The following is a 105,135-nucleotide window of genomic DNA, read 5'->3' as shown; positions in this document are numbered from 1 at the left end:
AAATAAATTTTAAAATAATCACGATTTTGCCACAGAAATTTTATGGCAAAAATTTCAGCTTCTCCATTTTTAAGGTCTCATAAGCAAAACAATATAACATGGAAGATTCAGTGTCTCCTGAGCATTTTGTGTACTTCTATATCCTCAGGAGAAACAGCATGAATGAGAGCTTACACAGAGAACCAGGGGAGACACAGACAGTCTTACCCTGAGAATATGTAACACATAAGTGGTAAGAGTATCTCATGAGAAAGGGAACAGCCTCCATGGGATGTACTTTACTCTATTAGTGTTAGGAGTATCAAATTGTCTTCCCATAGTGAGAGCTGACATCATGTAAAACTACTAGAATCCATTCTCAGAAACAGGATTATCTGATGTTAGACTTGGGCATAGAGAAGTAGTATAAAGCCAGGAATTCAATGGGACATAGTAAATCATGGAAATTTCCATCCTAAAACATGTGGCGTTTTATGCAGTTGCTTTTATCTAGCCAGTCATTTACTTTAAACATGATTTTCAGATCATTCCTAGGACAAACTCATCTTGGAGTTTGCAACATTGATAGGAATCACTGCTCAACCATGGACAAAATTATGCACAGAAATGGCTACATGGACAAAGTGGGTTTGTTTATGTTTTAGAACAAGTCTTACTTATGTTTTCCATTGTCTTTATACTGTAATGGTACTGTTTTATTGGACATAATACTATGACAAAACAAAGAAACATTTAAGGTATTCTGTGTCTACTTTGAGTCTTAATTGTTGCTTATTTTTTACTTCAGGAAACTTATTTGGCCATAAAAACAGCATAAAAGTATCCATTGAAATCTGCTTTGTTATGGGTAAAATAAAAACTGTTCAAAATGTATTACATGAACAGCATAGAAACACTTCTGTTCAAAGGGTTTGAAACTATGTCCTCATGGGGACTTACTACCTTAAAGTGAAAGACACTTCACTTTAAAAAGCTGCCAGGCAGATTGATTCCATGAGTATGAAGAAATACCTGTTTTCTAGATCCAGTTTTTCTCTTAAAGTCGAGGACCACCATCTTACAAGCCAAACAGAGCACTGACAGACAAATAGAAGATTTTAGGGGCAGTTCCAAATAGATGGCAGGAATAACATCCTGGCTAGTACTTATCCAAAAGATTAAGTAACTGTTCACAAATATATGTTGCTAACTAAATGTACAGACATTCATGTGTGTTGTAAATGGGCAGACTGTGGCAGTCACTGAATGGTTAATGGAGACTATTCAATATCCAGTAATCTCTCAAAAAGAACAAAAATTTATTACTTGATTTGGATTTATAAATAAATGGTAAAATAATGTCTTAAAATATCATAAATACTTTCACAAATTTTAAATATATAAACAATCATTTTGTGATACTTTCCTTAATAAATATTAGAATGGTTGAACTTACCTGTTTCTCTACTTCAAGCATGTTTTCTTCACTGCACTTCTCCAGAGGGAAGCTTCATTGTAAGCTGTGTATTGAATTCATTGCTCTATTGTTAAAATTAATATCTATTCATTTTATATTATCTTTTTTCTCTTTTACAATGTTATATTTAAAAATAAGAATACATATACAGATTTTTAAAGGCATTTTGACATAACACAGGATGAATATATTTTTGTCAGAACTTAATTCTTTTAGAGGTTTGGTAGGGTACATTGAAATCCCACTAGTTACCATAAGCATGAAGTAGGAAAAAACTTAACATAGAAACAATCAGTTTTCTTGGTGAGTATAAATTAATCATAATGATCTTTGAATACCAAAAATTGCCATAGGGATATATTCTTAGCTCTTGAATTATTAATGATTTCAGGTCCAGGTGTACAACACTCTGAGAATGTGCTATGCATTTACTTTTTCCTAAAAAGGACTGAGGGTTTCATTTTTGGCTTATGTTCTTCTTGAGCTTCATATGGCCTGGGAGTTGATCCAGGAATATTCAGAGCTTTCCGGGGTTAGTATCCAATGATCAGTGAATCCATATTGTGTCTGTTCTTTTGTGACTGGGTTACCTCATTCAGGGTGATATTTTCTAGATGCATTAATTTTCTTAAGAATTTCATAAAGTCATTGTATCTAATAGCTAAGTAGTACATCATTGTGTAAATATACCACAATTTTTTTATCAATTCATCTGATGAAGGACATCTGGATTCTTTCCAGCTTCTGGCTATTATAATTAGGACTGCTAAGAACATTGTGGTGCTTGTGTCTTTATTGTATATTGGAGCATATCTATGGTATATGCCCAGAATGGAATAACTGGTTCTTCCGGTAAGACTATGTCCAATTTTCTGAGGAACTGCCAGACTGATTTCCAGAGTGGTTGTACCAGCTTACAACCCCACAAAGAGTGGAGGACTGTTCTGCTTTCTTTGCACCCTCGCCTGCATTGGCTGTCATCAGAGTTTTTGATCCTAGCCACTCTAACTGGTACGAGGTAGAATCTCAGGGTTGTTTGATTTGACTATTATTTTATGTGGTGCAATGTATGTTTTATATTTTAGTAGGGTTTCTTTTATGAATATGGGTACTCTTGTATTTGGACCATATATGTTAAGGATTGAGAGCTCCTCCTAATAAAATTTTTCTACAATAAGTAAAAAGTGTCATTCCTTACTTTTTCTGATAACTTTAGGTGGAAAATCTACTTTATACAATATTTGAATGGCTACTGCAGCTTGTTTCTTGGCTGTCTCCTTAGAAGTTTTTTTCCCATCCTTTAACTCTGAGATAGTGTCTGTCTTTGTCTCTGTGATGAGTTTCCTGTATGCAGCAAAATACTGGATCCTTTTTATGTATCCACTTTGATAGCCTATGGCTCTTTGTTGAGAAATTGAGTCCATTTATGGTAACAGATATTAAGGAATAGTGGTTGATGTTTCCTGTTATTTTTGCTTTTACAGGTAGAGTTATGTCTGTGTGACTTTCTCCTTTTTTTTAGATTTTTTGCTTAGTAATTTTCTTGTATTTTCTAGAATGTAGTTTTCCTCCATGTGTTGGGTTTTTCATCTATTATTCTTTGTAGGTCTAGACATGTGGTCAGATATTGTTTAAATTTAGTTTTGTCCTGAAATATCTTGGTCTCTCCATCAATCGTGATTGAGAGTTTTGCTGGGTACAGCTGCCTGGGCTGACATTTGTGTTCTTTTATGGTCTGTATGATGTCTGTCCAGGACCTTCTACCTTTCACAGTCTCTGTTGAGATGTCTGGTGTAATTCTGATTGGTCTGCTTTTATATTTTACATGATCTTTTTCCTTTACTGCTTTTAATATTCTTTCTTTGTTTTGAACACTTGGCATTTTGACTATTATGTGTTGAGAAGAATTTCTTTTCTGGTCTACTCTATTTGGAGTTCTGTAGGATTCTTTTATGCACATAGTCACCTCATTCTTAAGGGTAGGGAAGCATTCTTCTATGTTTTTGTTGAAGATATTTACTGTGCCCCTTAGTTGATATTCTTTCCTCTCTTCTATTCCTATTAATATTAAATTTGGTATTCTCATTATATCCTGGATATCCTGGAAATTTTGGCTTAGGAGCTTTTTGGATTTTGCATCTTCTAAATGTTTTATCTATGTTTTCAATGATGCCTTCAACCCCTGAGATTCTCTTTTTCATCTCTTGTAGTCTGTTGGACATGCTGGTATCTGTGAGTCGTGGTTTCTTTTTTAGGTTTTCCATGTCTGGTGTTATAGTTTTTTGTGTTTCCTTTATTTTTTATTTATATTTTTAATTCCTTAATCTTTTTGGTTGTGTTTTCCTGTAGTTCTTTGAGTACTTTGAGTGTTTTTCTTGTTTCCTCTTTAAAAGCTTCTATTTATTTATGGTTGTCCTTCTGTACTTCTTTAAGTGAGTTATTCATGCTCTTGTCAAGATCTCCATCATCATCTTGAGGTATGATTTCAGGTCTGAGTCTTCTAGTTCTTGAATTTTGGCAATCCACTGCTTGCTGTGATTGAAAAGCTGGGTTCTGATGTTGCCAGGTTGTCTTGGTTTCTATTGCTTAAGTTCTTTTTAAGTTTTTTTTTCTTGCCATCTTGTTGTCTGTGATTATATGTGGTCTTCCTGTCAATGATTGATACCCATCAATCACGTGGACCTGAGGGCCCACAGATTCAGGAAGAAAACAACTTCAGATAGTTCAGCTTATAGTGGGCAAGCAGTGAGTTAATGTACCAGTTACTCAGCTCGGTCTTTGTGGTTCCAGGTGTGGGAGCTCTTGTGAAGCTGTTCTGGTAGCTCAGCCATGTGCCCACAGGTCTTGAGTACTACTGTAAGGGATCTGGCTCTTTCCTTTTTTTTTCTTTTTAAACAACATTATTTTTAAAAACAAAGATAAATGTTTAATTTTAAGCATTTTTGCATAAAAGTACATGAATAGGTTTTGTCAGTGCTTGGCTTTTTTTTCCGCAAAGGTTTGATAGTATACATTAAAGGCTAAGAACACATCAAAACAATCATTCACCATGATGAAGTAAGCTTCATCCCTGGGATGCAGGGATAGTTTAACATACAGAAATCCATAAATGTAATCCAACATGTAAACAAACTCAAAGAAAAAAATCCACATGGTCGTCTCAATAGAAGCCTTGAAAGGATTTAACACAATTCAGCACCCCTTCATGTTAAAAGTTTTGGAAAGAACAGGAATCCAAAGCCCATACCTAAATGTAATAAAACCAATATAAAATAAACCAAGAGCCAAATCAAACATAAAAGTGGGAAACTTGAAGCAATCTCACTAAAATCAGGATCTTAACAAGGTTGCCCACTCTCCCCCTACCTATTCAACATAGTACTGGAAGTCCTGGCCAGAGCAATTAGACAGAAAAAGGAAATCAAAGGGATACAAATTGGAAAGAAAGAAGTAAAAACATCACTATTTGCAGATGACATTATAGTGTACTTAAGCGACCCCACAAATTCCACCAGAGAACTCTTACAGCTGATAAACAAGTTCAGCAAAGTGGATGGATATAAAATTAGCTCAAACAAATCAGTAGCCTTCCTATATTCAAAATACAAGCACGTGGAGAAAGAAATTAGGGAAAAGATACGCTTCACAATTGTCACAAAACTATAAAATACCTTGGTGTGACTCTAACTAAGATAGTGAGGGACCTGTATGATAAGAACTTTGAACCTCTAAAGAAGGAAATCGAGAAAGATCTCAGAGAATGGAAAAATCTCCCATGCTCATGGATAGAAAGGATCAATATTTTAAAAATGGTCATATTACCAAAAGCAATCTACAGATTCAATGCAATCCCCATCAAAATTCCAACCCAGTTCTTCATTGAGTTGGAAGGAGCAATGTGCAATTTCATCTGGAATAACAAAAGACCAGAATAGCGAAATCCATACTCAACAACAAGAATCACTATCCCTAACCTCAAGCTATAATGCAAGGCAATTGTGCTGAAAAATGCATGGTACTGGTACTGAAATAAGCATGTGAATCAATGTAATAGAAAAGAAGATCCAAAAATAAATCCTAATGTATATGGTCACCTAATTTTTGACAAAAGAAATGTAAACATTCAATGGAAAAAGGACAGCCTATTCAACAAATGGTGCTGGTCCAACTGGCACTCAGCATGCAGATGAATGAAAATAGACCCTTTCTTATCTCCTTGTACAAAGCTCAAGTGCAAATGGATCAAAGATCTCCACATTAAACCAGTTACACTGAAACTATTAGATGAGAAACTAGGGAAAACCTTAGAACTAAAAGGCACAGGATAAAATTTCCTGAACAGAACACCAATGGCTCAACTCTAAGGTAAAAGTTTGACAAATGGGACTTAATAAGATTGCAAAGTGTCTGTAAGGCTAAAGACACTGTCAAGAAAACAAAAGAGCTGCAAAAAGAGGGGGTAAATATATTTAATAACCCCACATCAGATAGAGGCATAATATCCAATGTATAAAAAGAAGTCAAAAAGCGAGACACCAGAGAATCAAACAACCCTAAAGAAAAGTGGGGCACAGACTTAAATAAAAAGTTCTCAATCAAGGAATATTGAATGCCTGAGAAACATCTAAGGAAGTGCTCAAAATCCTTAGCCATCAGGGAAATGCAAATCAAAACAACCCTGAGATTCCTCCTTCCACCTGTCAGATTGGCCAAGATCCAAAACTCTGATGACAATAGATGCTGGCAATGATGTGGAGAAAGAGGAACACTTCTCCACTGTTGGTGGGGTTGTAAACTGATACAACCAATCTGGAACTCATTCTGGCAGTTCCTCAGAAGAATGGACAAAGTACTACTTGCAGACCCAGTTATTCCACTTCTGGGCATTTACCCCAGAGACGCTCCAACTTACAACAAAGACACATGCACCACAATGATCATAGCAGCCCTATTTATAATAGCCAGACACTGGACAGAACCCAGATGCCCTTCAGTAGATGAATGGATACAAAAATTGTGGTGCACTTACACAATGGAATACTACTCATCCATCAGAAACAATAACTTAACCAAATTCTTAAGAAAATGGATGCATCTAGAGAATATCATCCTGAGTGAGATAACCAAGTCACAAAATAACAGACATAATATGCAGTCACTGATAATGGGATATTAACCCCAGAAAGCTCTAAGAATCCTAGAAACAACTCACTGACTGTGTCAAGTTCAAGAACAACAAAAAAACAATATATTTTAAATAAAATAGAACTGTATCACATCCACCTTTCCTTCCTACAACCGCTCTAAGTTTCTTTCTCATCCCCTCAAAGTAATACTCTCTTTTCCTATATTATTGTTACATATGTGTGTGTGTGTGTGTGTGTGTGTGTGTGTGTGTGTGTGTGTGTGTGTACCCACAAATAGTTAATTACAACCTTAAAAAATGTATTGGTATACTTCCAAGCAAAAAGGTACATTTTTCTTTCTTTCTTAAAATACAGCTTTTCAATTTAAAAAAAAAAAAAAAAAAAAAAAAAAAAAAAAAAAAGGACTTGTAAAACAGGACGTAACCCAGAATTAGTCAAAGTTTTCTTGCGGAGTAAGGATTGAGCATAATGTTTTTTTTTTTTTCCTTTATTTTCTGTCCATTCACCTACTGAAGGACATCTGGGTTCTTTCCAGTTTCTGGCTATTATAAATAGAGCTGCTATGAACATTGTGGTGCATGTAATTTTATATATATTAAGGTGTTTCTGAAGTATATTCCCAGAAGTGGAATAACTCCATCAGCAGGTGGTAGTTTGTTGAATTTTCTGAGGAATCACCAAACTGATTTCCAGAATGGTTGTACCAGTTTACAACCCCACCCACAGTGGAGAAGTGTTGCTCTTTCTCCACAACCTCCCCAGCATCTGCTGTCATCTGAGTTTTGGATCTTGGCCAATCTGACTGGTGTGAGGTGGAATCTCAGGGATGTTTTGATTTGCATTTCCCTAATGGCTAAGGACGTCAAGCAATACTTAAGATATATCTCAGCCATTCGATATTTTTCAAATGAGAACTGTTTTTTAGCTCTGTGGCCCATTTTTTAATAGGGTTCTTTGATTCTCTGGTGTCTAGCTTTTTGACTTCTTTGCATACTTTGGATATTAGCCCTCTATCAGATGGGGGTTTGATAAAGATTTTCTCATATAGGTCCTTCACTTGCTTAGTTAGAGTCACACCAAGGTTTTTCATAGTTTTTGTGACTATTGTGATGGGTATCTTCTCCCTGTTTTTTTTCTCGACATGTTTGGCCTTTGAATATATGAAGGCTACTGATTTGAGTTAATTTTATATCCAGCCACTTTGCTGAACTTGTTTATCATCTGTAGGAGTTCTCTGGTGGAATTTGTGGGGTCCCTTACGTACACTATCATGTCATCTGCAAATAGAGATGGTTTTACTACTTCCTTTGAAATTTGTATCCCCTTGATTTCCTTTTGCTGTCTAATTGCTCCGGCCAGGACATCCAGTACTATGTTGAATAGGTAGAGGGAGAATGGGCATCCTTGTCGAGTCCCTTATTTTAGTCGAATTGCTTCAAGTTTCCCACTGTTAAGTTTGATGTTGGCTGTTGGTTTTCTGTATATTGCTTTTATTATGTATAGGTATGGGCCTTGGATTCCTGTTCTTTCCAAGACTTTTAACATGAAGGGGTGTTGAATTTTGTCAAATGCTTTCTCAGCATTTAGTGAGATAACCATGTGGTTTTTTATTTCTTTGAGTGTGTTTATATGGTGGATTACATTGATGGATTTCCGTATATTAACTCATCCCTGCATCCCAGGAATGAAACCTACTTGATCATGGTAAATGATCACTTTGATGTGTTCTTGTATTTCGTTTGTGAGAATTTGGTTGAGTATTTTTGCATCAATGTTCATAAGTGATATTGGTATGAATTTCTCTTTTCATGTAGGGTCTTTATGTGGTTTAGGAATGAGGGGTATTTTAGCCTCAAAAACATGAGTTAGGTAGAATTCCATCTGATTCTATTTTGTGGAATAGTTTGGAGAGTATTGGTGTTAGGTCGTCAAAAATCTCTGATATAATTTTGGACTGAACCCATCTGTACATTGGCTTCTTTTTGGTTCAAAGGCTTTTGAAGACTTCTATTTCTTTAGGTGTTATTGGATTATATAGATGGTTTACCTGGTACTGGTTTAACTTTAGTATCAATTATCTGTTTAGGAATTCATCCATTTCCTCCAGATTTTCCAGCCTTTTGAGTATAGGCTTTTGTTGTAGGATCTGATGATTTCTTAAATTTCCTCAGGTTCAGTAATTATGTCTCCACTTTCATTTCTTTTTTTTTTCTCTTACAACTTTATTTTTAAAAAAGAGGGATACATATACAGATTTATAAGGCATTGTCGCATAATATTATATGAATATATTTTGTGAGTACATAATTCTATTAGAGGTTTGATAGCATGCATAGAATTACCACTAGTTACCATGAGTTTAAAGTACATGAAGCACAGAATATAACATGTAAACAATTCTTCAACATCAAAGTCCATCTTTTTCATTTTTTTAGTGGAGGAGATTTTATTATTTATTTCTTTGTTTCATATTTATGATTTCTATTAGATTAGTGGTTTTTTTAAACGACTTTATTTTGCAAAACAAAGATAAATGTAAAGATTTTAAACATTTTTTGCTTAAAATTTTACATTTTTGTCAGTACTGTTTTTTCAGACATTAAAATAAATTTTACATAAAACCATGTGAATATGTTTTTTAGTCAGTACTTGATTTTTTTTAAAGGGCTTGAAAGTATGCATTGAAAACGTACTAGTTGCAATAAGCGTAATGTACATGCAAAACAAAACGCAAAATGAAAATAGTCAAAGTCTTCTTGTTTTGTGAATATATGTATATTTTTTGTTTTCTTTATTTGTTGGACTTCATACAGTCTGTGAGTTGTTTCTGGGGGAGTGCAAGCCTCTGGGGTTAGCATCCCACTATCAGTGACTGCATATTATGTCTGTTCTTTTGTGACTGGGTTATCTCACTCAGAATGATCTTCTCTAGATGCAGCCATTTTCTTAAGAATTTGGTTAAGTCATTGTTTCTGGTGGCTGAGTACTATTCCATTGTGTATATGTACCACAATTTTTGTATCATTCGTCTTCTGAAGGACATCTGGGTTCCTTCCAGCTTCTGGCTATTATAAATAGAGCCGCTATGAACATTGTGGTGCATATATCTTTGTTGTGTATTAAAGTGTCTCTGGGGTATATGCCCAGAAGTGGAATAGCTGGGTCTTCAGGTAGTACTATATCCAATTTTCTGAGGTATCGCCAGACAGATTTCCAGAGTGGTTGTATTAGCTTGCAACCCCACCAACAGTCGAGAAGTGTTCCTATTTTTCCGCAGCCTCGCCAGCATCTGCTGTCATCTGAGTTTTGGATCTTGGCCAATCTGACTGGTGTGAGGTGGAATCTTAGGGTTGTTTTGATTTGCATTTCCCTGATGGCTAAGGATGTCGAGCACTTCCTCAGATGTTTTTCGGCCATTCAGTGTTCCTCCACTGAAAATGATTTGTTTAGCTCTGTACCCCATTTTTTACTAGGGTTATTTGATTCTCTGGTGTCTAGCTTTTTGAGTTCCTTGTACACCTTGGATATTAGGCCTCTATCTGATGTGGTGTTGGTAAAGATCTTTTCCCATTCTGTTGGTTGCCGTTTTGTTTTCTTGACGATGTCCTTAGCCTTCCAGAAACTTTGCAATCTCATTAAGTCCCATTTGTTAATCTTTGATCTTAGAGCTTGAGCCATTGGTGTTTTGTTCAGGAAATTTTCTCCTGTGCCTATGTGTTCTAAGGTTTTCCCTACTTTCTCATCTAATAGTTCCAGTGTATCTGGTTTAATGTGGAGATCTTTAATCCACTTACACTTGAGCTTTGTACAAGGAGATAAGAACGGGTCTATTTTCATTCTTTTGCATGTTGAGTGCCAGTTGGACCAGCACCATTTGTTGAATAGGCTGTCCTTTTTCCATTGAATGTTTACTGCTCCTTTGTCAAAAATCAGGTGACCATATACATGAGGGCTCATTTCTGGATCTTCTATTCTATTCCATTGATCCACTTGCCTATTTCTGTACCAGTACCATGCCGTTTTCAGCACAATTGCCTTGTAATATAGCTTGAGTTCAGGGATAGTGATTCCCGCTGATGTTTTTTTGTTGTTGAGGATGGATTTCGCTATTCTAGGTCTTTTGTTATTCCATATGAAATTGCACATTGATTTTTCCAATTCCATGAAGAACTGGGTTGGAATTTTGATGGGGATTGCATTGAATCTGTAGATTGCTTTTGGTAGGATGGCCATGTTTAAGATGTTGATCTTTCCAATCCATGAGCATGGGAGATCTATCCATTTTCTGAGATCCTCCTAAATTTCTTTCTTTAGAGGTTTGAAGTTCTTGTCATACAGGTCCTTCACTTTTTTAGTTACTGTCACACCAAGGTATTTCATAGTTTTTGTAACGATTGTGAAGGGTACCTTTTCCCTAATTTCTTTCTCCACATGTTTGTCCTTTGAGTATAGGAAGGCTACTGATATGTTTGAGTTAATTTTGCACCCGGCCACTTTGCTGAACTTGTTTATCAGCTGTAGAAGTTCTCTGGTGGAATTTTTGGGGTCACTCAAGTACACTATCATGTCATTGGCAAAGAGTGATGTTTTTATCTCTTCCTTTCCGATTTGTATCCCCTTGATCTCCTTTTGCGGTCTAATTGCTCCAGCCAGGACTTCCAGTACTATGTTGAATAGGTAGGGAGAGAGTGGGCAGCCTTGTCGAGTCCATGATTTTAGTGGGATTGCTTCAAGTTTCTCGCCATTAAGTTTGATTTTGGCTGTTGGTTTGCTGTATATTGCTTTTATTATGTTTAAATATGGGCATTGGATTCCTGTTCTTTCCAGGACTTTTAACATGAAGGGGTGTTGGATTTTGTCGAATGCTTTCTCAGCGTCTAGTGAGATGACCATGTGATTTGGTCTTTAAGTTTGTTTATATGGTGGATTACATTGATGGATTTCCTTATGTTAAACCATCCCTGCATCCCAGGGATGAAGCATACTTGGTCATGATGAATGATGGTTTTGATGTGTTCTTGGATTCGGTTTGCAAGGATTTTGTTGAGTATTTTTGCATCAATGTTCATAAGTGAGATTGGTCTGAAGTTCTCTTACCTTGTAGGGTCTTTGTGTGGCTTAGGTACGAGGGTTATTGTAGCCTCAAAAAATGAGTTGGGTAATATTCCAACTGATTCTATCTTTTGGAATAGTTTGGCGAATATTGGTGTTATATCCCCAATAAATGTCTGATAAAATTCTGCACTGAACCCGTCTGGACCTGGGCTTTTTTTGGTTGGGAGGCTTTTGATGACTTCTTCTATTTCTTTAGGTGTTATAGGGTTATTTAGATGGTTTACTTGGTCCTGGTTAAACTTTGGGATCTTGTATCTGTCTAGGAATTCGTCCATTTCCTCCAGATTTTCCAATTTTGTGGAGTATAATTTTTTGTAGTAGGATCTGATGATTTCTTGAATTTCCTTAGTTTCAGTTGTTATGTCACCACTTTCCTTTCTGATTTTGTTAATTTGGATACTCTCTCTTTTCTCTTTAGTTAGTCTGGCTAGGGGTTTATCAATCTTGTTGATTTTCTCAAAGAACCAACTCTTTGTTTTGTTGATTTTTTCATTTTTTTTTTTTTGTTGTTGTTTCTATTTGGTCTATTTCTGCCCTAATTTTGATTATTTCTTGCCGTCTACTCTTTTTGGGTATATCTGCTTCCTTTCGTTCTAGGCCTATTAGCTGTGCTGTCAGGTTGCTGATGTGAGCTCTCTCCAGTTTCTTCTTGGAAGCACTTAGGGCTATGATATTTCTTCTCAATACTGCTTTCATTGCATCCCATAGGTTTGGGTATGTTGTGTTATCATTTTCGTTGAATTCTAGAAAATTCTTAATTTCTTTCTTTATTTCTTCTTTGACCCTGCTATCTTTAACAGAGCGTTGTTTAGTTTCCATGTGTTTCGTGGGCATTGTGTTGTCTTTGTTGTTGTTAAAGACAAGCCGTAAACCATGGTGATCTGAGAGGATGCATGGGAGTATTTCAATCTTCTTATATCGATGAAGGCTCATTCTGTGTCCAATTATGTGGTCAATTTTCGAGAAAGTGCCATGGGGTGGTGAGAAGAAGGTGTATTCTTTTACTTAAGATAGTATGTTCTGTATATATCTATTAATTCTAGTTGGTTCAAAGTCTCTGCTAGTTTTGCAGTGTCCTTGTTCAGTTTCTGTTTCCCTGATCTGGCCATTGGTGGCAGTGGGGTGTTAAAGTCGCCCACTATTATTGTGTGGGGTGAAATGTATTTTTTGAGCTTTAGTAGAGTTTCTTTTATGAATGTGGGTGATTTTTTATTTGGAGCATATATGTTAAGGATTGAGAGTTCCTCCTGACAGATTTCCCCGGTAATGATTAAAAAGTGTCCTTCTTTATCTTTTTTGATAACTTTTGGTTGGAAATTTACTTTATTCGATATTAGAATAGCCACTCCAGCTTGCTTCTTGGAGCTGTTTGCTTGGAAGTTTTTTTCCCACCCTTTTACTCTGAGATAGTGTCTGTCTCTGTCTCTGAGATGAGTTTACTGTATGCAGCAAAAGGCTGGATTTTGTTTATGTATCCAGTCTGATAGTCTATGTCTCTTTATTGGGGAGTTGAGACCATTTATGTTAATAGATATCAAGGAATAATTGTTTCTGTTTCCTGCCATTTTTGCTTTTTTGGGTTGAGTTGTGTCTTTTTTTTTTTCTTCTTCTTCTTTTAGTTTTCTTGTTTAGGAGTTTTCTTGTTTTTTCTAGGCTGTATTTTCCCTCCTTGTATTGGGTTTTCCACCTATAATTCGTTGTAGTGCTGGGTTTGTGGTCAGATATGGTGTGAATTTTGATTTGTCTTGAAATATCTTTGTCTCTCCATCGATGGTGATTGACAGTTTTGCTGGGTATAGCTCCTGGGGCTGGCACTTGTGCTCTATTAAGGAGTGCATGATGTCTGTCCAGGCTCTTCTAGCTTTCATAGTCTCTGTTGAGAAATCGGGTGTGAGTCTGATTGGTCTGCCTTTATATGTTACCTGACCTTTTTCCCTTACTGCTTTTAGTATTCTTTCTTTACTTTGGGCACTTGATGTTTTTACTATTATGTGTCGGGAGGTATTTCTTTTCTGGTCCAACCTATTTGGAGTTCTGAAGGCTTCTTTTATGCTCGTGGTCATCTCATTCTTGAGGGTAGGGAAGTTTTCTTCTATGATTTTGTTGAAGATATTTACTGTGCCTCTTAGTTGATACTCTTCTCCCTCTTCTATTCCTATTATCCTTAGGTTCGGTCTTCTCATTGTGTCTTGGATTTCCTGGACATTTTGGGTTAGGAGCTTTTTGTTTTTTGCATCTTCTCTGGCTGTTTTGTCTATGTTTGCAATGTTGTCTTCTGCCCCCGAGATTCTCTCTTCGATCTTTTGTAATCTGTTGGAAATGCTTGCTTCTGTGACTCCTGATTTCTTTTTTTGGTGTTCTGACTCTAGGGTTATCTCTTTTAGCACTTTCTTTATTGTGTCAATTTCTGTTTTAATTTCCCTCTTCCATTCCTTTATTTCTTTGGTTCTGTTTTCGTCTCGTTCTTTGAGTTCTTTGAGTGTTTTTCTTGTTTCTTCTTTAAAAGCTTCTGAATCTTTTTGCTTTTCCTCCCTTTCTTGTTTAAGTAACTCTATCAGCGTCTTGAGGCATGATTTCAGGTCTGTGTCTTCTTTCTCTGGAGTGTTTGGAATTCCGATGTTTGCTACTATCGGAGAGCTGGGTTCTGGTGTTGCTAGATTGTCTTGGTTTCCTTGGGATATACTCTTTCTCTTTCCTCTTGCCATTTTGTTGTCAGTGATATGTTCTTGCCTTTCCCTTGTATCTGGTCTGTGTCCCTGGTACACTTTCCGTGTGCACTCCGCAGAGATCTCTCTACTCCCCGGCAGCCCAGGTCCCGGGTGGCAGCTGGGCCAGGCTCTGCTCTGCGTACTGAAGTCGCCTCCGGGTGGGAACAGACGTTTCTAAGATCTGTTCCTGGTCACAGATGCTCAGCCTCTCCGAGCCACCTTTCCGGCTGGCAGGTGGGCCAGGCTCCGCTCTGCGTCCTGAAGTCGTCTCCGGGTAGGAACAGAAGTTCCTAAGATCTGTTCCCGGTCCCTGGATCGGGGAGGACAGGGCAGGTCAGGGCAGGGGATTCCCTTTCCGTGTGCACTTCGCAGAGATCCCTCTGCTCCCCCGCAGCCTAGGTCTTCCACTCACCAGTTGCTCAGCCTGTACGAGCCGCCTTTCTGACTGGCTGTTGGGCCAGGCTCTGCTCTGTGTCCTGAAGTCGTCTCCGGGTGGGAAAAGAAGTTCCTAAGATCTGTTCCAGGTCACTGGATGGGGGAGGACAGGGCAGGTCAGGGCAGGGGGTGCCCTTTCCGTGTGCACTCCGCAGAGATCCCTCTGCTCCTCCGCAGCCTAGGTCTCACACTCACCAGTTGCTCAGCCTGTACGAGCCGCCTTTCCGGCTGGCAGTTGGGCCAGGCTCCGCTCTGCGTCCTGAAGTCGTCTCTGGGTGGGAACAGAAGTTCCTAAGATCTGTTCCAGGACACAGTTGCTCAGTCTGTACGAGCCGCCTTTCCGGCTGGCAGTTGGGCCAGGCTCCGCTCTGCGTCCTGAAGTCGTCTCCGGGTGGGAACAGAAGTTCCTAAGATCTGTACCAGGTCACAGTTGCTCAGCCTGTACGAGCCGCCTTTCCGGCTGGCAGTTGGGCCAGGCTCCGCTCTGCGTCCTGAAGTCTTCTCCGGGTGGGAACAGAAGTTCCTAAGATCTGTTCCCGGTCACAGTTGATCAGCCTGTACGAGCCGCCTTTCCGGCTGGCAGTTGGGCCAGGCTCTGCTCTGTGTCCTGGAGTCGTCTCCGGGTGGGAACAGAAGTTCCTAAGATCTGTTCCCGGTCACTGGATCGGGGAGGACAGGGTAGGTCAGGGCAGGGGGTGCCCTTTCAGTTTGCACTCCACAGAGATCCCTCTGCTCCCCGGCAGCCTAGGTCTCCCACTCACCAGTTGCTCAGCATGCCCCCACTTTCATTTCTGATTTTGTGAATTTGGATACTTTCTCTTTGCCCTCTAGTTAGTCTAGTTAAGGGTTTTTCAATCTTGTTAATTTTCTCAAAGAACCAGATCTTGCTTTTGTTGATTCTTTAAATGGTTCTTTTTATTTCTATTTGGTCTATTTCTGCCATAAGTTTGATTATTTTTTGCCATCTACTTCTCTTGGGTGTATCTGCGTCCTTTTGTTCTAGAGCTTTCAGCTGTGCTGTCAAGTTGCTGGTGTATGCTCTCTTCAGTTTCTTTTTGGAAGCACTCAGAGCAATAAGATTTCCTCTCAGTACTACTTTCATTGCATTCCATAGGTTGGTGTATGTCCTGTTTTCATTTTCATTGAATCTAGAAAATCCTGAATTTCTCTCTTTATTTCTTCTTTGAACCTGCTATTGTTTAATAGTGCATTGTTTAGTTTCCATGTGTATATGGGCTTTTTGTCTTTGTTGTTGTTAAAGACCAGCCTTAGATCATGGTGATCTGAAAGGATGCATGGGAGTATATAAATATTCATATATCTATTGAGGCTCAATTATGTGGTCATTTTTCTAGAAGGTGCTGTGAGTTGCTGAGAAGAAGGTGTATTCTTTTACCTTAAAATGATATGATCTGTAGATATATATTAATTCCAGTTGGTTCATAGTCTCTGCAAGTTTTACATTGTCCTTGTTCACTTTCTGTTTCCATGATCTGTCCATTGGTGAAAGTAGGATATTAAGGTCTCCCACTTTTATTGTGTGGGGTGAAATGTATTTTTTGAGCTTGAGTAGGGTTTCTTTTCTGAATATGGGTGCTTTTGTATTTGGAGCATATATGTTAAGTATTGAAAGATCCTCCTGATACATTTCGCCTGTAATGAGTAAAAAATATTCTTCCTTATCATTTTTGATAACTTTTGGTTAAAAATTTACTATATTTGATATTAGAATGGCCACTCCAGCTTGCTTCTTGGGGCATTTGCTTGGAAGATTTTTTCCCAACCTTTTACTCTGTGATAGTGTCTGTCTTTGTCTCTGAGATGAGTTTCTTATATGCAGCAAAATGTTGGGTTTTGTTTATGTATCCAGTCTGAAAGGTTATATCCATTTATTGGGGTGTTGAGTCCACTTATGTTAACAGATATCAAGTAATAGTGGTTGCTGTTTCCTTCTATTATTGCTTTTGTAGGTGAATTGTGCCTGTATGTCTTTCTTCTTTTGGTTTTCTTGCTTAGGGGTTTTCTTGTTTTTACTAGGATATAGTTTCCCTCATTGTATTGGGTTTTTCACTTATAATTTGTTGTAGTGCTGGGTTTGTGTTCAGATATTATTTAAATTTAGTTTTGTCTTGGAATATCTTAGTCTCTCCATCTATGGAGATTGATTATTTTACTGGGTATAGCAGCTTTGGCTGGCACTTGTGCTCTCTTAGGGTCTGCATGATCTCTATTCAGGCTCTTCTAGCTTTCATAGTCTCTGTTGAGAAATCAGATGTGATTCTGATTGGTCTGCCTTATATGTTACATAACATTATTCCATTACTGCTTTTAGTATTCTTTCATTGCTATGAGTACTTGGAGTTTTGACTATTATGTGTCAGAATGAATTTCTTTTCTGGTCAACATATTTGGGGTTCTGTAGGCTTCTTTAATGCTCGTGTTTATCTCATTTTAAGGGTAGGAAAAATTTCTTCTACAATTTTGTTGAAGATATTTACTGTGCCCCTTAGGTGATATTCTTTGCCTTCTTCTATTCCTCTTATCCTTAGGTTTGGTCTTCTCATTGTGTCCTTGATCTCCTGGACATTTTGGGTTAGAAACTTTTTTTTTGCATCTTCTCTGACTCTTTTGTCTATGTTTTCAATGTTGTCTTTTGCCCCAAGATTCTCTCTTCCATTTCTTGTAGTCTGTTGGAAATGCATCTGTGACTCCTGATTTCTCTTATGGGTTTTCTACCTCTAGGTTTGTCTCTTTTAGTGTTTTTTTTTTATTTTGTCCATTTTGGTTTTAAATTTTTTCTCCCATTCCTTCATCTCTTTGGTTATCTCTTCTAGTTCTTTGAATGTTTGAGTGTTTTTCTTGTTTCTTCTTTAAAAGCTTTTAATTCTTTATGTTTTTCCTCCTGTTCTTGTTTAATGATTTCTTTCATCAGCTTAAGGTAAGATGTCGCGTCTGAGTCTTCTTTTTCTGGAGTGTTTGGCATTCCACTGTTTGCTGTGATGGGAGAAGTGGGTTCTGGTGTTGACAGGTTGTCTTGGTTTCCCTGGGGTTCATCATTCACTTTCTTCTTGCCATCTTGTTATCAGTGATTGGTTGTTATCACCTTTCCCTTGTACCTGGCCTGTGTCCCTGGATCTCAGCTATTCCTAGTGGCAGATGTTCCAACTGCCTGTTCTGCACCCAAAAGCCACTGACTGGGAACAGAGAGCCAATGCTGGATTCCTCTTTCCCTGGATCAAGCAGGGCAGGGGCACACTTTCAGCATGCTCAGTAGAGATCTCTGCCCCCTGGCTAGTCGGAACATCTTCTCACCAAGCCTGTGTCTCTGGATCTCTGCTGTTTCTGGTGGTGGAAGGTCCAAGCACCTGTCAGCCCTTTCTCTAAGTCACAACGGAAAATATGGATGAAGTGGACAATTTTGTAGAAATATACAAGATAACAAAGTTAAGTGACAATCAGATAAAACAAAGACACATGCACCATGCTCATAGCAGCTCTATTTATGATAGCCAGAAGCAGAAAAGAACCCAGATGTACTTCAGTAGATGAATGAATACAATAATTGTGGTACATTTACACAATGGAATAAAGTTGTTCAAAAAATAAATAAATAAAAAATAAAAAAAACTAAACATTCCTATAATACCTAAAAAGAAAAAAAAAGTAATGATTGTAAGGTTCCAAAACATAAAAATAAATCGAAGAACAGATAAGCTTAATGTAGAATTCTATCACATCTTCAAAGAAGACCAGATTCCAATAGTCTTCAAACTATTTTACAAAATAGAAATGGAAGAAACACTACTTCTGTGAGTTTACCCATGGTTCTACCTAAAACACAAAGAAATTATAAAGAAAGAGAACTTCAGATCAATCTCCCTTATAAATATCACTAGAAAATACTCAATAATATTCTTGCAAACTGAATTTAAGAAAGGTTAAAACTATTATTTGCCACAATCAAGTAGGCTTCATTCCAGGGATGCAGGGTTGTTTCAATATATTGATATCTGTCAGTGTAATCTACTATATAAACAAACTGAAAGTGGGAAAAAAACAAATGAAAATATCATTAGATGCTGAGAAGGCCTTTGACAAAATTCAAAACTGCTTCATGATAAAAGTCTTAAAAACATCATGAATACAAGGCCCATACCTAATCATAGTACAAGTAATAAACAGCAAACTAAATGGACAGAAAAGATCAAAAGACCAAAAAACCTAATGGAGAAAACCTACAATATATTTCTATAAAATCAAGGACTGGTAAGGCTGCCCATTCTTGTCCTACCTATAAAATGGAGAACTTGATGTCCTAGCCCTAGCAATAACACACAAAAAGAGGTTAAAGGGACACAAATTGGAAAGAAATCAAAATATCACTACTTGCAGATGATATAATAGTATACATGAATGACCTCAAAAATTCCACCAGAGGACTCCTGCAACTGATAAACAACTTTAGTAATGTGTCTGTATATAAAATTAACTCAAACAAATCAATAGCCTTTCTCTACTCAAAGGCTGAGAAAGAAACTAGGGAAAGAACACTCTTAACAATAGTCACAAATAATATGAAATATCTTGTGGTGACTCTAATGAAACAAGTGAAAGATCTGTACAAAAAGAACTTCAAGTTTATGAAATCAAGGAAGACCTTAGAAGCTGGAAAGATCTCTGATAAAAGATAAAAGAAATAATATACCAAAATGGCCAATTTGTTGAAAGTACTCTACAAATTCAATTGAATTTCCATCAAAATTTCAACTCAATTCTTCATGGAGTTAGAAAGAGCAATCTGAAAATTCATTTGGAATAAAAAATACAACAACAACAACAACAAAATAGGACATGGAAAACTATTCTCAACAATAAAAGAATTTCTCAGGGAACTACCTTCTCTGACTTCAAGCTCTACTAGAGAGATATCATGAAAAGAAGTACATGGTATTGGTACACAGAGAGGCGGGTAGATCAATATAATTGAATTGAAGACTCAGAAATGAACCCACACACTTTTAAATGTCCACTTAATCTTTGACAAAAGAGGTAAAACTATCCAGTGGCAAAAAGAAAACATTTTTAAGAAATGGTGCCTTTCCACATAATGGTCAGCATGTAGCTTAATAAAAATTGATCCATTCTTATCTTCTTGTACAAAGCTAAAGCCCAAGTGGATCAAGGACAAAAAGAGATCCACTGAAACTAAAGGAAGAGAAAGTAGGGGAAATCCTCAAATACATTGCTATACTGGCTGGTTTTGTGTCAATTTGAAACAGCTGCAATTATGACAAAGCAAGGAGCCTCACTTGAAGAAATGCCTCCATGTGATCCAGGTGTAAGGCATTTTTTCAACTAGTGATCAAGAGAGGAGGACTCCAACCCATTGTGGGTGGTACCATCCGTGGACTGGTAGTTATGGGTTTTATAAGTAGCAGGCTGAGAAAGTCAGAGAAAGCAAGCCAGTAAGCAACATTCCTCCATGGCCTCTGCATCAGCTCCTGCTTCCTGGCCTGTCTGAGTGTAAGCCCTCACTCCCTCTGGTGAAGAACAGCAGTGTGGAACCATGAGCTAAATAAAACAATTTCTCTTCAACTATATTCTTGGTCATGATGTTTTGTACAGGAATAGAACCCTGACTAAGACAACTGGCACAGGAAAATTATTTCCTGAACAGAACAGCAATGGATTATGCTCTAAGAACAAGAATCAACAAATGGGACCTCATGAAATTGCAAAGTTTCTGTAAAGCAAAAAGCACATTCAATAGAAAAAATGGCAAAAAAAAAATTGTTACTATTTTTACATCTAGTTCAGGACTAGTATCTAATGTATACAAACAATTCAAGAATGTAGACTCCAGATAACCAAGTAACTCTATTTTAAAATAGGATACATACATAAACAGAGTATTCTCAACTGAGGAAAGTTGTATGTCCAAGAAGCACCTTAAGAAATGTTCAACATCCCTAATCATCAGGAAAGTGCAACTCAAACAACCCCGAGATTCCAACTCATACCACGCAGAATGACTAAGATCAAAAACTCGGGTGACAGCAGATGATGAGTGAGGATGTAGAGAAAAAGAAACACTCCTCAATTTCCACTGCATTGGAAATCAGTCTGCTGATTCCTCTGAAAACTGGGATTAATAAAAACTAAGGACTCAGCTATATCACTCCTAGGCATATACACAGAAGATGGTCCAACATTTAACAAATACTCTACTACATTCATAGCAGCTTTATTTATAGCAGACACAAGATGGAAAGAACCCAGATGTCCTTCAACAGAGGAATGGATAGAGAAAATGTGTTACTTTTACACAATGGAGTACTATTCAGCTCTTAAAAACTAATGACTTTTGAAATTCTTAGGCAAATGGATGAAACTAGAAAATTCTGAGTGAGGTAATCCAGTCACAAAAGAACACACATAGTATGCACTCACTGATATGTGTATACTAGCCCAAAATCTTGGAATACCAAGAAGCAACTACCATACCTTGTAAAGGTCAAAAAGAAGGAAGACCAATATGTGAATGCTTCAGTCACAGTGATTATATAGTGGTTAGTACTCTGCGTTGTGAATGCTTCAGTCCTTCTTAGAAGGGAGAACAAAATACTCACAGGAGGAAATACAGAAACAAGTAATGGAGAAAAGACTGAATAAAAGATCATCAAGAGACTGCCTCACCTGGTTATCCATCCCATCTGTAGCTACCAAACCAAGTCACTATTGCTAATGCTAAGTGCTTACTGGCAGGATCCTTTATGGAAGCCTCCACAGAGGCTCTGCCAGAGCCATACTAATACAAATGAGGATGCTTGCAGCTAACCATCAGACTGAGCACCAGGACCCTCAAGGAGGAGCTAGAGAAAAGACTGAAGGAGATGAAAGGGTTTGCAACCCAATGGGAAAAACAACAATAGCAACCAAACCCCCTGCCCCCAGGGCTCCCAGAGACAAAAATACCAAACTATGAGTACACATGGTGAGACCCATGGCTCACAATGTATATGCAGCATATGCCATTGTATATTACCAATGGGAGGAGAATCTTTTGGTCCAGGGAAGGCTCATTTTCCCAGTGTAGAGGAATGCTAATGTGCTTAGGTGGCAGTATGTGGTTGGAGTGGCAGCATCTTCATGGAGCCAAGAGGAGGAGGAAAGGGGGCAATGGAAACATTTGAAATGTAAATACAGGTAATGTCCAATAAAAAATGAAAAATTATTCCATAAAATCTTTGTTCCATAATCTATTCAATAAAAATGTGTTCAAATCATTAGCAATTAAATTATATTTGTTGATTTCTCCATGAACATCTGTTGGTTATTTTTGTCTTTTCATGGACATTGTTAGCCAACATATATTTTGGAAGTATTATGGTATTAAATTCATGCATTTAGTGAACTCACCTTAAATTGAATTTTGGTATTTATAATAATGAATATCATGTAGGAATTTCCTATTTGGGGGCAGTTGACCCCTTTTTGTCCTTTTCTTTTTAACTTCTTTAGATTTAAGTGAAAATTTTCTCTTCTACTCTTTCCTATAGGAGATTAGTTATACTTAATAAATTCTAGTGGTTTTCTCCTATGTTCAAAACATACATACAAATACTGCTGTCAGCCCTGCTGGCACATTCGGCACCCCTTCTGATTCCCCTCTCTTACGTGTTATAACAGTGCTGTCATGAGTTTCATTTATATACAGACATTGCCATGTAGTATTGTGTTCACTTTGTGGTTCTGAGTAGATTAAAGCCTACTAGAGAAATAAAGAAAATACACCGCTCAATTGTACAATAGTATTCTGCGTCACTGTCATTCTTGTCTCTATGTCAGTTTAATTTTCCAGCTTATACAATTTCCCTTTTCTCTGAACGTCTCTTTTAACATTGCTACAAAGCTGACCATGAACAAAATTTTACTCCTCCGTATTTTTATCTTAGATCTTATTCATATGACTTTTACTTTAGCAGACCCATGTTGCTGATTCAATCTTAAAATAAATCATATACTTCTCAAAGAAAAAGATATTTTTTCACCCATTTCTTCAGAGAAATATTTATTTGCTTTTTTAGTCTAAATTAGGGATAAATCTAGTTGTTTTATATCAATCCTATGTGGTCTATTAAAATAATGTATTCTTTGTCAGCTATTTACAAGCAAACATGTACATAATATTTTCTATTCACACCAACTTCCCTCTCTCCCTTATATCTCTCCATCTCGATCCTCCAGCCTCCCACCATGTTCCAATCCTAAATTCATGTCTTTTGTTTGTTTTTTTCTTTCATGACTCACTGGATTTGTGACCTATAGAGACTCCTATGTGGGCACAAGTGTACAGCTATCCTACAATATAGAGGAAATTCAAAAGTGGTGATATTTCTGCTGACAATGATTTCATCTCGTCCAGAATCATGGCTTGCTAACAGTGCTCATGTGAGGGGTGGCATCCCATGAATCCCTCCAACATGTGTGATTAAATATTTCTATGGACTTAATCTTGTGCTGGTACAATACTTGCAAACTTAACTGACAAAGTTTGTGAGTGCCATGACCATGTCACACCTAAAAGACAGCATTTCATGGACCTCCTCCCCAGCATCTTGCTTTTGCATTGTCTCCATTCACTATTTCACAATGTTTCCTGTGCTTTGGGAACAGTCTTGTGGCTCTCCCATTTAAATATTAACACTCAATAGTCATTTTTTCTTCAAGCACCCATATTCTTGGCCAAGAGAAGATTCTCTGATGTAATCTGACAATAAAACCATTCTCTTTTGAAAATATATAGGAGGCAATTTAATAATGTGTTTTCTTAGCAAACCAGAAGTAGTAAGCTCACCGATAGGCTCTCTAATCTCCCCAGATATAGAATTTAAAGGTTTTCAAAAATAGGCATGAGTCCATATTGTAAAGAAGTTTTCAAATACAATAAGTAAGCAGTTGTTTATCCCCATAACAGTTGTGCCAGAGTTTCTCCAGTAAGGGCATCCTGTCTGGGAATAAGTCATTATAGAACTCAAGGTCCACAGTTGGGAAAGGTCTTTGCTGTCTTTTCTATCCCAGCAACGTAAAGGGTAACTTCTGATAGTATGAACAGTGCCAGACAGAAAGACAACCAGAACAGACAACAGGGATGAAGTTTTCAGCTTATTTCCAGCCTCATTACTGTGTCCTGAAGCCAGGGTATGTGGTATCTTCAACAATACAGACTTACCCTACAATACTTATGAGTAAGTTTTAGCTTTAAAAGTGAAGTCACATATCTTCAAGTTTTGGTAACTTAGCCGGCTCGATTTTCTCTGTTCCCTTCCATCTTTGTATCTCTCTACCATATAATTCTCTATAAAACTTGTGCTCTGTTTTCCACTCCCTCGTTATTTACAACACTTAATTTTTTAAATCTGAAATTTTATTTTACTAGAACTATCTCAAGTTATTTATATCATTGTGAAAAAATATTGTATTTTTTGAAAAAGCTATTAAGCAAAAGTTTAAAACACCTAATTCAAAATGTTTTAATTTTTCATAAAAATTGGAATCTGGTAATCGAAGTCCTCCTTTCAGCTTTCAAACTTAAACAGTGGTATTACTGTGGGTAAACAGGATGTAACTGTGCTAATGTCTACATAGAGGCCAACTGCTGTCAGGTATTAGCCCTAGGACACTGTTTGATCAACAGAACATAATCAAAGCCACAGGAACATACAGTTAGTTAGAGAGAGGACAGTTAAAGTAACCATGGTTACTTGCATCTCAGTGACTTATTCAGCAAATTCTAACAGTTATTTTCTCCTTTAGCTCTATGCATTCTTACAAAATGGCCATCTTGGGAGAAGCCCCAATAATGAGGGAGTTGAGAACAAAGAGGGTTTAGCAACCACACTTGACCTCCTTAATTACCAGGCTCTGCAGAGTGGTACCAAAGCTCAAGTGAAAGTTGACAAATTGTCTTTGAATCTCACAGAGTTCAGCACTTTTCCATAAATGATAAACTTATAACTTGGGGTGAACACCACAAGCAGGTGAGTATCTTTGAAGTCAGTACGGTCTGTAGTTCTCAGAGTAGAATTCCTCAGAGAACAGGGTAAGGGGATGGCCGAGTGCCATCAGGCTGAGAGCTCCCTTCCTTTGGCCTTTCCAATGCCAAGTACCAGAACTTTCTGCCTGAAGAACCACTGTGAAAATTACTGATTCATTTAAATTAATTCTTCAAATGGTTTAATACTTGTAATGATCAGATACACCCATTGCCTACCTAGAGAGAAAAAAAAACAAAAACCAAAACACCTACACCTTGGGCAGTTTTCTGGATGAATCCTAGAGGTCAAGGCATTATCAGAAATAACTGGCTTTGGTAAATGGAAAAAAATAAAGACTTATTAACAAAAACAGCCTTTGTAAATAAGTATTTGTAAATATAACTTTTATCTTTATGAAGTTATTTGTCATTTCTGAGGCTTACTGCCTCTATCTGCTAAACTAAGCCTATTTCTGGATGCTTCTAGATTCCTTACAATCTATTCTTGGCCTAGAATGTTACAGTGTTTTGAAACTTAATGCTGAATAAGCTCACCTTTGTACTTCTTTCTGAACTCTGGCTGGCTGACTCAACTCAGATCCTCTGACTTCAACTACTCTATGCTGGCTGGTTCAACCTGACTTCACTCAGTTTATGATTGAATTTTCTCTACTTGGTCTCATACTAATTTGGGCAATAGGTTCTACTCCTTTGAATCCTTTTCAAATTTGGGATGGTTTTCTTTACCTGTGGCTAGCATGTTTTCTCTGCAACCTGTGTCTGTACAATTGTCCCAATAAAACTCACTAACCCCCGTCATACCAATGCTCATGCACTGTTCCTTTACATTGTTGACAGAAGACATCTTGGAAAGGCTATGGTAAGCAAGTAAATTTTCTGGAACTAGCACACAGTTTTGTGTGGTTGCAAGGGGCACACTCATAGAGACTAAGGCTCCAGAGACATTGACTCAGGCTTGCTTCTCTTCCTAACACTAGTACCTACCTTCATGATTTCCTGGACATTTATCTACTCTAGTGGGCAGATTTACTGAAGAACCAATATGTTGCAGTAAGTTCATGTAATAATGGTGTTTAGATGATTTTATGATTTCCTAATTGTTGAGTATTATTTTATAGAGCTCCTAAATTGATACAATTATTTTCAAGCACCATATAGATTAAAATTTGCAAATATAGCTTTATGTGTGTGTGTGTGATAGACTAATTACGCTATGTAATTAAAAACAGGATTGAAACAAATTAATGATGAAGAGAAATATTTATTCAATTACAGACTCAAGAAATAGGCCTCAGGCATTCACTGTGAAAAAGCAAGGTCATATGAAACTGTTGCTCTGAACCTATAATGAGCTTATATAAAAAAATAAAAAACAGGGCAGAAACAAAACAAACAAATAAAAAATCCATCTGCATTGAACTTACAATCCTCTTTCTACTGTAATTCTTTTTGTTATTATTTTAGTATCAGGTAATATTTAATTACATAAGTTTTGTAACTAAAAAGCTATAAAAAATTGAAAGCAAAAATAAAACCTTGCAATAGGCACTTTCTGCTTCTCTCAGAATGTGTCTGTGTTTGTCCCTAACTTAGCTTTTCTCTTTCTTCTTTCTTTCTTCAGTTCTTTCTTTCTTTCTTTCTTTTCTTTCTTTCTTTTAATTTTTCTTCCTTCTTACCTTCCTTCCTTCCTATCTTTCTTTCTTTTTATCTTTTTTTTCTTTTATCTTTCTTCTTCCCATTCTTCCATTGTTTCTTTCTTTCTTTCGTATTTTTTAGTTTTTGGCTCAAGAAGAGTCCACCAACTTTGATTCACTTGTCTGACCAGCAAGAGGACCACAAGTCAATGACTCGAGAGCCCAACTAACTAAGTTTCTTTGCTTACTCTCCTCCTGCTATCAGCAAGAGTCGATGACTATAAGCCATCAACTTTTGTTATAGGAAGAGCTATAAGTCATTAGCTTTTACACTCAGAGTAGCAAAGTTAAACAGCCAGAAACCATTGGTCTCTGTGCCCCAGAACAATAAGAGAGTGTTACTGGCCAGAAGTTTTCAACCTTTGTCCTTCATCTCTTACTGTATCACCCCCAGTACTTGATTGTAGGTGCTAGGACCCCAGAAAATTGCCTCTTCCCTGTCTGTTCTTATGAGAGTTGCATATATCCTATCTCTGACTCATTCTGTCAGATCATTTCCTAATTTTTTAATTTGCCTGCCTTTTAAATAGAAGTTACTTTCAAAGGTGGGTACTTCACTTTACACTTTATTTACTAACTTTACTTACTTTATTTTGGATTAAGAACGTATTCTAGGGCTGAGCCATGCTACAACTAGAAAGAGGTATGGGAGAAGATGGAGGAGATATATAGAGGATCAGAAAATTGAACAGAGGTATGTAGGCGGGTGATGGGGAACTTCAGGTAGCAACTAGCAAGGTTCAGATACCAGGAAATTGGGAGCCTCCCAGGACCCCACAGAAATGACATTAGATGAAACACTGCATAAAAAGGAGGGAGAATCTGTCAAGACCATATCCAGAGGTAAGGCATGGCTCCCTGGTTGAGGAATAAGACCACCCACCCATCTCCAAACTTTTAATCCAGAATTGTTTCTGTCAAAGGAAATACAGGGAAAAGAATGGAGCAGAAACTGAAGAAAGGCCATCCAGAAACTGCCCCACCAGAAAATCCATTCCACATGGAAACATCAAAACCAGACACGGTTGCTGATGCCAAGAAATGTTTGCTGACAAGGTCCTGATACAGCTGTCTCCTGTGAGGCTCTTCAAGATTCTGACAAATACAGATGTGAATGCTTGGAGCCAGACATACACTGATCACAAGACCTCAGTGGAGGATTTAGGAGAAGGACTCAAGGAGTTGAAGTGGCCTTATCTGGCATCAGTGAGAGAGGAGGCCCTTGGTCTTGTGAAGGCTTGATGCCCCAGTGTAGAAGAGTGCTAGGGCAGTGAGGCAGGAATGAGAGTGGGCAAACTCATAAAAGTAGAGTACGTGGTGATTGGATCTTGGGTAAGCAGTGGGGAAACCTGTAAAGGAAATAACCTTTGAAATGTAAATAAGAAAATATCCTATTTAAAAAAGAAAAGAAAAAGAGAGAGAAATGTCTGACACATTTAGCCTCATGTAAAGTAGACATTTTTAAAACCTAAGAGTACCCCATGAATCACTTTCTATGAAGTAAGAAAATTAGAAATCATGCCGTTGCTTGAAAAAAGATGTGTGAATTAAATATTTATATTTAATTTTCACATTGTATATGTATTTCAAAACACTGTACTTATAAGCATATGCAGTGTAAGATGTTAAAAATACACAAGTGGATAATTGAGCCCATAAAGTAATCAGAAATAATATTTTCTACTTGAAGCCTTTGGCCTTGCCTTACAGAAACACTCTAAAATGACACTGTTGTTAAAGGATTAAGGATCCAACCTTCCACCCCCAACCCCTACTCCCAGAACACTGAGCCCTTAGATGCCTCTTTCAGATGACCATTTATGACTTAATTATGTCACCACTGGTTAGTTTCTATTTACTTTGGGGTTTAGAGGAGTCTCAGCTCACTGAGTGGACACATCCCATGGGTGTTTTAGAGGACTTCACACTTCTTCTTAATTGTGTGTTTTTCTCCTGAGGTTCAGGATTCCCAAGTGCCAAGTCATGGATTCCTGAACCCTTTGAGACCAACAGTGACTCTGTAAAGGGGACATCATCTAAGGCTAAGTATGTGCAAAGCAAAGTTTACTCCTAGGAAACAGAAGTGTTTGGATCCTGGTAAGCCTATATCAGGACAGAACAATGCTTTATACCCTTGATCCACACAGACCAGACCGACACATGTTCTTTGTGTTTGTTGATGTACTATCAAGGTTGATTAGTCACAGACTCTCAACTGAACAGATTTCTGGGTCTTATCAATTATTTATCAATGTTAGTATGAAATTACTTATTGCTTTCTGTCTCCTGATTGTTTTCATTATATTCCAGGAACAAGTTTCTTGTTTCACTTTAATTATACCTGATTCTACTAGCTACTATCAAGACGGGGATTTTGTCATTGGAGGACTCTTTTCCCTTAGAGTGATTAGTGGAGATGCTAGAAGTGTACAGGACTTCACAGATACAACCTTTAAACGGGAATCTGTTCTTGCGTAAGTGTTTGGCTTCTCTCTTTAAAAAAATAGTATTTCAGGATTTAGAATGTATAAAATATTTGTTGATCAAACCCTCTTCAATTACTTCCACTCCAGTGTCCAATGTTTTCTTTCTCTTCATGGTATGTCTTGGTCTCCCCTCCTCCAACATCACAGACTATAACTTACTCACAGTTTTAGATCTACTGTTTTCATTTAGGCATGCCAGTACTGTAGTAGGATAAGACATAATCTAGAGTGTAACAAGCTACTTGGGCAAACCTCACTAAAAACTCAGCCACCATTCCCTAGTAGCCACCAAATGCCAATAGCTATTCAGCCATGGCTATAGCTCTGTGAGTCACTCTCCTATTCATGCTGAATTCTCCTAAATATATAAAAAGGCTTTGAAAACACTATTGTAACTAGTAGGTTTTCAATGCATACTGTCAGGCCCTTGAAAAAAAATCAAGTACTGACTAAAAAATATATTCACATGGTTTTATGTAAAATTTATTTTAATGTCTGAAAAAATAGTACTGACAAAAATGTATAATTTTAAGCAAAAAATGTTTAAAATCTGTACATTTATCTTTGTTTTGCAAAATAAAGTCGTTTAAAAAAAATTTAATTTGAAGCAATTTTCTTTGTTTTGATTAAGTGTATTGTACTGAGAACATAATATTTTTTGCTTTAACTGAACTATGTTAAGTTGCCATAGTTGATCAAGCACTGTATTTTCCACGGTTTATCCAACGTTTAAGACCACATGAAATACTGTATTCATACTTGCTATATATCCCACATGCTGTACTTCTCAATTTTAATTTACCAGACACAAATTGCACACTAAAAACTAAAATTGTACATTTGATAGTTTTTGGTTGTACAAATATTTCATCTCAGAACTTGAGAAACAGATGTACATGGATCTCTAGTAGACTGAGGCTTACCTAGTTACTTAGTGAGTTTCAATCCAGCAAAACTAAATAAGCAAGGCTCTGTCTCAAAAAAAATTTTAAAGAAAATTGTGAGTTTTGTAATAATTTGTACTACAAAACTTTTTCAAGACTAATTCTTCAACATATTTAATATAGAATATCCTGTTTGTTTCTTGGATTATTCTGTATATTTTTCATAGGACTTAAATTGTTAGGAAAAATTCCAGAATTTTAGGCAGCATGAGAGGAGCTACAGGGAGAAAGGAGAGAAAAGTAAATGATGTAATTATATTTTAATTAAAAATTAATTTGGAAAAGAAGACAGATGATGATCTTTCTAATTTTTCCTCCTAGATATCTCACTAAACATTATCAGCACATACTGGCATTGGTTTTTGCTATAGAAAAAATCAACAAGGACCCAAATATTCTATTCAACATGTCCCTGGGATTCTATCTCTTCAATGTTGACTTTACTGAGATGAGGGTCACAGAGAGTTCTATGACTTTGCTTTCAGGAGAGAGCCCCCCACTTCCTAACTACAGCTGCAGGCCCGAGATGAATGATAAGCTGGTTGCAGTGATAGGAGGTGTTTCAACAGGAATTTCAACTCAGATCTCCCGAGTTCTAAGTCTCTACAATGTCCCACAGGTATGCAAGGAATCCTGGTTCCTTAGGTTAAACATACTAACATAGTAATAAATGCAATTAATCCATTTATTGTTTATTAATGAGGTATAAAACTACTTAAAAGTTTACTATTTAGTTATTTTCAATCTAAAGTATATAATTTATTCATTAGTTGAAATCATGCTTATATAACAAATTTAATTTAAAACCTTTACATTTGAAAAAGTAGATACTGTAATGAAAACCTGTATTTAAATCACTCCAAGAAAGTTTATTTACCTTGTACTTTTATTTATACTGTCTTTCTTCGGTATGCAGTTTTAAAACATTACAGAACATATGGACTATAATAATTCTGTTCATGTATCTTCACTATAACTACAACAGACATATTTCTGTTTATTTTTTACTGTGTTGTCCAGTCAGATTGCATATAACATTTATTTTTCTAAAGAACAAAGAGGTCAGACTACTCTGGCTGGACGATGGGACTGTTAGTAATTTCCCTCAGTTGGTAGGGAAGTTTTGATTTTTTTCTTTGTTTTCAAGTCTATTTCTTGATCAGTAATGATGTCTTATAAACAATGCTAGAGAGGTAGCATTTATAAGTCTATTGTATCCCAATTAGCAATAAAATTGGAAAGGATGACTTAGGAATAGATTAAGTTGAAAATTACATTGATCCAGAGCTTAATGTATCCTCAGTGATTTTAAGTCTTAGGAAAGTGAATTCAGCTGCCAAGTTGATTTATTTTAATTTCAATCTTTACTTATTTGTATACTCTTAAGACTGGTTCTCACTATGCAAAGTTGCCTGATCTTGACATTCCTATGTAGCCCAGAATAACCTCACTTAGATCCTCCTTCTTTAATTCTCTAGGGCTGGGATTAAAGGTATTCACTAGTATGCCTGACCATTATTGTTCATTTTAGAAGCTTTTATGAGTAAATTTTATTTTTTTCTTCTATGTGTTTGACTTTGTACAAATGTAAATTATGACATTCATAACTAATACAATTTTTCACAAGAAATATATGCATAATTGTACTTGACATTGGTTCTTCTACCAGCTTCTCAATTGCCCCTGGCCTCACACCTAACAGCTCCTCATTCTGTTTTCCTGACATAGGATCCTTCCCTTTTCTCTGCAGCCATTTCACTCCATGTAGGTGCCTGATCAGCCATAAAATTATCTGCTGATCTTCCATAGTCCTTTCAGAAAATCCTTGTACTAGTCTTTCTGTTTACTTAAACAACAACAAAAAAAAATGTACCCTCAATGATTAACTGTGTGTAATTATTACCACTTGAAACTATTCTAAATGACTAGGTTTTCTCAAAGTTAATTAGCTTGTGTAGGTTATAAAACTAAATTAGTCTTCAACTCCCTCAAAAATCTGAGAGTGTCAAAATATCTAAAAACATAGGAAGTCTAACTTGGCTTTCAGAGCTGAAACAGGTTGTAGAGACACATCTCCACTAGCAGTCCGCTGTTAGCAACATGTGAGAGTAATTCTGATTGCGTAGAGGTTGTAAGCTTTTTGTGTAGAGGGTTTGTGGATTGAGAATTTAACACACAAACCTGTTGATAAGATAATGAATGTGGAGTCATATTTTACCTGGCTGTGGAGAATGTGAGCTAAGTTTTCCTCTAGAAAAGGAATAGCTGGGTCGAGTGATTTCAGCACGGTAGCTTGCAGCTCCGTGCAAGACCTGGTAGCCAAAGTTACACACTAAAAGAGAGATAGCTGAAAGAGGATACAGTGGGAATCCCATGGTAGAGAAAAGGCAAAGGCTTCTGCACTAGAGCAGGATAAAAGGTTACCACTTTTTAATATTTACTGCAACACCATGATTTCTTTCTTATTATTGATATATACAAATCTATTAGTTTGGATGTTTATTTTGTGTTCTGTTGATTGATGAAAGTGTATATCAGGGCTGAGAGTGTTCATGATTAGTGTTCCAGTAAGAGCCCTTAAGAAAACCTTCAGATATAAACATATCATATGTGAATGAGGATAATTTTCCAAGTTATCGTATTTGTATGATTGTGCTAGGATTACAAGCTAAAAATGAATGGCAAAAAGGAATAGCCTTTAGCCCATTGCTGGTAGTTTTATTAAAAATCTTTTATATTTTTCATCTGGCATTTTATCCAAGTCACTATCCCCATTTCCAGAAATTAAGAAGTTAAGATCTTTGAGGTTTCATGTTGCTTTCAGAGGTTTATGTTTCTTTTGTCTCTGTGATTGTGTTGGATTTCTGCTGGCCTGAATACTTCCTTTGAATGTACTTGTATATCTTATTAATGAGCCACTCAATCTTTTTATTTAGATGTATTTTAATATTTTGGAGAGAGAGACAGAAAGAGAGAGACAAAGAGAGAGATAGAGACAGAGAAAGAGAGACAGAGAGACAAAGAGAGAAAGTAATTGGTTTAGTAATTAAGATTTTTTTTATTTTATGTATATAACTTTTTGTCCTGCATGCATGTTATGTATAACCCTGTGTACCTAATGTCCATGTGCCCCAACTCACAGGGAAATCAGCAGGAACCTGGGATCACTTAGGAGAAAATGAGGGACAAGAGGCACAAAGAACAGACAGCAAGTCAAGAGGTCTGATCAAGCTGACAAATTTTTATTTTTCACATGCTAGTTTTATTCAGGTAGGAGAAGTTAGACAGGCACAGGGCTAGGGGACTATCCAGCTAAAGAAATATTCATAATACATTTGTGTAGAATTATATAGAGAGGGGGAGTACAAAGGTGCAACAGAATGTTCTGCTAAGAGGATCTTTTGCCTGGGTGACTGTTCTACTCAGCTAGCTACCTAACCAAAGTGAGATCACCTGATTGCTTGGAAAAGGCCTCTACCATGGGAAACAGAACCCTAGACCAATATCTAGGCAAAATGGTATTACTCAGTCTAAGGTAATTTAATTTTGTCAGCTCCCAGCTTATCCTTCCTTTTTATTTGGTTTATGACCACTGTGGCTATAGGCAAGTAGACATCTATCTGTCTGAAGAAAAAGGTCTCTCACCAGAGAGGTGAAGCATTGACAGATCCTTCTAGATTTGTTTACATGATGTCTTTTTGAAGAGAGGGTCTAAGTGTCCTTATCAGAGATTCAAGAAAGGCCAAGAGCACCTCTGAACACCAAACTCTAAGCATCCAGGTTTGCTTCTCAGGGGTCTCAGAGACAGAATGCATGGTCCTCCACTTTGCAGTGCTTTGCCTTCAACCTCTCACTGGTGCCCACACTTCTCATAACAAAGTGTGCATAGATCTAAGTTCTATGCACACCCTTTAGGAGGCCAACTCATTGTGGGTTCATCAAGACCACAATTTGCAAAGTCAGTTGGTAATGGACTTGCATTTGGATGCAAAGGAGTCAATTTGCTGGCAGATGAACTTCACAAGCCTGTTAAAGTCCCAGGGTGCAAAGGCCAGCAGTATCAGAAAACCTACAAAAGGGCCAAGAATGGATTGGAGAAGTGTGGTAAGTCATGGAGAAGTAGGTGAAAAGTTCAGCAGAAAGAACAGAGCAGAATATGTTACTTAACAACCTGACCACAGAATTCATGAAGGTGGCCTAAATAGCCTGGTGATATTCTATACAAACTGAATCATAGAAGCTGATGTAACCTATTAATATTGACACTAATGTATTTTATAATGAATGGCTCCCAATATCTCTGGGGATACCCACCATACTTTAAACATGGACACTATATTTTGGTTCCCGGGAAAAGATTTATCCTTTGGGTTGGGTGGTGATGGCTGGTGAGAGATCTATGCCTGTATCTTCTTCGAAATTTAACTGATCTTACTTAGATAGCCTAAAATAATGTTTCTGAATGGGTCTTTCTGCTAAGTTATCTATTTGTTGTTTAATAAAGCTGGTTAGTCTATTAAAGGCCCAAAAACAAAAGAAATAAGAAATAATTCTACTAAAGGTCCTAAAATGTTAGGCTGGAGTGTAGACACCAAGGTGAATTTGACAACCAGTTTTTGAACCAACTCTCTCTCTCTCTCTCTCTCTCTCTCTCTCTCTCTCTCTCTCTCTCTCTCTCTCTCTCTCTCGTCCTTCTCTTACCTTTTTCATACTTACTTTGACTACTACTGTTTTTGTCTACATAAAAATAGAACTTTACATGAGGGCAGCACAAAGACCACCCTGTTGGAGAAAAAGGAGGTCCAGTCCTCACATGTTTTGAAGAATGACTTCAGCCAAAGAGGAGAGAAAATAATACAGGTCATCGATCTGCTGTTGGAGATGTTGGATGTGTTCATCAATGGCCATCTGTAGTTCTCTGTATCTGGAGTCTGAACGTATAATAGAGGAAATACCTGTTTTAGTTCCTACAGGCATTAGGATGAGAACAGATATAGTAATAGCCAAAATGGGCTCTCTCCTTTGCCTTTGCATGTCAGGAGAGGTATCTGAAGACTGATCACACAGATAGAAAAATTCATCAGAGCAATAGCAGGTTAATCAGGGCACCATCTTACTGAGAATGCAAAGTCCAGGTCATGCTCACAGAAGACAGAGATGAAAAGGCAAAGTATTAGGCCATCTAGGCAAGTCCACCATGTCTCATTGGTGGGGACAATGAAAGCATGGGCCTTGTCATAGACAAAGGTCACATTGCAGAGGTAGGAGTAGTGAGGGGGTGAATTGGAGGAGCCAGCACAAACCCCTGGGCCTGATACCTGTGATAGGGATATTTCTTGCTATTTTGAGGTCTGCCACTGACATTCCCGTGAAGAATTGGCATAGAAAAAAATTACCAAAAACAGCAATAGCTTCATTGAACAGGGGCTGAAAGTGATAACAAAGCCAACAATCATTAACCATATTGAGGGAGGTGGCATTGGGCATAGGTATGTTTGGTTTACCAGGGTCAGGATAAGGATTTTAGTGGGTGTGTATAAGGGAGAGGGTAAGGGGGTAATGAAAGGACCAGCGGAAAGTACAGATGATCCAGCAGATCCTGGATCTTGGGCAGAAGGACCTTTTGTAGTTGAAATGGGGGTGGGGCATAGGAGGCTTAGAGATAGGTAGAGGAACTAAGACAGGGTTTGGCATGAAGGGAACTGTGCTATTGTTGTATATTGGCTCTTTAAGGGGTTTCACAGTGAAAGTTAGACCTCTGTCACTGTGATATTGGTAGAGCCTAAGTCTCCAAGAGAAACCTTTTGTCCAATCTTTTCTCTTGGTCATATCTAAGATTCTTTTGGTTAAGGGGAAACACCAGCCATGAGTTTTGATATTGCTGTCCTAACATTCTGGGGAGAAAGTGTTGAGGCCAGCTTTTGGAAATCTCTGGTCACTGTTATATAATCCCCGGTAGAAAAGGCGGATCACTCCCTGTAGTATTGCTTCCCCAGCTTTTACAGAAAAGATCATCCAAGATTCCATATTTATGCAGGAGGAAATGGTCACAATGCTACCTTGGGAAGACATAGAAATCTGTTCTTTGTAGGAATGTGTGGCAGAATTGGTTATCACAGTTAACTTTGACAGACTGAAAGATTGAAATAAGGAGATTTGGGGGGAGTATTTCTGTGTATTGGTATGTTTTCTTGGGAGCAGTATATAATTTGAGCTGGTGTTCAACACCCCAAGTGGGCACTGCCCCAAGGACCAGTTTACAAAGGTCAGTGGTTAGTATCCCTGGCCCCCAAGTTGAGGTGGATATTTTAGAGGAAGACCAGACGACCTCCTTTCTCTCTAAGAGAACTACCCAAGTATAATTCCATGGCATGTATCTATTATGTGGGGCCTTTTGAAGAGGTAGGTTAAAGGTTGTTATCATAGTCCAGAGGATCATCACCAGTCCTTGAAGGAGCAGCATCTGAAAGAGAAGAAGAACAAGTCTCAGGAGGAGACTGCTGCTCCATTCTGGACAATGATGGCTTAATTGGTTTAATTAGCTTCTCAGGGAACCATTTTGGATCTTGAGTTTTCTTGCTCATAAATGCAGGCTAAACCTTGACCCCATAAGAAGGCCTAAATGAGGTCCGTTCCATTGGCCCATAAGGGGATCTCACCACTGTACTAATGCATGTGAATCCTGAGATGGTGGATGTCAAGTGGATTAAGTCCCAAAATGAAAAGAGACTTTTAAGAGAATGTTTGTCCCATCATGTTACTTTTAAGGATTTTGGCTCAGATGTGTTTTCTGAGCAGAGCTATGAAAGGGCAGGTTGTGTAGTAGTTGTCTCTCTCTGGAAGAACACAGAAGGCCTTCCTTACTATATGCACAGAATTCTCTCCAGAGAGACCCAAGAGTTGCTGCACAAGTTGGGTGCCAATTGTCCAGACTGGCAGGGAAGTCAAGGGGAACCCAGAATCACCTAGGAGAGAATAAAGGACAAGAGTTGCAAAACAGACAGCAAGTCAAGAGGTTTGATCAAGCTGACAAACATTTATTTTTCACATGTTAGTTTTATACAGGTATAAGAAGAAAGTAAAACATGAGGCTAGGGGACTTTCCAGCTAAAGAACTTTTCACAATACCCTTTGTGGAGAATTACATGAGGAGGGGAAATATCAAGGTGTAACAGAAGGTTCTGCCAAGCAGGATCTGTTGCCTGGGTGACTGTTCTACTCAACTAGCTACATTACCAAAGTAAAATCAACTCATTTCTGGGGGGAAAAAACCTTTACTATGGGAAACAGAAACCTAGGCCGAGATATGCAAAATGGCTTTACTCAGGCTAAGTGAATTTCTTAATTCTGTCAGCTCCCAGCATCCATGGAGAAAGACAGAATAAGGTGCTAAATCATCTAGATATGGAGGTATGGGTAGTTGTGAGCTGCCCTAAGTGGTGTTGGCAATGGAACCCAGGTCCTCTGCAGGAACAGTTCATATTCTGAAATGCTGAGGGACCTTTTCAGTCCCAGCTACATATTCTCATGATGAAAAAACTATGACTAAAGTGAAAGAGTAAAAGTATTTGTAACTTGGATTTCACCTGGTGGTTAAGGATATTCAACACAGTTAAAATATTTAGCAAACATGACATCCTGAGACGTTGTTGTCATTTCTTTAAGTAATTCTCTTGCACACAGCTTAAGCATGAACTGTGGAGCTGGCAGTGCTTTGCTGCTGACCATGTGCTACACATATTTCCTGTCCTTTATCAGGTTGCCTTTTTTGTTTGAGTTTTTCAGTGTAGATTAATTAAACAATCTCTAGTATATGTAAATGAATCTCTAACATATGCAAATCATTCCAACTTTATGTAGACAGATGATCCTTTGTTCCCATTTCCTCTTTGGCTCTCTGAGTGTTGTGTGTCTGTTCTCAGCCAGTTCTGTGTGTTGGGTCCTCTGTATGCTAAGACCCACATCTTTCTTTCTTGATTCATTTTACATTTCCAGACCCCTTAACTGAGTTGATGAAAATTTACAAAGGTTTTTTGATTTGACCGAATTGCATTTTAACTTATAGAAGCTTTATTTAGCTGTTTTGTAGTTTAGAATTTTCCCTCAACATTTTAGATTTTCTCCACTAAAAGCCTGTTTGCTAAGTTCTATTTAGATTCTGTTTATGATCTTACTGCCATCTATCTGATTATGGGATCTCTGTTTGTGATTATTGTGAATATTGGTCACTATGCAATGTGTCATCTCTGACATCCAATCTCGTGTCATTTTCTTATTCTCTTTCATTTCTAGTACTGAAGAATTATGACTTCATGGAGGTGCCATAAGTATTTGTTATTTGTTTTCCCACCCCCGTTGAGAGTATGTGCACATGAGTGTGTGTGTGTGTGTGGTGATATGAGTATGTGTGTATCTGTGTGCTTCTGGTATATGACATGCCATATAACTTGTGTCAGGACTTTGCAGATAGACATGTTGGTACACCTGAAGCCAGATGCTCTTCCTTCATCACTGTCTACACAGTTGACTTGAATTAGGGTTTTGCCCTGAATTTTTTTGTTTCTTTGAACATCTTTATATTAAAAAACAAAGACAAATGAATAAATTATAAGCATTTTTGCAAAAGAGTATATGAATACATTTTTGTCAGAACTTGATTTTTTTCTTAAAGATTTGATAGTATACATTAAAATCTTACTAGTTACAGTGAGCATAAAGTACATGTAAAACAAGATGTAACCTGGAATTAGTCAAAATTTTCTTGGTGTCTAACGATGAAGCATAATGATTTTTCATTTTCTTTTCTTCTTCTATTTTTTTTTCTGGCCTTTATTTTTTCTTTAACTTCATATATTCTGTGAGTTGTTTCTGGGGTATTCAGAGCTTTCTGGGGGTTAGTATCCAATTATCAGTAACTGCATATTATGTATGTTCTTTTGTGACTGGGTTATCTCACTCAGATTAATATTTTCTAGATGCAAACCTTTTCTTGAAAATTTTGTTACATTATTGTTTCTGATGGATGAGTAGTACTGCATTGTGTAAATGTCAAACAATTTTTGTATCCATTCATCTACTGGAGGACATCTGGGTTCTTTCCAGCTTCTGGCTATTATAAATAGAGCTGCTGTGAACATTGTGTGCATGTATCTTTGTTGTAAATTGGAGTGTCTCTGAGGTATATGCCCAGAAGTGGAATAGCTAGATCTTCCGGTAGTACTATATCCAATTCTCTGAGGAATCGCCAGACTGATTTCCAGAGTGGTTGTACCAGTTCATGACCCCACCAACAGTGGAGAAGTGTTCCTTTTTGTCAACAACCTCGCCAGCAACTGATGTCATCTGTGTTTTGGACCTTGGCTAATCTGACTGGTGTGAGGTGGAATCACGATTGTTTTGATTTGCATTTCCATGATGGCTAAGGATGTTGAGCACATCCTTAGATGTTTCTCAGACATTCGATATTCCTTAATTTAGAACTTTTTGTTTAGCTCTGTACCCCATTTTTAATAGGGTTGTTTGATTCTCTGGTATCTAACTTTTTGAGTTCTTTGTATACCTTGGATATTAGGCCTCTATCTGATGTGGGGTTGGTGAAGTTCTTTTCCCATTTTGTTGGTTGCCATTTTGTTTTCTTGACAGTGTCCTTAGCCTTACAGAAACTTTGCAATCTCTTTAAGTCCCATTTGTCAATCTTTGATTAGAGCACGAGCCATTGGTGTTTTGTTCAGGATACATGTGTCAGGACTTTGCAGATAGGAATGTTGGTATTCCTGTAGTGAGAGAGTCTTCCTTCATCACTGTCAACAGTGCAGATTTGAATCAGGGTTTTATCCTGAATTGTAAAATTGAGATTTTGAAATGACTAGTCAATGAACTGTTGACATTTACTTGTCTCTACCTTCCTTTGTAAAGCCTTTCTTTACCAGGACCCTCTGGTCAAATTTGTCACAGTCAGATGTATACATATGTAGTGTTAGCCAACAAAGTAATGGGTTTATTATGGTATCTTCATGCATGTATAACATTTTACTTTGTTATTCAGTTCCTTTAAGCTGATGTTGAGGACTGATGTTGAAGTTAATACCTAGTCACCAATACATTAAACTAAAATCTCTTGGCATAAATTGCCTAAACCAAGCCTGCTCTCACCTAACTATCCAGTTTCCTGCCATGGTGACCTTCCATTTCCATACCTTCCTCCTAAGGAAGCCTCATCCAGGCCTGTTAAGGTGCCTAGAGACTCTTCGAGGTGCTGTTAGTGCCCATTGTCACCCCCACACTAGTTCAATTTTAGATCAGTTCTCTCCTGAGATGACAGCCTTCCACAGCCCTCTATGTCATAGGAAGTAACCACCTATAGATTTTCTACTTTGTCAGCTCTTCTTCCTAGAAGAACAGTTGTCTTCCTGAGAGAAACACCTGGATTGAAGACATGAAAGAAACCGAGACTTGTCCTGTCAGCAGGACAACAGGTCTCATTAAAATAGACTCTTGCCTTATATTTAGATGTGATTTGTAATATGTGAAACATATTTTTATATATGGTTTCAAAATAGTTCATTTGGGTTTTTAGAAATAAGATTATTAACAAAGTTTAATGTTTTATAAAGATTATGTTTTATAAAACAATTTATGTTTTCTTAATTTAATTGGATGGGACTCATGAATGTACTATCAGTATATTAATATAAAAATTGTGTCATTTTATATCATCTATTTATATACCTTACTTTTGTGCATTTACTAAATATTTAATATTTCTTTATGTTGTAGTTTTTCCCTCAAATGATTCATATTTACTTCATTTTCTGATTTCTTCTGTCCTATTCCTTCTACTTTTCTCTACCCACTGCTCTCTTCCAATAAATTAAAAACTATTCAGTGTCTTTATTCAATTATCCTGACTTTGGATTCAATGAGCTATATGTTTACTAAACATTCAAATTCAGATGTTCGGTGAACAGTCAGATAATGGAGCCAGATTATTAGCTGTGAATTAGGGAAAGATCTGGTGACCAACTGATTTTAGGAGATTGTTACAGAATTTATGGGGAAACGAGAATCAAGGCCCCATCTGACCATGGGACACTGGGATATTATGATATCACCAGTTAAGAGATAGAAGATTCAGTAAGACAGACTGAAAATGTTGGACAGTCCTTGGAAATACATTTCCTGATGAAATAATGATTCCTGGAACTCATTTAGGAAATTATTTTATACCCATATTCAATATTAAGTAGAGCAAATTTTAATAATTTATCATTGATAAAGCAGATTAAGTAATTAGAGATCTTGTATAAAACTCACCCCAGAGGAGGTGCGCTCTAGAGAATAGGAACAGCAGCTTAGTCATCAGAGTTGAAGTTTTCTGGTAGAAAGGATAGGAATGTGACAGAGGTGGCCAGAGGGTCCTGTTCAAGAAGAGGCTTTACAACTTTCATTGAGGTAGATAGTAAGCCCTTTAAACTAAGAAAGTTTATTTTATGGAAATATACAATGGATTGAACATTACAGAAAGACTATCCACAAAAGAACATCAGGGAAATATATACTTCACAAGTAGATGTTAAAATGCTCCATGGATTCCTATTTGTTGTTTAACTAATTTCCTATGTGTGACATCAAGTAAAGAAGACTTTAGAGTTAAGGTTCCTGTACTTCCATTGTCAGAAAGAGGCAAGGTTTGATAAAGGAAATGACAGATTTGCAAATGCTCATGTTTGACAGGTATTACCACAACAGGAAGAACCAGATAGACACTCTGTGGCCCTGATACATTCTATAGAAGGTGAACCAAAAATTACCTTTGAAAGAGAAGTGAGAAGAATGTGGTGGGATTTAGTTTTAAAAATGGTATTTCTTAGCAAAGTTATCTGTTTATTTTTTCTGGAGTGCACATAGAGAACACATAAACCAAATCATCTGGGAAAAATATAATTATCTTCTATCTAAAAATATAACTAATATATATCTAAAAATATAACTTTATTAACTAGTAACTTTCTTCCTGTTTAGATCAGCTATGCTCCTTTTGACCAGAGTCTTGAGAGCAGAGTCCAGCTCCAGTCTCCTTACCAGTTTCCTGTGCACACCACAGCTCTGTACCAGGGAATTATTCAACTGCTGCTACACTTCACTTGGGTCTGGGTTGGCCTGGTGGTTCCAGATGATGTGAGGGGAGAAGTCTTCCTTAGGGAAATCACAGATGAGATGACCAACCATGGAATTTGTGTTGCATTTGCAGAAAAGGATCCAATATTTTTTACTAGAGAAAATATAAACTGGGAACGTTTTAGGGAAAGATTCACAATGACCCATGTTATAGTTGCAATTGGTGACACACAGTCTTTTCTGAGGACTGCCTTTATCATCACTTGCAATAAACCTTTTGGTCATGTCTGGATCACAACTTCTGATTGGGATATCACCACATTACCCTTTGGAGATGATGAAGCTTATACATACTTCGGTGGAGGATTATCATTTTCAGTTCACATGGGTAAAATACTGGGATTCAAGAATTTTCTCAAAAGTGTAAAACCTGGAAAATACCCTCATAATATCTTTATCAGAGAACTGTGGTCGATCTTATTTGGATGTCCATATTCATATCAGCCCTCGATCAGGAAAAATACATGTGAGAAAAAACTGAGCACACAACGTCTACACCGTTGGGACATGAATACCTCACCCTACAGCTTCAAAGTCCATGCAGCTGTGTATGCCATTGCCCAGGCACTCCATGAGGAGCTGTCACTCAGGGTGGAAGGAGACTTACTCCATAAAGATGTACTCCAGGCTCCTCTCCCATGGAAGGTAGCAATATCTGCTCTTGTATTTACCTAGGCATTGGGCACTGCCTTGTATGTTCTCCATTTTGATATATGATCTTTCCTAATTAGTGTTAGAAAAATATTTTTGTTCTTAGCATACTTCCTTAGGGTACTGTCTCCTGCCTAATTTACTCATGGTTATTTCATTAGCATAAAGTCATAGTGTTAATAAATAAAGAGAAACACCTTTTATTCGTGCAAGTTGAGATAATATTACTAGTAAAATATATATGTATATGGTGCTGAAAAAGATTTTTCTAATTTTAGCACATTCAAGCAATAATATTTAAGCTCTTTAATAGTCACATCTTTTTCTTTTTGCTTTTAATGTTTTGTGAAGAAATTATAGGATTAAAACCAAGACATTTGTTAAGTACAAATATGCGACATTTTAAGGGATTTTTAGGTCCATTTGAAGGCAATAGCTTGTTTTGTTTTGTTGAACATGTCCTGGAAGAACACATAGCTTCCATAAGGTTAGACATTTTAATCCCCTCCTGTTTTCTAGCCTATGGGAGTCTGAGGTAGAAGGAACATGAGTTGAAGTGCATGAGCTGCATAGACAGTGCTTGTCTTAAAAATCAAATTCAGAATAAAACTGAAACCAAAATATTCTCTCTAAAGTGAAGCTGGATTGAATAGACTGGTAATGTAATGACACAACACCTTTCCTAATGTTTATCACTCTATACATGCTTGTCTTTTTTTGTTTTTTTATTAAAGAACTTTATTTTTAAAAAAAAACAAAAATAAATGTACAAATCTCTAGCATGTTTGGATAAAAGCATACAAACACACCTCCATCGTTGCTTGGCAATTTTCTTAAGTTTTGATAATGTACATCAAGATTCCACCAGCCACAATGAACACAAAGTATGTGCAAAACAGCATGAAACCTGGAATTAGTCAAAGTTTTCTTGATGTGTAAGGAGTAAAAATAAGGGTTTTTTTTTTTCTTTTCTTTCTTTTCTTTACTTGAACTTCACACAGTCTGTGAGTTCTTTCTGGGGTGTTGTAGAGGTTTCTGGGTTTAGTAATCAAATATCAGTAACTGCATATTAGTCTTTTCTTTTGTGACTGGGTTATTTCACTCAGAATGATATTCTCTAGATGCATCCATTTTCTTGAGAATTTCATAAGGTCATAGTTTATGATAGCTGAGTATTACTCCATTGTGTAAATGTACCACAATTTTTGTATCCATTCATCTACTGAAGGATATATGGGTTCTTTCCAGCTTCTGGCTATTATAAATAGAGCTGCTATGAACATTGTGGTGCATGTGTCTTTGTTGTATATTGAAGTGTCTCTGGGGTATATGCCCAGAAGTGGAATAACTGGGTCTTCAGGTAGTACTATTTCCAATTTTCTGAAGAATCACCAGACTGTTTTCCAGAGTGGTTGTACCAGTATACAACCCCACCAACAGTGGAGAAGTGTTCCTGTTCCTCTACATCCTTGGCAGGATGCTGCTGTCATCTGAATTTTTGATTATGTCCAATCTGAGTGGTGTGAGGTGGAAAGTCAGGGTTGCTTTGATTTGCATTTCCCTGATGGCTAATGATGTCAAACACTTCCTTAGATGCTTCTCAGCCATTCAATATTCCTCAATTGAGAACATTTTGTATAGCTCTGTACCCCATTTTTAATACGCTTGTTTAATTCTCTTGTGTCTAGTTTCTAGAGTTCTTTGTATATCTAGATGTAGGGTTGGTAAAAACCTTCTCCAACTCTGTTGGCTGCCGTTTTGTTTTCTTTACAGTGTCTTTAGCCTTACAGAAACCTTGCAAAATCATTAAGTACCTTTTGTCAATCTTTCACCTTAGAGCATGAGGCATTGGTGTTCTGTTCATGAAATTTTCTCCTGTGCCTATGTGTTCTAAGGTTTTCCCTACTTTCTCATCTAATAGTTTCACTGTACCTGACTTAATGTGAAGATCTTTGATCCACTTACACTTGAGCTTTGTACAAGGAGATAAGAAAGGGTCTATTTTCATTCTTCTGCATGCTGAGTGCCAGTTGAACCAACAGCATTTGTTGAATAAGCTGATTTTTTCACATCGAATGTTTACACCTCCTATGTCAAAAATCAGGTGACGATATATGTGAGGGCTCATTTCTATCTCTTCTATTCTATTCCATTGATCAATGTGACTATTTCTAGACCAGTACCATGCAGTTTTTAGCACAACTACCTTGTAATATTGGTTGAAGTCGGGGATAGTGATTTCCAAAGATATTTTCCTGTTGTTGAGGATGGATTTCTCTATTCTAGGTCTTTTGTTATTCCAGATGAAATTACACATTCAATTCCAATTCAATGAAGAATTGGGTAGGTCTTTTGATGGGGATTGTACTGAATCTGTAGATTGTTTTATAAAGAAGGCCATTTTAACAATGTTGATCCTTCCAATCCATGAGCATAGGAGATCTTTTCATTTTCTGAGATCTTCCATGATTTTCTTCTGTAGAAGTTTGAAGTTCTTGTCATACAATTCCTTTACTTCCGTAGTTAGAGTCACACCAAGGTATCTCATAGGTTTTGAGAAGTGTATCATTTCCATAAATACTTTGCCCTTTGAGGAGAGGAAGGCTACTGATTTGTTTGAGTTATTTTTATGTCCAGCCACTTTGCTGAACTTGTTTATCAGCTGTAGGAGTTCTCTGGTGGAATTTGTGGTGTTGCGTAAATACATTATCATGTTATCTGCAAATAGTGATGTTTTTGCTTCTTCCTTTACAATGTGTAACCCTTTGTTCCTTTTGCTGTATAATTGCTCTGGCCAGGACTTCCAGTACTATGATGAATACATAGGGGGAGAGTGGGAAGCCTTGCTGAGTTCTTGATTAAAGTAGGATTGCTTCAATTTTCCCACCATTAAGTTGGATGTTCACTGTTGTTTTTCTGCATATTGCTTTTATTATGTTTATGTATGGCACTGGATTCCTGTTCTTTCAAGACTTTTAACATGAAGTGTTATTGTATTTTGTCAAATGTTTCTCAGCATCCAGTGAGATGACCATGCGTTTTCTTTCTTTGAGTTTGTTTATATGGTGGAATTTCCATATATTAAACCATCCCTGCATCCCAGGGATGAAGCCTACTTGATTATGTTGAATGGTTGTTTTGATGTGTTCTTCAATTTGGTTTGTAAAATTTTTTGAGTATTTTTGCGTCAATGTTCATAAGTGAGATTGGTCTGAAGTACTTTCCTTGTAGGGTCTTTGTCTGGATTAGGAATGAGGATTATTGTAGCCTCAAAAAATGAGTTAGGTAGTGTTCCATCTGATTCTATTTTGTGGAATAATTTGGAGAGTATTGGTATTATGTCATCAATAAATGTCTGATCAAATTCTGCACTGAACCCATTTGGATGTGGGTGTATTTTGCTTGGGATACTTTTGATGACTGCTTCTTTTTCTTTAGGTGTTATGGGATTATTTAGATGGTTTACCTGGTCCTGGTTTAAATTTAGTATCTGGTATCTATCTAGGAATTCATCAATTTCCTCAAGATTTTTGAGCTTTGTTGAGTACAGGATTTTGTAGTAGGATCTGATGATTCCTTGAATTTTCTCAGTTTTAGTTGTTATTTCTCCACTCCTTTCTGATTTTGTTAATTTGGATACTCTCTCTTTGCCCTCTAGATAGTCTGGCTAAGCGTTTATCAATCTTGTTAATTTTCTCAGAGAACCAGCTCTTGGTTTTGTTAATTCTTTGAATGGTTCTTTTTGTTTCGATTTTGTCTATTTCTGCCCTAAGTTTGATTATTTCTTGCTGTCTACTTCTCCTGGGTGCATCTGCTTACTTTTGTTCTAGAGCTTCGAGAGGTGCTGTCAAATTGCTGGTGTATGCTATCTCCAGTTTCTTTTTGGAAGCACTCAGCACCATGAGTTTTCCTCTCAGTAATGCTTTCATTGCATCCCATAGGATTGGGTATGTTGTGTTTATGCTTTCATTGAATTCTAGAAAATCCTTAAATTATTTTTTCATTTCTTCTTTGACCCTGCTATCGTTTCATATAGCATTGTTTAGTTTCCAAGTGTTTATGGTCTTTTTGTTGTCTGTGTTGTTATTAAAGACCAGCCTTAGACCATGGTGATCTGAAAAAATGCATGGTATTATTTCAATCTTCTTATATCTATTGAAGCTTGTATGTGGACAATTTTTGAGAAGGTGCCATGAAGTGCTGATAAAAAGGTTTAGTCTTTTGTTTTAGGATGATATATTCTGTAGATATTTATTAATTCCAGATGGTTCATAACCTCTGCTAGTTGTCCAGTGTCCTTGCTCAGTTTTTGTTTCCATGATCTCTCCGTTGGTGAGAGTGGGGTTTTGAGATCTCCCACTATTATTGTGTGGTGCGCAATGTATTTCTTAAGGTTTAGTAGGGATTCTTTTATGAATATAGGTACTTTTGTATTTGGAACATATATGTTAAAGATTGAGAGTTCCTTCTGACAAATTTCCCTGTAATGAGTAAAAAGTGTCCTTCCTTATCTCTTTTGATACCTTTTGGTTGAAAATCAACTTTATTTGATATTAGAATGGCCATTTCAGCTTGCTTCTTGGGGCAATTTGCCTGGAAGTCTTTTTCCTAAACTTTAACCCTGAGATAGTGTCTGTCTTTGTCCCTGAGATGAATTTCTTGTATGCAGCAAAATGCTGGGTTTTTTTATGTATCCAGTCTGAAAGCTTATATCTTTATATTGGGAAATTGAGTCCATATTATGTTAACAGATATCAAGGAATAGTGGTTGCTCTTTCCTCCTATTTTTGCTTTTGGAGGTTGAATTCTGCCTGTAAGTCTTTCTTCTTTTGATTTTCTTGCTTAGGGGTTTTCTTGTTTTTATTAGGATGTAGTTCACCTCTTTATATTGGGTTTTCCCCCTATAATTCCTTGTAGTGCTGGGTTTGTGGTGAGATATTGTTTAAATTTAGTTTTGTCTTGGAATATCTTAGTCTCTCCATCTATGGTGATTGATAGTTTTCCTAGGTATAGCAGCAGGGGCTGGCACCTGTGCTCTCTTAGGGTCTGCATGTCTGTCCAGGCTCTTCTAGCTTTCATAGTCCCTGTTGAGAAGTTGGATGTGATTTTGATTGGTCTTCCTTTATATGTTACATGGCCTATTTACCTTACTGCTTTTAGTGTTTTTTCATTGCTTTGGGCACTTGGCCTTTTGACTATTATGTGTCAGGAGCAATTTCTTTTCTCGTCCAACCTATTTGGAATTCTGTAGGCTAGTTTTATGCTCATGGTCATCTTATTCTTAAGGCTAGGGATGTTTTCTTCTACAATTTTTGAAGATATTTACTGTGCCTCTAGGTTGATATTTTTCACCCTCATCTATTCCTATTATCCTTAGGTTTTATTTTCACATTGTGTCCTGGATCTCCTGGACATTTTGGGTTAGGAGCTTTTCATTTTTTTGCGTCTTCTTTGACTGTTTTGTCTATGTTTTCAATGTTCTCTTTGGCCCCCGAGATTATCTCTTCCATCTCTTGGAGTCTGTTGGAAAGGTTTGCATCTGTGACTACTGATTTCTTTTTTAGGCTTTCTATCTCTTAAGTTGTCTCTTTTAGTGTTTTCTTTATTGTGTCTATTTCTGTTTTAAATTCTTTTTTTCATTTATTCATCTCTTTGGTTCTGTTTTCCTTTTCTTTGAGTTCTTTCAGTTCTTTAAGTGTTTTTTCTTTTTTCCTCTTTAAAGGCTTCTAATTCTCTATGCTTTTCCTCCCATTCTTGTTTAAGGATCTCTATCATCATCTTGAGGTATGATTCCGTGTCTGAGTCTTCTTTTTTAGGAGTGTTTGGCATTCTGCTGTTTGCTGTGATGGGAGAGCTGGGTACTAGTGTTTTCAGGTTGTCTTGGTTTCCCTGTGGTATGTGCTTTCGCTTTCCTCTTGCGATCTTGTTGTCTGTGTTAATATGTTGTCTTCTTGTCAGTACTTGCTTCTCCCTTGTACCTGGCCTGTGTCCCTAGATCTCCTCTGTTACTGGTGGCGGATGGTCTGAGCACCCATTCTGCACTCAAAGTCCTCTGGCTGGGAATAGCCCAATGCTGGATTACTGCTAACCTGAACCAAGCGAGTGGGGGGGGGCACACTAGTCGCATGCTCGGCAAGGTCTCTCTGCAGAGATCTCTCTGCACCCTGGCTAGTGGAAACACCTTCTCCCCAGGCCTGTGTCCCTGGATCTCTGCTGTTCCTGCTGGCAGATGGTCTGAGCACCAGTTCTGCACTCAAATTCCTCTGGTTAGGAATAGCCTGATGATGCGTTACTGGTTCCCTGAACCAAGCAGGTAGGGCACTATCCGTGCACTTGGCAGAGATCTCTCTGCAGAGGTCTCTGCACCCCAGCTAGTCGGAACGCCCTCTCAACAGGCTTGTGTCCCTGTATCTCTGCTGTTCCTTGTAGCAGATGGTCTCTGCTTATCTTTTCAAATGTTTTGCATTTACAAAACTGTACCAAAATCAATTTTCTCTACCTCATTGTCAACGCTTTATTTTTGAAATTGCTTAAATTTGCTTATTATTGTTTGGTACTTTCAAACATTTAAATAATGAACATTGTATATTTTGTACCCCTGATCCATGCATTCCCAGTCTTCCTCCCCTTTAGAGCTTTTTTTCCCAAACAGCCATATCTTGCTCTCATGACCTAATTTTGTACGTGGGATTCTGTAAATGTAGTTATAATTCCCCACCCAAGAGTAGAAGGTTATTACTAGACTTTGGAATAATTGTCCCTTTAAATCACATAAATCTTTTGTGTGTTTTGAATATTGACAGCAGGCCCTCTAACACATACAAAATAGTACAGCTCAGGGTGAGCTGCATTTACCTTTTCCTGACATCAGTGATGTCAAATGTCTTTCTTTTATTTTTTTCTTAACTTTATTTTAAAAAACAAAGATAAATGTACAGATTTTAAGCATTTTTGCATAAAAGTATACAAACACATTTAATAAGGTTGTGATTAAGTATTTGTAGGTACCTATACAAACACATATGTATATATGTAACCATATATAGGAAAAGAGGTTATTAATTTGAGGAGATAAGAGAGAAACTGGGAGGGGCTTTAGGAAAAAAAGGGGTGTGACACGGTTCTCTTTTAATTAAAATATATTCTTTTTTTCATCGTTTTTTCGTGATCTTCACACAGTCTTTGGATTGTTTCAGGGGTGTTCAGGGCTTTCTGGGGTTAGTATCCCATTATCAGTGACTGCATGTTATGTCTGTTCTTTTGTGACTGAGTTATCTCACTCAGGATGATATTCTCTAGATGCATCCATTTTCTTGAGAATTTCGTTAGACAATTGTTTCTGACAGCTGAGTAGTACTCCATTGTGTAAATGTACCACAATTTTGTATATATTCATCTTCTGAAGGACATCTGGGTTCTTTCCAGCTTCTGGCTATTATAAATAGAGCGGCAACGAACATTGTGGTGCATGTATCTTTGTTGTATGTTGGAGTATCTCTGGAGTAAATGCCCAGAAATAGAATACGTGGGTCTGCTGGTGGTACTATGCCCATATTTCTGAGGAACTGCCCGACTGATTTCCAAAGTAGTTGTATCAGTTTACAACCCCACCAGTAGTGGAGAAGTGTTCCTCTTTCTCCACACTCTCGCCAGCATCTATTGTCATCTGAGTTTTGGACCTTAGCCAATCTGACTGGTGGAAGGTGGAATGTCAGGGTTGTTTTGATTTGCATTTCCCTGATGGCTAAGTATGTTGAGCACTTACTTAGATAATTCTCAGTCATTTGATATTCCCTGATTGAGAACTTTTGTTTAAGTCTATACCCCATTTTTAATAGGGTTGTTTAATTCTCTGGTGTCTAGCTTATTGAGTTCTTTATATACCTTGAATATTAGGCCTCTATCTGATGTAGGGTTGGTAAAGATCTTTTTCCACTCTGTTGGATGCCGTTTTGTTTTCATGATAGTGTACTTAGCCTTACAAAAACTTTGCAATCTCATTAAGTCCCATTTGTCAATCTTTAACCTTAGAGCTCGAGCTATTGGTGTTCTGTTTAAAAATTTTTCTTCTGTGCCTATGAGTTCTAAGGTTTTCCCAATATTCTCATCTATTAGTTTCAGTGTACCTTGTTTAATGTGTAGACCTTAGATACACTTGCACTTGAGCTTTGTACAAGGAGATAAAAACGGGTCTATTCTCATTCTTCTGCATGCTGAGTGCCAGTTGGCCCAACACCATTTGTTAAATAGGCTGTCCTATTTCCATTGAATGTTTACAGCTCCTTTGTCAAAAATCAGGTGACCATATACATGAGGGCTCATTTCTGTATTTTCTATTCTATTCCATTGATGCACATGCCTATTTCTGTATAAGTACCATGCTGTTTTCAGGACAATTGCCTTCTAATATAGCTTGAGGACAGGGTTAGTGATTCCCGCAGATATTTTCTTGTTGTTAAGGATGGATTTCTCTATTCTAGGTCTTTTCTTGGCCCAAATAAAATTGCACAGTGCTCTTTCTAACTCAGTGAAGAACTGGGTTGGAATTTTGATGGGGATTGCATTGAATCTGTTGATTGGTTTTGGTAGGATGGTCATTTTTAAAATATTGATCCTTCCAATCCATGAGCATGGGAAATCTTTCCATTTTCTGAGATCTTCCTCGATTTCCTTCTTTAGAGCTTTGAAGTTCTTGTTATACAGGTCCTTCGTTGCTTAATTAGAGCCACACCAAGGTATTTAATAGTTTTTGTGACTATTGTGAAGGGTATCTTTTCCCTAATTTCTTTCTCCACATGTTTGTCCTTTGAATATAGGATGGCTACTGATTTTTGTGAGTTAATTTTATATCCAGCCACTTTGCTGAACTTGTTTATCAGCTGTAGGAGTTCTCTGGTGGAATTTGTGGGGTAGCTTAAGTACACTATCATGTCATCTGCAAATAGTGATGTTTTTACTTCTACCTTTTCAATTTGTATCCCTTTGATTTTCTTTTGCTGTCTATTGCTCCAGCCAGGACTTCCAGTACTATGTTGAGTAGGTAGGGGGAGAATGGGCAGCCTTGTAGAGTCCCTGATTTTAGTAGGATTGCTTCATGTTTTCCAACCTTAAGTTTGATGTTAGCTGTTGGTTTGCTGTATATTGCTTTTATTATGTTTAGGTATGGGCCTTGGATTCCTGTTCTTTCCAAGTCTTTTAACATGAAGGGGTGTTGAATTTTGTCAAATGCTTTCTCAGCATCTAGTGAGATGTCAGTTTGGTTTTTTTCTTTGAGTTGATTTCTATGGTGGATTACGTTGATGGATTTTTGTATGGTAAACCATCCCTTCATGCCAGGTATGTAGCCTGCTTAATGGTTAATGATCGTTTTGATATATTCTTAGATTCAGTTTGCAAGGATTTTGTTGAGTATTTTTGCATCAATGTTCATAAGTGATATTGGTCTGAGGTTCTCTTTCCTTTTAGGGTCTCTGTGTGGTTTAAAAATGAGGGTTATTATAGCCTCAAAAAATATGTTGGGTAGTTTTCCATCTGATTCCATTTCATGGAATAGTTTGGAGAGTATCGGTATTATGTCGTCAATAAATTTCTGATAAAATTCTGCACTAAACCATTCTGGACCTGGGCTTTTTTTTTTTTTTTTTTTTTTTTTTTTTTTGGTTGTGTGGCTTTTGATAACTGCCTCTATTTCTTTAGGTGTTATGAGATTATTTAGATGGTTTACCTGCACCTGATTTAACTTTAGTAACTTGTATCGGTCTAGGAATTAATCCATGTCCTCCAGATTTTCCAGCTTTGCTGAGTATAGGCATTTGTAGTATGATCTGATGATTTCTTGAATTTCCTCAGTTTCAGTTGTTATTTCTCCACTTTCCTTTCTGATTTTGTTAATTTGAATACTCTCTCTTTGCCCTCTAGTTAGTCTGGCTAAGCGTTTATCAATCTTGTTGATTTTCTCAAAGAATCAACTCTTGGTTTTGTTGATTCTTTCAATGGTTCTTTTTGTTTCTATTTGGTCAATTTCTGCCCTAAGTTTGATTATTTCTTACAGTCTACTCCTCTTGGGTGTATCAGCTTCCTTTTGTTCTAGAGCTTTCAACTATACTATCAAGTTACTGATGTGTGCTCTCTCCAGTTTCTTTTTGGAAGCACTCAGAGCTATGAGTTTTCCTCTCATTACTGCTTTCATTGCATCCCATAGGTTTGGATATGTTGTGTTTTTGTTTTCATTGAATTCTAGAAAATCCTTTGTTTCTTTCTTTTTCTTCCTAGACCCTGCTATTGTTTAACAGAGCATTGTTTAGTTTCCATGTGTATGTGGGCTTTTTGTTGTCTTTGTTGTTGTTAAACACCAGCAGTAGATCATAGTGATCTGAGAGGATGCATGGGAGTATTTCAATCTTATATCTATTGAGGCTCCTTTTGTGACCCATTATGTGGTCAATTATTGAGAAGGTGCCATGAGGTGCGGAGAAGAAGGTATATTCTTTTTTTTAGGATGATATTTTCTGTAGATATCTATTAAAACCATTTGGTTTATAACCTCTGCTAGTTTTACAGTATCCTTGTTCAGTTTTTGTTTCCCTGATCTGTCCATTGGTGAGAGTGGGGTATTGAGGACTCCCACTATTATTGTGTAGGGCACAAAGTATGTTTTGAGCTTTAGTAGGGTTTCTTTTATGAATACCAGTGCTTTTGTATTTGGAGAATATATGTTAAGGATTAAGAGTTCCTCCTGACAAATTTCCCATGTAATGAGTGTAAAGTGTCCTTCCTTATATTTTTGATAACTTTTGGTTGAAAAGCTGCTTTGTTCATTATTAGAATGGCGACTCCAGCTTGCTTCTTGGGTCAATTTGCTTGGAAGGTTTTCTCCCACCCTTTTACTCTGAGATAGTGTCTGTCTTTGTCTCTGAGATGAGTTTCTTGTATGCAACAAATTGCTGGGTTTTGTTTATGTATTTAGTCTGATAGCCTATGTCTTTTTATTCGGGAATTGAGTCCATATATGTTAACAGATATCAAGGAATTGTGGTTGCTCTTTCCTGCTATTTTAGGTTTTGGAGGTTGAATCGTGCCTATATGTCGTTCTTCTTTTGGTTTTCTTGCTTAGAAGTTTTCATGTTTTTATTGGGATGTAGTTTCCCTCATTGTAATCAGTTTTCCACCTATAATTTCTTGTAGTGTTGGGTTTGTTTTCAGATATTGTGTAAATTTAGTTTTGTCTTGGAATATCTTAGTCTCTCCATCTATGGTCATTGAGAGTTTTGCTGGGTATAGCAGCTTTGGCTCTCACCTGTACTCTCTTAGGGTCTGCATGATGTCTGACCAGGCTCTTCTAGCTTTCATAGTCTCTGTTGAGAATTCGGGTGTGATTCTGATTGGTCTGCCTTTACAAGTTACATGGCCATTTTCCCATACTGCTTTTAATATTTTTTGTTTTCTTTGGGCCCTTGGCATTTTGACTGTTATGTGTCAGCAGGAGTTTGTTTTTTGATCCAATCTATTTGGAGTTCGGTAGGCTTGAAGGTCATCTCATTCTTAAGGGTAAGTAAGTTTTCTTCTTTGATTTTGTGTAAGATATTTACTGTGCCTCTTAGTTGATATCTTCGTCCTCCTCTATTCCTATTATCTTTAAGTTTTGTCTTCTCATTGTGTCCTGGATCTCCTGGACATTTTGGGTTAGGAGCTTTTTGGTTTTTGCATCCTCTCTGACTGTTTTGTCTATGTTTTCAATGTTGTCTTCGGCTCCCGAGATTCTCTCTTCCATCTCTTGTAGACTATTGGAAATGCTTGTATCTGTGAAAACTGATTTCTTTTATAGGTTTTCTACCTCTAAAGTTGTCTCTTTTAGTGTTTGCTTTATTGTGTCTATTTCTGTTTTAAATTCCTTCTTCCATTCCTTCATCTCTTTGGTTCTGTTTTCCTCTAGTTCTTTAAGTTCTTTGAGTGTTTTTCTTGTTTCCTCTTTAAAAGCTTTTAAATTCTTTATGCTTTTCTTCCAGTTCTTTTTTAAAGATCTATATCATCATCTTGAGGTATGATTTTAGGTCTTCATCTTTTTCTGGTGTGTTTGGCATTCTGCTATTTCCTGTGATGTGAGAGCTGGGTACTGGTGTTGCCAAGTTTTCTTGGTTTCCCTGGGGTATGTTCTTTCTCTTTCTTTTTGCCATTTTGTTTTCAGTCTTTTGTCCCTGGATTACTGCTTGATCACTGCTGGGTTGCTGCTGGCTCACTACTGGTTCATGGCTGCTCCAGTCCTGTGTCCCTGAATCACCACTGGCTTACCAGTGGCTCACTGCTGTTCTGCTGGCTCACTGCTCTTCCTGGTGGTGGGTGGTCTGAGTGCAGTTCCTCACTACTTGGTGTTCAGCTTGGAATAGCCAGATGCAGGGTTACTGGTTCCCTGGAGCAAGCTGGGGCAAGGAGGGGGAAAGTGGGACAGCAGGCTGGCTCACCACTGGCTCACTGCTAATCCTGGTGGCGGGTGGTCAGTCAAATGTCTTTAAACAGATTGACTTTCTTGTCTGTTTTACTCAAGGAGCTTTTACTCCAAGGTTTTGATCTGTTTTTATTTGATTATCAGAAAAACAAAAGATCCACCTCCGCTTATTTACATGTTGATGTCCTGTTTCTACATCAGCATTTGTGGAAGAGACAACATTTCAGCCTTTGGATGTTTTAGAGTCTTGTGTATTCACTTAGTTTCTGGATTTCTGTTTAGTTCTTCAGCTATGTGTTTATGGTATATTCCATACTTGTATGGCTGCAATTTTATAAAACTATTTGGGATGAGAAACACAATGCTTTAATTTACTTCTTCTTGATCAAATTTGTAAAAGGTGTGTGACTTCCTTTTGGTTCTTCTCTCCTATGGAGTTTTTAGACATTGTTAATCTAATTACAAACCTCTTTTAATTTTTGGAAGACATTGCCTTAATCTGTTCAACCTTTTGAGTAATGAAGACTTTTTAACAATATTAACTCTTTTAATCCTTGATTTGTTGTCTATATTTCTTCAGTCTTCTTCAATATCTTACATGTTTCACTATAGGCATATTTTAGTTACTTTTCTAAATTTGTTTGTAATATGATTGAGGCAACCCAGTGGAAGAAAAAGAGTCTCCTGTGGAGTCAAAAGAGTCAGAGGCACACCCTCTCCTATATTTCAAAGTCCCTCAACCATCCCAGATAAACAACCACACATGAATGCAAAGGAACCTAGTGCAGACATGGGCAGGCTCTCTGCTTTTCAATTCAGTCTCTGTGTTACATTATGAGCCCTGCTTTGTTGATTCTGTTGGCTGTGTTCTCCTGGTATTCAAACTACTCTGGATCCTACAATACTATCTTCCAGTCTTCCATGGGATCTACGGAAACTGCCTAATATTTGGCTGTGGGTCTATGCATCTGCTTCCATCAGCTGCTAGATAAAGTTTCTAATAAAAACTGGAATAGGTACCACTCCACAAATATGTAAAAATATCCTTAGGAATCTGTTCTTCATCTTGTTGATGTTGCTGGGTTCTGTTGGCTTTGGTTCTACCTTATGTCACTGAGCCACCGAGCTTCAGGTTCCTGGCCATTCAGGCAGTGTCTGACATGAGTTACATATCCTGGCTTAAGTCTTAAGTTATACCAGTCATTGTTTGGTCACTCACATAGATTTTTATCCCAAGCACATATTGCTGTCAGTAGAGGTTGGGGTTCCAATGTCTTTTGGCTGGATGGGTGTTCAAGCTACACCAGTAGGAGCTTTGCCTACATACAGAAGATGGCCAGTTCCTATTCCATATAGTCCATTACTAGGAATCCTCACTAATGTCACTCTCATAGATAACAGACAGTTTCCAGACCAATTGGTTTTGACAATGTCCCTATATGCTCCACTATTCGGTCTCTTTCTGTCCAGACGTTCTTCACCTCCTTCCTCAAACATTTGCCTTCTTGTTTCCATCTCCACTCACCCTCTAGCCTACCCACCAAATATATTCTATTTTCCCTTCCCAGGGATATTCATGTGACTCCCACCCTAGAGCTATACTTGTTAATTAGGCCCTCTGGGTTTGTGGATTATAATATGATTATCATTTATTTTACAGCAAATAACCATGTATAAGGAAGTACATGTCCTGTTTGTCTTACTGGATCTAGGATGCCTCACTCTGGATATATTCTAGTTCCATTCATTTGCCTGCAATTTTCACAATGTCATATTTATAACACCTGAGTAATATTTCATTGTGTAAATGTACCACACTGTTTATCCATTCTTTAGTTGAGAAATGGCTAGGTTATTCCAGTCTCTGGCATTTATAAATAAAGCCACTTTAAACTAATTGAGAAAGTGTCCTTGTAGTAGGATAGACTATCCTTTGGGTATATGCCTAAGAGTGGTATAGGTGGATCTTGAGGTATATCAATTTCCAATTTTTTGTGGACCCATAATAATTATTTCTATAATTGCTGTACAAATTTGAACTTCTTTCATCCATATAGAAGTGTCCCCATTGCTCCATCTTCTCACCATCATGAGCTGTCACTTGTACATTTAATCTTAACTGTCCTGACATGTCTTAGATGGATTCTCAAAGTAGTTTTGATTTGCATTTTTCTAATGGTTAAGAAGGTTAAATATTATTTTAAGTGATTTTTTGGTTTTTTGATATGTGTCTGTCAAGAATTCTCTATTTAGATATGTATCTCATTTTTTAAAAATGTAGATTGTGTGTTTTCTTGCTGCCTAGTATCATCAGGTCTGCATATATTTTAGACAGTTCATTCTTTGTCAGACTAAGAGTTGGTATAAATCAGTTCTCATTATGTAAACTGACATTTTGACCTTTTGAAGTTGTCCGTTGCCTTGCAGAACCATTTTTGTTTCATGAGATCTCATTTACTAATTGTTGATCTTAGTACCTACACTATCAATGCTCTATCTAGGAAATTGTTTTCTGTGCTAATATGTGAAAGACTGTTTCCTAATTTTCCTTCCATCAAGTTCAGTGTGTCTGGTTTAATGACTATTAATTGTACAGGGTGATATATATGGATCTATTCACCATTTTTAACATAAAGACATCCAGATTAAATGGCACCATTTTTGAAGATGCTTCTTTTTCTTTTGACTTTGTATTTCTGGCTTCCTTATTAAAAATCAGTTGTTCACAGGTGTGTAAATTTATTTCTGGATCTTCAGTTCTTTTCCATTTTGAAACATGTGTGATTTCATGAAAATAGTTTGTTGGTTTAATTACTATAGTACTGTGCTGCAATTTAAAATTAAGAATGGTGACAGTTCTTGATGTTATTTTACTGTTTATTATGTTAATTCTACAGATTCATGACTATGGGAGATCATTCCTTCCTTAAATAGCTTCTTATATTTTTTTATTCAAAGACTTAAAGTTTTATGATAAAAATTTATGGCTTTATTTCTTGGTTAACAAAACATATTTTATATTTTTGTGCCTATCATGAACTGTGTTGTTTTCTTGATTTTTTTCCTCAATCTATTTCTCTTTTTTATGTAGGAAGCCTGCTAATTCTTTTGAGTTAATCTTGTGGCCCTCTACATGCCTGAAAGTTTTTTATATTTCATAGGAGTTCCCTGATTTAGGTTGCTTATATATGTAATAATATCTTCTGCAAATAATAATATCTTGAATTTTTGTTTTCTATTTTATATCCCTTGTTCTCCTGCAGGTATCATTTTAACTAAATAATTTTATTCTTAAAAAAAACAAACATAAATATACAAATTTTAAAAGATTTTTTACATAAATCTATATGAATATATTTTAACAACTTTATTTTATAAAACAAAGATAAATGTACAGATTTTAAGCATTTTTGCATAAAATTATGCAACACATTTTTGTCAGTACTTGTTTCTTTTTTTTAAAGGTTTGATAGTGTGATAAAGATCCCACCAGTAACAATGAGCATAAAGTACACGTAAAACGAGATGCAACCTGGAAATAGTCAAAGTTTTCTTGTTGTGTAAAGATTTTTTTTTTTTACAATAAGCAGACAGTACATGTAATACAGGGTACAACCCGGAATTTGTCAATGTGTTCTTGGTGGATAAGGATTGAGCATAACTCTTTTTTTTTGCTTTGCTTTGTTTTCTTTTTTTCTTGGACTTCATACAGTCTGTGGGTTGTTTCTGGGGCAGTGCGAGCCTCTGGGGTTAGCATCCCACTATCAGTGACTGCATATTTTTATTCAGTACTTGATTTTTTAAAGGTTTGATAGTATCCATTAAAATATCACTAGTTGAAATGAGCATAAAGTACATGTAAAGCAAAACATAACATGGAAAGGACGAAAGTATTCTGGAAGTATAAATATTAAAAATAATGATTTTTAAGTACCAAGAATTGCCACAAGGCTACATTATTAGCTGAATTTTTAATGATTTAATGTCTAGGTATAACACACACTAGGAGGGTGATATACACTTATTTTTATTTTTCTTATACAAAAGCCTAAGGCTTACAATTTTTTGGCCTTACTTTTTTTTTCTTTTTTTTTTCTTTACTTTTTGTTTCATTTTTGAGCTTCATGTAGTCTGTGAGTTGTTTCTTGGGGATTCAGAGCTTTCTGGAGCCAGTAGGCAATTTTTTGTGACTGCATATTATGTCTCTTTATTTGTGACTAGGATACCTCACTCAGGATAATATTTTCTAGATCCATCCATTTGCTTAGGAATTTCATAAAGTCATTGTTTCTAATAACTGAGTAGTACTCTATTGTGTATATGTATCACAGTTTCTGTATCCATTCATCTACTAAAGGACATCTGGGAACATTCCAGCTTCTTGATACTAAAATTAAAGCAGTTATGAACATGGTGGAGCATGGGTCCTTATTATATGTTGGAGAATCTTTGGCGTAAATGCCCAGAAGTGTAATAACTGGGTCCTTGGGTAGTACTATGACCAATTTTCTGAGGAACAACCAGACTGATTTCCACAGTGGTTTTAGGAATTTGCAATTCCACAAAAAAATGGAGAAGTGTTCCTCTTTCTCCACATCCTCACCAGCATCTGCTGTCATCTGAATTTATGATCTTGGCCAATCTGACTGATGTAAGGTGGAATTTCAGGGTTGTTTTGATTTGCATTTCCCTGATGACTAGGGATGTTGAGCATGTCCTTGGGTGCTTCTCAGCCATTTGATATTCCTTATTTGAAAATTCTTTGTTTAGCTCTGTACCCAATTTTTAATAGAATTTTTTGATTCCCTGGAGCCTAATTTCTTCAGTTCTTTGTATATATAGCATTTTAGACCTTTATCAGATGTGGGATTCGTAAAGATCTTTTCCTAATCTGTTGGCTGCTGTTTTGTTTTCTTGACAGTCTCCTTAGCCTTACAAAAATTTTGCAATCTCATGGAGTCCTATTTATTGATTCTTGACCTTAAAGCATAAGCCACTGGTGTTCTGTTCAGAAAGTTATCCCCATGCCAATGTGTTCTAAATTTTTCTCACTTTCTCATACAAGAGTTTCCATTCATCTGGTTTTATGTGAAGATCTTTGGTCCACTTGCACTTGAGCTTTGTACAAAAAGATAAGAAAGGATCAATGTTCATTCTTCTCCATGCTGAATGGCAGTTGAACCAACACCATTGGTTGAAGAGGCTGTCCATTTTCGATTGAATGTTTTCACCTCCTCTTTTAAAGCTTATGTGACCATATGTGTGAGAGTTCATTTCTAAATCTTCTATTCTGCTCCAATGATCTCCATGCCTATCTCTGTACCAGTACCATACATTTTTCAATGCAATTGCTTTGTAATATAGCTTGAGGTAAAGGATGGTACTTCCTGTAGAAGTTATCTTGTGGTTGATAATGGATTTCACTCTTCTGGGTTTTTTGTTATTCCAGATGAATTTGCAAGTTGCTCTTTCCAACTCTATGAAGAATTGAGTAGGAATTTTGATGGGGATTTCAATGAATCGATAGATTGGTTTTGATAAAATGGACCTTTTTTATAATGTTGATCCTTCCAATCTATGAACATGGGAAATCATTCCATTTTCTGAAACCTTCTTCAATTTTCTTCTTCAGAGACTTGAAGTTCTTTTCATACAGATCATTCACTTGCTTAGTTAGGGTCACACCAAGGTATTTCATATTATTTGTGACTGTTGTGAAGAGTATCTTTTACAAAATTTCTTTCGCAGCATATTTGTCTTTTGAGTAGAGGAAGGCTACTGATTTATTTGAGTTACTTTTATATCCAGCCACTTTGCTGAAGTGGTTAATCAGCAGTAATAGTTCTCTGGTGAAATTTTTTAGGTCACTTAAATATACTATCATGTTATCAACAAATAGTGATATTTTGATTTCTTCCTTTGTAATTAATATCCCTATTACTTCCTTTTGCTATCCAATTTCTCTGTCCAGAACTTGCAGTACTATATTGAATAGGTAGTAGGAGAGTAGGCTACCTAGTCTATTCCCTCATTTTAGTGGGATTGCTTGAAGGTCCTTTAGTTTGACATTAGCTATTGGTTTGTTGTGAATTGCTTATATTATGTTTAGATATGGGCCTTGGATTTCTGCCCTTTACAAGATTTTTAATATAAAGGGGTGTTGAATTTTTTCAAATGCTTCCTCGGCATCTAGTGAGTTGATCATGTGGTTTTGTTTTCTTTGAGTTTGTTTATATGGTGAATTATGTTCATGAAATTGTGTATATTGAACCATCTCTGAATCCCAGAGATGAAGCCTTGATCACGCTGAAAGATTGTTTTGATGTGTTTGTGGATTCAGTTTTCAAGAATTTTAATGACTAATTTTGCATGAATGTTCATGAGACATATTGGACTGAAATCCTCTCTCTTTGCAGGTCTTTATTTATGAACAACTTTATTTTTAAAAACAAAGATAAGTGAACAAATTTTAAGCATTATTGCATGAAAGAATACGAATACATTTTCGTCAGTGCTTGGTTTTTTTTTTTAAATTTTATAGTGTGCATTAAGATCTTGTTAGTAACAATGAGCACAGAGTACATGTAAACAGGATGTAACCTGAAATTAGTCAATGTTTTCTTGGTGTGTAAGGATTAAGCATAATGGTTTTTTCATCTTTTTTTTTTTTTGATTGAACTTAATATAGTCTGAAACCTGCTTCTGGGGTATTCAGAGCTTTCTGGGGTTAGTATTCAATTATCAGTGACTGCATATTATGTCTGTTCTTTTGTGACTGGGTTATCTCACTCAGGATGATATTCTCTAGATGCATCTATTTTCTTAAGAATTTCATAAAGTCATCGTTTCTGATAGCTGAGTAGTACTCCATTGTGTAAATATACCGTAATTTTTGTGTCCATTCATCTACTGAAGGACATATGGGTTCTTTCCAGATTCTGGGTATTATAAATAGGGCTAATATGAATATTAAGACGGAATCTCAGGGTTGTTTGATTTGCATTTCTCTGATGGCTAATAATGTTGAGCACTTCCTTAGATGCTTCTCAGCCATTCAATATTCTTAAATTGAGAACATGTGTTCTAGCTCTGTACCCCATTGTTAATAGGGTTGATTGGTTCTCTGGTGTCTAGCTTCTTGAGTTCTTTGCATACCTTGGATATTAGGCCTCTATCTGATGTGGGCTTTGTAAAGATGTTTTCCCACTAAGTTGGTTGCCATTTTGTTTTCTTGACAGTGTCCTTAGCCTTTCAGAACCTTTGCAATATCATTAAGTCCCATTTGTCAATCTTTGATTTTAGAGCATGAGCCGTTGTTGTTCTCTTCATGAAATTTTCTCCTGTGCCTATGTGTTCTAAGGTTTTCCCTACTTTCTCTTTTAATAGTTTCAGTGTACCTGGTTTCATGTGGAGATCGTTGATCCACTTGCACTTGAGTTTTGTATATCTCCTTGTAGGTCTTGTGTAGTTTAGGAATGAGAGTTACTGCGGCTTTCAACAATGAGTTGAGTAGTGGTTCATCTGGCTCCCTTGTGTGGAAATTTTGTAGAATATTGTTATTAGCTCTTCAGTGAATATCTGATAAAATTCTGCAGGGAACCCATCTAGTCCTGGATTATTTTTATTGGAGGAAAGGCTTTTGATGGCTGCTACTATTTCTTTATGTGTTGTTGGATTGCTTACATAGCTTGTCTGATCATCACTTAACTTTAGGAACTGGTATCTATCTAGAAATTTGTCCATTTCTTCCAGGTTTACAGTTTCGTTGAGAATAGGCTTTTGTAGTAGGATCTGATAAATTCTTGAATTTCCTCAGTTTCTCTCATTATCTCTCCCCTTTCATTTCTGATTTTGTTAATTTTGATACTCTCTCTGTGCCCTCTAGTTAGTCTGGCTAAGAGTTTGTCCATCTAGTAGATTTTCTCAAAGCTTCTGGTTTGGTTTATTCTTTGAATGATTATTTTTCTCTACTGGCCATTTCTGCCATGGTTTTGATTATTTCCAGCCAACTATTGCTCTTGGGTGTATCTTCTTCTTTTTGTTCTAGAGCTTTCATGTGTGCTGTCAAGCTGCCAGTGTATGCTTTCTCCAATTTCTTTTTGTAAGTACTCAGAGCTATGAGATTTTTTTTCAGTACTGCTTTCATTGTATCCCATTTGTTTTGTATTTGTACTTTGATTTTCATTAAATTCTGAAAAGTCTTTAATTTCTTTCTTTATTTCTTCCTTGACTAGCCTATTGTTGTTGGGTAGAGCATTGTTCAGCTTCCATGTGTATGTGGGCTTTTTGTTGTCTTTTTTATGATTAAATTCCTGCCTTAGTCCATGGTGATCTGATAGGATGCATGAGAATATTTCAATCTTCTTATATGTGTTGAATCTTGTTTTGTGACTTTACATTTAATATTTGAAAAGTTACAGTGAGGAGCTGAGAAGAAGGTATATTATTTTGTTTTAGGATGAAATGATCTCCAGATGCCTGTTGTTTCCAATTGGTTCATAACCTCTGCTAATGTCGCTGTGTCTCTGTTCAGTATCTGATTCCATGATCGGTCTATTGAAGAAAGTGGGATTTTGAAGTCTCCCAATATTATTGTGTATGTTGCAATATATTTTTGAGCTTTTTAGGGTTTCTTTTATGAATTTGGATGCTCTTGTATTTGGAGAATAGATGTTCAGGATTGAGAGTTCATCTTGATAGAATTTTTTCCTTTAATGTGTAAAAATTGTCCTTTCTTATCTTTTTGATAAAATTTTGTTAAAGTCTACTTTATTCAATATTAAAATTGCTATTGCAGGTTTTCTTCTTGCTATTTACTTGGAAGCTTTTTCCAGCCTTTTACTCTGAGGTGGTGTCTGCCTTTGTCTCTGAGATCAGTTTCCTGAATGCAGCAAAATATTGAATCCTACTTACATATTCAATCTGAGAATCTATTTCTTCTTGGGGGAACTGAGTCCATTGATGTTAAAATATATTAAGGAATAGTGATTCTTGTTTCCTGTTATGTTTGTTTCTTGAGGTATAATTATGTTTGTGTCTTTCTTTTTTCAGTTATCTTGCATAGTTATTTTCTTGGTTTCCCTAGGGTATAGATTCCCTCTCTGTGTGATAATAGATGGGGTTTCCATTATTATCTGTGTACAGCTGGATTTGTGGTCAGATATTGTATATAATTAGATTTGTTCTGCACTATCTAGGTCTCTCTATCTATGGTTATTGAGTTTTTTGGTGGATATAGTAACATGGACTGGCATTTCTGTTCTCTTAGAGTCTTTATGATGTCTATCCAGGATCTTCAAGCTTTCCTAGTCTCTGTTGAGAAGTCAGGTGTAGTTCTTTTTGGTGTGCCTTTATATATTACTTGTCTTTTTAAATTTTTCTACTTTCCTCTTGCCATCTTGTTATCTGTGATTATAGGTGATCTTCTTGTCACTGACTGGCACCTGTCTCTCCAGTAGATCTTATGACTTGGCCATTTCTCTAGTCCTAAAAGGACACCTTTCAAGAGAGCACCTCAAGGTCTGTGCTCTGAAAACTCCTGGTGATATTTCCCTGGATTGTGTCCCAGGCTCTCTGCTGGTCCAGGTGTAATATCACCTGTGCAGCTGATCTGGGGACACAGGCTTTGCCTGGCAGATCCAGAGTCCTGATGACAGAGACCCAGCCCTCACTCTGGGCTGAAAAGGCTCCTTCAGGTTTCTATTTGCTATAAAGCACATTTGGTTTATATCATCTCTTATCTCCAGTATTTGTTGAGATTTTGTCTCAGTGTGTCTGTATTTGTGTGTGTCTCTGTGTGTGTGTGTGTGTAAGTGTGTGTGTGTGTGTGTGTGTGTGTGTGTGTGTGTGTGTGTGTGTGTGTGATATAGGTCTGCTGCTCTCATGGATAAGCTCTATGATAAATGTTTGATATGCAGAAAAATAATGAAAGCCACAGAATCATACAGTTAGAGAAAGAGGGGAGAGATAAAGTAACCAGGTTTATTTGCATCTCTGTTACTTATAGTGCAAGTTCTGAATGTTTTTTCTCAGCTCCATTCATTCTTAAAAAAGTACCAACTTGGAACATGCACCAATGAGGAGAATGTTGTGAACAAGGAGGTTTCTGCCACCAAGCTTGACATCCTTAATTACCAGTCTCAGCCAGGAATCACCAGCGCTCAAGTGAAAGTTGGCGAGTTTATCTTTGAATCTCACAGTGTTCAGCATTTTTCCCTAAATGACAAAATTCTAACATGGGGTGAACACCATAATAAGGTGAGTATTTTTGAGGGTGGGACCATAAGCTGTTCCAAATGTGGAATTCCTCAAAGAGCAGGGTTGCCAGAAGTCATCACCTTTTGGCCTAAGAAGAACAAACTGATTTAATTGCCAATAGTTATCTGATTCTGTGCCCACAATATTAAGAAAGAATTAATGTTTAGAGGCTATATGCTTTTAACATTCATCACTGGGTTCCAGTTCAGTACCTGACTATTTGTGTGGAACCCCAGCAAGTTATCTTGTTCCTCTCTATTTCTATTAGTGTTATGTCTTTGACTCACTCTGTCAAATCATTCTCTGATTGATCATCTTATATGCGCCTCAATTAGAAGTTACTTTCTAGCAAGGTGAGTTTCCTTCTACAAATTAATTTTACCTTTCTTTTTTAGGATTAAGGATGTGCTAAAAGCTAACCCATACCAGAACTGAAAAAGTATTTTAGAATAAATAACAGAATCATAGGGTACATAAACTGATTAAATACCCTGGACAGATATTTCTAAATTTAAAATTTAAAGCTATATTCACACCTATCCCCTTAATTTGGAACTGTTCACCCGAAATACCTCACTGATAGGATTAAAATAGTAATAGTAATAGTAATGGGAAACATTTTGGTCTTCAATGGATCCAGTACATTTTCTCCAGTGGAAGACACTGGGCATATTAAAAACAACAATGCAGGTCTCATGTCCAAGAGTAATTTGCCAGAAAAATATTTATATGAATACTTTATGTGGTCACAGTTTGGTGGGTTTTGTTTTGATTTGTTTTTCTTTTTGTGCTGTTGTATTTGTTTTTCTATGTTTCTAGTGACTGTTATTTTATTGGGATTGTAGGTTGTTCTTTGAGAAAAAACATAAATTTGGGTGGACTAGGAAGACCAAAGGATCTAGACAGAATTAGGGGAAGGGAAGTATATGATCAACCTATATTTAAAGTTTCAAAATCATTTTAACTATAACAAAATATTAGTTTGAAATATAATAAAAATAACAGCTGAATAACATAATAAAACAAGAGTTTGAAAGGGAGAGAGAGGAGAGAGAGAGAGAGAGAGAGAGAGAGAGAGAGAGAGAGAAGAAAGAGAGAGAAAAGGAAGAGAGACACGTGCACTTTGGCTTTTCACTCTCTAAAAACATGGAAATTCTTGATAATTACAGTACAAAAAGGTACTGCTGCAATCTACCATCTCACTGCTGATACTGACTGTCATGTACTGACTCTCTTCTCTCCCATGCCTTTAATACAGTCTCCTACTGCTGTCTGCAGTCAGAGTTGTCAACTTGGATTTAGGAAAACACCTGTTCGAGGGAGACCATCCTGTTGTTTTGATTGTCTCCCATGTCCACATGGAGAGATTGCAAATGAAACAGGTAGAAATTTTTGGAAGTGATTCTAAATACAAAAAAAAATCTATAAGTGGCTCTGAATGTGGAAATTTCAAGAAATATTTCTGAGTGTAGGCATTTTGAGAAATGATTCTAGATGTGGGAATGATTCACAGTAGGACAAGGGTGGGTAAAACAAAGCCTGAAGTCACAGTTACAGTAATATAGCTAACACCTATTCATTTAAAACAACTTCTTGCTGGATGAAGGTGGCAAAAATTTTAATCCTAGCACTCAGTGGGTGGATCTCTGTAATCAAGTTCAGCCTGGTCCTCAGAATGAGTTAGAGTACAGGTAGGGCTACACAGAAAAATCCTGTCCTGAAAAACAAAGAAAAAAACAAATAAAAATCTTGATCTCCACCCAGGCTGGATGTTCACCTTTCAGAGTGCAGGATTACAGGTGTGCAGTATGGTGTCTTGCTGTAATCATATTTCTAAATAAAGACAGGTCCCAGGCAAGTGTCTTTGAGAGGGAATGAAGTCTCAGCTTAGTGAATTAGACTTCCCGTTTCACTGCATATGCCTTAAATATTCAAAGATCTACCTCTACCTGTTTCTTTATTACAAAAGACATTTTGTGAAGATTACCAAATCTTTCTGTAAAACAATAGTAAACTCCAGTAACTTAAATATATTTGATGAATATTTGTTGAAAATAAAGTGCAAAATTGTTTTTCTTTAATAAATTCTAATTAAGTTCAATAAATGAACGAAATTAAGGAAGTCACCAAAGTGAGCATATTTTATCCCCCAAAAAAACTTTCACCTAAAATGTATTGTCTTCAGCATTATTTTATTTTAATTGCCACTTTATTTTTTAAAGAGGGATACATATAATGATTTTAAAGGCATTTTTGTATAACATTATATAAATATATTTTTAGTACTTAATTCTTTTAGAAGTTTGATAGCATGCATTGAAATCCCACTAGTTACCATAAGCATGAAATATATGTAGGACAGAATGTAACATGGAAACAGATTTCTTGCTGAGTATAGATTAAGAATAATTATCTGTGAATATGAAAAATTACCACTAGGCTATTATCTTAGCTCTTGGACTATTAATGATTTAAGGTCCAAGTGTACCACACACTGAGAGGGTACTTTACTATTACACGTATTTTTTTTCCAAAGAAGGACTGAGGGTTTCTTTTCTTCTTCTTCTTCTTCTTCTTCTTCTTCTTCTTCTTCTTCTTCTTCTTCTTCTTCTTCTTCTTCTTCTTCTTCTTCTTCTTCTTCTTCTTCTTTTTTAGCTTCATATATCCTGTGAGTTGTTTCTGGGGAGTTCAGAGCTTTCTGGGGTTAGAATCCAATTATCAGTGACTAAATATTATGTCTGTTCTTTTGTGACTGGTTTACCTCACTCAGGATGATATTCTCTAGATAGACCCATTTTCTTAGGAATTTCATAAAGTCGTTTCTGATAGCTGAGTAGTTCTCCATTGTATAAATATACCACAATTTTTGTATGTATTCATCTAGTGAAGGATGTCTGGGTTTGGTCCAGGTTCTGGCTGTTATAAATAGGGCTTCTTTGAACATTATGGTTAATGTTTCTTTATTGTATGTTGGAGCATCTCTGGGGTATATGCCTAGAAGTGGAATAAATAGGTCTTCAGGTAGTATTATGTCCAATTTTCTGAGAAAACGCCAGAATGATTTCCATAATGGTTGTACCAGTTTACAACTTCAACAAGAGTGGAGGAGTGTTCCACTTTCTCCACATCCTTGCCAGCATCTGCTGTCTTCAAGTTTTTGAGCTTAGCCATTCTGACTGGTGTAAGGTGGAATCTCAAGTTTGTTTTGATTTGCATTTCTCCAATGACTAAGAATGCCTATCACTAGCTTAAATGCTTCTCAGCCATTCAATATTCCTCAAATGAGAACTTTTTGTTTAGCTCTGTACCCAAATATTAAATAAAGTTGTTTGATTCTATGATGTCTAATATCTTGAGTTCTTTGTATAACTTGAATGTTAGGTATCTATAAGATATGGGGTTAGTAAAGATCTTTTCCCAATCTGTTGGCTGTCTTTCTGTTTTCTTTACAGTGTCCTTAGTCTTACAGAAACGTTAAAATCTCATTAAGTCCCATTTCTCAGCTTAGAGCACAAGCCATTTGTGTTCTGTTCAGGATGTTTTACCCTGTGCCTAACTGTTCTAAGTTTCTCTTCTAATAGTTTCAATGTACCTGGTTTAATGTGGAGATCTATGATCCACTTGCACTTGAGCTTTGTACAAAGAAATAAGAAAGATTGTATTTTCATGCCTCTGCATGCTAAGTTCTAGGTCAACACTGTTTGTTAAAGAAGCTCTCCTTTTTTCGTTGAATGTTTATAGCTCCTTTGTCAGAAATCAAGTGGCAATATGTGAAAGGGTTCATTTCTGGATCTTTTATTCTATTCTTTTATCGACAAGCCTAATTCTGTACCACTACCATGCAGTTTTTAACACAATTTGCTTGTAATATAGCTTGAGGTCAGGAATGGTGATTCCCACAGATGTTTTCTTATTGTTGAGGATGGATTTCGATATTCTAGGTTTTTAGTTATTCCAGATGAAATTGTACATTGCTCTTTCCAACACTATGAAGATTTGGGTTGACATTTTGATGGGGATTGCATTGAATCTGTAGATTGCTTTTGGTAAGATGGCCAATTTACAATGTTGATCCTTCAAATCCATGAGCATAGGAGATCTTTCCATCTTCTGAGATCTTCCTTGATTTCCTTCATCAGAGATTTGAAGTTCTTATCATACAGGTCCTTCACTTGCTTAGTTAGTGTCACACCCAGGTATTTCATGTTGTTTGTGAATATTATAAAGGGTTTCTTTTCCCTAATTTCTTTCTACATATATTTGTCCTTGAGTAGAGTAAGGGTACTGATTTATTTGAGTTAATTTTATATCCAGCCACTTTGCTGAACTTGTTCATCGGCTGTAGGAGTTCTCTGGTGGAATTTGTGGGGTCGCATAAGTACACTATCATGTCATCTGCAAATAGTGATGTTTTTACTTCTTCCTTTCCAATTTATATCCCTTTGATTTCCTTTGCTGTCTGATTGCTCTCACCAGGATTTCCAGAACTATGTTGAATAGGTAGGGGAAGAGTGTGTAGCTGTGTCTAGTCCCTGATTTTAGTAAGATTGCTTCAAGTTTCTCACCATTAAGTTTGATGTTGTTTAATGGTTTGCTGTATATTGCTTTTATTATGTTTAGGTATGGGTCTTGGACTCCTGTTCTTTCCAAGACTTTTAACAAAAAAGGGTGTTGAATTTTGTCAAATGCTTTCTCAGCATCTAGTGAGATGAACATGTGGTATTTCTCTTTGAGTTTGTTTATATGGTAGATGACTTTGATGAATTCCTGTATATTAAATAATCACTGCATCCCAAGAATGAAGCCTACTTAATCATGGTGAATGATCCTTTTGAAGTGATCTTGGATTCGATTTGAAAAGATTTCATTGAGTATTTTAGCATCAATGTTCATAAGGGAGATTGGTCTGAAGTTCTCTTTCCATGTAGGGCCTTTGTGTGGTTTAGGAACAAGGGTTATTGTGGCCTCAAAAAATGAGTTAGGTAGTGTTCCATCTGATGCTATTTTGTGAAATAGGGTTGTGTTGAGATGACTTATAATTAAAGGCTAGGCTTACATTCACCTATTATTCTTTGTAGTGCTGGATTTGTGATCAGATATTGTGTAATTTAGTTATGTCCTAGAATATCTTGGTCTCTCCATCAAAGGTGATTGAGAGTTTTCCTGGATACAGCTGCCGGGGCTGATGCTTGTCTTCTCTTAGGGTCTGTATGATGTCTGTCCAGGATCTTCTAGCTTTCATAATTTCTGTTGAGAAGTCTGGTGTAATTCTGATTGGTCTGCTTTTATGTCTTACATGACCTTTTTCCCTTACTGCATTTAGTATTCTTTCTTCATTTTGCACACTTGGTGTTTTGACTATTATGTGTCAGGAAGAATTTATTTTCTGATCCACTTATTTGGAGTTCTGTACGTTTATTTTATGCTCATGGTCATCTCATACTTAAGGGTATGGAAGTATTCTTCTACAGTTTTGCTGAAGATATTTACTGTGCCTCTTAGTTGATATTCTCCACCCTCTTCTATTCCCATTATATTAGATTTGGTCTTCTCTTTGTGTCCTGGATCTCCTGAACATTATGGATAGAAGCCTTTTGGCTTTTGTATCTTCTTTGACTGTTTTGTCTATGTTTTCAATGTTGCCTTCACTCCTGAGATTCTCTCTTCTATTTCTTCTAGTTTGTTAGAGGTGCTTGCATCTTTGACTCCTGAATTCCTTTTCTGGTTTTCCACATCCAGGGTTGTCTTTTTTAGTGTTTTCTTTATTGTTTCTATTTCCATTTTCAATTCCTTCATCTCTTTGGTTCTATTTTTCTCTAGTTCTTTGATTTCTTTGAGTGTTTTTTCTATTTACTATTTAAAAGTTTCCAATTCTTTATGGTTGTCCTCCCATTTTTGTTTAAGTGAGTTATTGATGCTCTACTAAAAGATCTACATTATCATCTTGAGGTATGATTTCAGGTCTGAGTCTTCTTTTTCTGGAGTGTTTGGCATTCTGCTGCTTGCTGTGACAGGAGAGCTATGTTCTGATGTTGCCAGGTTGTCTTGGTTTCCATTGCTTAAGTTCTTTTGCTTTCCTCTTGCCAACTTGTTGTCTGTGATTAATCGTGGTCCTGGTGTGAGTAATTGGTACATGTCTCTCCTGTGTATCTGAGAGCCCAAGATTTTCAGGAGAAAAACTGATACTCTGTTTTAACTTTTGATGGGCAAAAAGTGAGTTCTGTTACCAGTGACTCAGCTCTGTCTTTATGGGCTCAGATGTGGGAGCCCTTATGAGAATTTTCTCGTAGCTCAGCACTGTGCCCACAGGTCCTCAGTACTAGCGGAAGAGACCTGGCTCTTTCTCTAGTCCACTACAGACCCTTTCCCAATAGCACAGTTCTTTCTGCACTTTGAGAACTCCCAATTTGCTCTGCTGGGCCAATCTGTCAGACACCTATCTATTCTAGGTGTAAGGGGGTCTATAGAGTTTAACTTCAAGTACATCCTTTCTCGGGCAATACCAGGCTCCCACTGACAAGGGCTTGTGATTTACTGTGGGCCTGTGTGTATAGACTTTGGGGGAAGGCTTTCCTTGCAGATCCCAATTCTTTATGCCAGAGTTCCAGCTCCACTGAACCAGAGGGCCACGTTTTCTGCATGCTAACCCTAGACCTCTCTGTGCTTTGGCTACTCACAGCACAGTCTCGCCAGACCTGTGTCCCTGGATCTCCCCAGTTCCTGGTTGCAAATGGCCTGAGTGTTAGGTCGACACACAATGGCTATCAGGACTGATACCAAGTCCTTATTCCATGGCTCCTGCTCTCTTGATCCAAAGAGAGGGCCTCGTTCTCTGGATGCTTGGCCTAGACCTCTTTGTGCTTTGGCTACTCGAGAGGCAGTCTCACCAGGCCTGTGTCCTTGGATCTTGTCTGTTCCAGGTGGCGAATATCTTGAGCATTTGGTGTGCACACAAAGGCTTTCCAGGCAGATACCAAATCACTGTGGCAGAGTTCCTGCTCCCCTGAACAAACTGGAGAGCAGTATTTTCAGTATGCTTAGCCTGGCCCTTTCTGTGCTTTGGCTACACAGAGCACAGTCTCATCAGGCCTGTGTCCCTGGATCTCCGCTGTTCCAAGTGGCAAAATCCACCATTATTTTTAAAACAATTGAAATCAAAAAATAAAAAAATAGCACAGATTCTAAACATAGATGTAAGTAAATGTTAGGAAGGTTTTTTTTTTCTAGGCTGTCCTGTCAGAGGTCTGCTCTGGCAGACTGGTTGTCTCCCGGGGATATCTGAGGGGGAAAGAGAGTAAAGAGTGTCAAGGACTGGCAAGAATTGTTCAAGTGAAATGTATAGAGCTTTGTGTATATAGTATATGTTTATATATACATATACATACATATATATACATACACACACACACACACAAACACACACACACACACACACACACACACACACACACACATATATATATATATATATATATATATAGACATATATGTATACATATTTATCAGTCTTAAGTCTTTGAAGTGATAGCTGGCCTTACTCTCAGTTACTCTTGAGGCCAGAGAGTGCAGGCATTTAGCACCTCATAGTAAAACTTCTGAGGATTGAGTAAAGTAGCCTTTGTTTTTATCTCGGAAGGAACCTGGAGGCTAGGACTCTCAGCCTGCTACTGAAAGTCTCAGGAAAAAAAGCACTCTCAAAATTGATTTTAATAATTATTTCTTAGTTCTTCTCCAAAAACTTCATCTCCTCCAAAAATACTCTTATCAAAAGTTTTTTTCTTAATTTCTAAGTTGCTTTTTAATTTCTACATTCCCTTTTAGATTTTAAGTTTCCCCTTAATTTCTAAGTCCCCTTTTATTTCTAAGTTATTCTACTATGATGTCCTTCTTCCCATCTTGCCCTCTACCCTGCTTTGATGTAATAATTGCATACAACGTATTCTTTCCTAGATTTTTGTACCATTTCTAGTGGAATAGATCACTTGATTTTTACAACCATCTTTTCTTCATTTTTTTAATAAAAGTTCAACCATAAATTCAAATCATAAATTAAATAAGTTTACAATAGGTATTGTTTACATATGTATCCATTGGTACTCAACATTCATTCCCGGGAATAATACTATGGATTCATTGAAATTTAAAATCCCTAATTTTTTGACTAAGTGATTATTGAATTTTGGTATAAATAGTTCCAGTCAATATTTGATCTTCTGTTCTTGCACTTACTCCAAATCATTAGTTCTCTTTTCATTACCTTTGGTTCATTGTTTAACAACCTATTGGAATGTGCTCTAAGTAATAGATGCCTGTTTCTATTGCTTATTATTTTGATACTAAAAGACTGACAGAGTTCTAATTACAGTTTTAATATCAGAAAGAATTTAATAACAGTCCTATTATAAGGAGCTTAATAATTACCAATATAATTTTAGGGATTCTTACAGAATCTTGATTAATAATTAAGAAGTCATGTATTTGTCTATATAGAATCACTACAAGAGACTACATCTTCATTGATCTCCAGACATCTTCCCCAAAATGCTAGTACTTGGTGATAAGTGGGTGTGTTTGTATATATGTATATGTCTTTGTGTGTGTGTGCAAAATAAGAGGAAATGCACATTAATAGCAGAAATCTTTTCTTACATGTAATTTCTTCAGACTTGACTAGAATACAAATCCATGTTGACTTGACAGTATATGGTAAAACCATCTCAGCAGATTAACTGCTAATTTTTAGCTTGTAGAGGTTTCCTGTCACTTTTCATTAAAGCCAAGAGTTCACAAGGATAAGAACATCAAGGATTATGGCATTAAAAAGGCAGAGAGCCATAAAACCCAGAGAAGGGACACCTATAGTGAAGTATAATTTGTCAGACATGACAGGGTACTTGAGCACACAGACTCAGAGAGGCATACACCATATCAAGCCAGATAAAGTCAGACAAAACCCTAGAATGGATGGGGGACAAAATAATAAATTATCACTCTTAGCTAGAATGAAGTGATAATAGATAGCTCCTGGAGGGAATCAGATTGTGTGTGTGTGTGTGTGTGTGTGTGTGTGTGTGTGTGTGTGTGTGTGTTTATTTATTTGTTTAAAATATGTGGTCCTGATAGGCTGCCCATGTTTTGGTAGATGGCCTATATTGAGATGGATACAGGCAGGATTAAGTGAACTCAGTGAGGAAAAAAAAAGTAAACTTAAGAAAAATAATGGTGGGAAGGAGAGAGAGAGGAGTTTTAGGAGGACTGGTTGTAGAATTGATCAAAATGCATCATATGCATATACAAAATTCTCAAGCAATGAATTATTTCTAAAAAACCAAGGGAACAAAAAGAAAACACTAAAAGCTTACAAATGAAATTTTTCTTAGTTATCCCTATAATCAAATATAATTTTCACATTGTGTAATTTCCCCTCAACGTCATTTCTAGATTTCTTAATGTCTCATATTGTTTAAGTACACTAATGTCATGAATATATAATACATACAGTGCATCTAGATTTTACTCTTCTAAAAAAATAACTATTTTAAATATTGCATTTCAATATTATGGTTCAGTGAATATAACCAGAGACATTACCTCCATAATAAAACAATGGTTTTGCACAAGATATGCATCCTATAGATACTTCTGGGGAATAGAATGCAATAAACCAAACTGCTTCCCTTTCAGATATGGATCAGTGCATTAAGTGTCCTGACGATCAGTATCCAAATACAGAGAGGAATCAGTGTCTCCCTAAAATTACCGTATTTTTGTCCCATGAAGATAATCTGGGAGCTCTTTTAGTCTCTGTGGCCATTAGTTTATCTGCCTTTTCAGCCTTGATTTTAGGATTATTTATCTGCTATCGGGATACACCCATTGTCAGAGCAAATAACAGAAATCTCAGTTATCTCCTCCTGGTTTCTCTAATGCTCTGTTTCTTTTGCTCATTACTATTCATTGGCCAACCTAGAACACTTACTTGTGTCTTGAGACAAATGATTTTTGGGGTTGTATTTTCTGTGGCTGTTTCTGCTATCTTGGCAAAGACGTTCATTGTGGTTGTGGCATTCAGAGCTACAAAACCAGGAAGCACCTTAAAAATGTGGATGGTGACCCGACTCTCAAATGCTATAGTCTTCTGTGGTTCCATCATTCAAGTGTGCATCTGCGCAGTCTGGCTGGGAACCTATCCCCCTTTCCCGGATGTCGACATGCAGTCAGAGTTTGGGCAAATCATCCTCTTGTGTAACGAGGGCTCCACCATCGCCTTCTACTGCGTTCTGGGGTACTTGGGCTTTCTGGCCAGTCTGAGCTTGCTTATTGCCTTTCTGGCAAGAAGGCTACCTGACAGCTTCAATGAGGCAAAAACAATCACGTTCAGCATGCTGGTTTTCTGCAGTGTATGGATTTCTTTTGTACCCACTTACCTGAGCTCAAAAGGTAAAACCATGGTGGCCGTGGAAGTTCTTTCAATTCTGGCATCAAGTGCTGGTTTACTGAGCTGTATATTTCTTCCCAAATGCTATGTGATCATACTGAAGTCAGGTGGCCATTCAAGAAATAAGTTTTTTAAATGACGTCCTTTTTAAGACAATAGAATTTATTGTGATCTGTGTAAAATGAATCAGATAGAAATATTCAAAGTAGAGGTTTAAAGTCAATGCACTTCACAAAACAATAGAAACTGCTGTGTTTTTCAAGTATCCCTGCAATCCTTGGAGCCAACTAGTGACACTGAAATAAGTCACCTCAGGTTAGTGAGTTTCCAGCTAGAAGAGAGTTTTGTTTCTCTACTTGCTGTTTATTTAAATTGCAGTTCTCTCTCTCTCTCTCTCTCTCTCTCTCTCTCTCTCTCTCTCTCTCTCTCTCTCTCTCTCACTCTCTCTCTTTCTCTCTCTTACTCTCTCACTTGCTCTCACTCTCTTCTCTCTGTCTCTCTGTCTCTCTGTCTCTCTCTCACACACATTTTGTGAAAGGATTAGAAAAGATTAAGTATAAGATTGAGAGTAAATCATTTGTGTGGAAACAAGAATATCAGATGTTTAAATGTTAATGTGCTTCTTCTCTATAAGTCATATGTGTGGTGACTATATTCATTAAAAATAAATTTTAAAATAATCACGATTTTGCCACAGAAATTTTATGGCAAAAATTTCAGCTTCTCCATTTTTAAGGTCTCATAAGCAACACAATATAACATGGAAGATTCAGTGTCTCCTGAGCATTTTGTGTACTTCTATATCCTCAGGAGAAACAGCATGAATGAGAGCTTACACAGAGAACCAGGGGAGACACAGACAGTTTTACCCTGAGAATATGTAACACATAAGTGGTAATAGTATCTCATGAGAAAGGGAACAGCCTCCATGGGATGTACTTTACTCTATTAGTGTTAGGAGTATCAAATTGTCTTCCCATAGTGAGAGCTGACATCATGTAAAACTACTAGAATCCATTCTCAGAAACAGGATTATCTGATGTTAGACTTGGGCATAGAGAAGTAGTATAAAGCCAGGAATTCAATGGGACATAGTAAATCATGGAAATTTCCATCCTAAAACATGTGGCGTTTTATGCAGTTGCTTTTATCTAGCCAGTCATTTACTTTAAACATGATTTTCAGATCATTCCTAGGACAAACTCATGTTTGAGTTTGCAACATTGATAGGAATCACTGCTCAACCATGGACAAAATTATGCACAGAAATGGCTACATGGACAAAGTGGGTTTGTTTATGTTTTAGAACAAGTCTTACTTATGTTTTCCATCGTCTTTATACTGTAATGGTACTCTTTTATTGGACATAATACTATGACAAAACAAAGAAACATTTAAGGTATTCTGTGTCTACTTTGAGTCTTAATTGTTGCTTATTTTTTACTTCAGGAAACTTATTTGGCCATAAAAACAGCATAAAAGTATCCATTGAAATCTGCTTTGTTATGGGTAAAATAAAAACTGTTCAAAATGTATTACATGAACAGCATAGAAACACTTCTGTTCAAAGGGTTTGAAACTATGTCCTCATGGGGACTTACTACCTTAAAGTGAAAGACACTTCACTTTAAAAAGCTGCCAGGCAGATTGATTCCATGAGTATGAAGAAATACCTGTTTTCTAGATCCAGTTTTTCTCTTAAAGTTGAGGACCACCATCTTACAAGCCAAACAGATCACTGACAGACAAATAGAAGATTTTAGGGGCAGCTCCAAATAGATGGCAGGAATAACATCCTGGCTAGTACTTATCCAAAAGATTAAGTAACTGTTCAGCAAATATATGTTGCTAACTAAATGTACAGACATTCATGTGTGTTGTAAATGGGCAGACTGTGGCAGTCACTGAATGGTTAATGGAGACTATTCAATATCCAGTAATCTCTCAAAAAGAACAAAAATTTATTACTTGATTTGGATTTATAAATAAATGGTAAAATAATGTCTTAAAATATCATAAATACTTTCACAAATTTTAAATATATAAACAATCATTTTGTGATACTTTCCTTAATAAATATTAGAATGGTTGAACTTACCTGTTTCTCTACTTCAAGCATGTTTTCTTCACTGCACTTCTCCAGAGGGAAGCTTCATTGTAAGCTGTGTGTTGAATTCATTGCTCTGTCTGTAAAATTAATATCTATTCATTTTATATTATCTTTTTTCTCTTTTGCAACGTTATATTTAAAAATAAGAATACCTATACAGATTTTTAAAGGCATTTTGAGATAACACTGGATGAATATATTTTTGTCAGAACTTAATTCTTTTAGAGGTTTGTTAGGGTACATTGAAATCCCACTAGTTACCATAAGCATGAAGTAGGAAAAAACTTAACATAGAAACAATCAGTTTTCTTGGTGAGTATAAATTAATCATAATGATCTTTGAATACCAAAAATTGCCACAGGGATATATTCTTAGCTCTTGAATTATTAATGATTTCAGGTCCAGGTGTACAACACTCTGAGAATGTGCTATGCATTTACTTTTTCCTAAAAAGGACTGAGGGTTTCATTTTTGGCTTATGTTTTTCTTGAGCTTCATATGGCCTGGGAGTTGATCCAGGGATATTCAGAGCTTTCTGGGGTTAGTATCCAATGATCAGTGAATCCATATTGTGTCTGTTCTTTTGTGACTGGGTTACCTCATTCAGGGTGATATTTTCTAGATGCATTAATTTTCTTAAGAATTTCATAAAGTCATTGTATCTAATAGCTAAGTAGTACATCATTGTGTAAATATACCACAATTTTTTTTATCAATTCATCTGATGAAGAACATCTGGATTCTTTCCAGCTTCTGGCTATTATAATTAGGAATGCTAAGAACATTGTGGTGCTTGTGTCTTTATTGTATATTGGAGCATATCTATGGTATATGTCCAGAATGGAATAACTGGTTCTTCCGGTAGGACTATGTCCAATTTTCTGAGGAACTGCCAGACTGATTTCCAGAGTGGTTGTACCAGCTTACAACCCCACAAAGAGTGGAGGACTGTTCTGCTTTCTTCGCACCCTCGCCTGCATTGGCTGTCATCAGAGTTTTTGATCCTAGCCACTCTAACTGGTACAAGGTAGAATCTCAGGGTTGTTTGATTTGACTATTATTTTATGTGGTGCAATGTATGTTTTATATTTTAGTAGGGTTTCTTTTATGAATATGGGTACTCTTGTATTTGGACCATATATGTTAAGGATTGAGAGCTCCTCCTGATAAAATTTTTCTACAATAAGTAAAAAGTGTCATTCCTTACTTTTTCTGATAACTTTAGGTGGAAAATCTACTTTATACAATATTTGAATGGCTACTGCAGCTTGTTTCTTGGCTGTCTCCTTAGAAGTTTTTTTCCCATCCTTTAACTCTGAGATAGTGTCTGTCTTTGTCTCTGTGATGAGTTTCCTGTATGCAGGAAAATACTGGATCCTTTTTATGTATCCACTTTGATAGCCTATGGCTCTTTGTTGAGAAATTGAGTCCATTTAAGGTAACAGATATTAAGGAATAGTGGTTGATGTTTCCTGTTATTTTTGCTTTTACAGGTAGAGTTATGTCTGTGTGACTTTCTCCTTTTTTTTGGATTTTTTGCTTAGTAATTTTCTTGTATTTTCTAGAATGTAGTTTTCCTCCATGTGTTGGGTTTTTCATCTATTATTCTTTGTAGGTTTAGACGTGTGGTCAGATATTGTTTAAATTTAGTTTTGTCCTGAAATATCTTGGTCTCTCCATCAATGGTGTTTGAGAGTTTTGCTGGGTATAGCTGCCTGGGCTGACATTTGTGTTCTTTTATGGTCTGTATGATGTCTGTCCAGGACCTTCTAGCTTTCATAGTCTCTGTTGAGATGTCTGGTGTAATTCTGATTGGTCTGCTTTTATATTTTACATGATCTTTTTCTTTTACTGCTTTTAATATTCTTTCTTTGTTTTGAACACTTGGCATTTTGACTATTATGTGTTGAGAAGAATTTCTTTTCTGGTCTACTCTATTTGGAGTTCTGTAGGATTCTTTTATGCACATAGTCACCTCATTCTTAAGGGTAGGGAAGCATTCTTCTATGTTTTTGTTGAAGATATTTACTGTGCCCCTTAGTTGATATTCTTTCCTCTCTTCTATTCCTATTAATATTAAATTTGGTCTTCTCATTATATCCTGGATATCCTGGAAATTTTGGCTTAGGAGCTTTTTGGATTTTGCATCTTCTCTAAATGTTTTATCTATGTTTTCAATGATGTTTTCAACCCATGAGATTCTCTTTTTCATCTCTTGTAGTCTATTGGACATGCTGGCATCTGTGAGTCGTGGTTTCTTTTTTAGGTTTTCCATGTCTGGTGTTATAGTTTTTTGTGTTTCCTTTATTTTTCATTTACATTTTTAATTCCTTAATCTTTTTGGTTGTGTTTTCCTGTAGTTCTTTGAGTACTTTGAGTGTTTTTCTTGTTTCCTCTTTAAAAGCTTCTATTTATTTATGGTTGTCCTTCTGTACTTCTTTAAATGAGTTATTCATGCTCTTGTCAAGATCTCCATCATCATCTTGAGGTATGATTTCAGGTCTGAGTCTTCTAGTTCTTGAATTTTGGCAATCCACTGCTTGCTGTGATTGAAAAGCTGGGTTCTGATGTTGCCAGGTTGTCTTGGTTTCTATTGCTTAAGTTCTTTTTAAGTTTTTTTTCTTGCCATCTTGTTGTCTGTGATTATATGTGGTCTTCTTGTCAATGATTGATACCCATCAATCACGGGGACCTGAGGGCCCACAGATTCAGGAAGAAAACAACTTCAGATAGTTCAGCTTATAGTGGGCAAGCAGTGAGTTAATGTACCAGTTGCTCAGCTCGGTCTTTGTGGTTCCAGGTGTGGGAGCTCTTGTGAGGCTGTTCTGGTAGCTCAGCCATGTGCCCACAGGTCTTGAGTACTACTGTAAGGGACCTGGCTCTTTCCTTTTTTATTTTTTTTTAAACAACATTATTTTAAAAAACAAAGATAAATGTTTAATTTTAAGCATTTTTGCATAAAAGTACATGAATAGGTTTTGTCAGTGCTTGGTTTTTTTTTCCCCAAAGGTTTGATAGTATACATTAAAGGCTAAGAACACATCAAAACAATCATTCACCATGATGAAGTAAGCTTCATCCCTGGGATGCAGGGATAGTTTAACATACAGAAATCCATAAATGTAATCCAACATGTAAACAAACTCAAAGAAAAAAATCCACATGGTCGTCTCAATAGAAGCCTTGAGAGGATTTAACACAATTCAGCACCCCTTCATGTTAAAAGTTTTGGAAAGAACAGGAATCCAAAGCCCATACCTAAATGTAATAAAACCAATATAAAATAAACCAAGAGCCAAATCAAACATAACAGTGGGAAACTTGAAGCAATCTCACTAAAATCAGGGACTTAACAAGGTTGCCCACTCTCCCCCTACTTATTCAACATAGTACTGGAAGTCCTGGCCAAAGCAATTAGACAGAAAAAGGAAATCAAAGGGATACAAATTGGAAAGAAAGAAGTAAAAACATCACTATTTGCAGATGACATTATAGTGTACTTAAGCGACCCCACAAATTCCACCAGAGAACTCTTACAGCTGATAAACAAGTTCAGCAAAGTGGCTGGATATAAAATTAGCTCAAACAAATCAGTAGCCTTCCTATATTCAAAAGACAAGCATGTAAAGAAAGAAATTAGGGAAAAGATACGCTTCACAATTGTCACAAAACTATAAAATACCTTGGTGTGACTCTAACTAAGCAAGTGAGGGACCTGTATGATAAGAACTTTGAACCTCTTAAGAAAGAAATCGAGAAAGATCTCAGAGAATGGAAAGATCTCCCATGCTCATGGATAGGAAGGATCAAAATTTTAAAAATGGCCATATTACCAAAAGCAATCTACAGATTCAATGAAATCCCCATCAAAATTCCAACCCAGTTCTTCATTGTGTTGGAAGGAGCAATGTGCAATTTCATCTGGAATAACAAAAGACCAGAATAGCGAAATCCATACTCAACAACAAGAAAACATCTTCAGGAATCACTATCCCTGACCTCAAGCTATAATGCAAGGCAATTGTGCTGAAAACTGCATGGTACTGGTACTGAAATAGGCATGTGAATCAATGTAATAGAAAAGAAGATCCAAAAATAAATCCTAATGTATATGGTCACCTAATTTTTGACAAAAGAGATGTAAACATTCAATGGAAAAAAGACAGCCTATTCAACAAATGGTGCTGGTCCAACTGGCACTCAGCATGCAGATGAATGAAAATAGACCCTTTCTTATCTCCTTGTACAAAGCTCAAGTGCAAATGGATCAAAGATCTCCACATTAAACCAGTTACACTGAAACTATTAGATGAGAAACTAGGGAAAACCTTAGAACTAAAAGGCACAGGATAAAATTTCCTGAACAAAACACCAATGGCTCAACTCTAAGGTAAAAGTTTGACAAATGGGACTTAATAAGATTGCAAAGTGTCTGTAAGGCTAAAGACACTGTCAAGAAAACAAAAGAGCTGCAAAAAGAGGGGGTAAATATATTTAATAACCCCACATCAGATAGAGGCATAATATCCAATGTATAAAAAGAAGTCAAAAAGCGAGACACCAGAGAATCAAACAACCCTAAAGAAAAGTGGGGCACAGACTTAAATAAAAAGTTCTCAATCAAGGAATATTGAATGCCTGAGAAACATCTAAGGAAGTGCTCAACATCCTTAGCCATCAGGGAAATGCAAATCAAAACAACCCTGAGATTCCTCCTTCCACCTGTCAGATTGGCCAAGATCCAAAACTTTGATGACAATAGATGCTGGCAATGATGTGGAGAAAGAGGAACACTTCTCCACTGTTGGTGGGGTTGTAAACTGATACAACCAATCTGGAAATCATTCTGGCAGTTCCTCAGAAGAATGGACAAAGTACTACTTGCAGACCCAGTTATTCCACTTCTGGGCATTTACCCCAGAGACGTTCCAACTTACAACAAAGACACATGCACCACAATGTTCATAGCAGCCCTATTTATAATAGCCAGACACTGGACAGAACCCAGAGCCCTTCAGTAGATGAATGGATACAAAAATTGTGGTGCACTTACACAATGGAATACTACTCATCCATCAGAAACAATAACTTAACCAAATTCTTAAGAAAATGGATGCATCTAAAGAATATCATCCTGAGTGAGATAACCAAGTCACAAAATAACAGACATAATATGCAGTCACTGATAATGGGATATTAACCCCAGAAAGCTCTGAGAATCCTAGAAACAACTCACTGACTGTGTCAAGTTCAAGAACAACAAAAAAACAATATATTTTAATTAAAATAGAACTGTATCACATCCACCTTTCCTTCCTACAACCCCTCTAAGTTTTTTCTCATTCCCTCAAAGTAATACTCTCTTTTCCTATATTATTGTTACATATATGTGTGTGTGTGTGTGTGTGTGTGTGTGTGTGTGTGTGTGTGTACCCACAAATAGTTAATTACATCCTTAAAAAATGTATTGGTATACTTCCAAGCAAAAAGGTACATTTATCTTTCTTTCTTAAAATACAGCTTTTCAATTTAAAAAAAAAAAAAAAAAAAAAAAAAAGGACTTGGAAAACAGGACGTAACCCAGAATTAGTCAAAGTTTTCTTGCGGAGTAAGGATTGAGCATAATGTTTTTTTTTTCCTTTATTTTCTGTCCATTCACCTACTGAAGGACATCTGGGTTCTTTCCAGTTTCTGGCTATTATAAATAGAGCTGCTATGAACATTGTGGTGCATGTAATTTTATATATATTAAGGTGTTTCTGAAGTATATTCCCAGAAGTGGAATAACTCCATCAGCAGGTGGTAGTTTGTTGAATTTTCTGAGGAATCACCAAACTGATTTCCAGAATGGTTGTACCAGTTTACAACCCCACCCACAGTGGAGAAGTGTTGCTCTTTCTCCACAACCTCCCCAGCATCTGCTGTCATCTGAGTTTTGGATCTTGGCCAATCTGACTGGTGTGAGGTGGAATCTCAGGGATGTTTTGATTTGCATTTCCCTAATGGCTAAGGATGTCAAGCAATACTTAAGATATATCTCAGCCATTCGATATTTTTCAAATGAGGACTTTTTTTTAGCTCTGTGGCCCATTTTTTAATAGGGTTCTTTGATTCTCTGGTGTCTAGCTTTTTGACTTCTTTGCATACTTTGGATATTAGCCCTCTATCAGATGGGGGTTTGATAAAGATTTTCTCATACAGGTCCTTCACTTGCTTAGTTAGAGTCACACCAAGGTTTTTCATAGTTTTTGTGACTATTGTGATGGGTATCTTTTCCCTGATTTTATTCTCGACATGTTTGGCCTTTGAATATATGAAGGCTACTGATTTGAGTTAATTTTATATCCAGCCACTTTGCCGAACTTGTTTATCATCTGTAGGAGTTCTCTGGTGGAATTTGTGGGGTCCCTTAAGTACACTATCATGTCATCTGCCAATAGAGATGGTTTTACTCCTTCCTTTGCAATTCGTATCCCTTTGATTTCCTTTTGCTGTCTAATTGCTCTGGCCAGGACATCCAGTACTATGTTGAATAGGTAGAGGGAGAATGGGCATCCTTGTCGAGTCCCTTATTTTAGTCGAATTGCTTCAAGTTTCTTACTGTTAAGTTTGATGTTGGCTGTTGGTTTTCTGTATATTGCTTTTATTATGTTTAGGTATGGGCCTTGGATTCCTGTTCTTTCCAAGACTTTTAACATGAAGGGGTGTTGAATTTTGTCAAATGCTTTCTCAGCATTTAGTGAGATAACCATGTGTTTTTTTATTTCTTTGAGTGTGTTTATATGGTGGATTACATTGATGGATTTCCGTATATTAACCCATCCCTGCATCCCAGGAATGAAACCTACTTGATCATGGTAAATGATCAGTTTGATGTGTTCTTGTATTTGGTTTGTGAGAATTTGGTTGAGTATTTTTGCATCAATGTTCATAAGTGATATTGGTATGAATTTCTCTTTTTATGTAGGGTCTTTATGTGGTTTAGGAATGAGGGGTATTTTAGCCTCAAAAACATGAGTTAGGTAGAATTCCATCTGATTCTATTTTGTGGAATAGTTTGGAGAGTATTGGTGTTAGGTCGTCAAAAATCTCTGATATAATTTTGGACTGAACCCATCTGTACATTGGCTTTTTTTTTTTTTTTTTGGTTGAAAGGCTTTTGAAGACTTCTATTTCTTTAGGTGTTATGGGATTATATAGATGGTTTACCTGGTACTAGTTTAACTTTAGTATCAAGTACCTGTCTAGGAATTCATCCATTTCCTCCAGATTTTCCAGCCTTTTGAGTATAGGCTTTTGTTGTAGGATCTGATGATTTCTTAAATTTCCTCAGGTTCAGTAATTATGTCTCCACTTTCATTTCTTTTTTTTTTTTCTCTTACAACTTTATTTTTAAAAAAGAGGGATACATATACAGATTTATAAGGCATTGTCGCATAACATTATATGAATATATTTTGTGAGTACATAATTCTAATAGAGGTTTGATAGCATGCATAGAAATACCACTAGTTACCATGAGTTTAAATTACATGAAGCACAGAATATAACATGTAAACAATTCTTCAACATAAAAGTCCATCTTTTTCATTTTTTTAATTGGAGGAGATTTTATTATTTCTTTCTTTGTTTCATATTTATGATTTCTATTAGTTTAGTGGTTTATTTAAACGACTTTATTTTGCAAAACAAAGATAAATGTAAAGATTTTAAATATTTTTTGCTTAAAATTATACATTTTTGTCAGTACTGTTTTTTCAGACATTAAAATAAATTTTACATAAAACCATGTGAATATGTTTTTTAGTCAGTACTTGATTTTTTTTTCAAGGGCTTGAAAGTATGCATTGAAAACGTACTAGTTGCAATAAGCGTAAAGTACATGCAAAACAAAACGCAACATGGAAATAGTCAAAGTCTTCCTGTTTTGTGAATATATGTATATTTTTTGGTTTCTTTATTTCTTGGACTTCATACAGTCTGTGAGTTGTTTCTGGGGGAGTGCAAGCCTCTGGGGTTAGCATCCCACTATCAGTGACTGCATATTATGTCTGTTCTTTTGTGACTGGGTTATCTCACTCAGGATGATCTTCTCTAGATGCAGCCATTTTCTTAAGAATTTGGTTAAGTCATTGTTAATGGTGGCTGAGTACTATTCCATTGTGTATATGTACCACAATTTTTGTATCATTCGTCTTCTGAAAAACATCTGGGTTCCTTCCAGCTTCTGGCTATTATAAATAGAGCCGCTATGAACATTGTGGTGCATATATCTTTGTTGTGTATTAAAGTGTCTCTGGGGTATATGCCCAGAAGTGGAATAGCTGGGTCTTCAGGTAGTACTATATCCAATTTTCTGAGGTATCGCCAGAGAGATTTCCAGAGTGGTTGTATTAGCTTGCAACCCCACCAACAGTGGAGAAGTGTTCCTATTTCTCCGCAGACTCGCCAGCATCTGCTGTCATCTGAGTTTTGGATCTTGGCCAATCTGACTGGTGTGAGGTGGAATCTTAGGGTTGTTTCGATTTGCATTTCCCTGATGACTAAGGATGTCGAGCACTTCCTCAGATGTTTTTCGGCCATTCGGTGTTCCTCAACTGAAAATGATTTGTTTAGCTCTGTACCCCATTTTTTAATAGGGTTATTTGATTCTCTGGTGTCTAGCTTTTTGAGTTCCTTGTACACCTTGGATATTAGGCCTCTATCTGATGTGGTGTTGGTAAAGATCTTTTCCCATTCTGTTGGTTGCCGTTTTGTTTTCTTGACAATGTCCTTAGCCTTACAGAAACTTTGCAATCTCATTAAGTCCCATTTGTTAATCTTTGACCTTAGAGCTTGAGCCATTGGTGTTTTGTTCAGGAAATTTTCTCCTGTGCCTATGTGTTCTAAGGTTTTCCCTACTTTTTCATCTAATAGTTCCAGTGTATCTGGTTTAATGTGGAGATCTTTAATCCACTTACACTTGAGCTTTGTACAAGGAGATAAGAACAGGTCTATTTTCATTCTTTTGCATGTTGAGTGCCAGTTGGACCAGCACCATTTGTTGAATAGGCTGTCCTTTTTCCATTGAATGTTTACTGCTCCTTTGTCAAAAACCAGGTGACCATATACATGAGGGCTCATTTCTGGATCTTCTATTCTATTCCATTGATCCACTTGCCTATTTCTGTACCAGTACCATGCAGTTTTCAGCACAATTGCCTTGTAATATAGCTTGAGTTCAGGGATAGTGATTCCTGCCGATGTTTTTTTGTTGTTGAGAATAGATTTCGCTATTTTAGGTCTTTTGTTATTCCATATGAAATTCCACGTTGATTTTTCCAATTCCATGAATAACTGGGTTGGAATTTTGATGGGGATTGCATTGAATCTGTAGATTGCTTTTGGTAGGATGGCCATTTATAAGGTGTTGATCTTTCCAATCCATGAGCATGGGAGATCTATCCATTTTCTGAGATCCTCCTCAATTTCTTTCTTTAGAGGTTTGAAGTTCTTGTCATACAGGTCGTTCACTTCCTTAGTTAGAGTCACACCAAGGTATTTCATAGTTTTTGTAACGATTGTGAAGGGTACCTTTTCCCTAATTTCTTTCTCTACATGTTTGTCCTTTGAGTATAGGAAGGCTACTGATTTGTTTGAGTTAATTTTGCATCCAGCCACTTTGCTGAACATGTTTATCAGCTGTAGGAGTTCTCTGGTGGAATTTTTGGGGTCACTCAAGTACACTATCATGTCATCGGCAAAGAGTGATGTTTTTATCTCTTCCTTTCCGATTTGTATCCCCTTGATCTCCTTTTGCGGTCTAATTGCTCTAGCCAGGACTTCCAGTACTATGTTGAATAGATAGGGAGAGAGTGGGCAGCCTTGTCGAGTCCCTGATTTTAGTGGGATTGCTTCAAGTTTCTCGCCATTAAGTTTGATGTTGGCTGTTGGTTTGCTGTATATTGCTTTTATTATGTTTAAATATGGGCCTTGGATTCCTGTTTTTTCCAGGACTTTTAACATGAAGGGGTGTTGGATTTTGTCGAATGCTTTCTCAGCATCTAGTGAGATGACCATGTGATTTGGTCTTTAAGTTTGTTTATATGGTGGATTACATTGATGGATTTCCTTATGTTAAACCATCCCTGCATTTCAGGGATGAAGCCTACTTGGTCATGATGAATGATGGTTTTGATGTGTTCTTGGATTCGGTTTGCAAGGATTTTGTTGAGTACTTTTACATCAATGTTCATAAGTGAGATTTGTCTGAAGTTCTCTTTCCTTGTAGGGTCTTTGTGTGGCTTAGGTACGAGGGTTATTGTAGCCTCAAAAAATGAGTTGGGTAATATTCCAACTGATTCTATCTTTTGGAATAGTTTGGCGAATATTGGTGTTATATCCCCAATAAATGTCTGATAAAATTCTGCACTGAACCCGTCTGGACCTGGGCTTTTTTTTTGGTTGGGAGGCTTTTGATGACTTCTTCTATTTCTTTAGGTGTTATAGGGTTATTTAGATGGTTTACTTGGTCCTGGTTAAACTTTGGGACCTTGTATCTGTCTAGGAATTCGTCCCTTTCCTCCAGATTTTCCAATTTTGTAAAGTATAATTTTTTGTAGTAGGATCTGATGATTTCTTGAATTTCCTTAGTTTCAGTTGTTATGTCACCACTTTCCTTTCTGATTTTGTTAATTTGGATACTCTCTCTTTGCCCTTTAGTTAGTCTGGCTAGGGGTTTATCAACCTTGTTGATTTTCTCAAAGAACCAACTCTTTGTTTTGTTGATTTTTTCAATGGTTTTTTTTTGTTTGTTTGTTTCTATTTGGTCTATTTCTGCCCTAATTTTGATTATTTCTTGCCGTTTACACTTTTTGGGTATATCTGCTTCCTTTTGTTCTAGGGCTTTTAGCTGTGCTGTCAGGTTGCTGATGTGAGCTCTCTCCAGTTTCTTCTTGGAAGCACTTAGGGCTATGAGTTTTCCTCTCAATACTGCTTTCATTGCATCCCATAGGTTTGGGTATGTTCTGTTATCATTTTCGTTGAATTCGAGAAAGTCCTTAATTTCTTTCTTTATTTCTTCTTTGACCCTGCTATCCTTTAACAGAGCGTTGTTTAGTTTCCATGTGTATGTGGGCATTGTGTTGTCTTTGTTGTGGTTAAAGACAAGCCGTAGACCATGGTGATCTGAGAGGATGCATGGGAGTATTTCAATCTTCTTATATCGATGAAGGCTCATTCTGTGTCCAATTATGTGGTCAATTTTCGAGAAGGTGTCATGGGGTGGTGAGAAGAAGGTGTATTCTTTTACTTTAGGATAGTATGTTCTGTATATATCTAATAATTCTAGTTGGTTCAAAGTCTCTGCTAGTTTTGCAGTGTCCTTGTTCAGTTTCTGTTTCCCTGATCTGGCCATTGGTGACAGTGGGGTGTTAAAGTCTCCCACTATTATTGTGTGGGGTGAAATGTATTTTTTGAGCTTTAGTAGAGTTTCTTTTATGAATGTGGGTGATTTTTTATTTGGAGCATATATGTTAAGGATTGAGAGTTCCTCCTGACAGATTTCCCCGGTAATGATTAAAAAGTGTCCTTCTTTATCTTTTTTGATAACTTTTGGTTGGAAATTTACTTTATTCGATATTAGAATAGCCACTCCAGCTTGCTTCTTGGAGCTGTTTGCTTGGAAGTTTTTTTCCCACCCTTTTACTCTGAGATAGTGTCTGTCTCTGTCTCTGAGATGAGTTTCCTGTATGCAGCAAAAGGCTGGATTTTGTTTATGTATCCAGTCTGATAGTCTATGTGTCTTTATTGGGGAGGTGAAACCATTTATGTTAATAGATATCAAGGAATAATTGTATCTTTTTCCTGCCATTTTTGCTTTTTTGGGTTGAGTTGTGTCTGTGTTTTTTTCTTCTTTTAGTTTTCTTGTTTAGGAGTTTTCTTGTTTTTACTAGGCTGTATTTTCCCTCCTTGTATTGGGTTTTCCACCTATAATTCGTTGTAGTGCTGGGTTTGTGGTCAGATATTGTGTGAATTTTGATTTGTCTTGAAATATCTTTGTCTCTCCATCGATGGTTATTGATAGTTTTGCTGGGTATAGCTCCTGGGGCTGGCACTTGTGCTCTCTCAAGGAGTGCATGATGTCTGTCCAGGCTCTTCTAGCTTTCATAGTCTCTGTTGAGAAATCGGGTGTGAGTCTGATTGATCTGCCTTTATATGTTACCTGACCTTTTTCCCTTACTGCTTTTAGTATTCTTTCTTTACTTTGGGCACTTGATGTTTTTACTATTATGTGTCGGGAGGTATTTCTTTTCTGGTCCAACCTATTTGGAGTTCTGAAGGCTTCTTTTATGCTCGTGGTCATCTCATTCTTGAGGGTAGGGAAGTTTTCTTCTATGATTTTGTTGAAGATATTTACTGTGCCTCTTAGTTGATACTCTTCTCCCTCTTCTATTTCTATTATCCTTAGGTTCGGTCTTCTCATTGTGTCTTGTATTTCCTGAACATTTTGGGTTAGGAGCTTTTTGTTTTTTGCATCTTCTCTGGCTGTTTTGTCTATGTTTGCAATGTTGTCTTCTGCCCCCGAGATTCTCTCTTCGATCTTTTGTAATCTGTTGGAAATGCTTGCTTCTGTGACTCCTGATTTCTTTTTTTGGTGTTCTGACTCTAGGGTTATCTCTTTTAGCACTTTCTTTATTGTGTCAATTTCTGTTTTAATTTCCCTCTTCCATTCCTTTATTTCTTTGGTTCTGTTTTCGTCTCGTTCTTTGAGTTCTTTGAGTGTTTTTCTTGTTTCTTCTTTAAAAGCTTCTGAATCTTTTTGCTTTTCCTCTCTTTCTTGTTTAAGTAACTCTATCAGCGTCTTGAGGCATGATTTCAGGTCTGTGTCTTCTTTCTCTGGAGTGTTTGGAATTCCGATGTTTGCTACTATCGGAGAGCTGGGTTCTGGTGTTGCTAGATTGTCTTGGTTACCTTGGGATATACTCTTTCTCTTTCCTCTTGCCATTTTGTTGTCAGTGATATGTTCTTGCCTTTCCCTTGTATCTGGTCTGTGTCCCTGGTACACTTTCCATGTGCACTCCGCAGAGATCTCTCTACTCCCCGGCAGCCCAAGTTCCGGGTGGCAGCTGGGCCAGGCTCTGCTCTGCGTACTGAAGTCGCCTCCGGGTGGGAACAGACGTTCCTAAGATCTGTTCCTGGTCACAGATGCTCAGCCTCTCCGAGCCACCTTTCCGGCTGGCAGGTGGGCCAGGCTCCGCTCTGCGTCCTGAAGTCGTCTCTGGGTAGGAACAGAAGTTCCTAAGATCTGTTCCAGGTCCCTGGATCGGGGAGGACAGGGCAGGTCAGGGCAGGGGGTTCCCTTTCCGTGTGCACTCCGCAGAGATCCCTCTGCTCCCCCGCAGCCTAGGTCTTCCACTCACCAGTTGCTCAGCCTGTACGAGCCGCCTTTCTGGCTGGCTGTTGGGCCAGGCTCTGCTCTGTGTCCTGAAGTCGTCTCCGGGTGGGAACAGAAGTTCCTAAGATCTGTTCCAGGTCACTGGATCGGGGAGGACAGGGCAGGTCAGGGCAGGGGGTGCCCTTTCCGTGTGCACTCCGCAGAGATCCCTCTGCTCCCCCGCAGCCTAGGTCTCCCACTCACCAGTTGCTCAGCCTGTATGAGCCGCCTTTCCGGCTGGCAGTTGGGCCAGGCTCCGCTCTGCGTCCTGAAGTCGTCTCCGGGTGGGAACAGAAGTTCCTAAGATCTGTTCCAGGTCACAGTTGCTCAGCCTGTACGAGCCGCCTTTCCAGCTGGCGGTTGGGCCAGGCTCCACTCTGCGTCCTGAAGTCGTCTCCGGGTGGGAACAGAAGTTCCTAAGATCTGTTCCCGGTCACAGTTGATCAGCCTGTACAAGCCGCCTTTCCGGATGGCAGTTGGGCCAGGCTCTGCTCTGTGTCCTGGAGTCGTCTCCAGGTGGGAACAGAAGTTCCTAAGATCTGTTCCCGGTCACTGGATCGGGGAGGACAGGGCAGGTCAGGGCAGGGGGTGCCCTTTCAGTGTGCACTCCGCAGAAATCCCTCTGCTCCCCCGCAGCCTAGGTCTCCCACTCACCAGGTGCTCAGCCTGCCCCCACTTTCATTTCTGATTTTGTGAATTTGGATACTCTCTCTTTGCCCTCTAGTTAGTCTAGTTAAGGGTTTTTCAATCCTGTTAATTTTCTCAAAGAACCAGATCTTGCTTTTGTTGATTCTTTAAATGGTTCTTTTTATTTCTATTTGGTCTATTTCTGCCATAAGTTTGATTATTTCTTGCCATCTACTTCTCTTGGGTGTGTCTGCTTCCTTTTGTTCTAGAGCTTTCAGCTGTGCTGTCACGTTGCTGGTGTATGCTCTCTTCAGTTTCTTTTTGGAAGCACTCAGAGCAATAAGATTTCCTCTCAGTACTACTTTCATTGCATCCCATAGGTTGGTGTATGTCCTGTTTTCATTTTCATTGAATCTAGAAAATCCTGAATTTCTTTCTTTATTTCTTCTTTGAACCTGCTATTGTTTAATAGTGCATTGTTTAGTTTCCATGTGTATATGGGCTTTTTGTCTTTGTTGTTGTTAAAGACCAGCCTTAGATCATGGTGATCTGAAAGGATGCATGGGAGTATATAAATATTCATATATCTATTGAGGCTCAATTATGTGGTCATTTTTCTAGAAAGTGCTGTGAGTTGCTGAGAAGAAGGTGTATTCTTTTACTTTAGGATGATATGATCTGTAGATATATATTAATTCCAGTTGGTTCATAGTCTCTGCAAGTTTTACATTGTCCTTGTTCACTTTCTGTTTCCATGATCTGTCCATTGGTGAAAGTAGGATATTAAGGTCTCCCACTTTTATTGTGTGGGGTGAAATGTATTTTTTGAGCTTGAGTAGGGTTTCTTTTCTGAATATGGGTGCTTTTGTATTTGGAGCATATATGTTAAGTATTGAAAGATCCTCCTGATACATTTCGCCTGTAATGAGTAAAAAATATTCTTCCTTATCATTTTTGATAACTTTTGGTTAAAAATTTACTTTATTTGATATTAGAATGGCCACTCCAGCTTGCTTCTTGGGGCATTTGCTTGGAAGATTTTTTCCCAACCTTTTACTCTGTGATAGTGTCTGTCTTTGTCTCTGAGATGAGTTTCTTATATGCAGCAAAATGTTGGGTTTTGTTTATGTATCCAGTCTGAAAGGTTATATCCATTTATTGGGGTGTTGAGTCCACTTATGTTAACAGATATCAAGTAATAGTGGTTGCTGTTTCCTTCTATTATTGCTTTTGTAGGTGAATTGTGCCTGTATGTCTTTCTTCTTTTGGTTTTCTTGCTTAGGGGTTTTCTTGTTTTTACTAGGATATAGTTTCCCTCATTGTATTGGGTTTTTCACTTATAATTTGTTGTAGTGCTGGGTTTGTGTTCAGATATTATTTAAATTTAGTTTTGTCTTGGAATATCTTAGTCTCTCCATCTATGGAGATTGATTATTTTACTGGGTATAGCAGCTTTGGCTGGCACTTGTGCTCTCTTAGGGTCTGCATGATCTCTATTCAGGCTCTTCTAGCTTTCATAGTCTCTGTTGAGAAATCAGATGTGATTCTGATTGGTCTGCCTTATATGTTACATAACATTATTCCATTACTGCTTTTAGTATTCTTTCATTGCTATGAGTACTTGGAGTTTTGACTATTATGTGTCAGAATGAATTTCTTTTCTGATCAACATATTTGGGGTTCTGTAGGCTTCTTTAATGCTCATGTTTATCTCATTTTAAGGGTAGGAAAAATTTCTTCTACAATTTTGTTGAAGATATTTACTGTGCCCCTTAGGTGATATTCTTTGCCTTCTTCTATTCCTCTTATCCTTAGATTTGGTCTTCTCATTGTGTCCTTGATCTCCTGGACATTTTGGGTTAGAAACTTTTTTTTGCATCTTCTCTGACTCTTTTGTCTATGTTTTCAATGTTGTCTTTTGCCCCAAGATTCTCTCTTCCATTTCTTGTAGTCTGTTGGAAATGCATCTGTGACTCCTGATTTCTCTTATGGGTTTTATACCTCTAGGTTTGTCTCTTTTAGTGTTTTTTTTTTATTTTGTCCATTTTGGTTTTAAATTTTTTCCCCCATTCCTTCATCTCTTTGGTTATCTCTTCTAGTTTTTTGAATGTTTGAGTGTTTTTCTTGTTTCTTCTTTCAAAGCTTTTAATTCTTTATGTTTTTCCTCCTGTTCTTGTTTAACGATTTCTTTCATCAGCTTAAGGTAAGATGTCGCGTCTGAGTCTTCTTTTTCTGGAGTGTTTGGCATTCCACTGTTTGCTGTGATGGGAGAAGTGGGTTCTGGTGTTGACAGGTTGTCTTGGTTTCCCTGGGGTTCATCATTCACTTTCTTCTTGCCATCTTGTTATCAGTGATTGGTTGTTATCACCTTTCCCTTGTACCTGGCCTGTGTCCCTGGATCTCAGCTATTCCTAGTGGCAGATGTTCCAACTGCCTGTTCTGCACCCAAAAGCCACTGACTGGGAACAGAGAGCCAATGCTGGATTCCTCTTTCCCTGGATCAAGCAGGGCAGGGGCACACTTTCAGCATGCTCGGTAGAGATCTCTGCCCCCTGGCTAGTCGAAACACCTTCTCACCAAGCCTGTGTCTCTGGATCTCTGCTGTTTCTGGTGGTGGAAGGTCCAAGCACCTGTCAGCCCTTTCTCTAAGTAACAACGGAAAATATGGATGAAGTGGACAATTTTGTAGAAATATACAAGATAACAAAGTTAAGTGACAATCAGATAAAACAAAGACACATGCACCATGCTCATAGCAGCTCTATTTATGATAGCCAGAAGCTGAAAAGAACCCAGATGTACTTCAGTAGATGAATGAATACAAAAATTGTGGTACATTTACACAATGGAATAAAGTTGTTCAAAAAATAAATAAATAAAAAATAAAAAAAACTAAACATTCCTATAATACCTAAAAAGAAAAAAAAATTAATGATTGTAAGGTTCCAAAACATAAAAATAAATCGAAGAACAGATAAGCTTAATGTAGAATTCTATCACATTTTCAAAGAAGACCAGATTCCAATAGTCTTCAAACTATTTTACAAAATAGAAATGGAAGAAACACTACTTCTGTGAGTTTACCCATGGTTCTACCTAAAACACAAAGAAATTATAAAGAAAGAGAACTTCAGATCAATCTCCCTTATGAATATCACTAAAAAATACTCAATAATACTCTTGCAAACTGAATTTAAGAAAGGTTAAAACTATTATTTGCCACAATCAAGTAGGCTTCATTCCAGGGATGCAGGGTTGTTTCAATATATTGATATCAGTCAGTGTAATCTACTATATAAACAAACTGAAAGTGGGAAAAAAACAAATGAAAATATCATTAGATGCTGAGAAAGCCTTTGAGAAAATTCAACACTGCTTCATGATAAAAGTCTTAAAAACATCATGAATACAAGGCCCATACCTAATCATAGTACAAGTAATAAACAGCAAACTAAATGGACAGAAAAGATCAAAAGACCAAAAAACCTAATGGAGAAAACCTACAATATATTTCTATAAAATCAAGGACTGGTAAGGCTGCCCATTCTTGTCCTACCTATAAAATGGAGAACTTGATGTCCTAGCCCTAGCAATAACACACAAAAAGAGGTTAAAGGGACACAAATTGGAAAGAAATCAAAATATCACTACTTGCAGATGATATAATAGTATACATGATTGACCTCAAAAATTCCACCAGAGGACTCCTGCAACTGATAAACAACTTTAGTAATGTGTCTGTATATAAAATTAACTCAAACAAATCAATAGCCTTTCTCTACTCAAAGGCTGAGAAAGAAACTAGGGAAAGAACACTCTTAACAATAGTCACAAATAATATGAAATATCTTGTGGTGACTCTAATGAAACAAGTGAAAGATCTGTACAAAAAGAACTTCAAGTTTATGAAATCAAGGAAGACCTTAGAAGCTGGAAAGATCTCTGATAAAAGATAAAAAAAATAATATAGCAAAATGGCCAATTTGTTGAAAGTACTCTACAAATTCAATTGAATTTCCATCAAAATTTCAACTCAATTCTTCATGGAGTTAGAAAGAGCAATCTGAAAATTCATTTGGAATAAAAACTACAACAACAACAACAAAATAGGACATGGAAAACTATTCTCAACAATAAAAGAATTTCTCTGACTTCAAGCTCTACTAGAGAGATATCATGAAAAGAAGTACATGGTATTGGTACACAGAGAGGCGGGTAGATCAATATAATTGAATTGAAGACTCAGAAATGAACCCACACACTTTTAAATGTCCACTTAATCTTTGACAAAAGAGGTAAAACTATCCAGTGGCAAAAAGAAAACATTTTTAAGAAATGGTGCCTGTCCACATAATGGTCAGCCTGTAGCTTAATAAAAATTGATCAATTCTTATCTTCTTGTACAAAGCTAAAGCCCAAGTGGATCAAGGACAAAAAGAGATCCACTGAAACTAAAGGAAGAGAAAGTAGGGGAAATCCTCAAATACATTGCTATACTGGCTGGTTTTGTGTCAATTTGAAACAGCTGCAATTATGACAAAGCAAGGAACCTCACTTGAAGAAATGCCTCCATGTGATCCAGGTGTAAGGCATTTTTTCAACTAGTGATCAAGAGAGGAGGACTCCAACCCATTGTGGGTGGTACCATCCGTGGACTGGTAGTTATGGGTTTTATAAGTAGCAGGCTGAGAAAGTCAGAGAAAGCAAGCCAGTAAGCAACATTCCTCCATGGCCTCTGCATCAGCTCCTGCTTCCTGGCCTGTCTGAGTGTAAGGCCTCACTCCCTCTGGTGAAGAACAGCAGTGTGGAACCATGAGCTAAATAAAACAATTTCTCTTCAACTATATTCTTGGTCATGATGTTTTGTACAGGAATAGAACCCTGACTAAGACAACTGGCACAGGAAAATTATTTCCTGAACAGAACAGCAATGGATTATGCTCTAAGAACAAGAATCAACAAATGGGACCTCATGAAATTGCAAAGTTTCTGTAAAGCAAAAAGCACATTCAATAGAAAAAATAGCAAAAAACAGATTGTTACTATTTCTACATCTAGTTCAGGACTAGTATCTAATGTATACAAACAATTCAAGAATGTAGACTCCAGATAACCAAGTAACCCTATTTTAAAATAGGATACATACATAAACAGAGTATTCTCAACTGAGGAAAGTCGTATGTCCAAGAAGCACCTTAAGAAATGTTCAACATCCCTAATCATCAGGAAAGTGCAACTCAAACAACCCCGAGATTCCAACTCATACCACGCAGAATGTCTAAGATCAAAAACTCCGGTGACAGCAGATGATGAGTGAGGATGTAGAGAAAAAGAAACACTCCTCAATTTCCACTGCATTGGAAATCAGTCTGCTGATTCCTCCGAAAACTGGGATTAATAAAAACTAAGGACTCAGCTATATCACTCCTAGGCATATACACAGAAGATGGTCCAACATTTAACAAATACTCTACTACATTCATAGCAGCTTTATTTATAGCAGAAACAAGATGGAAAGAACCCAGATGTCCTTCAACAGAGGAATGGATAGAGAAAATGTGTTACTTTTACACAATGGAGTACTATTCAGCTCTTAAAAACTAATGACTTTTGAAATTCTTAGGCAAATGGATGAAACTAGAAAATTCTGAGTGAGGTAATCCAGTCACAAAAGAACACACATAGTATGCACTCACTGATATGTGTATACTAGCCCAAAATCTTGGAATACCAAGAAGCAACTACCATACCTTGTAAAGGTCAAAAAGAAGGAAGACCAATATGTGAATGCTTCAGTCACAGTGATTATATAGTGGTTAGTACTCTGCGTTGTGAATGCTTCAGTCCTTCTTAGAAGGGAGAACAAAATACTCACAGGAGGAAATACAGTGACAAATAGTGGAGAAAAGACTGAATAAAAGATCATCAAGAGACTGCCTCACCTGGTTATCCATCCCATCTGTAGCTACCAAACCAAGTCACTATTGCTAATGCTAAGTGCTTACTGGCAGGATCCTTTATGGAAGCCTCCACAGTGGCTCTGCCAGAGCCATACTAATACAAATGAGGATGCTTGCAGCTAACCATCAGACTGAGCACCAGGACCCTGAAGGAGGAGCTAGAGAAAAGACTGAAGGAGATGAAAGGGTTTGCAACCCCATGGGATAAACAATAGCAACCAAACCCCCTGCCCCCAGGGCTCCCAGAGACAAAAATACCAAACTATGAGTACACATGGTGAGACCCATGGCTCACAATGTATATGCAGCATATGCCATTGTATATTACCAATGGGAGGAGAATCTTTTGGTCCAGGGAAGGCTCATTTTCCCAGTGTAGAGGAATGCTAATGTGCTTAGGTGGCAGTATGTGGTTGGAGTGGCAGCATCTTTATGGTGCCAAGAGGAGGAGGAAAGAAGGCAATGAAAACATTTGAAATGTAAATACAGGTAATGTCCAATACAAAATGAAAAATTACTCCATAAAATCTTTGTTCCATAATCTATTCAATAAAGATGTGTTCAAATCATTAGCAATTAAATTATATTTGTTGATTTCTCCATGAACATCTGTTGGTTATTTTTGTCTTTTCATGGACATTGTTAGCCAACATATATTTTGGAAGTATTATGGTATTAAATTCATGCATTTAGTGAACTCACCTTAAATTGAATTTTGGTATTTATAATAATGAATATCATGTAGGAATTTCCTATTTGGGGGCAGTTGACCCCTTTTTGTCCTTTTCTCTTTAACTTCTTTAGATTTAAGTGAAAATTTTCTCTTCTACTCTTTCCTATAAGAGATTAGTTATACTTAATAAATTCTGGTGGTTTTCTCCTATGTTCAAAACATACATACAAATACTGCTGTCAGCCCTGCTGGCACATTCGGCACCCCTTCTGATTCTCCTCTCTTACATGTTATAACAGTGCTGTCAAGAGTTTCATTTATATACAGACATTCCCATGTAGTATTGTGTTCACTTTGTGGTTCTGAGTAGATTAAAGCCTACTAGAGAAATAAAGAAAATACACCGCTCAATTGTACTATAGTATTCTGCATCACTGTCATTCTTGTCTCTATGTCAGTTTAATTTTCCAGCTTATACAATTTCCCTTTTCTCTGAACATCTCTTTTAACATTGCTACAAAGATGACCATGAACAAAATTTTACTCCTCCGTATTTTTATCTTAGATCGGATTCATATGACTTTTACTTTAGCAGACCCATGTTGCTGATTCAATCTTAAAATAAATCATATACTTCTCATAGAAAAAGATGTTTTTTCACCCATTTCTTCAGAGAAATATTTATTTGCTTTTTTAGTCTAAATTAGGGATAAACCTAGTTGTTTTATATCAACCCTATGTGGTCTATTAAAATAATGTATTCTTTGTCAGCTATTTACAAGCAAACATGTACATAATAATTTCTATTCACACCAACTTCCCTCCCTCCCTTATATCTCTCCATCTCGATCCTCCAGCCTCCAACCATGTTCCAATCCTAAATTCATGTCTTTTGTTTGTTTTTTTTCTTTCATGACTCACTGGATTTGTGACCCATAGGGACTCCTATGTGGGCACAAGTGTACAGCTATCCTACAATATAGAGAAAATTCAAAAGTGGTGATATTTCTGCTGACAATGAATTCATCTCGTCCAGAATCATGGCTTGCTAACAGTGCTCATGTGAGGGGCGGCATCCCATGAATCCCTCCAACATGTGTGATTAAATATTTCTATGGACTTAATCTTGTGCTGGTACAATACTTGCAAACTTAACTGACAAAGTTTATGAGTGCCATGACCATGTCACACCTAAAAGACAGCATTTCATGGACCTCCTCTCCAGCATCTTGCTTTTGTATTGTCTCCATTCACTATTTCACAATGTTTCCTGTGCTTTGGGAACAGTCTTGTGGCTCTCCATTTAAATATTAATACTCAATAGTCATTTTTTTCTTAATGTACCCATATTCTTGGCCAAGAGAAGATTCTCTGATGTAATCTGACAATAGAACCATTCTCTTTTGAAAATATATAGGAGGCAATTTAATAATGTGTTTTCTTAGCAAACCAGAAGTAGTAAGCTCACCGATAGGATCTCTGATCTCCCCAGATATAGAATTTGAAGGTTTTCAAAAATAGGCATAAGTCCATCTTTTAAAGAAGTCCTCAAATACAATAAGTAATCAGTTGTTTATCCCCATAACAGTTGTGCCAGAGTTACTCCAGTAAGGGCATCCTGTCTGGGAATAAGTCATTATAGAACTCAAAGTCCACAGTTGGGAAAGGCCTTTGCTGTCTTTTCTGTCCCAGCAACTTAAAGGGTAGATTCTGGTAGACTGAACAGTGCCACACAGAAAGACAACCAGAACAGACAACAGGGATGAAGTTTTCAGCTTATTTCCAGCCTCACTACTGTGTCCTGAAGCCAGGGTATGTGGTATCTTCAACAATACAGACTTACCCTACAGTACTTATGAGTTAGTTTTAGCTTTAAAAGTGAAGTCACATATCTTCAAGTTTTGGTAACTTAACCAGCTCGATTTTATCTGTTCCCTTCCATTTTTGTATCTCTCTACCTTATAATTCTCTATAAAACTTGTGCTCTGTTTTCCACTCCCTCCTTATTTACAACACTTCATTTTTTAAATCTGAAATTTTATTTTACTAGAACTATCTCAAGTTATTTATATCATTGTGAAAAGTATTGTATTTTTTGAAAAAGCTATTAAGCAAAAAGTTTAAAACACCTAATTCAAAATGTTTTAATTTTTTATAAAAATTGGAATCTGGTAACCAAAGTCCTCCTTTCAGCTTTCAAACTTAAATAGTGTATTACTGTGGGTAAACAGGATGTAACTGTGCTAATGTCTACATATAGGCCAGCTACTGTCAGGTATTAGCCCTAGGACACTGTTTGATCAACAGAACATAATCAAAGCCACAGGAACATACAGTTAGTAAGAGAGAGGGCAGTTAAAGTAACCATGGTTACTTGCATCTCAGTGACTTATTCAGAAAATTCTAACAGTTATTTTCTCCTTTAGCTCTATGCATTCTTACAAAATGGCCATCTCAGGAGAAGCCCCAATAATGAGGGAGTTGAGAACAAAAAATGTTTAGCAACTACTCTTGACCTCCTTAATTAACAGGCTCTGCAGAGTGGTACCAAAGCTCAAGTGAAAGTTGAAAAATTGTCTTTGAATCTCACAGTGTTCAGCACATTTCCATAAATGATAAACTTATAACTCTGGGTGAATACCACAAGCAGGTGAGTATCTTTGAAGTCAGTACTGTCTGTTCTTCTCAGAGTAGAATTCCTCAGAGAACAGGGTAAGGGGATGGCTGAGTGCCATCAGGCTGTGAGTTTCCTTACTTTGGCCTTTCCTATGCCAAGTACCAGAACTTTGTGCCTGCAGAACCACTGTGAAAATTACTGATTCATTTAAATTAATTCTTCAGATGGTTTAATACTTGTAATGATCAGATACACCCATTGCCTACCTAGAGAGAAAAAAACCAAAAACCAAAACACCTACACCTTGGGTAGTTTTCTGGATGAATCCTAGAGGTCAAGGCATTATCAGAAATAACTGGCTTTGGTAAATGGAAAAAATAAAGACTTATGAACAAAAACAGTCTTTGTAAATAAGTATTTATAAATATAACTTTTATCTTTATGAAGTTATTTTCATTTCTGAGGCTTACTGCCTCTATCTGCTAAACTAAGCCTATTTCCGGATGCTTCTAGATTCCTTACAATCTATTCTAGGCCTAGAATGTTACAGACTTTTGAAATTTAATGCTGAATAAGCTCACCTTTGTACTTCTTTCTGAACTCTGGCTGGCTGACTCAGCTCAGATCCTCTGACTTCAACTACTCTATGATGGCTGGTTCAACCTGACTTCACTCAGTTTATGATTGAATTTTCTCTACTTGGTCTCATACTAATTTGGGCAATAGGTTCTACTCCTTTGGATCCTTTTCAAATTTGGGATGGTTTTCTTTCCTGTGGCTAGCATGTTTTCTCTGCAACCTGTGTCTGTACAATTGTCCCAATAAAACTCACTAACCCCCGTCATACCAACTCTCATGCACTATTCCTTTATGTTGTTGAGAGAAGACATCTTGGAAAGGCTATGGTAAGCAAGTAAATTTTCTGGAACTAGCACACAGTTTTGTGTGGTTGCAAGGGGCACACTCATAGAGACTAAGGCTCCAGAGACATTGACTCAGGCTTGCTTCTCTTCCTGACACTAGTACCTACCTTCATGATTTCCTGGACATTTATTTACTCTAGTGGGCAGATTTACTGCAGAACCAATATGTTGCAGTAAGTTCATGTAATAATGGTGTTTAGATGATTTGATGATTTCCTAATTGTTGATCATTATTTTATAGAACTCCTAAATTGATACAAGTATTTTCAAGCACCATATAGATTAAAATTTGCAAATATAGCTTTATATATGTGTGTGTGTGTGTGTGTGTGTGTGTGTGTGTGTGTGATAGACTAATTATGCTATGTAATTAAAAACAGGATTGAAACAAAATAATGATGAAGGGAAATATTTATTCAATTACAGATTCAAGAAATAGGCCTCAGGCATGCACTGTGAAAAAGCAAGGTCATATGAAACTGTTGCTCTGAACCTATAATGAGCTTATATAAAAAAATAAAAAACAGGGCAGAAACAAAACAAACAAATAAAAAATCCATCTGCATTGAACTTACAATCCTCTTTCTACTGTAATTCTTTTTGTTATTATTTTAGTATCAGGTAATATTTAATTACATAAGTTTTGTAACTAAAAAGCTATAAAACATTGAAAGCAAAAATAAAACCTTGCAATAGGCACTTTCTGCTTCTCTCAGAATGTGTCTGTTTGTCCCTAACTTAGCTTTCTCTTTCTTCTTTTTTTCTTCAGTTCTTTCTTTCTTTCTTTTCTTTCTTTCTTTTAATTTTTCTTCCTTCTTACCTTCCTTCCTTCCTTCCTATCTTTCTTTCTTTTTATCTTTTTTTCTTTTATCTTTCTTCTTCCCATTCTTCCATTGTTTCTTTCTTTCTTTCGTATTTTTTAGTTTTTGGCTCAAGAAGAGTTCACCAACTTTGATTCACTAGTCTGGCCAGCAAGAGGACCACAAGCCAATGACTCGAGAGCCCAACTAACTAAGTTTCTTTGCTTACTCTCCTCCTGCTATCAGCAAGAGTCGATGACAATAAGCCATCAACTTTTGTTATAGGAAGAGCTATAAGTCATTAGCTTTTACACTCAGAGTAGCAAGAGAAAGTTAAAGAGCCAGAAACCATTGGTCTCTGTGCCCCAGAACAGTAAGAGAGTGTTACTGGCCAGAAGTCTTCAACCTTTGTCCTTCATCTCTTACTGTATCACTCCCAGTACTTGATTGTAGGAGCTAGGACCCCAGAAAATTGCCTCTTCCCTGTCTGTTCTTATGAGAGTTGCATATATCCTATCTTTGACTCATTCTGTCAGATCATTTCCTAATTTTTTAATTTGCCTGCCTTTAAGTAGAAGTTACTTTCAAACGTGGGTACTTCACTTTACAAACTAACTTTACTTACTTTATTTTGGATTAAGAATGTATGCTAGGGCTGAGCCATGCCACAACTAAAAGAGGTATGGGAGAAGATGGAGGAGATATATAGAGGGTCATTAAATTGAACAGAGGTATGTAGGCGGGTGATGGGGAACGTCAGGTAGCAAGTAGCAAGGTTCAGATACCAGGAAATTAGGAGCCTCCCAGGACCCCACAGGAATGACATTAGATGAAACACTGCATAAAAAGGAGGAAGAACCTGTCAAGACCATATGCAGAGGTAAGGCATGGCTCCCTGGTTGAGGGATGGAACCACCCACCCATTTAATCCAGAATTGTTTCTGTCAAAGGAAATACAGGGAAAAGAATGGAGCAGAAACTGAAGAAAGGCCATCCAGAAACTGCCCCACCAGGGGATCCATTCCACATGGAAACACCAAGTCCAGACACAGTTGCTGATGCCAAGAAAAGTTTGCTGACAAGATCCTGATACAGCTTTCTCCTGAGAGGCCCTAACAGATTCTGACAAATATAGATGTGAATGCTGGGAACCACAAATAGACTGATTACAGGACCCCAGGGGAGGATTTAGGAGAAGGACTGAAGGAGTTGAAGTGGCCTAGTCTGGCCTCAGTGAGGGAGGAGGCCCTTGGTCCTGTGAAGGCTTGATGCCCCAGTGTAGAAGAGTGCTAGGGCAGTGAGGCAGGAATGAGAGTGGGCAAACTCATAAAAGTAGAGTAAGTGGTGAGTGGATCTGGGGTAAGCAGTGGGGAAACCTGTAAAGGAAATAAGCTTTGAAATGTAAATAATAAAATATCCTATTTAAAAAAGAAAAGAGAGAGAGAAATGTCTGACACATTTAGCCTCATGTAAAGTAGACATTTTTAAAAGCAAAGAGTACCCCATGAATCACTTTCTATGAAGTAAGAAAATTAGAAATCATGCCGTTGCTTGAAAAAAGATGTGTGAATTAAATATTTATATTTAATTTTCACATTGTATATGTATTTCAAAACACTGTACTTATAAGCATATACAGTGTAAGATGCTAAAAATACACAAGTGGATAATTGAGCCCATAAAGTAATCACAAATAATATTTTCTACTTGAAGCCTTTGGCCTTGCCTTACAGAAACACTCTAAAATGACACTGTTGTTAAAGGATTAAGGATCCAACCTTCCAGCTCCCACCCCTACTCCCAGAACACTGAGCCCTTTGATGCCTCTTTCAGATGACCATTTATGACTTAATTATGTCACCACTGGTTAGTTTCTATTTACCTTGGGGTTTTGAGAAGTCTCAGCTCACTGAGTGGACACATCCCATGGGTGTTTTAGAGGACTTCACAATTCTTCTTAATTGTGTGTTTTTCTGCTGAGGTTCAGGATTCCCAAGTGCCAA

The 105,135-nt window shown here is 37.0% G+C and overlaps 1 protein-coding gene across 1 annotated transcript; it reads left to right on the top strand.

The window, feature by feature from the left end:
* Nucleotides 1-28,871: 28,871 nt before the first annotated feature.
* LOC308419191 (vomeronasal type-2 receptor 26-like) lies at nucleotides 28,872-76,146 on the top strand (the record flags this gene model as incomplete). The annotated part of the gene is made up of 6 exons (XM_080914812.1): nucleotides 28,872-29,086; nucleotides 30,364-30,661; nucleotides 42,064-42,864; nucleotides 65,345-65,569; nucleotides 66,828-66,951; nucleotides 75,254-76,146. The coding sequence occupies 6 exons, from the start codon at nucleotides 28,872-28,874 to the stop codon at nucleotides 76,144-76,146; spliced, it is 2,556 nt and encodes an 851-aa protein (XP_080770938.1).
* Nucleotides 76,147-105,135: the final 28,989 nt, after the last annotated feature.

The sequence above is a fragment of the Micromys minutus genome (assembly GCF_963924665.1).
Source record: "Micromys minutus genome assembly, chromosome: 3".
Lineage (NCBI taxonomy): Eukaryota > Metazoa > Chordata > Mammalia > Rodentia > Muridae > Micromys > Micromys minutus.
The sequence above is the reverse complement of the archived record's forward strand: the minus strand, read 5'-3'. Positions and strand labels throughout refer to the sequence as shown.